The 139,156-nt window shown below is 39.6% G+C and overlaps 11 protein-coding genes and 1 pseudogene across 15 annotated transcripts; 2 read left to right on the top strand and 10 right to left on the bottom strand.

Moving 5' to 3' along the window:
- Nucleotides 1-39,037: 39,037 nt before the first annotated feature.
- On the bottom strand, nt 39,038-39,970 carry LOC131204812 (olfactory receptor 5G9-like). The gene has a single exon (XM_058196404.1). The coding sequence runs from the start codon at nt 39,968-39,970 to the stop codon at nt 39,038-39,040; it is 933 nt and encodes a 310-aa protein (XP_058052387.1).
- Nucleotides 39,971-44,117: 4,147 nt separating this feature from the next.
- Nucleotides 44,118-45,050, bottom strand: LOC131184429 (olfactory receptor 5G9-like). Its single transcript, XM_058155697.1, has one exon. It carries the CDS (start codon nt 45,048-45,050, stop codon nt 44,118-44,120), a length of 933 nt encoding a protein of 310 aa, XP_058011680.1.
- Nucleotides 45,051-53,472: 8,422 nt separating this feature from the next.
- LOC131204803 (olfactory receptor 5G9-like) lies at nt 53,473-54,411 on the bottom strand. Its single transcript, XM_058196389.1, has one exon. The coding sequence runs from the start codon at nt 54,409-54,411 to the stop codon at nt 53,473-53,475; it is 939 nt and encodes a 312-aa protein (XP_058052372.1).
- Nucleotides 54,412-73,026: 18,615 nt separating this feature from the next.
- On the bottom strand, nt 73,027-83,318 carry LOC131204768 (olfactory receptor 5AS1-like). Of its 4 annotated transcripts, XM_058196350.1 has the most exons (3): nt 79,689-79,700; nt 79,127-79,164; nt 73,027-73,948 (listed from the first exon to the last, which is right to left on the bottom strand). In XM_058196350.1, exon 3 carries the CDS (start codon nt 73,837-73,839, stop codon nt 73,027-73,029), a length of 813 nt encoding a protein of 270 aa, XP_058052333.1. In that variant the 5' UTR covers nt 73,840-73,948; nt 79,127-79,164; nt 79,689-79,700. The 4 variants fall into 4 exon arrangements, with proteins under 4 accessions (XP_058052333.1, XP_058052341.1, XP_058052326.1 ...); XM_058196358.1 differs by lacking the exons at nt 79,127-79,164; nt 79,689-79,700 and adding an exon at nt 83,302-83,318; XM_058196343.1 differs by lacking the exons at nt 79,127-79,164; nt 79,689-79,700 and adding an exon at nt 76,136-76,160 and having other exon boundaries at nt 73,027-73,961.
- A 527-nt stretch (nt 83,319-83,845) lies between these two features.
- LOC131184360 (olfactory receptor 8D4-like) lies at nt 83,846-84,815 on the top strand (annotated as a pseudogene).
- A 2,818-nt stretch (nt 84,816-87,633) lies between these two features.
- On the top strand, nt 87,634-88,645 carry LOC131184296 (olfactory receptor 5AP2-like). The gene has a single exon (XM_058155458.1). The coding sequence runs from the start codon at nt 87,704-87,706 to the stop codon at nt 88,643-88,645; it is 942 nt and encodes a 313-aa protein (XP_058011441.1). The 5' UTR covers nt 87,634-87,703.
- A 6,647-nt stretch (nt 88,646-95,292) lies between these two features.
- Nucleotides 95,293-96,231, bottom strand: LOC131184223 (olfactory receptor 5AP2-like). The gene has a single exon (XM_058155339.1). It carries the CDS (start codon nt 96,229-96,231, stop codon nt 95,293-95,295), a length of 939 nt encoding a protein of 312 aa, XP_058011322.1.
- A 4,957-nt stretch (nt 96,232-101,188) lies between these two features.
- On the bottom strand, nt 101,189-104,593 carry LOC131184148 (olfactory receptor 1052-like). The gene is made up of 2 exons (XM_058155212.1): nt 103,693-104,593; nt 101,189-101,232 (listed from the first exon to the last, which is right to left on the bottom strand). The coding sequence occupies exons 1-2, from the start codon at nt 104,591-104,593 to the stop codon at nt 101,189-101,191; spliced, it is 945 nt and encodes a 314-aa protein (XP_058011195.1).
- Nucleotides 104,594-111,436: 6,843 nt separating this feature from the next.
- On the bottom strand, nt 111,437-117,938 carry LOC131204814 (olfactory receptor 1052-like; the record flags this gene model as incomplete). The annotated part of the gene is made up of 2 exons (XM_058196418.1): nt 117,038-117,938; nt 111,437-111,453 (listed from the first exon to the last, which is right to left on the bottom strand). Coding segments are annotated over exons 1-2 (918 nt in total), but the record flags the coding sequence as incomplete, so codon positions are not given.
- A 1,335-nt stretch (nt 117,939-119,273) lies between these two features.
- LOC131204826 (olfactory receptor 1052-like) lies at nt 119,274-120,227 on the bottom strand. The gene has a single exon (XM_058196444.1). The coding sequence runs from the start codon at nt 120,210-120,212 to the stop codon at nt 119,274-119,276; it is 939 nt and encodes a 312-aa protein (XP_058052427.1). The 5' UTR covers nt 120,213-120,227.
- A 1,321-nt stretch (nt 120,228-121,548) lies between these two features.
- On the bottom strand, nt 121,549-124,558 carry LOC131204792 (olfactory receptor 1052-like). 2 transcript variants are annotated; one of them, XM_058196378.1, is made up of 2 exons: nt 124,536-124,558; nt 121,549-122,476 (listed from the first exon to the last, which is right to left on the bottom strand). In XM_058196378.1, the coding sequence occupies exon 2, from the start codon at nt 122,359-122,361 to the stop codon at nt 121,549-121,551; it is 813 nt and encodes a 270-aa protein (XP_058052361.1). In that variant the 5' UTR covers nt 122,362-122,476; nt 124,536-124,558. The 2 variants fall into 2 exon arrangements, with proteins under 2 accessions (XP_058052361.1, XP_058052352.1); XM_058196369.1 differs by lacking the exon at nt 124,536-124,558 and having other exon boundaries at nt 121,549-122,487.
- A 5,337-nt stretch (nt 124,559-129,895) lies between these two features.
- Nucleotides 129,896-131,984, bottom strand: LOC131204820 (olfactory receptor 1052-like). Its single transcript, XM_058196430.1, has 2 exons — nt 131,096-131,984; nt 129,896-129,918 (listed from the first exon to the last, which is right to left on the bottom strand). The coding sequence occupies exons 1-2, from the start codon at nt 131,982-131,984 to the stop codon at nt 129,896-129,898; spliced, it is 912 nt and encodes a 303-aa protein (XP_058052413.1).
- Between the last annotated feature and the right edge of the window lie 7,172 nt (nt 131,985-139,156).

Here is a 139,156-nt window from a genome sequence, read left to right as displayed (position 1 = left end):
ATGAAAAGATGATTGTGAAAAATGGCAAGAGAAGGAAGACTAACCTGAATATAACTTGGACAGAACATTTGACTCCCTACCAGCTGATCGGACACTAGTGAGGTCCTTTACTAGGACCTACCTAGTGGCAATGAGGGAGGCGAAACGTTCCTACGTTTCCACCCTCATTGCATCAGCAGATAACCGCCCGGCCGCCCTGTTTCGAGTGATCCGTTCCCTCCTTCAACAGGAGGGACGGGATGACCCCCTGCAGGGACGAGCTGAGGAGTTTAACGGTTATCTATATGATAAAATCGTTCAGCTTCGTGATGGCTTGGATCATGATTGCGATGATTCAGCCGAGGCGGCAGAGACTCGTCTTGTTGAGGTTATTTGGGATGAGTTTGAGTCTGTGGCTCTCGAGGACGTGGACAGGTTGCTGGGGAGGTTGAATTCAACTACGTGTTTACTGGACCCGTGCCCTTCCTGGTTAGTACTGGCTGCTCAGGAAGTGACACGAGGCTGGCTCCAGGGGATTATAAATGCTTCTTTGGTTGAAGGGGCTTTCCCCACCGCCTTGAAGGAGGCGGTGGTGAGACCTCTCCTGAAGAAGCCTTCCCTGGACCCAGCTATTTTGGGTAATTATCGTCCAGTCTCCAACCTTCGCTTTTTAGCGAAGGTTGTAGAGAGTGGTTGCATGGCAGCTTCCCGGCACCTGGAGGAAGCTGTCTATCTAGACCTGCTCCAGTCCGGCTTCTGACCCGGTTACAGCACGGAGACGGCTTTGGTCGCTGGTAGATGACCTCTGAGGGCCAGGGACAGGGGTTGTTCCTCTGCCTTGGTCCTATTAGACCTCTCAGCGGCTTTTGATACCATCGACCATGGTATCTTGCTGCGCCGGTTGGAGGGGTTGGGAGTGGGAGGCACCGTTTATCGGTGGTTCTCCTCCTATCTCTCCGACCGGTCGCAGACGGTGTTGGCAGGGGGGGAGAGGTCGTCCTGGAGGTGCCTCACTTGTGGGGTACCGCAGGGGTCGATTCTCTCGCCTACCCTGTTCAACATCTACATGAAGCCGCTGGGTGAGGTCATCAGTGGTTTCGGGGTGAGTTATCATCTGTACGCTGATGATACTCAGCTGTACTTTTCCACCCCGGACCACCCCAACGAAGCGGTCAAAGTGCTGTCCTGGTGCCTGGAAGCCGTCTGGATGGGGAGAAACAGACTCAAGCTCAATCCCTCCAAGACGGAGTGGCTGTGGATGCCGGCACGGTACAGTCAGCTGCACCGCAGCTGACTGTTGGGGCGAGTTAGTGGCCCCAAAGGAGGTGGTTCGCAACTGGGCGCCCTCCTGGATGGTCGGCTGTCCTTTGATGAACATCTGGCGGCCGTCGCCAGGAGGGCCTTTTACCAAGTTCGCTTGGTTCGCCAGTTGCGTCCCTTCCTTGACCGTGATGCCTTATGCACGGTCACTCACGCTCTGGTTACGTCTCGGCTGGATTATTGCAATGCTCTCTACATGGGGCTGCCCTTGAAGTGCACCCGGAGGCTGCAGTTAGTCCAGAATGCAGCTGCGCGAGTGGTAACGGGAGCCGTTCGTGGCTCCCATGTAACACCACTGCTCCGTAGTCTGCACTGGCTTCCTGTAGTCTTTCGGGTGCGCTTCAAGATTCTGGTTACCACCTTTAAAGCGCTCCATGGCTTAGGACCCGGGTACTTACGAGACCGCCTGCTGCTACCTTATGCCTCCCACCGACCCGTACGCTCTCACAGAGAGGGCCTTTTCAGGGTGCCGTCCGCCAAACAATGTCGTAATAGTTCTTTTTAAATTCTTTTAATTGTATATATTCTGTGTTTTATTTTGGCTGTACACCGCCCTGAGTCCTTCGGGAGAAGGGCGGTATAGAAATTTAATAAAATAAATAAATAAATAAATACCACATGACTGAATAATCAAGTGCCTGGAAATAAAGGAGTCAGTAGAAACATCAGAAGCTTAATGTAAAGGTGAGTGGTGATAGACTGAGAGAGATTAATATCAAGAGAGGAATATTTCAAGGGGATTAATTATTACCATTGCTGTTTTCATTGCAGTGATCCCTCTGTCAACAATACTGAACAAGTCAGACACTGTCTATCAAACTTCAAAAACATCAGCCAAACAGATGCCAAAAAGATCTATTTCACCTCTTTTACATGGATGATCGAAATTTCTATGGAAAAACATCATCCTAAACACAATCGCTGCTCAACACTTTACACATATACAGGCAAGATGTTGCAATGGAGTTTGGGCTGGACAAACATGCCATCCTATAGGGGAAAATAGTGAAATCTTAAAAGAATCAAGATGCCCTATGGAAATAATATCAAAAGTCTGGATGAAGATGATCAGTACGTGTCCCTCCTGGTTGGTACTGGCCACACGGGAGGTTACATGAGGCTGGATCCTGGGCGTTACCAATGCTTCCTTGTCGGGGGGTACCTTTCCCACTGCTTTGAAAGAGACGGTGGTGAGGCCCCTCCTCAAGAAGCCTTCCCTGGACCCAGCTGTATTGGCGAACTATCGTCCAGTCTCCAACCTTCGCTTTTTGGCGAAGGTTGTTGAGAGTGTGGTGGCATATCAGCTTCCCCAATACCTGGATGAAACTGTCTATCTAGACCCGTTCCAGTCCAGCTTCAGACCTGGATACAGCACTGAGACGACTTTGGTCGCGTTGGTGGACGACCTCTGGAGGGCTCGGGACAGGGGATGTTCCTCTGTCCTGGTTCTTTTAGATCTCTCAGCGGCTTTTGATACCATCGGCCATGGTATCCTGCTGCGGCGGTTGGAGGGATTGGGGGTGGGGGGCACCGTTTATCGGTGGTTCTCCTCCTATCTCTCTGATCGCTCGCAGACGGTGTTGGCAGGGGGGCAGAGATCGACCTTAAGGTGCCTCACTTGTGGGGTGCCTCAGGGGTCGGTTCTCTCGCCTCTCCTGTTCAACATCTATATGAAGCCACTGGGTGAGGTTATCCGTGGTTTCGGCGTGGAATATCATCTGTACGCTGATGATACTCAGCTGTACATTTCCACTCCGAACCACCCCAATGAAGCCGTTGAGGTGATGGTCTGGTGTCTTGAGGCCGTGCGGGTCTGGATGGGGAGGAACAGGCTCCAGCTCAACCCCTCCAAGACAGAGTGGCTGTGGGTTCCGGCGTCCCGGTACAGTCAGCTTACGCCTTCGCTGACTGTTGGGGGTGAAGTATTGGCCCCTAGGGGGAGGGTGCGCAACTTGGGCATTCTCCTGGACGACCGGCTGTCTTTAGAAGAACATTTGATGGCCGTCGCCAGGGGAGCATTTTATCAGGTTTGCCTGATTCGCCAGTTGCGCCCTTTCCTTGACCGAGACTCCTTACGCACGGTCACTCACGCCCTCGTCACTTCCCGCTTGGACTATTGCAATGCTCTCTACATGGGGCTCCCCTTGAAGAGCACCAGGAGGCTCCAGCTAGTCCAGAATGCGGCTGCACGGGTGATAGAGGGAGCAACACGTTGCTCCCATATAACACCTATCCTGCGTGGCCTGCACTGGCTGCCAGTAGCCTTCCGGGTGCACTTCAAGGTGTTAGTGACCACCTTTAAAGTGCTCCATGGCTTAGGACCGGGATATTTATGGGACTGCCTTCTGCCACCTATAGCCTCCCAACGACCTGTGCGCTCCCACAGAGTGGGCCTTCTCAGGGTGCCGTCGACCAAACAATGTCGGTTGGTGGTCCCCACGGGGAGAGCCTTCTCTGTGGCAGCAGCGGCCCTTTGGAATGAGTTGCCTCTGGGTTTACACCAACTTCCCGACCTCCGGACCTTCAAGCGGGAATTGAAGACTTTATTATTTCATCGGGCGGGACTAGCCTAAGTGTATTTTAAGTGTATTTTAATTGTAATTTTAAGGGGTTTTAAGTCGGTCTTAGACCGTTTTAGTTAATTGCCTTGTTAAATATTTATTTTTAAATTCTTTTTAAATTTGTTATTTTTCGCTTTATTTTAAGATGGCTGTACACCGCCCTGAGTCCTTCGGGAGAAGGGCGGTATAAAAATTAAATTATAAATAAATAAATAAATAAATAATACTATACCTGGGCATCCTTCCAGCTGACAACTTCAGGCACATTGAAGTCAAGAAGAAGGTTAGAAGTAAATACAACATGAGAGTGAAGAAGAGCTTAAAGTTCAACATCAATGGAGAAAATACCATCAAAGCAATGAACACCTGGGTTATTCCAGTCATTAGATGCACAGTTGGAATAGTGAATTGGACTCAAGCACACCTAAAAGCCCTGGATAGGAAGATTAAAAAAAACAAAAAAAACAACAACAAATGACAGTGAATCATTCCTATATCCACACAGCAATGTTGACAGATTTTATTTAACAAGGAACATAGGTTATCATGGATTATTATTAGTACACCAGACAGCTGTTGAAGAAAAAGGGGCATTGGAAGAATATCTGAAGGACAGTGAAGAAGATACACTGAAGCTAATACACCATGAAGGCTTTTTGAATACCAGAAAACCAGCCTACAAGAAAGACCAAATGAAAAATAGAAAAGAGACATGGCAAGGCAAAGTGTTAGATGACCAGTATGCACACACACACACACACACACGCAGATAACAATGAGACCTGGTGACGGCTAAGAGAGGAATGCTGAAGAAAGAGACAGAGAGTCTAATTCTGGCTATACAAGACCAAGCCTTAAGAACTGATGCATACAAAGCCAGGATTAAGAAGACAGCAACAGACAGCAAGTGCAGACAGCTCTGCAAAGGAGTTGAAGAAACAGTGGATCACTTAGTTAGCTGCTGCAGGAAGATTGCACAGACTGACTACAAAAAAATGACATGACAAAGTAGTAACAATGGTTCATTGAAATATCTGCAGGAAAGACCATTTGCCTGTAAGCAAGAATTAGTGGGACAGTAAAATAGAGAAAATAAAAGACAATGAAGACGTTAAAGTGCTTTTGGACTTTATAATTCAAACAGAGAGGCACCTGCCAGATAACACACCAGATTTAAGAGAGTAAGAGAGATTTAAAAAAAAAGACTGCGTAATGGACCTGGCAGTACCTAGACACAGCAGAAGAGAAAAGAAAGAACAAGAGAAAATCACCAAATATATAGACCTGCAAATAGCAAAACAAAGCAAAGATGATGCCGATAGTAATAGGCACCTTGGAGGCAATTCCAAAACATCTGGAGTACCACTTGAAAATCCTTGGCATTGACAAAATCACTTGCCCTCAGTTGCAAAAAATACTCGATTTTGAAGTGGTTTGCTGACAGACCATGACAATAGTGCTATCATTTTAAATTTGCATTATTCAACCATCTGCTACATTGTGTGAAAACTATGTTGGGGGTGACTGTTGTTTCTGAGTTAGTAAGACAGATGTATCTTAAATAGGCCTGTGCTAGAGAGTTATTTCTGTAATTTTTGGCAGAACAAATGTCTTGTACATCTATGGAATTATGTTATTTTGTCTACCAGTCTGGATCCTGAAATTACTCCCCTCAAAGGATTTCCATCACTGTGTGAAAATATGTTTATAGATTGCAGTGATATCTGAGAACTGTTTAAGATTTTTATGCTCAGCTTCTGCTATAAAATATTTCCTGCACTTAAATGCTTGTAGACATATTACTCCGAGCTCATAATATCTGTGGATGTTGTCCCTTTGTACCTCATGACACTGACACAATCTGTTCTTGGGAACAAATAGTCTGTTATAATATACCGTATTTTTCGGAGTGTAAGACGCACCTTAGTTTTTGGGGAGGAAAATAAGAAAAAAGCTGATTGGCCGATGGATTGGCCTCCTGGAATACCCCCAATCAGCTTTATTCAGAGATGAATTTTAGCAACAGGTTGTGAGCTCTGTGCCTTGCCTTTTTTTTTGGCTTTTTTTTTCTCCTGCTTCTGAAAACCTCTGAAGCTCTGAAACAGCTTCAGAAAAAAAGCCTCTGAAGCTCCGTTTGGAGCTTTTTTCCTAAGCTCCATTTCTGATGCTTTTTTAAGCCTCTGAAACCTCCGTTTGAGAAGCTGGGCGGGGCTACATTCGGAGTATACGACGCACCCAGATTTTCATCCTCTTTTTTGGGGGGGAAAGGTGTGTCTTATACTCTGAAAAATATGGTACCTCTAAGTTTCTATTCTTATTTGCCGTATAAGAGGCAAGTAACTAGAGCTTGAAAAATCTAAAGACTTTAGAGATGTACTGATGACATGCTAGTATATAGACTTTGGGATTAGACAACAGGAAGAGCTGGTTAAGAGATAAAGGCAAAAACTTTTGAGAGAAATGTTCTTGATTGCTGGGATGAATTACAACTCCCAGAGTCTATGGCTAGTTACAAGATTTTTACTGCTGTCTAAGTTGCATGGCTGCCAGATAGAGCAGTGAGTTTATGTAGAATTAGATCTTCTGTTTAAATGAGTTAACCTCCCTAAACAATCTCCCTAAACATTCAAAGATATGACGGGGGCGGGGACCACAGACAACACTTCTATCATTCAAAACGACCTTGACCATCTAACCGCTTGGTCTAAAAATTGGCAGCTCCAAATTTCAACCAGCAAATGCTCAGTCTTACATATAGGAAAAAAGAACTCTAAAACTAAGTACATACTAGATGGACATTACCTTACAGACGACCCCCATCCCGTTAAAGACCTTGGAGTTTTCATGTCAAATGATCTAAGTGCCAAAGCCCACTGCAACTACATAGCAAAAAAAGCTCTAAGAGTTGTAAACCTAATTTTATGTAGCTTCTTTTCCAAAACACCACACTACTAACCAGAGCATATAAAACATTTGCTAGACCAATTCTAGAATACAGCTCACCTGTTTGGAACCCTCACCACATCTCTGACATCAATACAATTGAACGTGTCCAGAAATATTTTACAAGAAGAGTTCTCCATTCCTCTGAAAACAACAAAATACCTTATCCCACCAGACTTGAAATCCTAGGCTTAGAAAACTTGGAACTCCGTCGCCGACAAGACCTAGGTTTAACTCACAGAATCATCTATTGTAATGTCCTTCCTGTCAAAGACTACTTCAGCTTTAATTGCAATAATACAAGGGCAACCAATAGATTTAAACTTAATGTAAACCGCTTTAATCTAGATTGCAGAAAATATGACTTCTGCAACAGAATCATCAGTGCTTGGAATACTTTACCTGACTCTGTGGTCTCTTCCCATAATCCTAATAGCTTTAACCAAAAACTTTCTACTATTGACCTCACCCCATTCCTAAGAGGACCATAAGGGGCGTGCATAAGCGCACAAACGTGCCTACCGTTCCTGTCCTATTGTTTTTCTTTTCTTCTTCCTATATATGTTTATATGTGTATATACTATATAATCTTTTTGTATGAAGTTGTGACAAAAATAAATAAATAAATAAATAAATATTCAGAGATGAATTTTAGCAACAGGTTGTGAGCTCTGTGCCTTGCCTTTTTTTTTGGCTTTTTTTTTCTCCTGCTTCTGAAAACCTCTGAAGCTCTGAAACAGCTTCAGAAAAAAAGCCTCTGAAGCTCCGTTTGGAGCTTTTTTCCTAAGCTCCATTTCTGATGCTTTTTTAAGCCTCTGAAACCTCCGTTTGAGAAGCTGGGCGGGGCTACATTCGGAGTATACGACGCACCCAGATTTTCATCCTCTTTTTTTGGGGGGAAAGGTGTGTCTTATACTCTGAAAAATACGGTACCTCTACGTTTCTATTCTTATTTGCCGTATAAGAGGCAAGTAACTAGAGCTTGAAAAATCTAAAGACTTTAGAGATGTACTGATGACATGCTAGTATATAGACTTTGGGATTAGACAACAGGAAGAGCTGGTTAAGAGATAAAGGCAAAAACTTTTGAGAGAAATGTTCTTGATTGCTGGGATGAATTACAACTCCCAGAGTCTATGGCTAGTTACAAGATTTTTACTGCTGTCTAAGTTGCATGGCTGCCAGATAGAGCAGTGAGTTTATGTAGAATTAGATCTTCTGTTTAAATGAGTTAACCTCCCTAAACAATCTCCCTAAACATTCAAAGATATGACGGGGGCGGGGGGCGGGCGGGCGCTGAGGTATGTTGTGACATTATGACACAACCCTCCTGACTTGCCTCTTGCCTCCAATAATAGGATGGACATAGGAAAGAATGGAGATGGGATATCACCATACATGTCTTCATTACGTCATGGTTGCCTGTGAATGCCTTATACCAATCCCACTTTTATGATCTGCTTTTTATGAATTGATCCAATGATGGATCGTTTCTGATTCCTGATGCCATACCTGTGAATATTTATGGGGATTGAATTTAAGGGCAGTTAACTTATTTGAACAGAAGATCTAATTCTACATAAGCTCACTGCTCTATCTGGTAGCCATGCAGTCTAGCCAGCAGTAAGCATATTTAAGAAAGCAAACTGTGCTCAGTCTCATTTTGGTATTTGAGTGGAAAGTTAACACACTTAAAAAAAAATCCCCCCCCCTCAGTAAGTGTCTTAAAAGCCATAAGACTCTGTTGCAGCTTCCCTGACGCCACTGGAGGGCTCGTAGTCTGAAAGCCTTTTCCCCCTCCCACATCCTGCTCCATATCTGACCTTGCCATTTTCATTGAATTAAGTTGGAGGAAGCCATAGCGCTTAGGGATAGAAAATTTAATCAGCTGGAAATGTGAATATAATAGACTTCTCTATCTTGTTTGGCAGGTTAATCTGCAGATGGTCTGCTTTGCATACTACAGCTGTCTATTTGTTTGTTTGTCTTGGTATAAGGCTGGCGAGGGTTACTGAGATACAATGAATTTACAATAACATATTAAGAAAAAAAAGGCAAGATATTAAATAATTGACTCCTCAAGCAGGTCGTTTTCAGATGTGGGAAGCAGATTCTGATGTTCTGACAAATAGAGAAAAAATAAATTTAATTCTGTAATTAAATATTATTTATTATCAAGGATGACAAGTATAGAGCAGAAGAAATACTTGAGAGATTTCTGAATTCAGTGTGGAACTTGACTGGCTTTGGGTACTATGCATTTGGGGGAATAGTGGGGCTCCATTCACTGCTTTGCCTCTGATTGCCTTGGTAAGACCACTCTTGGAATATTACATACAGTTTTAGTCACAACAATATTAAAAAGACATTGAGACTCTAGAAAGAGTGCAGAGAAGAGCAACAAAGATGATTAGGGGACTGGAGGCTAAAACACCTAAAGAACAGTTGCTGGAACAGGGTATGTCTAGTTTAATGAAAAGAAGGACTGGGGTGACATGATAGCAGTGTTCCAATATCTCAGGGGCTGCCACAAAGAAGAGGGAGTCAAACTATTCTCCAAAGCACCTGCAGGCAGGACAAGAAGCAATGGATGGAAACTAATGGATGGAAGCAACCTAGAACTAAGAAGAAATTTCCTGACAATTGGAACAATTAATCAGTGGAATGACTTGCCTCCAGAAGTTGTGAATGCTCCAACACTGAAAGTTTTTAAGAAGATATTGGACAACCATTTGTCTGAAGTGGTGTAGGGTTTCCTGCTTGATCAGGGGGTTGAACTAGAAGACCCCCAAGGTCCCTTCCAACTCTGCTATTCTGTTTTGTTTTGTTTTGTTTTGTTTTGTTTTGTTTTGATCTGCCTCTTACCATCAAGCCAGGTTATAAGAAGATACTTGTCCCTGTTTGCCTTTCCAATATTTTGGAAATTAATAATGAAGGTGCCTTGTTTCCTCTCTCCCACAGAAAGGTGTGCCACCCCTTTTGTAAGTCATGCCCTTCCAATGTTAAGATTCTTCCATTTTTAAAAATTTATCCAATCTCTCTGCTTTATAATAGAGTTCCCACGCTGGCAGTCCAAAGTCACCTCTACTTCTACTATCCTGAAGTGAAACTAATTTTATCTGTGCCTTCCTACCCGACCAGACAAATTTTATAATTATTTTATTTAGGTCTGTGAAAAATTTCTTATCCAATTTTATAGGGATTCTTTGGAATAGATAAAGTAATTTAGGTAAAATATTCATGTTGATAGTTGCTATTCTTCCTGATAGAGATAATTGTACTGTTCCCTACCTTTCCAGATTCTTCTTTATTTGTTGAAATAATTCTATGTAATTATCATCCTTTATTGAAGAGCACCTCGCTGTTAACCAGATTCCTAGGTATTTAATCTTTTTAGCAATTTGTAATCCCAATTCCCTCTCCAGATCTCTTTTTTGGTTCATTGTTAAATTTTTAACTAACATTTTGGTCTTTTCTTCATTAATTTTGAGGCCTGATACTTCTCCATATTTTTCTATTTCTTGTAGTAAGATGGGGCCAGTTTCCAATGGCTCTTCAATAAGAAATACCAAGTCATCGGCAAAGGCCTGAAATTTAAACTCTTCCTTTTTAATTCTTGTTCATTTTATTTCTTGGTTCACTCTAATTCTGATTAATAATATTTCTAATGTCATGATAAAGAGTAGAGGTGACAATAGACATCCCTGACGTACTCCCTTTATTATTTGGAATGCTTCTGTGGTATCCCCATTTAATATTACACTTGCCTTCTGAGATGAGCATATTGCTTCTATCATATTTTCAAATTTATCCCCAACATTCATATTTCTAATTTGCTGAATCATAAATTGCCAATTTAAGTTATCAAGCTAGCCATCTCCCTGGCTTGTTGGCATGTTCGAAAAAGTTTTGTTTGATAAATTTTAAGTTTCTTGCAATGTCATCTTGTTCTAATATATTTAATTTGTGTTTAGCTAAAGTCAATGTTTCTTTAATTTCGGTGGTGACATCGTAGCGGTGCTGGGGAAAGAGAATGGTCTCTGTTCCTAGACCTTGAATTTTTTGCATTTGGGGACCCCTTGGGGCACGGTGAGCCTGGAGAGCCACTGTTGTGACTCCAGCCCCCGAACCTGGCCCCATGCCCGAAAGTGACTCCGAGAGTGAGGGGGAAGGGCCAGTAAGGCTTACCTCAGGAGCACCGATTCCTTTGGCCTGGCTCCAGGAGCCAGAACCAGACCAGTCGGAGGACGTAATGAGGCTGTCATCCCCTGATTCCTCCCTTTCCCAGGCTACGCCTTCAGACCCAGCTGATAATAATAATCAAGCTTGGCTTGACCCGCACTTCAGAAGATTAGAGAGGTGGTGTCATCAAAAGGAAGGGTAGGGGAGGAGCCCCACCCCACAGGATATATAGGGAGCTTAGGGACTGCTCTCACTCCATGGGAAGCAAAGTTTAGCTGAACCATTTCAAAAAGAGCTGAAAGTCTTGCTACGTGAGTCATTTGTTTGAACTTTGGCAGGCAGCTGCGATTTCTCTGCCAGGACTGATAAGAGCCGTGTATCCGCTGGCTGAAGGCCAGCTCGTGGGTCTGAAGTGGGGAAGGAGACAGAACAGCCACACGGAATAGAGGCGAAGCCTGGGGGGCAGCGAGGTGAAAGGCAAACACCCACTGCAACAAAGGAAATCCCTGTCAACCCAACACAAGAGTGTCTGTCATCATGTTATGGCGGACCTGAGGCTGTGATGAGCCGGAGAGGCTAAGGAAGACAAGATTTACTTAACAGACTGTGGCATTCTAGCGTGCCGAAAATCCCAGAGCCGCAACAGTGATAATAGGCCATAAAAGTAAGTCCTGATTATCCGGTTAAAAAGGAAGCTCCAGCTGGGGGGGAATCGAGCAGTGACTCAGTGGGAAGAGCAGTGACTCAGCATACTAACTTTAACTGTAGAGTGAAGAGAGGAGAGAGGACATAAATTCCTGAGATAGTGACCTCAAAAGGAGACGAGAGGGTATCCAGACAAGGAATCGGAGGAAAAGAGGAGCAGAGAGAGAGATCGGGGGAGCCAGAGCGACAGGAAAAGAAGGAAATAGGTGAGGAACGGTGAGAGCGGACTACAGTGGACTATGGCGGTGAGAGAAGTTTGAGCAGATGGGCATTTAAGACAAGGGTGGAGGAAGAAACCGGTGTCCCAAAACAAAGGAAAAAGAGACAGGAGATGCACAGAGAATGATACAAAGCAGAGAGGGAGCAGAAGGGCTCGGTGTTGAACAAGGAGGAAGAAAGGACTAAAAACAATTTAACAGATAACAAGACATTTATGAAGGATTAAGGAGGAGCAGGGAGAAGCAGCTGCCTGGACACTGAATGTAACATCAGCAAGGGACTATTTATTAATTAACCAAGTTAACAAAGAAAGAAATACTTATATATATTTACCATAAATATTAGTAGTTAAGTAAGCAACTCATGAATTAATAACCATAAAAGCTATATTTAAACTGTTTACACTCAAAACTATATTATACCTGTAACTATACACTTATATATTTACATTTATTCATTTGTTTATATCCTTATTCATACTTATATCTAAATTTTATATATATATATATTGATCTACCTATATATTGTTACAAGGGATGCTGTGGCTCAGGGGCTAGGACGTTGAGCTTGTCGATCGAAAGGTCGGCAGCTGAGCGGTTCGAATCCCTAGTGCTGCCATGTAACGGGGTGAGCTCCCGTTACTTGTCCCAGCTTCTGCCAACCTAGCAGTTTCGAAAGCACATAAAAATGCAACTAGAAAAAATAGGACCACCTTTGGTGGGAAGGTAACAGCGTTCCGTGTGCCTTTGGCGTTGAGTCATGCCGGCCACATGATCATGGAGACGTCTTCGGACAGCGCTGGCTCTTCGGCTTTGAAACAGAGAGGAGCACCGCCCCCTAGAGTCAGCAATGACTAGCACGTATATGCGAGCTAGTTTACTTTTACATTTACTTTTACCTTATATATTGTTATCTGTTTTATATTTATAGTTAAATTTACTTATATATTGATTAACTGACATACTACTTATATATATATATATAGTTATATATTTTTATTGGCATATATATTGATTAACCAATATAGATATTTATATCTATATTTATATTTATAGTTAAGTTTATATATATACTGAACAACGTGATTAGATTGATTAAGAGCAGAGATAGATATTAATAGTAGTATAAGATATTTTGTATTATAAGGGGGAGAAAAGAGCTGTCAGTAAACAGTTGATGGTAATCTGGGAAAGTATTTATAGAATCCTTGGAGAACAAAGTAGAATATTGAAAGAAATGAGTGTCAGGCCTGGAAACCATACTAGGCTTTAGGGTTCCAGACACTGCCACATTTTTCCCCTAAGGGGAAGAAGGGGGGTTGAGGGGTATGGTAACATTCTTCAAGTGGTCAAGGTCGGATGGTGTTCACATCTGCAGGAGGAGTGGCGGGAAGATATTCGAATGAACTGGGAGAACGTGGGACCATGTGACCAGCAAAGGGGTTAGGGGGGAGGGACTCTTGGGGTTTGTATAACTGGGAAAAGAATCCGGAAGTTCAATTTTGGAATTTCACTCATTGTGTGCCAGTTTCCTTATGCTAGTAAAGAATTCTGAAAGACAATGGCTTCTGAGTTTTTTTTTTATGCAGAAGAGGTTTTTCTGGAACCTCGACATTATTCCAAAACTCATAACTTTCTTTTGCTTAACGGTACCCTCTCCTCCGCTCAGAGGGGGCCCGTTAGGGGGGTGCTGGGCCCCAGCCCCCGCAACCTCCACAGTGGTGCAAAGACCCAGCGAAGATGGAAGGGCAGCAAGCTGAAAGCGTGGAAGGAGCACAAAGCCTGGAATCTGAGGGCTTGGTTGAAAACACCTACTTCCCATCGGAAGATATGACTCAAAAACCCGAAGTGGTAGAGCCTGCTTGTCAGCTTGGTGCATGGCCTAAAGACTCCGATTCATGGGTAAGCTATCGTTCCGGCCAAACCCCACCCCATAAATTGCAAGAAGTGAAATCCCTGGGAGAAAACATCTCCCCAGGGCGGAATGGAGAGCCCCCTCCCTCTTCTCAACCTCAATGGAGGACAGTAAAAACTGGAAAATCGGGAGAGTCACTGGATTGGGACCTGAGAAACCCCCTGAAATCCCAGTCCCTATTAGACCTCCCAGAAACTTTTGAGCGTTTGAAAGTGAGGCCTCGTATAAGCTCAGCTCACCCACCTTGAAAGTCTTTAGCTCAGCCTAAATTCACCTTCCCTCCCACCAGAGGGGGAGAAATTACTGAAGCTCAAAGCCATTCTGATGAATGCAGGAGGACCTCCCTTCCCTCCTTCAGATGGCAGGGAGTTCAGGCAGCACCAGAGACTTGGGGGGAATCGCAACTCCCCCCCCAATTGACTTTTCTCGCCAACAGAGGCCTACGCTGCCTCCTGCTGCTTCTATTCCTCCCAGTTGGGCATTTTATCCTGGACAAGGATGGATCCAATACCAATGACAACCAGCAAGTTCAGCAACTTTCTTTCCTGGGGGCCCCAGGCAGGGTTTTGCCACATCAGCTGAAGCATTTCAAGGACTTCCTTCTCAGCATCCAGGGGGAATTCCACCCCCCTTTACAACTCAGCAACCAGCCACGATAGCAACTGCCCTCCCGCAAATCCCTCTTCAACCGCAAGCAGGCCAGCTAAACCCACCTGCACCCCCTCACCCAGTCCCACCCCCTTTCAAACCAACCTTTGATGGAAATCCACACCACCTAGCTTATTTTCTCAGCAGAATTGAGGCTTACATTGAACAATATAGACATCAATACCCATCAGAAAGAAGCCTAATCAACGCCATCTCGGATGGTATGAACGTGGGTCTAGCCTCAGAGTGGATAGCTCAACTACACAATGAATGTGCACCAGAATTAAACAATGTTCACGGATTTATGGCACTACTTCGCAACCGGTTTCAGGATGATGACCTAATTGCAGAATGTGAAACCACCTTAAAAACGATGAAACAAGGTAATAGGCCTCTAAAACTGTTAAGTTCGGGAAGTAACGAGGCTGGAGACCAGGGTAGTGACAACAGCTCTTTAATATATGGTGAACCCAGCAACCAGGCTGGGGAAAAACAACCCTTTATATACTGTTTAACCGGCGGCTTCAACCAATCAGCAACGTGCTTGTTTCCCGCCTAAATATTTAAAGATACATAACACTCCTCCCCTCCCAGAAAACACTTTACCACTATTTACATATTATTTACGTGTTATTTTTCGACGTAGTCGCGCAAATAACCTGGGCGTCTCCTAATTCTTTCGGACCTGCGCGGTTCAGTCCTGGGTGGTGTTTTGAGCTGGTCGGAGGGGCTTCTTTCTCCTCCCAGCTCTCTCTCTAGGCCATCGGGCCCTGGATTACTGGCAGTTTCTTTTTCTTGGCCCTCCGGCCTTGGATTACTTTTTGAGTTTTCCCTGCTGTTTCCATCGGGAACCTGATGGCGTCGCTGGACCTCCGGGACCTCAGCTAAGTCTTGCGCCTCCCCCGGGTTATGGTCAGCTGTGGATTCAAATAGGGAGTGGTCATTTTCTGTCTCAGCTAGCTCGGTTTGTTCAGCTATTCGTTTCCTTATCTGGTCTATGTGGCGCCTCCATACTCGGTTGTCTTGTAATTCGACTAAGTATGACTTTGGACCGGTTGCTTTTATGATTTGCCCTGCGAGCCAACTTGGGCCGTCCCCATAGTTGCGTGCCCACACTCGGTCGCCTATGCCCATTTTTCTCGTTTTTTCTATTTCCCCCTTGTAACCCTCTGGTGTGTAATGGGGATTCAAACGGTCAAGTGGGCACCGGAGTTTCCGTCCCATCAATAATTCGGCTGGGCTTCTGCCTGTAGCAGTGCTTGGGGTTCTGTGCTGAACGGCCAGAAAGAAATCTATCTTTGTTTGCCAGTCACCTGGCTTGAGCCTGGACAATGCCTCCTTAGCGCTCCGGACGGAACGCTCTGCAAGGCCATTCGACGCAGGGTGGAAGGGCGCAGAGAGGGCATGTCGGATGCCCTCCTCTGCCAAGTATTCCTCAAACTGGGCTGCCGTGAATTGCGGGCCGTTGTCGGACACCAGAGTGTCCGGCAACCCGTGGGTTGCGAATAGGTGGCGCAGGGCTGCGATTACTGCCTCGGCCGTGGTGGATTTCATGAGTATGATCTCCAACCATTTAGAGAATGCATCGACAACCACGAGGAAGGTTTGGCCGTGGAAAGGGCCAGCAAAATCAATGTGGATTCTTGACCAGGGCCCTTGGGGTTTCTCCCATTCCCTGACTGGGGCCGTTGGGGGTAGAGGTCTGGACTCTTGGCAAGCCTGGCATTTCCCTACCCTCTCAGCAATCTCTGAGTCCATGAGAGGCCACCACACATAGCTTCTTGCTAACCCCTTCATCCTTACGATCCCTGGGTGACCCTCGTGGAGGAGGTCCAATACCTTTCCCCTTAATTTATCCGGGATTACCACACGATCACCCCATAACAGGCACCCCCCTTGAGCCGAGAGCTCATCACGTTTTTTTACAAATTCCTTAAACCGTTCGCCCGGCGCAGCGGGCCACCCTCTTTGTACCCAACCGAGTACAGTCCTTAACATAATGTCCCGGTATGATGCCCGAGCCACTTCCTTAGATGTGACTGGGCCAGAGTCCAAAGAGTCAATCAGCAGGATGGGCGTCCCCGGAGTGGGATCTTCGATCGCCCCTGGTAGTGGGCATCTGCTTAACGCGTCTGCATGCCCCACTTCTTTTCCTGGTCGATGCTGCAGCTTGTACGAATAAGCGGCTAAGAAAATAGTCCATCGAGTCAATCGTGGCGAAAGTGCCACAGGCGTTGGGCGGTCGCCAGCCAGTATTCCTAACAGCGGTCTGTGGTCAGTCACAATTTCAAAGTCTCACCCAAAAACATATTCGTGAAATTTTTTCACCCCTGACACAATTGCTAGCGCTTCTTTATCTAACTGGCTATAGTTCCTCTCTGGGGAGGACATCGTTCTGGAGTAGAAGGCTATAGGGGCTTCTGTGCCGTTTGGCAGTCTGTGGCTGAGCACAGCTCCCACCCCGTAAGGGGAGGCATCGCAAACCAACACTAGTGGTAATGAGCTATGGTACTGGATGAGCAGGCTGTCGCTCGAGAGCAGGTTTTTTACTGCTTCGAAAGCCCTACTTTCCGACTTCCCCCAAGACCAAGCAGTATTTTTTCCTAGAAGCTTATGCAGCGGTTCAGCAACGGTCGCTTTGTTTTTCAAAAAAACCGCGTAAAAATTCACTAGCCCTAGGAATGCCTGAAGCTCTGTTTTGTTTTTGGGCGCTGGAGCCTTTTTGATTGCCTTGACCTTGCTCTCAGTGGGGTGAATTCCTTTCTTGTCTATTCGGTAGCCCAAGAATTCGACGGATTCTACCCCTATCTGGCATTTGTTCACTTTAACCTTTAGTCCGGCTGACCGGAAAATGCCCAGAACCTTTCTCAAACGCTCCCCCAATTCCTCTACGTTTTCGGCTGATATCAGTACATCATCGAAGTAGGGAACTACCCCTGGGATCCCTTGGAGGAGACGTTCCATCAAATTTTGGAACAGCCCCGGTGCCACACTCACCCCAAATTGTAATCGGGTGCACTTGAAGGCCCCCCTGTGAGTTACAATTGTTTGGGCTTCGGCTGTGTTGGCGTCTACGGGCAGTTGTTGGTAGGCTTGAGCCAAGTCTAACTTTGCAAAGACTTGCCCTTGCCCCAAAGAGTGCAGCAAGTGTTGCACCACGGGAACTGGGTAAGCGCTTTTCTGTAAGGCTTTGTTTAGCGTCGCCTTGTAGTCAGCGCAGATTCTAATTGACCCATCTGGTTTTACTGGGGTGACGATTGGCGTCTCCCACTTTGCGTGATCGACTGGCACCAAAATCCCCTGATTTATAAGCTTATCTAGCTCCTTGTCAATTTTTGGTTTAAGGGCAAAAGGGACTCTCCTTGCCTTTAACCTAATGGGAGCTACCTGGGGGTCTAAGTTGAAGGAAATAGGGGTCCCCTTGTACTTGCCCAGGCAGTCCTTGAAGACATCTTCGAACTCGTTCATGAGCATGTCTTTCAGATTACAGTCACTTCTGTAGATGCCAGTCACTCCCATGCCCAGTGCACGAAACCAGTCTAGTCCCAACAAACTAGGCAGGGTCCCTTCGACGATCGTGATGGGCAGGGTCTTCTTGTGTGGTCCGTACTCGACTCGGACGGAGGTTGTCCCTCGAACAGGGATGCGATTCCCCTGGTAGTCGTGGACTCGTAGCCGTTGTGTTTGCAGGTGGCGCTTCGCGACTGACGGCAGTGACTTCGCCAAAGTGTCCCAGGACATGATGGTGATCGCTGACCCGGTGTCTACTTCGAGTCGGCACCGTACTCCTTCTATTTTGGGTTTGGTGAAGATCTTCTTCTCCACCCGGGTTGAGGCGCGGCCTATGACCACCGTCGTTTGGTTTGAATCCGCGCCTTTTTTGTTTGAGCCAATCGCGGGTCGCCTTGCCGATCCCGCGCTCTGATTGGCCGATTTGAATTTTCGGCGGGAAGGTTGGGGAGCTCGACAGACTTGAGCTAGGTGCCCCTTCTTCTCGCACCGCCGACATGTTGCGTCCTTGAACTTGCAGCGCTGGCGCTGGTGTTGACCTCCGCAACTTCCGCATTCGTCCCGGTCCTCTTTGCCGCGTTTCTCGGTTCGGCAGACCCCTTCCTCATCCTCACCGTCGGATTCGGTCTGGATCTCTTCTTGATGCACCGGGGTTGACTTTGTGCTCGCCTTTGGTGTGAGAGGCTTTTGCAGTGTCTCCGCCGCTTGGGTGGACATTTCATGCGCTCGGGCTTCGTCCAGGGCGTTTGCCAGCGTCAGATTGCTTTTCGATAGCAGTCGCCTCCGCAAACGCATGTCTCGGACCCCCCTGATGAGTTGCTCCAGCAGCACCTCGTCTAGGTCTCGGTACCCACAGTCTTTGGAGGCTTTCCGCAGGGCGGCCATGTAGTCGCCGATGGATTCGCCCTCTAGCTGCCGGCGCTCTCCAAATTCAAAACGCCGCACGTATTTGGACGGCGTTGGCGCGAAATGGTTTTTAAGCAGGGTTTGCAGAGTTTGCCACGATACCGATTGTAACGGCGTTGGCTCTGCCAGGGCTTCCGCGATGTCGATGACCTCGGGACCGCAGTGGCTCAAAAAGTATGCCCTTTTGCGGTTGTCTGGAACTCCTTGCAGTTCGTTGGCTTCTAGAAAGCTTTCGAAACGGGTCATATACGTTCCCCATTTCTCTTTAGCCGGATCAAACGGTGCGGGCGGAGTGTAACTGGCCATCTCCGTTTTTCTGCCCTGTGTTTGCTGGGTTCGGTTCTTCCGTGCTTCAGCTCGGTTCTGGTGCTCCTTAGCCTCGAGATCCCACCTTCGTCGCCAGTGTTAAGTTCGGGAAGTAACGAGGCTGGAGACCAGGGTAGTGACAACAGCTCTTTAATATATGGTGAACCCAGCAACCAGGCTGGGGAAAAACAACCCTTTATATACTGTTTAACCGGCGGCTTCAACCAATCAGCAACGTGCTTGTTTCCCGCCTAAATATTTAAAGATACATAACAAAAACAATTTGTATGGGATTTCCGAAGGGTTGCTGGTAATCTTAGACATTGGCCAGACCGCATCCTCCTCCACTACTATACAGAGGTCAATTACAATATTTAGTCCACTGGAAGGGATATCCATTATCTGAATCTACTTGGGTCAAAAGTTGGAAAGTAAATGCGGACAATTTGATTAAACAATTTCACGACACTTTCCCTGACAAACTTAAAAAACCTCTTGGAGAGGGGCGAGGGGGGTAGAAGGAAAGTGTGGACCACCGACACTCTTCTTTATTAAATCTTTGTTTTCTTTCCTAGGATATAGCTTCTTTTCCAAGGAGGGATGCCTGTCAGGCCTGGAAACCATACTAGGCTTTAGGGTTCCAGACGCTGCCACATTTTTCCCCTAAGGGGAAGAAGGGGGGTTGAGGGGTATGGTAACATTCTTCAAGTGGTCAAGGTCGGATGGTGTTCACATCTGCAGGAGGAGTGGCGGGAAGATATTCAAATGAACTGGGAGAACGTGGGACCATGTGACCAGCAAAGGGGTTAGGGGGGAGGGACTCTTGGGGTTTGTATAACTGGGAAAAGAATCCGGAAGTTCAATTTTGGAATTTCACTCATCGTGTGCCAGTTTCTTTATGCTAGTAAAGAATTCTGAAAGACAATGGCTTCTGAGTTTTTTTTATGCAGAAGAGGTTTTTCTGGAACCTCGACAATGAGCAGTCTCACAATGACAACTTTGAGGACAGGGAAAAAACCTGCATCAAACCCAACAATGACAATGGCCTCCATGTAAATCAACGGTCAATAGAAGTAATTTTAACAGCTGATAAGTCCAATACAATGCCAAATATGCAAACAATGCAAGCCACCTTGTTAATAATTCAGGAAACAATAGTGAAGTTACAAGAAACAATGTCAAACAACCATGGAGAAATGAAAAGTGATATTCAGAGATTGGAAGATAAAATGGGTTCAATTCAAGAAGCAATTCAGAAAAATGAACAAAAAATAAAAACGATGGAAACCAAAACGAACAAATGGAAAAAAAATTGGAATTGGTTGATCAAAAAAATGATGACACTGAATAAAGACCTAGAGGACTCATTAATTCATCTATAAATAGACCGGGCAGCTTTCTACCTAAGATTTCAAAATGTGACAAAGGCTAAAGAAGACGACCTAGGACAGACAATGGCAGAACTAATTGCAGAAACACTTCAAAGAGATAAGCAAGAAGTTTTGATTGAGTTGAATAAAGTGTGCAGAGTTCAAACCAATTATGCTAGACATCATAGGCTGCCCAGAGAGTTATGTATAAGATTTGCTCAAAAGAAGGTCTGGGACAGGATTTACAAAATTACCCAAGATGAACCAATGATGTATAAAGATAAGGAAATCATTACCCTGAAACAAATTTCTAGAAGAGTTCGAGAGCAGTGAAGAGATTACCATTTTTTGGCCTCACAATTGAATAAGCAGTACATACTGTTTAGGTGGCTACTCCCAGAAGGAATGCTTGTCTCCTGGCAGGGTAAAATTGACAACTTAGATAAGACACAGGAACTACATGATCAATTGATGGGAATGAAGAGGACTATAGTAGCAGGGAGGAGTTGGAGACCGCAAGCCAAGAACAACAACAACAACAGGAAGCCAAAGGAGAAGACCGGGAAGAAAGAAGCAAAGAAGAAAAAGATCTTCAGGAAGAAAGCGGTATTAGAACAAGAACACAAAGAGCTACAAGGATCAATAGGAATCAGAAACTGGTAGACAAATAGGAGGATAGAAGAATTGAAATTGGTATCAATTAATGTTAATGGACTAAATGCACTGGTGAAAAGGAAACAAATATTTACAAAATTAATTAAACAGAAAGCAGATATTGTGTGCCTCTAAGAGGTACATATTAAAAAACAAGATGAAAAATATTTAGAATATAAAAAATTAGGGAAACTCTACACAGCACTACCAGGAAAAAAGAAAAGAGAGGTGGCGGTTTATATTAAAGAAGGGATAAAGGCAAAACAAATTTATGTGGATCTAAAAAAAAGAACGTTAATGATGGAAGTAACACTAGGGCAAACAATAATGTTGTTGGTAGTTATCTATGCACCCAACAAAAACCAGGGAGAATACTACAAGGAAGTCCATGATAAGATTATCGAGATAGGTCAAGGCAATGGTGAAACCCAATTTTTTTACTACTGGTTCTGTGGGCATGGCTTGGTGGGCGTGATGTGGCTTGGTGGGCGTGGCTTGGTGGGCATGCTGCAAAATCCCCATTCCCTCCCCATTCCTAGGGGAAGGATATTGCAAAATTTCCATTCCCACCCCTCTGGGGTCAGCCAGAGGTGGCATTTGCCAGTTCTCCGAACTACTCAAAATTTACGCTACCAATTCTCCAGAACCTGTCAGAACCTTCTAGATTTCACCCCTGGGTCAAGGGAATGTATGTATTGTGGGTGACTAGTAGATATCAAAAAAGATTACACCAGTGACAAAAAGAACAAGAAAAAAAGAAATATATTACCGAAAACCTTTTTGAAGATGACAGATGAATTGAATTTGATAGATATGTGGAGAAGCTTGTGCCCAAAAGAAAATAAATACATGTTTTATTCCAATCTCCATAAATCGTGGTCAAGGATTGACATGGTATAGACGAATAAGGAAGCAGGCAAAGGGATAGAGAAGATAGAGATTTTCCCAAATAGATGGGCAGACCATAACCCCCTTGAAATAACATTGAGAGGCCAAAGAAAAAAAGATGAGAAGATGGACATTAAACCCCTAGATCTTAAGCGAGAAGGAATATACTGAGAGGATCACAAAATAATTGACACTATTTTTTTTAAAGAAAATAAAAAACAACATACTTCACTATCAAACCTATGGGACACCATGAAAGCATATATAAGGGGGATAAAGATAGCATACATGGCAAAGAAAAATAAGGAGAAATGGAGGCAGCATAACATATTAAAGGAAGAAACTGGAAAAGTAGAAAACCAACTCTAAAAAAAAATAGGGAATGAACAAATCCTCCAAGATACATTTATGAAAGCTGTAAGAATGGACTTCAAGATTCCAGGTAACTGCTAGATAACAATACAGCAGAGACAGACCAGAATTAACTCTTATCATCTTCTGAATATTTGCTGCCTATATCTGGTAAATCCTCTATACATGAATAAAATTTAATACAAAGGTGGCACTTGAGAAAGAGGTAGAACTAAGATTTTTCGCAATTGTATATTAAGGGAACTCACAAATCTTTCCTCATTTTAGAGTCAAGGATTAATATCCCAAATTGCAAGTAGGAAATGGCTGTTGCTGAAGCCAGTGTGGGCATTCACATTTCCTGTCTGTTGTGGATTAAGCTGGCATAAAGAGATGAAACAGCTAACTGAATACACTGCCTCACCATGCTACAAATCAGAAAGGGAGCTACCAATCACTGAGAGAATGTGGTGAAGTCAGAGAAGTTTTAAAATTTTTAGAAATGTGAATATAATGATTCAGTCTGAATTGTTAAAAATATTTTAGTGTATTAAATATAACAAGCATACAAAAGTATCACTGATAATAAACTGTGGTAATAAATTATCTACCTGGCAATGATTAAAATAGAATAGAATAGAATTTATTAGAATAGAATAGAATAGAATAGAATAGAATTTTATTGGCCAAGTGTGATTGGACACACAAGGAATTTGTCTTGGTGCATATGCTCTCAGTGTACATAAAAGAAAAGATACGTTCATCAAGGTACAACACTTACAACACTTAATGATAGTCATAGGCTACAAATCAGCAATCAGGAAACAATCAATATCAATATAAACCATAAGGATATAAGCAACGAAGTTACAGTCATACAGCCATAAGTGGAAGGAGATGGGTGATGGGAACAATTAGAAGATTAATAGTAGTGCAGATTTAGTAAATAGTTTTATAGTGTTGAGGGAATTATTTGTTTAGCAGAGTGATGGCGGTTGGGAAAAAACTGTTCTTGTGTCTAGTTGTTCTGGTGTGCAATGCTCTATAGCGTCGTTTTGAGGGTAGGAGTTGAAACAGTTTATGTCCAGGATGTGAGGGGTCTGTAAATATTTTCATTTTCTCTTTTTGATTCGTGCAGTATACAGGTCCTCAATGGAAGGCAGGTTAGTAGCAATTGTTTTTCTGCAGTTCTACTTATCCTCTGAAGTCTGTGTCTGTCTGTGCAGAACCAAACCAGACAGTTATAGAGGTGCAAATGACAGACTCAATAATTCCTCTGTAGAACTGGATCAGCAGCTCCTTGGGCAGTTTGAGCTTTCTGAGTTGGTGCAGAAAGAACATTCTTTGTTGTGCTTTTTTGATGACGTTTTTGATGTTAGCTGTCCATTTTAGATCTTGCAATATGGTAGAACCTAGAAATTTGAAGGTTTCTACTGTTTCTACTGTGTTGTCTAGTATTATGAGAGGTGGAAGTATGGAAGGGTTTCTCCTAAAATCTACCACCATTTCTACAGTTTTGAGTGTGTTCATGGTGCAACCGGAACAATCAACCAGATTGTTCCGGTTGCACCATGAGGCTAGTTGTTCAACCTCCCGTCTATATGCGGATTCATCATTGTCTCGAATGAGACCTATCACTGTTGTGTCATCTGCAAACTTCAGTATTTTAACAGATGAATCGTTAGAGATGCAGTCATTGGTATACCGAGAGAAGAGAAGTGGGGAGAGCACACAGCCTTGGGAGGCCTCTATGCTAATTGTACAGGTATCTGATGTGATTCTGCTTAGCTTCACTTGCTGCTTCCTGTTTGTTAGGAAGCTTATGATCCACTTACAAGTCTGTCCAGGTACCTGTAGCTGGTTTAGTTAGAAGAGTATCTGGAATGATGGTACTGATTGCTGAACTAAAGTTTACAAAGAGGATCCCTGCGTAGGTCTTTGGAGATTCAAGATGTTGTAGGATGTAGTGCAGAGCTATATTAACAATATCATCTGTTGATCTATTTGCTCTGTATGCAAATTGCAAGGGGTCTAATAGCGGATCCATGATGGTTCTCAAGTGGGACAGCACTAGCTTCTCAAAGGTTTTCATGACTACAGATGTTAGAGCAACTGGTCTGTAGTCATTCAGTTCCTTGATGGTGGGCTTCTTCGGCACTGGGATGATGGTAGAGCGTTTGAAGCAAGAAGGAACATAGCACATCTCTAGTGATTTATTGAAAATATGGGTGAAGATGGGGGCCAATTGCTCAGCACAGACTTTTAAGCAAGAAGGAGAAGAAAATAAACTGAACAAAAAAAGAAAAGAAAAAAGAAAACCCACATGATACCAATATGCAAGTAATTCAATCCTTAACTAATTATACCTAGACCAGCACCTCAGTTTTATCCCAAAGGTGGTTTTTCAAGAGGCAACTTGTTTTTTTTCTTTTTCTTTGAAGGCATTTCACTTTTCATCCAAGGAGCTTCTTCAGCTCTTCTCCAGCTTCTTAGATGAGAAGCAAAATATCTTTGAAGAAAAACAAGAAAGTCCAGTTGCCTCTTGAAAAAGCACATTTGGGACAACCATGACCTGGATGATGGAGAATCTCCATCGATAGTTTTAGAATATAAAGTCATTTTTAAAAAATTGACAAAGGACACATCTCTTGAATCCATTCCTTAATATCAGGAATATTCATTTCTTTCCGTTTACATAAGATCATTTTCTTGCCAAGCCAGGCTGCAGGCTCAATAAAATCAGAATTGTACATGAAAGATCAAATACCATACTTTAGATCTATAGATATCACTTTTACATCTTTAATTGCTATGCCTTCTCCCCCAAGATTATGTTCAAATAGTTTGGAACTTGAAACCAAAGGGCAGCTGTAACTGGACATGACATTCAGTCTGATTAGTATAGCTATTCACATAAAGTCAGAAAAGAAGCAGAAGGTCAATGGAGAAGGGCGTAAGATGTTCCTTTGCTAATTTACATAGTGGAATTTGTGTGAAGAAAAGTTTGGTTGCACATAGAACTAATTTCCATAACTGAAACTGAAAGGCACAGCTTCTCATGATTGTCCTGAAGGACAACTTTATGATGACTCAGTCTATGGTAAAAATATTCCCCACTGGTTGGCAACATTAGTGGCCCTGCTTGCTCTTTCTTATTGTATGTGAATAGTTTGGTTTGAGGCTGGTAATAGACTCAGGCATAAGGACCAATTGCTGAACTCTGGCTTTGGATTGCAAATGTCCCAAAGGTACTTTTTTCATGAGGCAACTGGACTTTCTTATTTTTTCTTTGAAGATGTTTTGCTTCTCATCCAAGAAGCGAAAAGACTTCAAAGAAAAAACAAGAAAGCCCAGTTGCTTCATGAAAAAAGCATCTTTGGGACAACCATGACCTAGGTGGCTGAGAATCTCTACAGACGTTTGGATTGCAAAATTTCACAAAAGCTTGAACTCAGATACCAAGTTCCTGCTCTGCTTGACTGTTTGTTAACTTAATCCTCAGATTTATAATACTATAGTACATCTTATCTCCTATAGCTTTATGGATCCAGCTAATGAATATATTTTATCTGTATAGTGCTTTATACCAACCTTAAACTATATTTCATCTCCTAATATTCCTGACTTATTTTTCTTTCAATTCTGAGTCTTGCCAGCCAGCCAGGCCAGTATGTACAGCTTGTTACTTCGTCATCTGGTGCTTGGTCCTGATATCTTCTCTGTTATCTGTCCTCACTTCCCCACTTGGTTCTGTTGTCTCTAAAACAACCTCATACAATCTCCAGCCCTTCCCTTCCCTTCCCTTCCCTTCCCTTCCCTTCCTTTCCCTTCTTTTTGATGGAATAGATCCTTTAATTTTCAAAGGCACAATAAACCTTCAAAGCAAGATGGAGAGGGGTATGTGTGCAATATTTCTATCTCCACATGTTTCTTTACACACACACTTTTTAAAGCTAAAAGTTTGGATTTAAGATTCAGTCCTTATCCCCTTACAGTTCCAAGTTTCTCTTTTTGTGTTATCTTTACAAAGTGCAATCTCTGTCTTTGCATTCTTTGAAAGGAAATTTGTAATTAGTTTTTTGCTTACTGTACAAATGTAGAAAGAAAATTCAGGACGACTGAAGGGTAAAATATCAGTAGGCACAAATATCAACATCATATATCCTTATCCATGTTCAGTAATTAACTATATGTGGTATGATGTTATCTGGTTTGGTGATGAAACATCTGCAAGAAAACAACGAGGCTTAGAGGGTACCAAAGACTCCACAACAACTATACACCATGTGCACATTATTAGGCAACTGAGTATTTTGACTATATCATCCTTTGTATGCGTATTTTCTACCTCCAAGCTGTATAAACTTAAATGCTTAGTGGATATAAGCAGATCAGGTGATGTGCATTTGTGTAATGAGGGAGGGTGTGGCCTAAGGAGATCATCACCCTATATCAAGGTGTGCATAATTATTAGGTAGTTTCTTTTCTGCAGGCAAAATGGGTAAAAAAAGAGATTTAACTGATTCTGAAAAGTCAAAAATTGTAAAAAGTCTTTCAGAGGGATGCAGCACTCTTGAAGTTGCTAAAATACTGGGGCGTGATCACAGAACCATCAAATGTTTTGTTGCAAATAGTCAACAGGGTCTCAAGAAACCTGTTGAGAAAAAAAGATGCATCTTAACTACCAAAGATTTGAGAAGAATCAAACATGAAGTTACCAGGAACCCATTTTCCTCCAGTGCTGTCATATTTCAGAACTGCAACCTACCTGGAGTGTCCAGAAGTTCAAGGTGTTCAGTGCTCAGAAACATGGCCAAGGTAAGGAAGGCTGAAATCCGACCACCATTGAACAAGACACATAAGTTGAAATGGCAAGACTGGGCCAAGAAATATCTGAAGACAGATTTTTCAAAGGTTTTATGGACTGATGAGATGAGAGTGACTCTTGATGGACCAGATGGATGGGCCCATGACTGGATCAGTGATGGGCACAGAGCTCTACTTCAACTCAGATGCCAGCAAGGTGGAGGTGGGCTTGTATTATGAAAGATGAGCTAGTTGGACCTTTTTGGGTTGAAGATGGACTCAAAATCAACTCCCAAACCTACTGACAGTTTTTAGAAGACACTTTCTTCAAGCAGTGGTACAGGAAAAAGTCTGCATCTTTCAAGAAGACCATGATTTTTGTGCAGGATAATGCTCCATCGCATGCATCGAAGTACTGCACTGTGTGGCTAGCCAGTAAAGGCCTTAAAGATGAAAGAACAATGACATGGCCTCCTTCATCACCTGACCTAAACCCTATTGAAAACTTATGGGCCCTTCTTAAATGGCAGTTTTAGGGTGAAGAAAAACAGTACACCTCTCTGAACAGTTTCTGGGAGACTGTGGTTGATGCTGCACAAAAAGTTGATCGTCAACAGATCAAGAAACTGACAGACTCCATGAATGGAAGGCTTATGACTGTTACTGAAAAGAAGGGTGGCTATATTGGTCACTGATTTTTTTTTTAAAAAAAGTCAGAAATGTTTATTTGTAAATTTTGAGTTGTTTGCTTATTATTCTCACTTTAATAGATGAAAATAAATGAGTGAGCTAGGAAAATTTTCATTTTTCATTTAGTTGCATAATATTTCTGCACACTAATAGTTGCCCAATAATTGTGCACACTTAGATATTCTCCCAGGAAAGCCATAACCTCACGTTTACTTTCTTAAATATTCAGGTTTGAGGTTTACTAACATTTTGGATTGACCGAGAGCACTGTAGTTGTTCAATAATAAATTAATCCTCCAAAATACAGCTGGCCTAATAATTGTGCGCACAGTGTATGCTAAGCATTCCATTTCTTCTTATACATGCTTTACTTTGATCACATTTCATTCTTAACACGTTCAGCAGCCCATCTTCAACCTCATTATTTATCCAGAACATTTCTATAATTGAAGCCTACTCACTTCATCATACATTTTCCTTTAAATACACAAATATACAACATTTTTTTCCTGACAGCCATACTCTTCTCAGTAACCTTTTGAAAAGCAAAAAGTTATTGAACCTGCCCTCTGCCTGGTATAAAGCCTCACTACACTTCTCAAAATTTTTCACGGTCACCTCTTGTATCCTTTCAATGAGAATTGGTCCAAACATTTGTCAGGCAATTTAACAAATTAACCCTCTGTAGTTTTTCCTCAGCTATTTTTTATTTTATGTAAAAGAACAGTAACATTCTTTTGAATGTCCAGCACAGATGCAGTGGTCACACGGTGTTAAACAAATTATACAACTGCAGTAAGAAATTCACATTTTTATTTTAAAATACTTCATGCACAATACTGTTTAACATTTTGATGCTCTTAAAGCAATTATCATTCTTTTTCATTAACTAACTTTTAGAAACTAAAATGGACATTATTTGTTTCCATTTTTGACATATCTTTCCCGCTTTTATACATGGCCCTAAAACATTCCTTCCAGTATTCCCTCACTTTAGTTTCTTCTCAGTTCCTATTTCCACTTTAATTTTCAGTTTGACTCACTCTGCTGGAGGGTCCTTGTTTAGCCCAGTTCACCTATTTTCAAAGTTATTAGTTATTTCCCTAAAATTTCTCTGTATTTTTCTCTGCCTTTTAAAATCTGATCAAAGAAAGAAGGGATCTTGATCTGCTTTTGATGTATTTCTATTCAATTAGCAAGATTTTTATTTTCACACTAATTTTCTGAAAAGGGAGAGCTGACTCCAAGGCGTCCCATTCCCTATCTGTTTGAATCACCATGATTTTATTTTTTGCTGAAGAGGACGTTCAAATAAAAACATTATTTGAATTTCCTTGGTACTTCCCCCCCCCACACACCCGTGGTGGCATTTCCAGGCATTGCAGCATCTGGAGAAGCTTCCTTTTGTCACATTGAAACAAATGTTCTGTGACTTAACTGCCAACCCACTTTTCCTTCTGGAGAACATTTTTAACAGAGCTTAATGGAGGGTTGCCCCAGCAAATGACAGCATATAATTGACTGTGGTTGGTCTCCAAAAGAAAGCAGGGTTGGACTGGATCTTTTAATACTCAAATGAGAGACTGCTAAGGAATCCCAGGGTTGTAAACTAGACTTGAAAATCAGAAAAGCATTTCAGAAGTCAATAAGAAGCAATTGTTGTATTTTCCCTAAAACTTCAGGGCATGAGCATGATGACCATAAAATCATCTGTAGTCAAACTTGAGTTGAAGATGTCTCCCTTCTCACTTATTGGTTGTGTTGGAAGTTGGTGGAGTGGCCCTGGAGATGTCAATAAGTATGTGGAATGGGGTGGGGGAACTCCAGAAACAAATAAGTGATAATACAGTTTGCTTGAAAATGGCAGGTTCTTCAAAGGGCTTCCTGGAAAACGTTTGTATGTATTTGAGGTAGCCGGTTATCTATTTTAATTCTCAGTATGCCATGACATGCCTGGGCTTGCCCAGAGGCATCCACATACACTCACACATTCTTTCGGCCCAGAATGATTTACACCAGTTTGCCCTTTGATAAACAAGTTGACAAGCTGACAGCGATCATGCAGTCACGCAATTGAAAGAACGGATGGAGACAACCAGTGATCTGCTGTCAGAGATTTCAAGAGAATAGTGCATTGCTGCCATCTGCTGGAATTATCCATGAATTAAAAGCAAAAGGCTGCATTTGTCAGATTCAGGTAAAAAGCCATGATAGGTCCCCCTGTTTCTAAGCAATTTGATCATCTTTATGGTTTGGATTTTGCGGTCAGCAGTTCCTGTTGATTTCAGCCAGCTTGGGGAATGGCAAAATTATGACAGCTGGAATTGAAAATACTGGGAAAGGCATGAGATGACCCATACTTTCCTTGGTATACAGCAAGCCAGCACTAAATAAAGAAAGCACTAAATAAAGAAATAAAGAAAGCAAAAATAATGATTCCAGTCATGTAATTGGGTTCAATATTATTCCAGTGTAATTTAAGATTTTGTCAGATAGGTGAATGTTTTCTTTCAAAATATATGTCTAAAAATGAAATGCTTAGTAATATGATTTTTTTTGCACCTGATTTTGTTGCACCTTTTTTTTGCTGTGTTAAGCATATCTGGTTTCCCCCATTGACTTTGCTTGTTGGAAGACCCTTGGGGAGGTCAGAATGATGATTATGTGAGCCCAGGACACTGCAACCTTCATAAATACATGCTGGTTATCTTGCATCCTGATTTTGATAAACAGATTAATAGAGTTGGAAGGGACCTTGCAGGTCATCTAGTCCAACTCCCTGGAGGACATTTTGTAAGTGCAAGTACTGACTTTTTTTTTTTGTCTTTTTTTTTCCAGCACTACTGTAACTTTGAACAGTTGTTATACTATAAATTTTGCAGATTCATGGGAGTTAATTATTCTACATTTAACAAGCAAGTAAAAAAGATCCTACTTGTGACTCTAGTATCTTTTCTTTGATCAGTAGAAAACAAGTTGCCCTAATAATTTTTGCTCATTGTTACTGATTCATCATTATTTAGATATGACATTAAATTATTTCTGCCTTGAGTCTCCTGTGGATAGAAGGACACATAATAAATCATCATCATCATCATAACAAAAATAATAATACACAAAAACATTCATGTATTACTAATAATTTTGGATTTTTTAAACTTTTTAAAAAGTTATCGAAAATGAGGAGGTGAAGATCTTGTGGGACTTTTGAATACAGGTGGCTCATCATTTGGAACACACCATGCCAGATATCACAGTTGTCGAAAACCAAAACCTACAATTTATTGATATCGCGGTACCAGGAGATACCAGAGTTGAAGAAAAAGAACTGGGAAAAAAATCACAAAATATCACAACCTGCCCATTGAAACTGCGATTATGAATGAAACATGTAACAGTGATACCCATTGTCATCAAGGCCCTTGGTGCCATGTCCAAGAATTTTATAAAATACATCAAGAAACTGCAGCTTCCTGCAATAACACTAGCGGAACTGCAAAAAATTGTGTTACTCGGAACATTGTACATCTTAAGAAGGTACTTGGTTGATACCGAGGACACTGGCAGCAACCCGTATCAACCATTAGCATCAGTCAATGGTATTTGAACATTTTTGAATGTTCAGTTGACTGAGTTTCATGTTTAATTAATAAAGTATATAATAATAATAATACACAAAAACATTCATGTATTACTAATAATTTTGGCTTTGGATTTGGCTGGACAGATGTGATTCTAAGTATTGGTCCAGCTCTAGAGCCCACTGATTGACTTTGAGCCAATTAGTCTATCTTACCTTATATAAGGCTGTTGTGGAAGTCTTATATGAGGTAAATGGAAACTGTCTTCCTGAAGAAAAGTGAAGTAGATATAGAACAAAAAAATAATATTTCAGTTGGCATAAATGCTGCCCCTCCTTCTAAATGTAGTGAAAGCATTCCTTGTAATAATTATAGAGTTTTAATATTTTAGTCAAAAGCACTTTAAGTCCATCCATTTTAAGAAAGTCCCTTGTTCATTGCTCCCAGGAAAACACACACACGCACCTATACACCCAGAGACACATTCTGCTACAATGAACATAGTAGCATGACTTGAGGGACCAAATATTTTACCATGGACAAGATAAGATTCTCATATTATGTATCTTTTAGGAGTTGAGATGCTGCATTTCATACCAAATGAAGCTCCTGGGATACCTTTTAAGAGTAGCTCCCTGCAGAGTGCGTTGCAGTATGACAAAATTGATATATTTGCATGGAAAATAGTAGATTGACATTTTGTTTGTTGTTAGAAGGCACAGTTTAGTATTGATAAAAAAGGAGGAGCATGCTGTTGCTATGGAGAAACAAAATAAGGTCTTTGATTTAGATTCATGATATTTTGAAAATATTTCCATGCATGCTTACGTTAAATCCTTCAGATCCTCTGATTCTATTGAAAGCTAATTTTTGTTGAACGGTGTAAATGTGCCAGATTAACCAAGTAAAGAATTTATTGTGGAAATCCTGCTGAACATACATCAATGTTGTGCAAGAAGCTTTTGAATGGGACTCTGGAGAGCCATGCTTGAATGTTGTCACTGTTTCAATGTGCATTGACCGCAGCTAACACCTGCCATTCCCTCAGACAAGTGGCTCTGCCCTAAGAACCTCTTAAGGGTTCTCTTGGGCTGTTGATTTCCCCAATTTTCTTCAATTATTTTTGATGTTATGAAGCTTGCTGGGCAATCTTGCTAACAGCTGTGTTAACCTTTCCTTTTTTGTAGGTTTAGCCTGTCACTGAAAATCTGTCAGAACTATCCTTCGACCAGCAAAGCAGTTTGCACTAGAAGACAGAAGGTCATAATATATTCAGTATACCAGCTGGAGAGAGCCATTCTTTGCGAAATACATTGTGATGCACAGATAATCTAGAGCCACTACAATTTAAGAAAGGTAATAGTATTTATTCAATGAATTAGACGTTAGCTCAACATTTTCAAGGTTCCCCAATTTCAGCTGGTGATGGGTAACGTTCACATGCTTACTTCTGTCTGTAGCAAAAATTCCACAGAAATTGACTGAGGCTGCAATTGGTACTTGCCAGTGTAATTTCAAGAATGCTATTGTTAATATTAAACAGATTTATTATTTGCATGTTTCTTAATAGTCTTCCTCTGGACAAGAATCAAGGTCATATTTTTCCACTTTACCTCTACATCTTAATTCTATCTCACTTAGATTAATTGAACTTGTTTTTCACTTAGACACATCAAATCATTTCTTCCCTAACAGATTTTCATATCATACCTTCAAATATAACATTTTTATAACAACAGTAAACTTCTCTACAAGCTTACCAAGATTAAATTTTATGACAACTGGAAGTGCTGTTTTCGTTCTGATATTTCCTCATGTCTGATTAAGACTTCCTTTCAAGGTAGCTGTTTCAGGCCCTGCAGCTCATCACAAAAATTAGAGAACAGTGCTGGCTGCATCCATTGGTATTGTAACTCCAAAAAGCATGTTAGAAAAATGATGTAAGAAATTATCTTAATGTTACATCATTGGCTATGTAGCTCAGTACAGGTAGTCCTCGAGTTATGACCAAAATTGAGCCCAAAATTTGTTACTGAAACGTTCGCCCCATTTTACGACTTTTCTTGCCATAGCTGTTAAGTGACTCATTACATTTGTTAAGTTAGTAACATGGTTGTTAAGTGAATCTGGCTTCCACGTTGACTTATTTTATTTATTTATTTATTTATTATTTAAATTTATATACCGCCCTTCTCCCGAAGGACTCAGGGCGGTTCACAGCCAAGTAAAAATACACAATACACTATAAATACAATTAAAATACAATTAAAAAACTTATTAAATTGGCCACAATTAAAATTTGGAGATAAAACCCATTAAAAACCCATAACTTAAAAAACTAACCCAGTCCTGCGCAGATGAATAAATGTGTTTTAAGCTCGCGACGGAAGGTTCGGAGGTCCGGAAGTTTACGAAGTCCTGGGGGGAGTTCGTTCCAGAGGGCGGGAGCCCCCACAGAGAAGGCCCTTCCCCTGGGTGTCGCCAGACGACACTGTCGCGCCGACGGCACCCTGAGGAGTCCCTCTCTGTGAGAGCGCACGGGTCGGTGAGAGGTATTCGGTAGCAGCAGGCGGTCCCGTAAGTAACCCGGCCCTATGCCCGGCAAGACTTTGCTTGTTAGAAGGTTGCAAAAGGGGATCACGTGACCCCAGAACACTGCAACCGTCATAAATATGAACCAGTTGCTAAGTATCTGAATTTTGATCATGTGACCATAGGGAAGCTGCAATGGTTGTTAAGTGTGAAAAATGGTCATAATTCACTTTCTCAGTTCCATTGTAACTTTGAATGGTCACTAAATGAACTGTTGTAAATCGAGGACTACCTGTAGTGGCTTTCCAAATACTGCTGAACTGTTGGGAATTGTAGTTTTGCGTGGAGGGCCACAGATATTCTACTTCTACTCTGCGGGCTGATAGGTAGCGATTCTCTAGACAGGGTTCTCCAAAGCTGGGAATTTAAAGACTTGTGGAATTTAACTCCCAGAGTTCCTCAGCCAGCAAAGCTAGTTGAGGAACTCTGGGAGTTGAAGTCCACAAGTCTTAAAGTTCTCCAGTTTGGAGACCTCTGCTCTAGGATGTCAGATATGAGCCTATTCAGTTCCCAAATGGACCTGGACCTGGATTATTTTATTTTCAAAGCATTACAGCTAATCTGTATGGCAAGAAGTTGCATCACACTTCCTTATAAAAGTCAGCTATGGCTACAGCACTATGCAGATGCCTTTGAAGTCAGTGCATTTGCTTCTTTCTGAGTAGGTCCTCTTAGAGTGGTATTGTGAGCTCATTGGGACACAATAGGAGCAACCTGGATAAAGTTGAATATGATTCATGTGAGGAAAATAATATGTTTGAGCCTTTTTAAGGAAAATGAGAGAAGCTGCTACAGAAGACTGTAGAGAAAATGGATTGCCAAAATCATTTTTAATCAGTATTCGGGTCTAATCATGGGACACAAACAGCTTTGGTCAATCGGTAGATGGTCTTCATCAAAACCTGAATGGTCCCAGTAAGATTTGTGGTTCAGCACTATCCCCATAGCTTCATCTTGAGTCTGGAATGCATAATCAGGCAAGGTAAATGAGTTCATGCCAAGCACACACAGCATCCAAGACACATAAAATAGCATTAAGATCTACATCAAAATGGGAAACTACCATAATATTGCACTTATTATGGGCCATCTTCTTAAACATATAATACCCATATGCCATAGGGGGAGTGTGACTCACCTGGTCCTGTTCTTCATGGCATTCACTACCAAAAACTATGTTATTCTTCTGGGCTGCCAACAAGAATTAAGGATTTGAGATTCCATTTTATAGTGATGGGCAGATCCAGTTGGTGGTGTTGTGAGAGAAACATTTGAGCATTTACCATTCTAATGGGGCTCTTCTCTATGCTATTTAATATTTACATGAAACTGTGGGGAAAGGTGACTCTAGAGGTACTCTTCTCCTTTGCAGAGATATGTGTAGTTTGTACCCTTCTTATAATTCAATTGCAGGTGAAAATATCCTTTTCCCACGAGATACCATGGCAATTTAAAAATGATTTGATATGACACTGTCTATAGTATTTAGTCATATTGTTTCTACAGATTTCATTTTCTGCTCTTTCTTTTCTGGATTGGCTTTGAAATGCCAATAGATAGCCTCATACATCTAATTCATTCCTGTGAGGAAAGAAGCTGGAAGTAGCACCCTTCAACCTTATTAAAAGAGAACCAGTGCACAGAGGATAAGCAAGGGATGTTGAACCGATTGATGCAAACATCCTGACATAGTCCATGTTTCAACTTTGCATTTTTATGCCAAATGAGGTGGTTTAAAAAAATGGCCAGGTGGCATATTTTAATTCTTGTGGTCCACCGGCAGCCTGCGGAGCTGGCAGTAGAATCGGACAGTGAGAAAGTTGGGAAGGAATGTGGGCCAGTCCTGGAGTCTGGGAAAGGCTCGGATGAGGGCTCTGCATTGGAGGCAGAGAAAGGGCCATCTGGAGCCTCCAGAGTCGGACCTCAGCAAGGCAGAGGAACAGGGGGAGCCTGTTCCCAGTGCGCGTGTGTGCAGAGCTGCCAGAAGGCAAGAACAGTTAAAGCAAAAGGGATCACTCAGGAGTAGGGCTTGGAGATGATTGGCCCCTCCCATAACACTTAAAAGAGGAGCAAAGGCACATGAGCCTTTGCAGGAAGCAACGTTGTTAATTCTGTACAGTTTAAAGTCTGAAGCTCTGTTTGATTCTCTACATGTGGCTTTGCCAATTAGGTCTTTGGCAGCATGTCAAGGGAGATAAAGGTGGGTGATTATCAGCCTTATCCCAAAGGACTCTTTACAACTATTTGGGACTCACCTGTGATTGAACAGAATTCACAGCTGTTGCAATAAAAGAGGTTTTTGGGACTATTCGTGTGTTTTACTGACTCAGGAAGCCTAGGTCAGAACATGAATAGAATAGAGCCTGGACATGTACTTTAAAAAAGACAGCTCTTTCACATCTATGGTCTCAGTAATCCAGGCCATGGTTGTCCCAAAGGTGCTTTTTCAAAAGGCAACTGGACTTTCTTTGTTGACCTTGAAGCCTTTTCACTTCTCATCCAAGAAGCTTCTTCTGTTCTAAAGAACTAAATAGAAGAAGATCTGTTCACAAGAAAGATACATAGTCGAACGGAGAAGATGGATTGACTATATTAAAAATAAATACCAGACCAAGAAATATCAAATAGCTTTTGAATGAACAGTCTGCAAGAATTATATTTATATTTTTCTGTATGTAAAAGGAGAGTTAAGGTCCTAAGGGAGGATGAGAGTTTATGGATAGCTAGCATATGTTTAGCTTATGGTTGTTAGATGTTTGTTATACCCTGTATTTTGTTCTTGGAAGTCTTGGGTGGGGGGAGGGGGGGAGGGGGAGGGGGGAGGTTGGGGGAGGAGGGAGGGGGAAAGAGGGGAGATATTTGTTAAAATTTTGTAAAACTTTTTGAATAAAAAAAAAAGATCTTGGATGAGAAGCAAAACGTCTTCAAGGAAAAACAAAGAAAGTCCAGTTGCCTTTTGAAAAAACACTTTTGGGACTTCTCTTTCATCACTGCTTTTCCTCGCCTTAACTTGTTTATTTAAGACTTACCCAGAATGCTGAATCTTCCAACCAGCAGTTGGCATGTTGTCTAAAATGTGAGAAAAAAACACACCCCTGCCAAATTGTTTGGAAGGTCTGTAACTTGGAATGAAGTATGGCCTTGGCATAAGGTAATCTTGTATGGAATAAATATCTGAGCACACAATGATGTTTCTTCCTTAGAGCTGAGTTAACATATTTTCTAATTGATGAGTTAACATGTATTTCTTTCTTGAGGCTGCAGAAAACTATACAGGCATAAAAGTGGCTCCCTCTATTGGAGATTCCTGTCCTGCCACTGGCGTAATATTCCAGCAAAATGGGCGGTCCTTATTTATTGTATACAGGTCATGTTATATACAGGGATTGTGGATTTGTTTTCCTCTCCCCCCCCCATCCTGATATCATTAGTTGGGGGGAAAGAACATCCACCCATCATTCTGATTAGTATGGGAGGGTCTTGAACCTGGAGGAAGCGGCAAATTCTGATAGCCAGTTACCAGGTTTGTCAAAACCTATTCTCAGTTTGTGCAAATCTTTTGCGTTGATGTATTCAAAAGAAGCCCCTTTTTGGATGTGTTTAGCAGTACTTCAGAAGAACGCTTAGCCCATTAAAAAAAGCTTGAACAACTGACAGACATGGAGAGAAATTGAACCATGAAGTATGATCAAGTATCCAAGTTGGGTGCTGCCTTGGAGACCGGGTGGGTAGAGTAGGAGAGCGCACTCTGAATGAACTGAATATTCCTGCTATGAAAGGAACAGAATAGGCCTGCATCAGTCTGAAGATTGCCATCAGAGTGGAAAGGGCTGGAAATCAGATGGAGACTATTACATTAGGACATAGTAGAAGAAAGAGTTTAATAAAACATTTTTGGAAACAGATATAATGTCCTAAATTCATATTTGTGGCTGCTTTTTCCCCTGCCTGTAGTTTTTATTGAAAGATAGAGAGCAAATGAATGAATGAATGAATGAATGTTCAGGAACTTTTTCCAACCTGACCAACTGACCACATGAACCCCACACAGATTATTCAAATGTCTTCTACCATGAATCTATAAAACAAACTTTGGGAGAACTGAATGCTGGCCTTCGAGCCAGGATTGAGAAAATATCCATATATTTATGAGGGATTTTTTTTGGGCAACCTTGCAGAAATGATTCCTCTTCCAGCAGGCTGGATTTGACTGGGATTCCTTCTAAAAAATAACAGTGACTGACCTTGCTTAACTTCTGAGCTCAGAGAAGGTAGGCCCTTGCTGAGACTCTAATTTTATCATAAAGTAAACAAAATAAATAAAAGTAAAAGAAATATGGCCAGCATTGTTACTTGTCGTTTATCTATCAAATTTCCCTTTCTGGAGGAATTTCAATTCAATGGAACCTTTAGAAGGATTCTGGGGGCTACACTTAAGGTTCTATAGTATTGTATGAGAGCCTGTGACTTTGGGCTATAGAGATCCATTTGAAAAACCTAAAAGGAAAATGAACTTTAAAAAAAACAAACCCAAATTCTTCTCCTTAAATGTAGAAAATATTTTTCCAGGCTGGTATGTGAAGATTGTAGGTTCCAGAATCTCCCTTTCAGGATGAGCTCCACATTCTGTATAGAAAGTTATGGAAAACTGTTTGTCCCCACTCCTTAGTGCAGAAGACATTTCAAGAGAAAAACAGGGCACTCTTTATGTGTGTGTGTGTGTGTGTGTGTGTGTGTGTGTGTGTGTCTATGCATAGAAAAAAAGTCATCAAAACAGAATTAATTAAGATTCAGACAAGCTCAGAATTGCCTGACTTCAGACAAGTCAGAAAATCAGACTTTATTCCATAGAAAGCAAAATATTAAAATCAGTCTTTTTCATTTTGCACAAAGCTGGAAATCTTAATTTAATTTATAAAAGTCCCTTTCTTCTGATCACCCTGCCTACAGCAGTTTGTACTTCCTTGTTCCTTATGCTATAGATCAGTGGGTTTAACATGGGGATCATCACTGTATAAAACACAGAAAACATCTTGCCTTGATCTGATAGAAAGCTATGGCTGGGCCGCACATATATACAGAAGAGGGTGACATAGAAGATGGAAACAGCAGTGAGATGGGTGGAACACGTGGAGAAAGCCTTCTGCTGGCCCTCCACAGATCGGATCCTCAGGATGGCACAAAGTATATAGATGTAAGAGATAATAATAAAAATGCTGCTGAGAGAGCCAAGAGTGAAGGACATGATAAAAAGCACCATCTTGTTGATTTGTGTCTCAGAGCAGGAGAGGGATATGACAGCAGGGATATCACAGAAAAAATGATTGATCTTGGACTTGCAGAAAGTTAATTGGAAAGTCATAACTGTATGTGTCATGGCATTTAATAGTCCAGCAAAACAAGGTGGAACTAAGAGTAACAGACAGGTTTTCCTAGACATCATAACCGTATAAACCAATGGGTTAGAAATAGCTACATACCGATCATATGCCATGGAGGCTAAGAGATAACATTCAGCAGCCACAAAGAAGGCAAAAAACCACATTTGTGCTGCACATTCCCTTATGGAAATGGTTTTGCTTTCTATTACAAAATCTATCAACATCTTTGGAGTGACCACAGAAGAATAGCAAAAGTCAAGTAATGACAGGTTACTAAGGAAGAAGTACATGGGGGTGTGAAGTCGAGAGTCTATCTGGATTAACAGAAACATCCCAAAATTTCCCAGCAAGGTAATGAAATAAACTATCAGGAAGGAAATGAAGAGCAAAATCTGTAATTCTGGTGACCCAGCAAATCCAATCAAAATGAATTCATACACCAGTGTGTGATTTGCTTTTGCCATGTGTGCTTCTTCTGCAAAGAAAAGTGGAAAGTAAGCTTAGCTGCAACATGTCACAAAACATTGACAATGAATGGAAGGAGATCCATAAAAGGTCATTTCCACATGTAACTTTTTTTTTGCACAAAAAAGTTCCCAATTTCAGCTGTCACCTAAAAAAATAGAAAGTTTGTTGAACTGAAACAGTGAAAGTTGATTTAAAAAAGGGATTACACGTATCATGTGAAATTTCAACAAAAATACTACTAAACATGCCTCTTAACCTTCCCCAATTTTACTATTTTATCTTTCCTTTGTCTTGAAATCCTATCCCATAAATGCCCTAATCTCTTTATGCTGTAATACTGCATTTTCCTCGCTGTCCACCTCAACCATGAAATGATATATGATTTAGATGTATTTCTTTTTTGTTCCTGACTGTAACCCTAATCACTCTTACCTGGGATTAAATTGTATGTTGTGCAGAGAGAGGATCCTTTTAAGCAGTCAGGTCAGAGAAAACCATGCATGGGTTTCAGAGAATCACTCCTTGGGATGGATTTCTGGTCTTGCAGCACAGAAAGGCGTCTTTATATTTGTCCTTCAGCCTTCTTACTAGAGTTTGGGGCGTGTACTGCCACCATCAGGTAATAACCAATAATTATTATTTTTTTGTTCCAGAGGGCATAAAGATTACTTGCATTGAAAAAAATTGTATTTAATATGAAGGTGCTTCAGTTTCTTCCTGTTAGTGCAACATTTCTCATTGGCTGAACTTTGCAAAATACACCTGTGCCTTGGAATCTGCGGGACAGGTCAGATCTCCAAGAGTCAGGACAGCTGTCCTTATGTATTTGAGTGGTTGACATACAGAAGGTGGGTTACAGTAAGAGATCCTGTATTGTCAGGAATCGCCTACTTGGGTGGTGCACCCTCCTTTGCCGGAGGGGATCTCTAAGATGATCTCCAGGATCTCCCCCCAGCCCTTTTCTTCTAACATTCTCGAAGTAGTTTGATACACATCTTTCACACCAATTTCCTTAAACATTTTTTTTAAATGTTTCCCATAAAATGTTGGATAGGCTTTTATTTTACAATGGCATCTTGAAATGGGAATGGCACATTCCTGCCTTCTTTCTTAAAGCAGGTACTCTGTAATTTGGCCAACAGCTAAAGTGGCTCCTCTGCCTAAAGTGGTTCAGCATTGTGCCAGATTTTCTCCTTTAAAACACAGGAGGTGGTTAATTATGGAGATGAGATTGAGATGTAATTGGTGAAACCATGTGAGAGATACCTTGGCCTACATGTTTCATCAATCTTACTCTTCCCTTTAGTCAAGGGAATATTACTTTACAGTTTGGAAAAAAAAAAGACTAGTCAGGTCTTTCTTTGTAGCCAAAGTATTTTTTAGTTTGGTTAGAGTGGAGAGTCATGTAGGGCACCAAAAAAGTAGATGATGATGATGATGATGATGATTATTATTATTATTATTATTATTATATCAAATTTTTATACCGCCCTATCTCCCGAAGGACTCAGGGCAGTTTACAGCCCGATAAAAATACAAATATAATACAAGATAAAACACTAATTAAAAAACTTATTTAAATAGGCCAAAATTTAAAATTACAATTAAAATGATAAAACCCCATTAAAATTAATTTTAAAATTAAAATTCTAGTCCAGTCCTGCACAAATAAATAGATGTGTTTTAAGCTCGCGGCGGAAGGTTCGAAGGTCAGGAAGTTGACGGAATCCTGGGGGAAGTTCATTGCAGAGGGTGGGGGCCCCCCACAGAAAAGGCCCTTCCCCTGGGTGTCGCCAGTCGTCACTGCCTGGCTGACGGCACCCTAAGGAGTCCCTCCCTGTGAGAGCGCACGGGTCGGTGGGAGGCAATCGGTGGCAGCAGACGGTCCCGTAAGTATAAGGGTCAGTCAAGGAGGACATAGGTTCAGCCATTGTGTTCTAACCCAACTCTCCAAACATGACAAACCCTCTGAAGTTAATTCAAAGATTCCTATATTAGGAGTGCCAGCAGCCCCGGCAAAAGGTTTCTCTCCCAATGCAGGCTAACAAGTCCAGCTGGCCAGAAGATGAATAGTTGTCTGCCACATCTGTTCATCTCTGCCCCCTGCCTTTTATCCCCAGAGCTAGGATGGGTGGCGGTGGCTCTTCCTTCCCAAGGATCAGTCCACGGATTTCTACTGCTCTCCTCTTCTCTGCTTTCTGCACATCCACACATCAGGGCATTGGACCCAGCTGTTCCTCCTCTTCCTCATCAACCACCTTCAGACCTGGGGGCAGTTGACTCTCCATCTGAGGATGGCCCCGGCTCCACCTCTGTCTCTCTCTTTCTGCCAGCTCCATTTCCTCTTCCCCCTTGGAGTCCTCAGGTTGCCTTGATGCTGACCCTGACTCTCACACCTCCTCCTCCTTTGATTCGGCTGCTGGAGGAGCCGGTGGCCGACAGGCACACACACACACGCCAAAGAAAATGTTGTTTGGGGTGGTCCATGTCTCCAAGTTGGGTACTTACTGGAGCTCCAGTTCTTGAAGGTCAGAAGGAAAGAGGTAGATCTGGACCAACCTAAAGTGCTGAATCGGTGCTATGCTGATCCAACTCCCTGAATGGGATCTGTTGAGAGCACCGCTGGCAGAACAGTTAGCCAGGCATCTCTGATTGTAGCTAGGGCAAAATTATTTCTATTATGGGAAAAAAAACAACCAATTGAACACCAGGACAGCTAAGGAAAACTTAAAGTTACCTTAGTATGGAGATCAGTGGACGTTCCAGAGAGACTATGTAAGTGAGGTCACAGCAGAAGAGTTTTGCAAAACATGGATGAGCAACAGGTAGATACAAGGTCTTTAACTGAAATTTTTGGGTACTTTTTTCTCCTGCCGGTAATCTCAAGTGAAATTCAAAAAGAGGATGAATGAATGAATCTCCAGGAACTTTCTCCCATCTTGACCAACTTGACAATAGGCATATGCACTTTACATATATCTTCTAACAGAGAATTATATGTCTAAACAACACCTGGAAGGGGGTGGTGGTTAGCTGAGGGCTGCACTTGTCCTTTGAACACCATGACAGAGGATACGTTGAGTAAAAATCCATATATCCATGTAGTTTTCTTGGAAATCACATAAAACTAGTTTCCCATTGCCTTCTTCCAGGAAGCATTTTTGACATCCCAGGCTAGCCAAGAGTCCCGGGATTCCTTGGTGTCTCCCATGCAAAATGTAACCATAGTTGACTTTGCTTAATTTCTGTGCCCAGACAAGATAAGGCAGGTGCTGCCCTTGCTGAACCTCTCTTAGATTTCCTTTACCTTATGTTAAAATGAGGAGAAAACAATTACCAGCATTTTTACTTGCTATTGATCTGACAGCTTTCCATTTCATTCAATGGAAACTTTGAGAGGATTCTGGGGGCAGCACGTAAGAATCTTCAGTGTTGCAAGAGACCCTATCATCTTTGAACACCTAAAAGGAAAATAAACCTTTTTTAAAAACTCTACTTGGAGGCAGACATTTCTTTCTCCTAAACCAGTGGTTCCTAGGTGGGTGAAGGCTGTGATTCCCTGCCTGGAGAAGATCAAACATTCTGAATGGAACATTATGTAAAACTGTATGTGCTCATCCCTCAGGGCTGAAAATACTACAGTTAGTTAATACGGGGGGTGGTGGAATAAGAAAAGTGAAAAATATTATCTACAACAGAAATAATTAGCCATCATAGAAGCTCAGGATTAATTTTATTCCACAGTACTGTTTTGTAACTACTACAAAATAAAATTTTATTTCTCATTATCTTTGTTATTAAAACCTTTCCTGTTGCATTTTAAAAGCAAAAGATCTAAATTTTATTTTATTTCTTTTATTTATTATTAAACTTCTATGGTGCCCATCTCGCTGAGATGACTCTAGGCAGCTTACAATTTAAAGGCACTCATACAATTTAAATCATTATTTTTCTTTTTGGAGAAAGACTCATCACTTAGGACAGGGGTCTCCAACCTTGGCAACTTTAAGACTTGTGGACTTCAACTTTCAGAATTCCTCAGCCAGCAAAGCAATGCTGGCTGAGGAATTTTGGGAGTTGAAGTCCACAAGTCTTAAAGTTGCCAAGGTTGGAGACCCCTGACTTAGGAGACCAGCTCAAGATTCATGGAAGTCTTTTTCTTCTGAAAATTCTCCCTAAGGAATCTTGTACTTCCTTGTTCCTTATGCTATAGATCAGTGGGTTTAACATGGGGATGATCACTGCATAAAACACAGAAAACATCTTGCCTTGGTCTGGTAGAAAGCTATGGCTGGGCCGCACATATATACAGAAGAGGGTGACATAGAAGATGGAAACAGCAGTGAGATGGGTGGAACACGTGGAGAAAGCCTTCCGTTGGCCCTCCACAGATTGGATCCTCAGGATGGCACAAAGTATATAGATGTAAGAGATAATAATAAAAATGCTGCTGAGAGAGCCATGAGTACAGGACATGATAAAAAGCACCAACTTGTTGATTTGTGTCTCAGAGCAGGAGAGGGATATGACAGCAGGGATGTCACAGAAAAAATGATTGATCTTGGACTTGCAGAAAGTTAATTGGAAAGTCATAACTGTATGTGTCATGGCATTTAATAGTCCAGCAAAACAAGGTGGAACTAAGAGTAACAGACAGGTTTTCCTAGACATCATAACTGTATAAAGCAATGGGTTAGAAATAGCTACATACCGATCATATGCCATGGAGGCTAAGAGATAACATTCAGCAGCGACGAAGAAGGCAAAAAACCACATTTGTGCTGCACATTCTTTTATGGAAATGGTTTTGCTTTCTATTACAAAATCTATCAACATCTTTGGGATGACCACAGAAGAATAGCAAAGGTCAAGTAATGACAGGTTACTAAGGAAGAAGTACATGGGGGTGTGAAGTCGAGAGTCTATCTGGATTAACAGAAACATCCCAAAATTTCCCAGCAAGGTAATGAAATAAACTATCAGGAAGAAAATGAAGAGCAAAATCTGTAATTCTCGTGACCCAGCAAATCCAAGCAGGATGAATTCATACACCAGTGTGTGATTTGCTTTTGCCATCTATCCTTTTCTGCAAATAAAAGTAGAAAATAAGTTCAGGTACAAATGTTCCTCACAAAAAGAAAGTAAAGACAAAATAGACTTCAATTCCCACATATAGCCCGCAATGCTCTTCTAATGCAAAAAAATATATATCACAATTTCAACTCTTATTTAAAAAATGGTTTGGGTAAGAATTGAAAGTTGATATTTTTTTTAAAAAAAAATCAGATAACAATACTACTAAACATGCCAGTTAACTTTTCAAGATTTTGGTAGCTCTATTGCATGCTTCTCTTCCCCTTGTTTTGAAATCATATCTCATAATCACTTTAGTGCGGTAATACTGCATTATTCCCTCCGTCCACCTCAATTATGAAATGATGCAATATTTAGATCCCTTTCTTTCTCATTCCTGACAGTTATCCTAGGCCCTCTTACCTGAGACTAAATTGTACTTTGCTGAGAGAGAAATCCTTAAGCAGTCAGATATGCATGGGATTCAGAAAAGGACTCCTTAGGATGGATCTCTGGTCTTGCAGCACAGAAAGGCGTCTTTATATTTGCTTGGGTCTTTAAGCTTGCTTGCTGGAGTTTTGGGGGAGTCTACTGCCACCATCAGGGGGTAGCCAGCAATTATTGTTATTATTTTGTTCCGGTGGGTATAAAGATTACTTGCACTGGAAAAATGTATTTAATCTGAAGATGCTTAAGTTTCTGCCCCTTAGTGCATTATTAGCTATATTTGCAAAATAAACCTGTGCCTCGGAATCTGCAGAACAGGTCAGATCTCTAAGAGTTTCATGTCCTTCAGCATTTTCTAAAGCCATCTTGAGTGTCTGGGATCTTTTTCCACTAAGGGATCTAAACTGCATTGGAAGATCTTACAATGCTATATAGAAATGATCATGAGAGATGGGGGAAGAGATTCTGCCTAGAGAACAGTAAGATAAGAGAGGCAATAGCCTGCAACTGCATAATGATTGGAGAAAGAATCTTAGAAGGGGACCCCCCCCCCAAGTTCTCAGGATGTAAAAGAGAAGGCAGGTGATTTGTACTTTCAGATAGCAAAATTATATTAATGTCATCTTACAAAAAAGTAGAATTTACTTATTTGGAATGACTATCATTGGAAGTCAACTGGCTCACCTTATCCCAAGGGATTTAAATAGAAACTGAAGAGGAGAAAAACCAATTTTTAGCATCTAATCCCAATCATAATAGCAATAGCACTTAGACTTACTGTTCCATAGTACTATACAGGACTGTGAATGGTTTATAAATGTCAGTGTATTGCTCCCAACAGTCTGGGCCCTCATTTTACTGATCTCAGAAGGATGGTAGGTTGAGTCAACCTTGAGCAGGTCAGGATCAAACTCCTGGCTGTTGGCCAAGTTGGCCTGCAATACTGCATTCTGATCATTGCACCACCATGGTTCCATAAACTTCAAGACAACCAATCAAACATTGAGATAAGGACTGGTGAGAAAGAAGGGAAAATCAGATATAAAACATGTAGATACGTATAAAGCATTCAAAAAAGCCAATGCAGTTCTAGGCTGTATCAACAGAGGGATAATATCACATGAAGTAATAGTACTGCTTTATACTGCGCTGGTAGGACAGTGCTTAGTTTTGGTCACCACAAGAAAGATGCTGAGACTCTAGAAAAACTCTAGAAAGAAAGAGTGTAGAGAAGAGCAACAAAATGATAAGGGGTTTGGAGGCTAAGCCATATGATGAACTGTTGTGGGAACTAGGTATGTGTTCTGTCTCCTTCCCCACTTCAGACCCAAGAGCTGGCCTTCAGCCAGTGGATTCATGGCTCTTATCAATCCTGGCAGAGAAATCGCCGCTGCCTGCCAAAGTTAAAACAAATGACTCACATAGCAAGACTTTCAGCTCTTTTTGAAACGGATCAGCTAAACTTTGTGAGAGCAGTCCCAAAGCTCCTTATATATCCTGTGGGGTGGGGCTCCTCCCCCACCTTTCCTTTTGATGACACCATCTCTCTAATCTTCTGAAGCGCAGGTCAAGCCAAGCTTGATTATTATTATCAGCTGGATCTGAAGGTGTAGCCTGGGGAAGGGAGGAATCAGGGGATGACGACCTCCTTATGTCCTCCGACTGGTCTGGTTCTGGCTCCGGGAGCCAAGCCAAAGGAATCGGTGCTCCCGAGGTAAGCCTTACCAGCCCTTCCCCCTCACTCTCGGAGTCACTTTCAGGCATGGGGCCAGGTTCGGGGGCTGGAGTCACAACAGTATGTCTAGTCTCACAAAGAGAAGGACTAGAGTGACACGATAGTCTTCCAGTACTTGAGGAGCTGTCACAGAGGAGTTGGGGGGGGGATCAACCTATTCTCCAAAGTACCTGAGGGCAGGACAAGAATGGGTGGAAGCTCATTAAAGAGAGGTTCAAACTAGAATTAAGGAGAAATTACCTGATAGTGAGAACAATTGATCAGAGGAAAGACTTATCTCTGGAAGTTGTGAGTGCTCATTCACTGGAGGTTTTCAAGAAGAGAGTGGAGAATCATTTGTCTGGAATGCTACAGGAAGAAGAGCTTGAGCAGGAGGTTGGATTAGAAGACCTCCAAGGTCCCTTCCAACCTTATTATTCTACATTATTCTATGACTGGTCTTTCTAGGAATTTTGACAGTTCTTAAACACTATTTTACTACATCTGAAATTAAGTACATAGCATGTTAGTTTGCATATTCTTCTAATTCTCCTTTTTTTGGTATGGAATGTAGATTGATTTTTTTTAATTAGTTGACCATGTATTGTTTTCTGGATTTGTTGGCACACTATGGTTAAACTTTTATTGATTCTTCTTCAGTTCCTTGCCATATTTCCAGTGGTGGGCTGCTGCCGGTTCAGACCGATTCGGGTGACCTGCGGGAGGGCCCGCCCCCGCCCACCCACCCAGGTAGTTGTGACCTGCGGGCAGTCCCGCCCACCCACTCACCCGGGCACAATCCTGTCCTTATATGGCTGTGTTTTTGACGCTGCACGCATGTGCGGAAGGCACATGAGAGCGAATTGCCATTTTGTGATGCCGCATGCATGTGCGGATGGCGCGTATGCAAGCAAAGTAATTCTGCACATGCGCACACTCAGATTTATGGTGCTGGATGAACCGGTTGTTACAGTATGTGATGCCCACCTCTGCATATTTCCAGGTGCCTGCTGACTAAGCAATGACAAAAAGACTGATCTAACTTTTCCTTCTAGTTCTATCTTCTAGGTATCTCGGGTGTTGGCATGTCTCCTGTATGCTATTTCAATGTATTCCTTTGAATCAGTTATTGTCTGTTCATTGGTATCCTTTAACATAACTGTTTGATGTTAATTCTCCTTTTGAGTTCAGAGATGTTTTGAAATCTCCTGTATCTTCATAGAAGTTGTTATTATACTACTTTTTGTCTCTTCTAACAGATCTCTGAAACTTTTGTTTAATTCCTTTCTGAGATTTTTGTTTTTCTTGGCTTCTCCTTTTGTTTCTTGGCAATTTCTGCAGTTTGTTCTGACCTTTCATTTCCTTTCTTCTTCTTTTCATTTTTGACCTTCATCCTTTACAACTTTTTAAAGTTCATTCCATAATTCCTCTGAGTCCTTTCTCTTTGAAAATGGTGACTTTATATGTGATAACCTTGAATAACACCTGGAAAGAGAGTGGAAGGCAGTGGGTCTCACATAGCAATGACATAATGTGGGAGAACTCTAAGGTGCCAAGAGTTTTGTGTTCCGCTGCATTCTGGACCAGCTGTAATTTCCAAATGAAATGCTATAAATCAGATTTCTCTCTTTTCTTAGGCAGAACTCATGAGATAAAGAACAGAAATAAAGGCAACTTAGAGGTATTTTTATTTATAAAGGTGGAAATTAAGTAGCACAATAAGCAAACAATGTACCATGAGAATGAATGAAGCCATTATCAACCTTTCAAAATGTCTCTGTGTGGCCTCATCCAGCCCGCTCCAAATTCATCAAAATCTTACGATATTTCCACAAGATTACTGGTATTTTCAGAGATTTATTTTGAGAATACAGATATTTTGCAATCCTTTGAAATCTCATTAATGGACAATTGATTTGTTTATATTTAAGTCATAAGTTTACAAATCTCTATAATAGGAAAAAACACAAAACAATAATGGAATAAACAACGACACTTCTAAAACAAAATTAATGAGAGGCTAAATAGATGGGGGCGGGGCCAGTCAGAATTTTTTCTACCGGTTCTCCGAACTACTCAAAATTTTCACTACCAGTTCTCCAGAAATGGTCAGAACCTGCTGAAACCCACCTCTGGTTCCCATGGATTAGAAATTACAGGTGAATCACAGAATGGGGCTTCTCAATAAATCAGGAGTAGAAAACACCCAGGTTGTGACCATTGGCTTCTTCACTCAGTCTCAGCTTCACCTTGTGAGCATGTTTGTTATATGTTTCACCTTAACGAGCATGTTTGTTATGTGTTTTTTGCATTGACAGGAAAATCCATCAATCAGTACACCTTAATTTACTAGTCTCGTGAACTGCAGCGTGCAAAAGCTGGCTGCATAAACAGAACAAATTTCTTTGAGCATATAGTACTTTGAACCATTTTACATGCCTGGATGTAACCTAATGTAATTGTTCTGTTTCCCTTCCCCCAATACTCCCAGCAAAGAGTCAGTCAGAGGCCTCTTTTCTGATTTATTTACATATATATAAATGTCCTGGCTACGTCTACCCACGGGCCTGCCAAGTTTCTGGAGATAACAAGGAAATTACAGATAAGGCCAGAATTACTCACGAATATATTCTTGCCTCCGTTGATACAGATTGCCCGCGCAAATTCATTACTTTGTCCAAGACAAAAAACCAGGAAGTCCCGCCTCCTATTTATAGTCTCTGCAGATGTCACTGCATGACAATTATGACTTGGCTTTGTCCCAACTCTTCCGCTGCTGCACACGCCGATCACGTCTTCGTAATCTTGCATCACTCCAAAACTGTTCTTGGGGCGTTGCCAAATCAGAAGGAGGCTCCATGGAATCAGGCTTTGCCGGCCCCTCCTCCTCCCTTTGAGTGGGTGCCAGGGAGGGAAAGGGCTCACGAGAAGCAGGGCTGGCCAGGTCTTCTCCCTCACTTTCTGAATCATCCGAGTCCAGGAGTCCGGGTCCAGGAACTTGGGTCACAACAGTAATGCTGCTTAAGAATAATAGCTATAAGGACTTCCGCTTGGCGCCACCTTTCTCGCTGGGTGCTAATTTATGGCACTCCGCACTGGATATTGTAAAAGCCAGTGTAAATAGCTACGAACAGCTGTTCCCGATTTAATTTTCCCTCTCTGGTTGAGAGAGCAGGGGAAAGAGCAGGGGGGAGAGAAGTAAATTCCCCTAGGGCTTTGTTTTTGTTATGCAAAGTCCCGAAAGGTCGAGTCCCTTTGAATTCCTCCTACCTCCATTATCCAGCGCGTCTCCTGCAACAGCAGGAAAAGAGGAAGGTGTCCAAGTTCTGCTAACAATTGATTTCTTTTTGTGGATTTCTATAAGCAGGTGGAAGAAGCATGAGTGAACAATTATTGGTTTGCAAGTATTGTTGATTTCCTGACTTCCTCCTTTTTTAAAGAGAGAAAAATTATTTTTTTTCCCCTTCTCTTAAAATGGCGTTTTAGACTAACTGCAAATAGACCAGCCTTGCTGCGAAATCGAAACTGAATGGAGACATCATTTTATTGTGTTGGATTCTGGATTGCTGGATTATATTACGTTGTTTAAGTATTTCATAAGAGGATTTTCAGCAAGAACTTTGCCATGAAGATTCTTTCAGAAGAATGGATTCGTGATTTTATACAGGATTACACAGAAAGAATGTATTTAATTATTCAAAAATACGAACTGAAACAGGACTTAAATGCAATGGAGGAGATACAAATAAAAATGGATAAATATGAAGATATGATCGTGAATAAACAAGTTGATGTAAAGAAGTTTCCTTTAAATAGTTTGGATGAAATGTCAGAATTTGTGCTACAGGAGGCTGTCTCCCGAACTGAAAAAATTTACAGGCTTAATGCTTTTCAAGAATTCTCTCTTTGGATTGACGGAATATATGGTAGTAATTTGTGGAATTTGAACATAAGGATCTATTAGGCAATATTGTGACTGACTTTTCAAAAGGAGAAATGAAGGAAAGACAGAGATTAATGCATCAAAAAAAATGGCAAGAGACAAAAGTATTATCCTTTGAATTATTAACAGACAAAAATATTACTGTCCCTGAAAGACAATATGTGAGGAAGATCTGGAAGAAATGGGTTGATTATATGTTTTATATCTATTATAAAAGACTAGGTATTTGGATTTATACTGGATTTTGACGAGGATGGACTAAATTTGAATAGCTACTGTAATTCTTGGTATTGAAATTTTATAATGTGTTGTATTGTATTTTGAATAGAATATTTTTGAAAGAGTTTATGTAAGAAAGACCTGGGGGGAAAATTATATGGTTATAGAAGCTATAAGGGAGATATTCTTTGAATTGGATTGGATTTTTATGTTTTAGTTGGTTTTAAATACTTTAGGATTAATTTGTTTTATTGATTTACATATTTTGTTATTCTTAATTGTTAATTTTTTTTTTCTTGAAGGATTTTGGTTGTGTTAGGAGGAAGTCAGAGCTAGAGAGGGAAAATTGGTATAATAGTTTTGGGGGAAAATCTTAGCATATGTTTGTTTTATTTTTAACTATACCTTGTGCTTCATCTGGGAAGTCAGGGGGGAGGGGGGAGGGATTAGTGAAGGGAGGGGGTTTGGGGGGAAAAGGGGGGGAATTTTTTTTTGGTAAAACGTTTTGAATAATAAAAAAAAAGAATAATAGCTATAAGCTTCTGACTGTTGACTACATCCTCTATAAATAAAACAGGTTTGAAGATAGGGCTGTAAGTCCATATTTAGACATAAAAGCAGAGGTGGGTTTCAGCAGATTCTGACCAGTTCTGGAGAACCAGTAGCCGAGATTTTGAGTAGTTTGGAGAACCGGTAATAAAAATTCTGCCTGGCCATGTCCCCATCTATTCTTTGCCTCCCAAGTCCCAGATAATCGGGAGGAAATGGGGATTTTGCAGTGAGTAACCTTTCCCTGGATTGGGGAGGGAATGGAGATTTTACAGTATCCTTCCCCTGCCATGCCCACCAAGCCACTCCCACCAAGCCATGCCATGCCACACCCACCAAGCCACACCCACAGAACCGGTAGTAAAAAAAATGAAACCCACCACTGTACAAAAGGAGTTGTAACTGGAGATATTGCCATTTAGTGTTTTTTGTTCTGTTTTTGGTAAATGAGATCTACACTGTCTATGGAGATTCTCAATCATCTAGATCATGGTTGTTCAAAAGATTTTTTTTTTCCAAAAGGCAACTGGACTTTCTTGTTTTTTTCTTTCAAAATGTTTAGCTTCTCATCCAAGAAGCTTCTTCAGAACCCTTTGAGAGATCTACACAGAGGTCCTCAAACACAAAAATCTATCATCTGATCTAGACTGAATACAATAAATCCTATGTTCATAACAAAAAATACTTTCTATTTTCAGAGTCTGATCCTCACAAATATTATTTTAACATGATGGTAAGAATTAAAATGGACTTGTTTGCTCTTGTATACAGCATAGTTGGACTCTGGCTTGTTAGGTGACATTGAATCAGACTTGACTTCTATTGACTTCATAGAGAAATTCTTACCAACTTGATCTGTCCCTAGAAATAAGTTGTAATTCTTCTAATTGACAAACATATATTTTCTTTGATTGCACCGATTCCACTGTTTTTGCTTTTTTATTTCTGATAACTTTGCCAAGTCTAGTAGTTTTTCTGTTTCATCATCCATTTTCATCACACGCCCAAAATATGAGACTTGTTGATCAAGAAATAGACAAATTTTATTTTGTCCAGGATTGACTTTTCCAGCCTCTAATTTATGAATGGTATTAAATGAATATACAGTAGCTGGCTAAATTTCATATCACTTTATAGTACTCTACTTTAAACATAATTTTGTATCATATGGAAGCAACACAAAAGATTAAAGCAATTCATTCCTTTTGCTGAGTAAGAATACTTTCAAGCTACTTGAACAAATCAATCCAGAGCTCTCCAGAAGCACAAATGAAGAGATTCAAATTATATTTCCACAGACACATTGCATGAAGATGTAACTTTCCACAGAAGCCTCCAAGTGGGAAAGATAAAAAGAAAGACAAGGAACGTACGGCCAGCAGCAAGATAGGTGGACTCAGTTATAGTGATGAATGCATTGTTGAAAGACATGAAAGAGCAGATTAGGGACAGAGCATCATGGAGAAAATCTATCTATGCAGTTGCTAAGAGTCAACAATTACTTGATGGTACATAATCAATCAAGAACAGAATCCATTATAGGAAATGCCTTTTTATTTTGTGTGGAACTTAGCCATAGTCAATTTCCTCATTGCTTCTTTTACGTCCTGGTTCCTTAAGCTATAGATCAAAGGGTTCAACATGGGGATCACCACAGTGTAGAACATGGAGATAATTTTGTCCTCATCTACTGTTGAGAAGGAGCTGGGTCTCACATAGGTGAAGAAGAGGGTTCCATAAAAGATAGATACTGTTGTGAGATGAGTTGAACAGGTCGAAAAAGCTTTGCGTCTGCCCTCATTGGAGCGGATTCTCAGGATGGCTAGAACAATGTAGGTATAAGAGACAACAATAATAGAAGTGCTTACAATACCAAGGGTGCAAGATAGACCAAAAAGTACTCCCTTGTTGAGTTGAGTGTTGGAACAGGATAAGGATATGACTGCAGGGATATCACAGAAGAAATGGTTAATTATATTGCCATGACAGAAGGTCAGCTGAAAAGATAAAGTTGTATGTGTGGTAGCATTCAGCATTCCTACAAGATAAGGAAGGATTGCCAACCTGGTGCACAATCTCTGTGACATGATGAATGTATACAAAAGTGGATTGGAAATGGCCTTATATCGGTCATACGCCATTACAGCCAAGAGGAAACATTCAGTGGCTAGAAAGAGACAGAAAAACCACATTTGTAGAGCACATCCAGTCAATGAAATATTTCTTTTCTTTACAATTATGTCTAGTAGGATTTTGGGTGTGACAACAGAAGAATAACAGAGATCTACAAAAGACAAATTGCTTAGGAAGAAGTACATGGGGGTATGAAGTTGTGAGCACATCCTGATTAATAGGATCATCCCAACATTTCCAGTCACTGTGATAATATATACCATTAGGAAAAAAGCAAAGAGTGGAATCTGTAGGTTTGGCAGGTCACTAAATCCCAGAAAAATGAACTCATGCACTGTGGTATAGTTCTCCATGGCCATGGCTTCCTATATTTTGCAGGAAAAAGAAGGAAATATTTATGTTATAAGTATAATTTCCATATCCCTGGATCCCCAAGATTCTACCTACTCAGGCAACATCCCTAAAGCCCAGGAATGCAGAAGCTATTGTTTGTTTTTCCATTGGGTCACAAAGAGTCAGACACAACCTAGCAACTGAACAACAACTGGAATAATTGCAACATCGAGGAAGATGTTTGTCAGAAGCAAAGCAGAAAGGTTGAAAATTTCACTTTCACAATATGGAGCACTAAGTACAGTTCAGATGTACCTAGCCTGTAAATAGCTGGAAGCAACTAGTGAGTGCTTTATTTGCAATATTGAAGGTAGCTGATGCATCCAAAATGAACACCTGGGGTTGCTGGCAACACCATTTTATTTTTCAGATAGTCTGAACTAGAATTGAAATGGGAGGAAAAAATAGAAATGCATCAAGAGAAATGGTAAATTATGCTGCTGCAATTCTACTCGCGTCTGGCATAAAAACAGTACACATTTTCAAAACCTGGTTTTGAACCAAGATGAAAAAGAAGGTACAAAACAAAGATGTTTCACCTTTTTTTTGCCAATTCATCCCATCTAATGACAGAGGGCAGTGATGGGATCATTAAGGTAGAATCTTGGGATAGTTAGATAAATGCTGTTTTTAACTTACCAGTTCTCTTGTGCTCTGCTAGTTCTTTTTCCTCTTCCAGTTACTTTGAAATTCTTGTTTCACATTGCTGAGGAGGACACATTTGCTTATTGATTATTAAGAATGCCATTTCTGATTATATAAATGGAGGAAATGCCTGAAAAAGGGCATCATGAAGGTGACCTGGATTGACTCTTGAACTCTTTCTCTGCAATGGCTATATTGGAAGAGACTTTATATACCAAGTGACTAGACCTGGGGATTTTGACCTCCCAATGGAATGGATCTCTAATGGCAATTACAATTAGCTTAATAGCTTTAATGGTAGAAATTATTTCCACTGCAGTGTCATTTGAAGATTCACCTTCTGCAGAAGAATATTGTGTAAAATGTTGGTGCGTGAACAGTGATGATGGTGTATTGACCCAAGTCAGGGGCTTTCAGACTTCTTCAGGATGAAGATCCTGTTAGTTTAAAAAACCCTAGATTCTCTGCTCAAGAAGAAAAGGTCCAGCTAGAAAAAAAGCAAACGTTCTCCTCTAAGCAGAGGTGGGTTTCCGCTGGTTCTGACCAGTTCTGGAGAACCGGTAGTGGAAATTTTGAGTAGTTCGGAGAACCGGTAGTAAAAATTCTGACTGGCCCAGCCCTCATCTATGCTCTGTCTCCAGAGTCCCAGCTGATTGGGAGAAAATGGGGATTTTGCAGTAACCTTCCCCTGGAGTGGGGTGGGAATGGAGATTTTATAATATCCTTCCCTTGCCACGCCCACCAAGCCAAGCCAAGCCATGCCACACCCACCAAGCCACACCCAAAGAACTGGTAGTAAAAAATTTTGAAACCCACCACTGCCCCTAAGGCTTAGAAAAAAATACTATCAATGCTCCTGGCTGTGTTTAAGTGAACTTCCCCCCACCCCCAGGTCTATCAAGGAACTCACCAAGTTCTTTTTTTTTTTTTTTTATTCAAAAAGTTTTACAAAATTTTTTTTCCCCCTTCCCCCCCCTCCTCCCCCTCCCTTCGCAACCCCCCTCCCCCCCCGACTTCCCGGAACGAGCACAAGGTATAGTTAAAAATAAAACAAACATATGCTAAAAATTTTCGTCCCAACTTAATTATACCCCTACAATCATCAATTCCTAACTTCCCCAAAAGCAATCAAAATAATACATCATAATCATTCAAAACAGTCTGATAACTCTTAGTCTGATATCTACGTTGAATATAGTCAATCCATTTTTCCATTCCTTTAAGTATCTTTCTTGCGTATTGTCTTTCAAAAGGCTGATATCTTCGCCATCTCAGCCAAATTGGCAACTTTCAATATCCATTCTTCTATTGTTGGTACTTCTTTTTTCTTCCAATATTGTCCTATTAGTAATCTTGCTGCAGTTATTAGATTTAAAATCAATTTAGTCTCAATTACTGTACAATCCGTAATAATTCCCAACAAGAAAAATTGCGGCAGGAACTTTATCTTCTTTTTCAAAACATTTTGTAAAATCCACCAAATTTTTATCCAAAAGGCCTTTATGTCCTTACAAGTCCACCAAATGTGAAAATATGTAGCATCATCACAATTACATCTCCAACATTTTGCTTGCATTTCTGGATACATACACGATAATTTTTTAGGATCTAGATGCCATCTATAAAACATTTTATAAAAATTTTCCTCAGATTCTGTGCCTGCGTGAATTTAACATTTCTAACCCAAATTTTTCCCACGTTTCCAATAATATTGGCCCCTGAAAGTTTTGTGCCCACTTTATCATACAGTCCTTTACCAAGTCCCTTTCAGAATCTATTTCAAGTAACACATTATACAATCTCTTTATATGCTCCTGAGACTGATTTCTAATTTGCTTTACCAAATTTCCCTCGTTCTGCTCTATACCAATTTTCTGATCTCCCTTCCATCTAGCACGTAGTTGCTCATATTGAAACCAAGTATAATTTTTCCCTTCCTCTCTTAATACTTGCAGAGATTTTAACTGCAAATTACCTCTTTCAGTATACAAAAGATCTTTATATGTAATCATTTCCTGATTCTGTTCTATGTTTATATTTTCTACTGTATGTCTAGGACTTGCCCATATAGGAACCTTATAATTTAGTTTATAAGAGTATTTTTCCAAACACAGAAGGGCATTTCTTAGCACATGATTTTTAAAGGCCTTATCCACTTTTTGTCATAAATTAAATATGCATGCCATCCATATAGCAAATCATAACCTTCTATATTCAAAATTCTGTCCTCTGTTAAATTAAACCAATCACTTATTGCAGAGAGCAGCTGCTTCATAATATAATTTAAAATTAGGCATTTTAAACCTCCCTTTCCGAGAATCTTGAATTATTTTCATTTTAACCCTAGCTTTTTACCTTCCCATATAAATTTGTTAATTCCTTCTGCCATTCCTCAAGATTCTTATCTTTCTTAATTATTGGTATCATCTGAAAGAGGAATAAAAATCTAGGTAAAACATTCATTTTAATAGCAGCAATTCTCCCCAGCAAAGATAATTGCAATTTTTCCAAACAATCAACTCCTTCTGAACTTTTGCCATAAAACCTCATAGTTATTCTTATACAATTTCACATTTGATGACGTAATATAAACCCTAAGTACTTAACCTTCTTTACAATTTCAAATCCTGTTACTTCCTCTAGTTTTTCTTTCTGTTGTCTGGCCATATTTTTATTATCACTTTTTGTCTTTTCTGATTTACCTTAAACCCTGAGACATTCCCATATTGATCAATTATTTCCAACAAAGATTTACTAGAATTTATAGGGTTTGTTAAAGTAATCACCAAATCATCTGCAAAAGCTCTTAACTTATATTCATACTGTCTAACTCTAATTCCTCTATCTCCTTTACTTCTCTTATTTTATCCAATAATGGTTCTAGAGTTAAAATAAACAATAATGGTGATAAAGGACATCCCTGTCTTGTTCCTTTCGCAATCTTAAAAGGTTCTGTTAAGCTACCATTGATTATAATCTGTGCTGTTTGCTCTCCATAAATTGCCCTAATTATTCTTAAAAAACCATCTCCAAATTGCATCTTTTCTATTAATTTAAATAAAAAATCCCAATGCAATCGATCAAAAGCTTTCTCTGCATCGAGAAAAATAAATGCTGCTGGAATAAAATTTTTCTTTTCTAAGTACTCCAGTAAATTAACAATCTGCCTAACATTATTCCTCATCTGTCTCCCTTTTATAAATCCAGATTGATCATTATGAATTCTTCGCTGCAGAATCAACATTAATCTATTAGCTATTATTTTAACAAAAATCTTATAATCATTATTTAAAAGTGAGATTGGCCTATAATTCCCAGGTTTAGAACAATCCTGTTCCTCTTTTGGTATCAATGAAATAAAAGAGGTTCTCCATGAGGGGGGAATTCTCCTAGTTGTATCTGATTAAATAATTCCTTAAGTGGACCTAACATCTCATCCTGTAAATTCCTATAATAACTAACTGTAAGCCCATCCATTACCAGGAGTTTTCCCATTTTAATTGTTTAATTACCAAAATAATTTCTTCCGAGGTTATAGGCCGATTCAGTTCATCCGTTTGTTCTAAAGTTAAATTTTTAACCTTATATTCCTTCAAATAATTATCAATATCCCTATTCAATATATTATCTTTAAGATATAAATTTGTATAATATTCTAAAAAAGCTTTTTTAATTTTATCCTGTTGATATCTCTCTTTACCTTTATATTCTATTTTTCTATAGTACGTTGTTTTGTCTTTTCCTTAAAGTGTATGCTACCCCCCTCCCAGGTCTATTTGCGTTACTAAAAGTATTATGATAGGCATATTGTATATTTGTTGCCACCTGATCAGCCATTATCGTATTAAATTGATTCTGTAGTAACTTTATTGCATCTTTAAGTTTTTGATCATGTGGATTATGTATTAATAATTGTTGTTTCTTATAAATTTCCTCTTCTAAATACCTCGCTGTCTTTGTTGCTTATTTCTCTGTCTATTATTAAGATATATTAATACACCTCTCATAAAAGCTTTACTGCAGTCCCAAACCATTTCTATCGATGTTTCATTATTCAAATTATAATCAAAAAATTCTTTCATCTGCTTTTTACATTGATTTACATTATCCTGATATCTAAACAAATTTTCATTTAATCTCCAAGTTCTTCTACCTCTTTTCCATATTGCAATTCCATCCAAACAGGACTATGATCAGACAAACATCTTGGAAATATCTTAGTTTTCTTCACCCTAAAAAGCAAATCATTAGAAATTAAAATAAAATCAATACGTGAGAAGGATTGATGCCTATCAGAGAAAAAGTATAGTCTCTTTCCTCCAAATTCCGCAGTCTCCATACATCTCTTAACTCAAAATCTTCTATCATATCAAAAAAGGATTTAGGCAGCTTTGCATGTGCAGGTATCTTCTTGGAAGAAATTCTTTTGTCCTTTCGTGTATCTATTACTCCATTCCAATCTCCCAATATAATACACGATTTATAATCCCATAGATCAACTTATCATATAACATTCTATAAAATTTTTCTTGTTGCTGATTGGGTGCATATATACCAAGCAAGAGAGTCCTTTTGTTTCTATTGTAAGTTCAATAGCAATATATCTTCCGTGAATATCTGCCTCTATTAACTTGGCTGGTATATCTTTTCTCAAATAAACCACTATGCCATGTTTTTCTCCAAAGCTGAAGCAACAAAATGTTTACCTAACTTTGAGTTTATTAGGTACTTTTGATCTGATAATTTAATATGCGTTTCTTGTAAGCAAATAACATCATTTTAATTGTTTCAAATAATGAAATATTTTCTTCTCTTCTGAGCTGAGTTCAAACCATTGACATTCCAAGTCAAGATTTTATTTGCCATTACTGGGCTGCTGAAGCCTTTGAGCAATCAACTGAAGATCGCCCTCCGTATCTTCGGCCGTGCTCCTCCCACCGCTTCTGTAGCAGAATCCTGAACTTTACTTTGAGTTTGTTGCTCCTTTTCTTTACGCTTAAGGGCTCTCCTCGTCAGTCTTTGTTCTTGTGGTTGTTCCTCTGATGGTAACATCACTGGAATCACCTCAGCTTCCACACCCATTTGAGTCTCTTGAATTCTTTTTTCTATTATTTCTATTTCAAATTTCAGCACTGTAGAAAGAAAATCTTTGGCCTTAAGCACTGTGTCAATACGATATCTCCTTCCTTGATAATACACTGTCAAGCCAACTGGAACCTCCCATCTAAATTGAATCTGGTATTTCTTAAGTTCTTGTGTAAAAAATGTAAAGTCCTTTCTATCCCTTAACATCTTGGGAGGAATCTCTTTCAAAACCTTCAACTCCTGTTCTCCTATTTTCAAGTTTTTCTGAAAAGCAACTTGCAAAATTTGATTCCTCACTGTTCTTTTCAAAAAATAAACCACAATGTCTCTAGGAAGTTTCTTTTGCCTAGCAATCCAAGAATTAACTCTATAAATTTTGTCAATTTGATAAGCAACCTCTTGTGGATCAAGTTCAATAAATTCAGCCAGAGCTTCTGATAAAAATTTTTTTAAATCTTCCCCTTTCTCCTCATTCAAACCCCTAATTCTCAGAGCTCCTTCCATCATTCTATACTGCATCACCACCACTTGATCTTCATTTTATCCAATTTGATTTGCATTCCCCATTCTATTTTCTATTTGTTGATTTGACTGAACAATTTCTTGCACCTCCTCCTCCACCACCTCCAGTCTTTTGCCAAACCTTGAAAAGCCATCAAGATATCTTCTCTTATTTTTTATTATTCTCTTTTATTTCTTCTCTTATTTTCTCATTTTATCCATAATCTCCTTAAACCTTTCTTCAGACACTTTCCTTGCTCTTTAATCAGATCTTCTAAAGCTGGTTCAGAACCCTTCTGCCCTCAGTCTTAGGTGGTTTAGTAGCCATTTCAGTTTTAAAATTCACAAAATATAAGTCTAGAAACTTCTCTTCCCCTTTATGCCAATGTGGGCAATCTGCAGGACATCTTCAGTCAACTGTGTTTCATTTGTGGCATTCTAGCATGCTGAGATCATCTCACTGAGATTTGGCAGGAAAATGATTGACTTTCAGTGGTATGATTTTTGATAGGCAAATCTACTTTCCATATACTCAATCTCCCCCTGTAATGACCTAAAATCATGCTGCCAAACTTTGCACATGTCCTGGTGTGCAATTTTGTACCTTTTTAAATGATTAAAAACCTGGGGGCCCATAATCTGGCATTATATTATCAGTCATTTTATGTTTATGTTCATCTGTGTAGTTTTCTTGATAAAATACAGGAGTGGTTTTACCATTATTTTTGCCTGTGCAGCATGAAATGATATATTTGCTCTTGTTGCTAAAGGGATCATTTGTCTCCAGAATCTTCTTGTATCCCTATTTCCTGATACAGGGGCCTGCTTGCTTTGGCTTGGAAGCTGGGATGACTTTTACATCCTGGGTGACCCTTCTGGGAGGATACAGGTGGTCCTCAACATATGACCACAATTGAGCCCAAAATTTCTGTTGTTAAGTGAATCACTGCAGTTGATAAGTTAGCAACCCAGTTGTTAAGTGAATCACTGCAGTTGATAAGTTAGCAACCCAGTTGTTAAGTGAATCACTGCAGTTGATAAGTTAGCAACCCAGTTGTTAAGTGAATCACTGCAGTTGATAAGTTAGCAACCCAGTTGTTAAGTGAATCACTGCAGTTGATAAGTTAGCAACCCAGTTGTTAAGTGAGAAATTTGTTAAGTGAATCACTGCAGTTGATAAGTTAGCAACCCAGTTGTTAAGTGAGAAATTTGTTAAGTGAGAAATTTGTTAAGTGAATCACTGCAGTTGATAAGTTAGCAACCCAGTTGTTAAGTGAGAAATTTGTTAAGTGAATCACTGCAGTTGATAAGTTAGCAACCCAGTTGTTAAGTGAATCACTGCAGTTGATAAGTTAGCAACCCAGTTGTTAAGTGAGAAATTTGTTAAGTGAGAAATTTGTTAAGTGAATCACTGCAGTTGATAAGTTAGCAACCCAGTTGTTAAGTGAATCACTGCAGTTGATAAGTTAGCAACCCAGTTGTTAAGTGAATCACTGCAGTTGATAAGTTAGCAACCCAGTTGTTAAGTGAATCACTGCAGTTGATAAGTTAGCAACCCAGTTGTTAAGTGAATCACTGCAGTTGATAAGTTAGCAACCCAGTTGTTAAGTGAATCACTGCAGTTGATAAGTTAGCAACCCAGTTGTTAAGTGAATCACTGCAGTTGATAAGTTAGCAACCCAGTTGTTAAGTGAATCACTGCAGTTGATAAGTTAGCAACCCAGTTGTTAAGTGAATCACTGCAGTTGATAAGTTAGCAACCCAGTTGTTAAGTGAGAAATTTGTTAAGTGAGAAATTTGTTAAGTGAATCACTGCAGTTGATAAGTTAGCAACCCAGTTGTTAAGTGAATCACTGCAGTTGATAAGTTAGCAACCCAGTTGTTAAGTGAATCACTGCAGTTGATAAGTTAGCAACCCAGTTGTTAAGTGAATCACTGCAGTTGATAAGTTAGCAACCCAGTTGTTAAGTGAGAAATTTGTTAAGTGAGAAATTTGTTAAGTGAGAAATTTGTTAAGTGAATCACTGCAGTTGATAAGTTAGCAACCCAGTTGTTAAGTGAATCACTGCAGTTGATAAGTTAGCAACCCAGTTGTTAAGTGAATCACTGCAGTTGATAAGTTAGCAACCCAGTTGTTAAGTGAGAAATTTGTTAAGTGAATCACTGCAGTTGATAAGTTAGCAACCCAGTTGTTAAGTGAATCACTGCAGTTGATAAGTTAACAACCGGTTCTCTCAAAGTGGTGCGAACTGGCTGAATCCCACCACTGCTCATGTCCCTGTGACATCCGGGCTGGGCTATTGCATGGGGTATTGCTCTCTGTGGGGCTGCCCTTGAAGAGTATTTGGAAGTTTCAACTGATACAGAATGTGGCAAATGGGCAGCTTCTGGTGCTAGTTATTTGGCACATGTGATACCCCTGCTCTGCAAGCTGCATTGGCTTCCATTTGTTTCACGGTGCAATTAAGGGTTTAAAGTTTACATGGCTTAGGACTGGGTTACTTACAGGATTGTCTCTCTCCAATTGTTTCTACATCCTCTCCAATTGTTTCTACATTCTATATGTCAGTTTGGCCTAGGGGTTAAAGCACCAAGCTGGAAACCAGTACACCATGTATTTGAGACCTGTTTTAGGCATGAAAATCTGGCTGGGTGCCTTTGGGCCACTCACCCTTCTCTTAGCCCAACTCACTTCACAAAGTTTTTGTTGTGGGGAAAATAGGAGGAGGAAGGAGTAGTAAGTACATTGACTGCCTTGAGGTTTTGTTTTTTGTTTTTTTAAAATAAAATGAATAAAGATGGGATCTTTAAAAAAGAGCATCCTCATGTTCAGTGTGATGTCAGAGCAGGATGGAGATACAACTGCAGGGATGTCACAGAAGAAGTGCTTGATATGTTCCAGTTTAACTGTATTGTGGCATTTAGCACCAGAAAGAAATAGGATACAATTATCAAGAGAGTAAAAACTCATTCTGAGCCTCAATTTTCACCAGTTTCCATTTACTTTAACTGAGTCCCATTTGTCATTCACCCAATTTAAATTGATCCTTCCTGAACTCTTCACAACTTGGAGTTCTTGAATAATGTAGTATAATCGACAGACTTGGCTGGTTCATTGCTTATCCATAAATCAAAATCTTTTATGACATGCACCAGAGAGAGTAGCAGAAAGACTCTGAGTTAATTACATTGTGGTATTTTCTGTGCCAGCAGGCATAGCTATCATATGGCAAAAAAAGAAGGAGATGGTAGTTCTATCAGTAGGTCAAGTGGATGTTGCTGTGATACAGAAAGATCACAGTGGAAGATTTTGTTACCCGGTCTCTTTTAAGCTCTACTCAGTCAACATTCGGCAGTTGTTATAATCCATGATTCAGAGTCTGACTCTGACCTGGAATCTGACAATAATAATAATAATAATAATAATAATAATAATAATAATAATAATAATAATAATAATAATATTTTAATTTGTATAGCGCCCTTCTCCCGAAGGACTCAGGGCGGTGAACAGGCAGATAAAATATACATACATACAATAATTAAAAACATCCCTTAAAAAACTAATTTAAATGCCCAAAATATTAAAAAACGTACTTCCCCATAAAATCACAGAATTTAAAAAACCCATCCAATAAAAATAAGAATCAGGCTAGTCCAGCCATACGGAATAAATAAGTTTTAAGTTCGCGGCGAAAGGTCCTAAGGTCAGGTAATTGTCGAAGTCCGAGGGGAAGTTCGTTCCACAGGTGGAGCCCCACAGAAAGGCCCTCCCCTGGGGCCCAGTCGACACTGTTTGGCTGAGCACCTGAGGAGTCCCTCTGTGGGAACGCATCGACGATGGGAGATAGAAGCCGGCAGTAGACGGTCCCAGATAGCCCGGTCCTAAGCCATGGAGCGCTTTAAAGGTGGTAACCAATACCTTGAAGCGCACCCGAAAACAACAGGTAGCCAGTGCAGTCTGCAGGATAGGTGTTACATGGGAGCTCGAGACGCTCCCTCAATAACCCGCAGAGCCTTCTGCCTGAACTAGCTGAAGTCTCCGGTGCTCTTCAAGGAGCCCCATGTAGAGCATTGCAGTAGTCCAGGCGAGGTAACGAGAGCATGAGTGACTGTGCATAAGGCATCCCGGTCCAGGAAGGGACGAACTGGCGGATCAGGCGAACCTGGTAAAATGCTCTCCTGGAGACGGTCGCCAAATGGTCTTCAAAGGACAACCGACCATCCAGGAGCACGCCCAAGTTGCGTACCTTCTCCATCGGGCCAATGATTCCCCCGACAGACAGCCGCATCTGCAGCTGACTGTACCGAGTGCTGCATCCACAGCCACTCCGTCTTGGAGGGATTAAGTTTGAGTCTGTTCCTCCCCATCCAGACCATGGCCTCCAGACACCGGGACAGCACTCGACAGCTTCACTGGGTGGCCTGGGGTGGAAAAGTACAGCTGAGTATCATCAGCGTACAGTTGGTATCTCACCCCAAAGCCACTGATGATCTCACCCAGCGGCTTCATATAGATGTTGAACAGGAGGGTGAGAGATCGACCCTCGCGGCACCCCACACATGAGGCACCTTGAGTCGATCTAAAAACGTACTTCATAAAATCACAGAATTTAAAAACCCTAGATTCTCTGCTCAAGAAGAAAAGGTCCAGCTAGAAAAAAAGCAAACATTCTCCTCTAAGCAGAGGTGGGTTTCCGCAGGTTCTGACCAGTTCTGGAGAACCGGTAGTGGAAATTTTGAGTAGTTCGGAGAACCGGTAGTAAAAATTCTGACTGGCCCAGCCCTCATCTACGCTCTGCCTCCAGAGTCCCAGCTGATTGGGAGAAAATGGGGATTTTGCAGTAACCTTCCCCTGGATTGGGAAGGGAATGGAGATTTTACAGTATCATTCCCCTGGAGTGGGGTGGGAATGGAGATTTTATAATATCCTTCCCTTGCCACGCCCACCAAGCCAAGCCAAGCCATGCCACGCCCACCAAGCCACACCCAAAGAACTGGTAGTAAAAAATTTTGAAACCCACCACTGCCACTAAGGCTTAGAAAAAAATACTATCAATGCTCCTGGCTGTGTTTAAGTGAACTTCCCCCTACCCCCAGGTCTATCAAGGAACTCACCAAGTTCTTGTGGAATCCTAGAGTTTCCCAGAACACAATTTGGAAAACCCCAACCTTGTTAATTAATCCAGGTATTTAAACTCTGTTTTCCTGTAACACCTCATAGGTTATAATGGGTGGGTAATATAATGCACTGAAGTGATTTTCCCACTAGCAATTTATAGCACCCTCTTAACAAGTCATTATTAAAATGATGCAAATTATTTCTGAATTACCGTTATTTTGGCACCAATCAAAGAGGCTTTATGTTAGTAGTGCATACATAACCTAAGTCAAACAAGCAGTATGTTAGACTAAGTGGGGGGGAAAAGAAAGAAACTTATGGCTTGTCATGCTTTATAAATCAGTTTTAACCTCCATGGATTCTGAAGTCTGGCTTCATGAATCATATGGCAGCTGTGGGTAGAAGGTCCTTTGCATAGCTGTAGGTTTAATGTCAGTTGCTCCTATTCCTGGACTGGGGGACCCTGATCCCAGTCACTTATGTCCAGTGGTGGGATTCAAGTAATTTAACAACTGGTTCTTCGCCCTAATGATTTCTTCCAACAACCAGTTTGCCAAACTGCTCAGAAAGTTAACAACCGGTTCTCTCAAAGTGGTGCGAACTGGCTGAATCCCACCACTGCTCATGTCCCTGTGACATCCGGGCTGGGCTATTGCATGGGGTATTGCTCTCTGTGGGGCTGCCCTTGAAGAGTATTTGGAAGTTTCAACTGATACAGAATGTGGCAAATGGGCAGCTTCTGGTGCTAGTTATTTGGCACATGTGATACCCCTGCTCTGCAAGTGCATTGGCTTCCATTTGTTTCACGGTGCAATTAAAGGTTTAAAGTTTACACGGCTTAGGACTGGGTTACTTACAGGATTGCCTCTCTCCAATTGTTTCTACATCCTATGTCAGTTTGGCCTAGGGGTTAAAGCACCAAGCTGGAAACCAGTACACCATGTATTTGAGACCTGTTTTAGGCATGAAAATCTGGCTGGGTGCCTTTGGGCCACTCACCCTTCTCTTAGCCCAACTCACTTCACAAAGTTTTTGTTGTGGGGAAAATAGGAGGAGGAAGGAGTAGTAAGTACATTGACTGCCTTGAGGTTTTGTTTTGTTTTTTTAAAAAATAAAATGAATAAAGATGGGATCTTTAAAAAAGAGCATCCTCATGTTCAGTGTGATGTCAGAGCAGGATGGAGATACAACTGCAGGGATGTCACAGAAGAAGTGCTTGATATGTTCCAGTTTAACTGTATTGTGGCATTTAGTACCAGAAAGAAATAGGATACAATTATCAAGAGAGTAAAAACTCATTCTGAGCCTCAATTTTCACCAGTTTCCATTTACTTTAACTGAGTCCCATTTGTCATTCACCCAATTTAAATTGATCCTTCCTGAACTCTTCACAACTTGGAGTTCTTGAATAATGTAGTATAATCGACAGACTTGGCTGGTTCATTGCTTATCCATAAATCAAAATCTTTTATGACATGCACCAGAGAGAGTAGCAGAAAAACTCTGAGTTAATTACATTGTGGTATTTTCTGTGCCAGCAGGCATAGCTATCATATGGCAAAAAAAGAAGGAGATGGTAGTTCTATCAGTAAGTCAAGTGGATGTTGCTGTGATACAGAAAGATCACAGTGGAAGGATTTGTTACCCGGTCTCTTTTAAGCTCTACTCAGTCAACATTCGGCAGTTGTTATAATCCATGATTCAGAGTCTGACTCTGACCTGGAATCTGACAATGTTACTCCAGCTGAGCCTGTGCTTCAGGATGGTCAGTCTCAGGAATCAGGAAGCCAGGATTCAAGTGAGGATGATCAACCATGATAATCTCTTGTTCAGCTGGAGCAGTCAGATGACGAGGCCCAACCCCTAAGACTCAGGTCTAGGCAAATTGAGATGTGAGCAGAGCAACATGCCTCAATGAGGCTTCTCTCTAAACAGAGGGCAAGACGTATGTGACCGCAGCCAACTGGCTACAAAGATTTAAATAGCCTCTTTGCTTACAGTCTTGGTTGGCGATAACTTTTTGATTTCCTAGCTTTTGCATCTTATTCATGACTCTTGACCATTGGACCAGCTGACTACCTGATTTGGCATTCTATGACTCTTGGGTGATATTTGGACCATGCTATTGTTTCTTAGATTGTATTCTATTCTCTTCAGGCCCTTTCACTCACATTGCTGTCTGACCATTTTGCAACATGGGGATTATAGCGGTGTTGGATGCTTACCAAGGCAACTGTTAGATAAGTGGATAGAAGAGACTGAAGACAGGCTTCAACAACAACTCCTTTTTTTTAAAAATTTACATTTATATCCCGCCCTTCTCCGAAGACTCAGGGCGGCTTACAGTGTGTAAGGCAATAGTCTCATTCTATTTGTATATTTACAAAGTCAACTTATTGCCCCCCCAACAATCTGGGTCCTCATTTTACCTACCTTATAAAGGATGGAAGGCTGAGTCAACCTTGGACCTGGTGGGACTTGAACCTGCAGGCTGCTGTGTTTTAATAACAGGCTATCTTACAGCCTGAGCCACCACGGCCCAGTACAATCCAGCAGCCAGCCTCTCTGACAGCCAGCCCTTTTATAGGGAGCGGTCAAGAGGACTAGCCAATCACCTTCAAGCTCTTTTCCCACTTGAATAGCAGACCAGAGGGAAAACTTCGTTTGTCAATATCTAACAGCAACTGGGTTATTATTATTATTATTTATTCGATTTTTATACCGCCCTTCTCCCGAAGGACTCAGGGCGGTGTACAGCCAAGGTAAAACAAACAGTACAATATACAATTAAAAAACAAATTAAAAAACTTATTACATAATTGGCCTAAAAACTTTAAAATATATAAAACTAAAAACCCATTAAAAATTAATAATAAGAAATTAAAACCAATAAAAATTTAAGCCAGCCCCGCGCGAATAAATAAATGTGTTTTCAATTCGCGGCGGAAGGTCCGAAGGTCAGGTATTTGGCGTAAACCCGGGGAAGTTCGTTCCAGAGGGTAGGAGCCCCCACAGAGAAGGATCTTCCCCTGGGGGCCGCCAGCCGACATTGCTTGGCGGCCAGCACCCTGAGAAGTCCCTCTCTGTGTGAGCGTACGGGTCGGTGGGAGGTAATAGCAGGCGGTCCCGTAAGTACCCAGGCCCTAAGCCATGGAGCGCTTTAAAGGTAGTAACCAAGACCTTAAAGTGCACCCGAAAGATCACAGGTAGCCAGTGCAGTCTGCGCAGGAGCGGTGTTACACGGGAGCTACGTGAAGCTCCCTCTATCACCCGCACAGCTGCATTCTGGACTAACTGAAGCCTCCGGGTGCACCTCAAGGGGAGCCCCATGTAGAGAGCATTACAATAATCCAAGCGGGAGGTAACGAGCGCATGAGTGACTGTGCACAAGGCATCCCGATCAAGGAAGGGGTGCAACTGCCAAACCAGGCGAACCTGGTGGAAGGCCCTCCTGGAGACGGCCGTCAAATGATCTTCAAACGACAGCCGTTCATCCAGGAGAACACCTAAGTTGCGCACCCTATCCTTTGGGGCCAATAACTCACCTCCAACAGTCAGCTGCCGGCATCCACAGCCACTCCGTCTTGGAGGGATTAAGCTTGAGCCTGTTTCTCCTCATCCAGACCCGTATGGCTTCCAAGCACCGGGACAGCACTTCAACAGCTTCATTGGGGTGGCCTGGGGTGGAAAAGTACAGTTGAGTATCATCAGCGTACAGCTGGTATCTCACCCCAAAGCCACTGATGATCTTACCCAACGGCTTCATATAGATGTTGAACAGAAGGGGCGAGAGAATCAATCCCTGTGGCACCCTACAAGTGAGGCACCTCGCGGCCGACCTCTGCCCCCCTGTCAACACCGTCTGCGACCGGTCGGAGAGATAGGAGGAGAACCACCGATAAATGGTGCCTCCCACTCCCAATCCCCCCAACCGGCGCAGCAAGATACCATGGTCGATGGTATCAAAAGCCGCTGAGAGGTCTACTAGGACCAGGGCAGAGGAATAACCCCTGGCCCTGGCCCTCCAGAGATCATCCACCAACGCGACCAAAGCTGTCTCCGTGCTGTATCCGGGTCGGAAACCGGACTGGAACAGGTCTAGATAGACAGCTTCATCCAGGTATTGGGGTAGCTGCCGCGCCACAGCACTCTCTACAACCTTCGCAACAAAGCGAAGGTTGGAGACCAGACGATAATTACCAAAAATAGCTGGGTCCAGGGAGGGCTTCTTGAGGAGGGGTCTCACCACCACCTCTTTCAAGGCGGCAGGGAAAACCCCTTCCAGCAAAGAAGCATTTATAATCCCCTGGAGCCAGCCTCGTGTCACCTCCTGAGTAGCCAGCACCAGCCAGGAAGGACACGGGTCCAGTAAACATGTGGTGGCGTGGAGCCTCCCCAACAACCTGTCCACGTCCTCGGGAGCCACAGGATCAAACTCATCCCAAACAGACTCAACAGGACGTGTCTCCTCCCTCTCGCTTGGATCATCCCAATTTCGGTCCAGACCATCCCGGAGCTGAGCGATTTTATCGTATAGATAACCACTAAACTCCTCGGCACGTCCCTGCAAAGGGTCATCCCGCACCTCCTGATGAAGGAGAGAGCGGGTCACCCGAAACAGGGCGGCCGGGCGGTTATCTGCCGACGCAATGAGGGTGGAAGCGTAGGAACGCCTCGCCTCCCTCATTGCCACTAGGTAGGTCCTAGAATAGGACCTAACTAGTGTCCGATCAGCTTCGGAACGACTGGACCTCCAAGTATTCTCTAGGCGTCTTCTCCGGCGTTTCATCTCCCTCAGCCCCTCGGAGAACCAAGGGGCCGGACGAGATCTGCGCCAGGTCAGAGGCCGCAAAGGCACGACATGGTCCAAGGCCCCAGCTGCGGCCTGTTCCCAGGCCACAACTAGTTCCTCAGCCGAGCCGTGGGCCAGATCCTCAGGGAATGGCCCAAGCTTCGTCAGGAACCTCTCAGGATCCATCAGGCGCCTGGGACGGAACCAACGTACAGGTTCCGTCTCCCTGCGATGGTGGGTGGCGGTTCGGAAGTCCAGGCGAAGGAGAAAATGATCTGACCATGACATCGGTTCTTTTACTAAGTTATCTAATTCCAGATCATCATGACTTATAAGATACGGGAGATGAGGGAACATTAGACTATTAGTCTAGTGCAGGGATGTCCAAACTTGGCCCCTTGAAGAGTGGTGGACTTCAACTCCCAGAATTCCACAGCCAGCAACTTGCTCATATTTATAGCTCATGCTGGCTGGGGAATTCTGGGAGTTGATGTCCACCACTCTTCAAGGGGCCAAGTTTGGACACCCCTGGTCTAGTGATTTTGTCTTTTAATGGAGACACCTTTTTGATTTTGTCTTTTAATGGAGACATCTGAATAATAATGCTTTCCCTTTATGCCAATGTGGGCAATCTGCAGGACATCTTCAGTCAACTGTGTTTCATTTGTGGCATTCTAGCATGCTGAGATCATCTCACTGAGATTTGGCAGGAAAATGATTGACTTTCAGTGGTATGATTTTTGATAGGCAAATCTACTTTCCATATACTCAATCTCCCCCTGTAATGACCTAAAATCATGCTGCCAAACTTTGCACATGTCCTGGTGTGCAATTTTGTACCTTTTTAAATGATTAAAAACCTGGGGGCCCATAATCTGGCATTATATTATCAGTCATTTTATGTTTATGTTCATCTGTGTAGTTTTCTTGATAAAATACAGGAGTGGTTTTACCATTATTTTTGCCTGTGCAGCATGAAATGATATATTTGCTCTTGTTGCTAAAGGGATCATTTGTCTCCAGAATCTTCTTGTATCCCTATTTCCTGATACAGGGGCCTGCTTGCTTTGGCTTGGAAGCTGGGATGACTTTTACATCCTGGGTGACCCTTCTGGGAGGATACAGGTAGTCCTCAACATATGACCACAATTGAGCCCAAAATTTCTGTTGTTAAGTGAGAAATTTGTTAAGTGAGTTTTGTCCCATTTTACGACCATTCTTGCCACAGTTGATAAGTAAATCACTGCAGTTGATAAGTTAGCAACCCAGTTGTTAAGTGAATCTGGCTCCCCCATTAACTTTCCTTGTCAGACAGTCACAAAAGGTGATCACATGACCTTGGGTCATAGCAACGGTCATAAATATGCCAAGCATCTGAAATTTCGTCACATGATCATGGGGATGCTGCAAAGGTCATAAGTGTGAAAAACGGTCACTTGTTTCATTGCCGTTGTAGCTCTGAACGGCCACTAAATGAGCTGTTGTAAGTTGAGGACTATGTACGTGCCTGGCATAAACTCCTGGAGTTGTCTGCTCTTCCCTCCTAGGAACATTCCCCCCACCCCCCACATACAATGAAGCAGCATATCTATAATGTAAGGGGAATCATTCTCATATAGAACTCTAAAACACTTCTTACAGTATTTCCTTCCTTCAGTTTCCTTCAAAATAATTTCATAATTTTAAATTTGAATTCCTAGAAGCTTCTTGTTTTTCCCTCACTACCCACTATCCCATTCCCCCTCTCCCCCCCCTCTCTCCATCCAAATCAGTGCACTTTTGCCTTTCTTTATCATAACGATTCCTTGTTTTATTTCAGTTCATGTTTTTTCTCTTTATATACCTTTATGTATCTTTCATTGCTTTTTTTTTGCAGCAATGGTTCTTTTGTTTGCATGTTTTTCTTAGCCACAGCTTCTTTCACTTTCTCATTTTACACAGTCTTTTTTGTATCTTCCAGAAGCATAATTCCACGCAATCTTTTATTTAAGCCGATATTTAAAAGTTAACATTCCTCCCTTCTCTACTGTATCATTTCAAAATAATAAGTTATGCCTTGGATATACAGCATGATCCTCTATGCAGATGCTTTCTTGGAAGAAAGTCACCCTGTTCGGTGCTCAGTGCAATTTTTAATTCTCAGTATGATTTATTATTTTTTTAAATTTATTTACATTTATATCCCGCCCTTCTCCGAAGACTCAGGGTGGCTTACAGTGTGTAAGGCAATAGTCTCATTCTATCTGTATATTTACAAAGTCAACTTATTGCTCCCCCAACAATCTGGGTCCTCATTTTACCTACCTTATAAAGGATGGAAGGCTGAGTCAACCTTGGACCTGGTGGGACTTGAACCTGCAGTAATTGCAGGCAGCTGTGTTTTAATAACAGGCTTCTTACAGCCTGAGCCACATCGCGGCCCTGTATGAGGAAGTGTTATGCCTGAGCAGAAACCCATTTCTTTCTCACTATCCTTTTCAGCGCTTCCTTCACCTCCTTATTCCTTAGGCTATAGATGACAGGGTTTACCATTGGAATCACTACTGTATAAAAGACAGCAGCAACTTGGTCTTGTGCTTCAATGTCACTTGAGGAAGGCTTCAGGTAGATGAAAAGAATTGTGGTGTAGAATAAGGTAACAGCCATCAAATGGGAGCCGCAGGTAGAGAAGGTCTTCTTCCTTCCCCCGCTTGAGTGGATTCTTTGGATAGCAGTGATAATGTAGATGTAAGAGATAAGGATGATGAAGAATGAACACAGTCCTATCAGTGAAGAGATGACAAAAAGCAGAATCTGGTTGAGTTGTGTGTTTGAACAGGCGAGCTTCAAAATTAAAGGTACATCACAAAAAAAATGGTTTATGACATTGGAGCTGCAAAAGGGAAGGCGAAAGGTAGTGTTTGTGTGTACCATGCCATTGGCACAACCCACAAGGTAGGAAGCCAGCACCAGGCAAATACAAACCTTCTTGGACATGACCGTAGGATACAATAGTGGGTTACAGATGGCCACATAACGGTCATAGGCCATAGCAGCTAACAGGAGACATTCTACACTTGCAAACACAGCGTAGAAGTAAAACTGAGCAGCACAACCAATGAAAGAAATGGATTTCTTTTCAGCCAAGAAATTCACCAGGGTTTGAGGGACAATGACAGTAGAGTAACAGAGATCTGAGAAGGACAGGTTGCTAAGGAAAAAGTACATAGGTGTTTGGAGATGGGAGTCAAGACGAATCAGTGCAATCATCCCTAGATTTCCTAAAAGAGTGATCACATAGATGGCTAGAAACACCACAAAAAGAGAGGTGCTGAGCACTGGATTATCTGTGAATCCTACAAGGATGAATTCTGACACTGTGGTTTGATTCCATTGGGCCATGGCATTAGTTCAGTAAGCCTGTAAGACAAAGAAGAATGTCAGGTCCAGAGGACACAGCAAAATCCAATGCAATGCAATCCTTTACTTGCTTACCCCTAATGGGCAGAAGGTTGCTAAACCAGCTATAAACTTCTAACTGAATAGATATACCCTGAAGGATTCTAGGACAGTGGTTCTCAACCTTTAGAGTGCTGCGACCCCTTTAATACAATTCCCCACGATGTGGCGACCCCAACCGTAAAATGCGCCTCAGCAGCCGCAGAGGGGGAAAAAAAGCGGCAAACTGTTTTTTTGAATTTATCGCGCCTGTATTGGCTAGCATAACATAACATAACATAACATAACATAACATAACATAACATAACATAACATAACATAACATAACATAACATAACATAACATAACAGGAAGGGACCTTGGAGGCCTTCTAGTCCAACCCCCTGCCCAGGCAGGAAACCCTACACCATCTCAGTCAGATGGTTATCCAACATTTTCTTAAAAATTTCCAGTGTTGGAGCATTCACAACTTCTGAAGGCAAGTCGTTCCACTTATTAATTGTTCTAACTGTCAGGAAATTTCTCCTTAGTTCTAAGTTGCTTCTTTCTTTGATCAGTTTCCACCCATTGTTTCTTGTTCTACCCTCAGGTGCTTTGGAGAACAGCCCGACTCCCTCTTCTTTGTGGCAGCCCCTGAGATATTGGAACACAGCTATTATGTCTCCCCTAGTCCTTCTTTTTGTTAAACTAGACATACCCAGTTCCTGCAACCGTTCTTCATATGTTTTATCCTCCAGTCCCCTAATCATCTTTGTTGCTCTTTTCTGCACTCTTTCTAGAGTCTCAATATCTTTTTTACATCGTGGCGACCAAAACTGGATGCAATATTCCAAGTGTGGCCTTACCAAGGCATTATAAAGTGGTACTAACACTTCACGTGATCTTGATTCTATCCCTCTGTTTATGCAGCCCAGAACTGTGTTGGCTTTTTTAACAGCTGCTGCACACTGCTGGCTCATATCTAAATGGTTATCCACTAGGACTCCAAGATCCCTCTCACAGGTACTACTATTGAGCAAGGTACCACATATACGGTACTGGTGCATTTTGTTTTTTTGGCCTAAATGTAGAACCTTACTTTTTTCACTGTTGAATTTCATTTTGTTAGATAGCGCCCAACGTTCAAGTCTGTCAAGATCTTTCTGTAACTTGAGCTTGCGATTGCCTTGAGGATGGAGGCATTAAAGCAGAGACTCCTCCCCTATTAAGTTTATTGCGCCTGAAGCCAGATTAGGCTAGCGATTGGGAGTGATTGCAGCTGGCTTGAGAGGGAGACATCAGAGCAAAGATTTCTCTCTTTTTTAATTCATCACGCCTGAAGCCAAATTCGGCTAGTGATTTGAAGAGCCTGCAGCTGGCTTGTAGAGTCAACCATTGGAGCGCGATTCTTTGACTCGCAAGTATACTTCCCATATTTCCAATGGTCTTAGGCGACCCCTGGCAAATCGTCATTCGACCCCCAACGGGGTCACGACCCACAGGTTGAGAACCGCTGTTCTAGGATGAAGCTACCCCAAACCTCTTCCCCCCCTCCCCCCAGGACGGCATACACTCTTAATTTGGGCTTCTCCCTGACGGAAAGTATTCCTTCCTCCTTTTGAAAGCTTTCTGATGTCAAAGCTCCACTATTTCTCCAGGCGCACATTCTACACAAAAATGGACTGACTCATACTGCTGTAAATCTAAAAAATGTTAAGAATAGCTTAAAATATATAGCTATTATTATTGCTCATTCTCTTTTATGCTCCTTTTTGTTGCAATTTATTAGATATGTTAAAACAACCTAGGGACACATATAATAATTAAAGATGTAAATGTGATGCTGAATTATACTCCAGATACATGGAATCTAACATTTTATGAAGAATTGAGCAAAGAAAATTGTCCTATAGAGATTTTTTTAAAAAGTATGCTCCTGGTATTAAACTATAGTATTGATAGATGGGTTCTTTTATCACTTTTGAACATGTCTTTATATTGTGCAAATAAAAAGATGGAACACCATGTTTCCATATGGTCTAGGTTTAATATGTTAATGAATTTAGTTATTGCAATATTAATATTATATGGCTCATTTTTCCCTTCAGTTTTAGTTCATGCTAATCACTATTTTGTATATGTTTTTCTGATTGTATTACCACAATTTCATTATTATTAGGATATACATATTACAAAATAAAAAAGTACCCTCCCCCCAATATGAAATAAATCTTTGCAGGTCTGTCTACATTGTAGAAAATATCAAGACCAAAAAGCATATGTGGAAAAATCAAAGGGCTCACACCCACCATAATACTGGCACAAGCACATAGTGGAAATAAATAGATAAACAAACTTCGACCAATTTGATTTTGAAAAATTTTAGAACACAGCTGCCACTTGTGAATTTTTAACATTTAAATGTTTGAAAATGCATTGCACTTGAAATGAAGAATGTTGTTAGAAACATACTATCAAGGGAAGCTTTACTGTGTTTAGATTGTGCTTAATGAACTCCTATTAGAAGCTTTTAACATTTTATTTAAAAAATCATTACTAGTGAATAGGGTAGAAGATAATGCATTCTTTTTGCTTAAAGCTATCCCAACAGGTATCACTATAGCCTGGGGTGAAATCCAGCAGGTTCTGACAGGTTCTGGAGAACTGGTAGCGGAAATTTTGAGCAGTTCAGAGAATTGATAGTGGAAATTTTGAGTAGTTCGGAAAACTGGCAAATAGCATCTCTGGCTGGCCCCAGATGGGGTGGAAATGGAGATTTTGCAGGATCCTTCCCCTACCATGCCCATCAAGCCATGCTCACCAAGCCACGCCCACAGAACCGGTAGTAAAAAAAAATTGGATTTCACCACTGCTAAAGCCTATCTATCTGCTGCCTAAAAGAAAAAGGCACCAAAAAGCATTTCTCTTCAATTGATGTGTGCTGTTATATCAAGGTTCAAATATACCTGCAGACCACACAAAACTTTTGCAGTGTGAAGAAAAGAAGACTGAAGGAAAACACAATGTATATGCTCAAGTACATTCAAGAAAATGCAGAGAAAACGTGCAGGAACTGCTTCTCATGCGGAAACTAAGAGCCCAAGTAACTAGTGGAAATTGCAGTTATCTGGAACAGTCAAACCATGAAAATCATCCATTTCTGGAGGTTTTAAAGAAGGGGTTAGACAGCCACTTCTCAATGGCTGAATTGGTATTTTTGCATATTGCAGAAGGTTGGATTAGATTATCTGTACGGCCCCTTCCAATTTTACAGTTATGTTACTCTATGAAAATTGCCCATACCTAACCTCATCTGAAGATATAGATGGGCAAACCATTTCTTGTAGGCATTGGATGGACTCCATTGCTTACAGTGGAGTCCATCCCTCTACAATCCCCCCACAGTGCAAACCCCTACAATCATTCCTGCTGTTTTGTGATGGCACATATTCTCTCCCCCCCCCCAATCACAGGTAGAGCATATGTTAAATCTTGCAGCTTAATCTTTCCCTATCAATGACAAAGGAGGTGGGGGGAAATCCATTTTAAAAAGAACGTGCAGCTTTTGACTGGAGAAATATTTTCTGCTATTATGGAATCAGCCACAGATGCCGCAGCCAGGGCACAATAGCTTGCTCTCTAAGAAAGGATGTTAATATTTACCTTCCTCTGAGGAAGATGTTGGGTGACATCTGAGACAGCTGGAACTTATTCAGAGCAACAGAAACCATTCATAAGTGTTCTTATGATGAATTGTAATATCTCTGTGTACTCTTTTATTTTGATTGTACCTGTGGAGAGAGATATTTGCTCCAGTTCTGAATGAGTGATGTTTGAAGCCAAAACTTATCTATCACATGAATTATAACTGAGTATGAAATATGTTGAGAAGGGTCTTAGCTCCTGCCTTTTGCTTATCTCATTATAAATCAGTGGAACTACTTTGGAACATGTTTCAGAGGGGTTGTCATGCTAATCCAGTGGTTCCCAACCTTTTCTTGTTTGAGGCACAACCTTTTCTTGTTTGAGGCACCCTTGGAAAGCCTTTCAAAAGTTCCCGGCACCCTTATAAGGAAATAGATATTTAAAATCTCTGTAGCTCAAAAGTTCCCGGCACCCTCAAAAGATCTCACGGCACCCCTTAGTGCCGCGGCACACTGGTTGGGAACCACTGTGCTAATCCATTCTAGAAAAAACAACAGGTAAGTCTTTAGAGCAAGTAAGCGCTGAGGTGCAATGTGAGTTCTGACAAACTGTTACTCATTGTTGCCTGGTCTTTTACAGGTTTCTGTTCATTTTTTTTAAGCATTGCATTTTTTTTTCATCTGAGAGATCTCATAGGAAGCCTCTGAAAAGTCTGGTGGCATGACAACAATTTAGCATGGAATAACAGGAGCTAAACATTCAGACTGCTGTGTAACGTAATTATTTCATAAGTTTAAGGAATTGCAAAGTTTGTGACATTGTTCAAATTATATTTTTAAAGTAATATTTTGCAAAGACTTACTTATTCACAGAAAATTGAGACTTGTAAGGAATCAAACCCTCATCTAAACTTGTTTAAAACTAATGTTGAGATAGATTTCTTTTTAAATAGGTATGTTGTAATTGTTATTGAAAATATCGAAGAGCAAGACTTTGGACTTTACTCTTGTCTCCTCATCTCACATTCCTTCAGGCCATCCCTGATTCATTTCAAGTAAAGAATTAAGACTGGAATTTGGAGTAGATAGTTCTGGGATTGTGAAGGATTTTTTCTCCAATAATGCCATGAACCCACAGTTGGTTCAAAATATTTTGCCTCTTGAGACAAAGAAGAAAACAACATCTCTTCTTCCATTCCTTCTACAAGACTGAACTGAGCTGACAGTAGAATGTTTAACATTGACATGAGAGCAATATTTCCATCACTCTTGCAGGCACTATACTAATTTTGAATCCATGGTCAGATTTCAGGCTATAACATTCTCTCCTTCAATATCTTACTAATGCTTCCCTGGAGGAACTACAGCACTTTGTCCAAAGAGAGGACTAGTTTTATATTAATTTAGCAAAAAATCTTACAAGGTAAATATTTTGAAAAGGTGGCCCTTCTAATAATAAAGAAGACATCAATTATTTAGTGAGAGAATCTAAAACCACTTTTTGAAGCTCTACCTCTTTACATAGGACATGTTTTTGTTTGATCTCTGGCCAAGGGAAAGCAAGCACTGATGTGGACACAAGACACCAAATGTACTCTGCATAATCCTGAAAGTGAGTTTATAAAGTAGAACTTGCCGTTTTTGAAAGCCAGTAGCGTTACTCATGTTTTAACCATTAAAATAGCCCTTAACTATCTTCTATAAACATTAGAACATTATAGAAAAGAAAACATTCGTCTACAGCATATAAAGAGAATTTGTATAAGATGTTTTACAGGTGGCATTTGTCCCTGACAAGAATTGCAAGAATGTTTAAGGATAAATCCGAAAAATGTTGGAAGTGTCATCAGACACCTGGATCATATTACCATATGTGTGGACATGTGTCGAAGCAAAAAGATATTGGACTAAGATGCACACGTGGTTGGAGAAAATGATTAAAAGACACATAGACTTTAAGCCAGAAGTCTTTCTGTTGGGAATTATTCCTGAGATATATACTAGAGATGTAAAATATTTGACTGTGAATATTATTACAGCAGTTAGGATTTGTTTGCTAAAAATTGGAAAAATGAGAAATTACCTTTGCAAGAGAAAAGTAAACATTCAAACAGAACTTTGAATAAAACTGTGTCAGTTTCATGGAAAGAATAGCTGTTGCTTAAGAATGCATGGATTTATTAACAGAACTGTGCTAAAGTCCAATGGTATTATTTCTCTCAATGCTTTTGGGAAAGGAAGGGTAACAGTCATTTTCTCTTCACACTTTGAAATAAAATTAATTTATCCCAATAAGGCAATAAAGGCAAATGTTATCACTCTTTTTTTAAAAAAAAAATGCGGATGGAATTTCAGTAGGTGTTTCTTTCCTCACCAATGTAGGAGAAATAGCACCTGCCAATATTCTATACCACTTCATTTTTGCAACCTGGCATCCTGAATTCCACTTGTATCTCAAGTTCTTTTATCAAAGACCCTGGCCAAATGACAGAAATGAAGGTAGAATTTTGCAATGCTCCTGTGCTGCAAATTAACTCTGAACCAATTTTAATTGTTTGGGTAGGAAATAACACTTCCCAAGCACAATATAAAACATCCAAAAATCTAACGGGGAATCTGCCTTCAATGCATGCTGTAAATTCTCCTATCTTTCATTCCATCCTATGGATGAGGAAAAGGAGATTGTCTGTTTGATTAGGTTCTTCTTTTAGAGTAAATTAGCATCAGTTTACACTTACCATTTATGTCACAGCTTGTCCCTTTTTTTTTGCTTTTGATAGAGAGTCTCATAAATATTTACAACAATTCTGGGCCTACCCTCTTTCTTTTAATATTAAATCTATGGAAGGACATATTTCTTTTCTTCTATATCCTCCTTTCTGCTTTAGCTCTGCCACTACATCTCACTAAGAACAGCTTTGGAGATCCTCCTTATTTATGGGCTTTTATCATTAGAGACAAATCTTTATATGGTGGATTTGTGACTGGGTCCTCCTCCCTGAGGATCGCCTATTCTCAGCAGCACAGATGAAGGAATGATGGCTATTAATTTGTTTATTTCAGAATGAAATAAATACAAAGCGAATGCTGCATCTATATTTAGACCACAGAGAAATATAGACTGCTTATTCTCAAGCTGAATTAATTTAGTTGTGACCAGGATCAATTTAAGGAATTTGGAAACCCAATGTAATTGCCAACCCTGCAAGGTACACCAGATATGAAAATGAAAACCACAAGAAGAATGCAATAATATTTTATTGATAGTGTATAGTAACAGAATCTTACAAGTTTGACTGTGCTTTTCCTCAATGGTGGGATTCAAGTAATTTAACAACCGGTTCTCTGCCCTAATGGTTTCTTCCAACAACCAGTTGCCAAACTGCTCAGAAAGTTAACCACCGGTTCTTCCGAAGTGGTACGAACTGGCTGAATCCCACCACTGCTTTTCCTCCTTTCCCTTTTGTACCCAGGGTCTCAGGGTACTTCTTAATACTCTTTCTACTCCCAACACTTAAGGAATGCTTTTGTATTTGTTGCTTACGTAACAGTTTCAGTATGTTTGCTTCAGAATGACTTCCCTGGCTTTCTATACCACCCAACACGCAACCCTAGTGTGATACTGCAGAAGGGTTCTTCCAAATGAGATGGAAACAATAGTAGGTTTGCTTGCATTGACAAACTAACTTGGGAACACGCCTCATATAGTAAAATCCTACTTAGAAGAAGTATGCCATTGGTCTGATCTATGCATTGTCTAAGACTGGGGACTTGTCTTGCTTCAAACTCCTTTTGGCCTGATTTTTGTGTGGCCAAGATGCATCCCGCTTAGCCCTATACTTGAACTTGACCCCTTGAAAATCTTTTTAGCCCAGAGACTAACATAAAGCTGCCTTGGCCAGCAGGTAGACTGGACTTTTCAATTGGTCTGTGACAAATATGAAGCACTTTCTCAGGAGTAGAGTGACAAGGACAGGCAGTGTTTCTCCGCCCCATTTTTGCATGTCCATAAGTAACATCTTAATGCTACAAGCTCTGCTTTTCTGGGCTACAGTGTAGCTACATGTTATGACTCCTGAAACTGGCACTAGTTGTGATTCAGGATAGTCAACATCAGGGGTGAAATCTAAAAATTTTCCCTACCGGTTCTGTGGGCGTGGCTTAATTGGTGGGCATGGCTTGGTGGTCAGATGACTGGGTGGGTGTGGCCAATAACAATAAATAATAAAAATAATAAACAAAGTATAAAAAAACAATAAGAGGTACCAAAAACCAACTTTCACACTTTACACACACACAACACAACACAACACAACACAACTGACTCACACACAATGTAAAAGCAGCTGCACTTCACACTTCACACAGCCACAAAAAGCTCAAAAACCAACTTTCACACTTTACACACAACACAACACAACTGACTCACACACAATGTAAAAGCAGCTGCACTTCACACTTCACACAGCCACAAAAAGCTCAAAAACCAACTTTCACACTTTACGCACACACAACTGACACACACATACACAAAATACCACATACAGCTTTCTGAGATTTTGTGTGTTTGTATAGTTAGAGTGAAACACTACAGAAACACACCAAATCTCAGAAAGCTGCACAAATATTTTATTTTATTATTTTATTTTATTTTATTTTATTGTGGACTTCAATTCCCAGAGTTCCTCAGCCAGACAGCATTAATCACTCAGTGGTGAAATAGATTAGCTAAATTTAGATTAGTTCACTGTAGTGCTAAAAGGGAAACTGGGGCTTTCCAGCTGTGAGAAAAGCCATGAGGTCGATCAGTAATCAGGTAAGTGGCTTAGACTCTTTTAAAAGGAGTTTTTCTACATGTTTTCTACAGAAAACATGTTTTTTAAGGTTCTGCTGATGAGGAACTCAGGTGAGATCCCCAGAGTAGCGTTTAAATTTTTTTTTTAAGTTTAAAGGCTGCCGATCGCAGCTGAGGGGTGGGATCCTCAAAGGCTTTTTTTTTTACTTTTAAAGACAGGTTTCGGCTGAAGCAAAACCTTCTTTTAAAAGTAAAAAAAAACCCTCTGCTGATGGTGGGGCTAAGCAGAGGCAGGGGGGCGGGGCCAGGGATTTTTGCTACCGGTCCTCTGAACCAGCAGCCGCCATCGCTACCAGATCGCGCGATCCGGTCCGATCCCGGAGCATTTCACCCCTGGTCAACATGTTCACTTCATATGTGGTTGCTCACTGTGAACTGAACATTTTACTACGTGAGCTCTTTAACAAATTTCTTCCACATTCTCATTCCTTTTCTAGAAACTTAAGAACTGACTATGATATCAGACTACTGTACATTACAAATATTTGAAAAACAAAGGGAAATTGACAGAAATATTACTGTGATATTCCTGATTCGCCAGTTGCGCCCCTTCCTTGACCGAGACGCCTTACGCACAGTCACTCACGCCCTCTTCATTTCCCGCCTGGACTATTGCAATGCTCTCTACATGGGGCTCCCCTTGAAGAGCACCCGGAGGCTCCAGTTAGTCCAGAATGCGGCTGCGCGGGTGATAGAGGGAGCACCGCCTTGCTCCCATATAACATCCCATATGCTCCCATATAACACCCATCCTGCGCGGTCTACACTGGCTACCGGTAGTCTTCCGGGTACAATTCAAGGTTTTGGTTACCATCTTTAAAGTGCTCCATGGCTTAGGACCGGGATACCTTCGAGACCGCCTTCTTCCACCGATTGCCTCCCAACGACCCGTGCGCTCCCACAGAGTGGGCCTCCTCAGGGTGCCATTGACCAAACAATGTAGGTTGGCGACCCCCAGGGGGAGGGCCTTCTCTGTGGCAGCACCAGCCCTGTGAAACGAGCTTCCTCCAGGATTATGACAACTCCCCGACCTCCGGACCTTCAGACGTGAACTGAAGACTTTATTATTTCAGCATGCTGGACTAGCCTAAGAATAAAATGTTTTAACTAAATTTTAAGGGTTTTTTTAATGGGTTTTTATCGTTTTTAGTGATTTGGCCATGATAATATTTAGTTTTAATTGGGTTTTTAATGCTTATTTATTATATTGTTTTTAATATGCCTGTGAACCGCCCTGAGTCCTACGGGAGATGGTACGGTATAAAAGTATGATAAATAAATAAATAAATAAATAAATAAATAAATAAATAAATAAATAAATAAATAAATAAGTGATTACATGGGAAATAACACACCAGTGACAGAATTCATACTCACTGGATTAACAGAGGACTCACAGTTGCAGCTCATCATCTTTGGGGCATTTTGGGGCAGCTCATCATCTTTGAGGCATTTTGGGGCATGCCATCACCCTGGTGGGAAACCTAAGCATGATTATGTTAATCAGGATCAGTCCTTCTCTCCACACACCAATGTACTTTTTTCTTAGCAGCTTATCTTTTTTGGATATTTGTTATTCCTCCCGTGTCACTCCAAAATTCCTATTCAATCTTCTAAAAGAAAAGAAGATTATTTCCTATGGGGGTTGTTTAACTCAGCTTTACTTTTATAGTCTATTGGCCACCATAGAGTGCTATCTCCTAGCTGTGATGGCCTATGATCGCTACGTGGCAATCTGCAGTCCTCTACTCTATTTCATCACAATGTCCCAAAGGAAGTGTGTTCAGCTGATAGCAGTTGCCTACATTGCTGGGATCATTAATGCTTCCATTCACACAATGGCTGCATCTAGACTGTCCTTCTGTGGCCCAAACCTCATTAAGAGTTTTTATTGTGAGGGCCCTCCCCTTCTTGCTCTTTCCTGCTCAGATGTCAGTCTTAATTATCTCTTGGTTTTTATTCTTGTTGGCTTTAATTTAATAACAACAAGCATGACTGTTCTCAACTTCTACACGTATATCCTGGTCACCATTTTAAAGCTCCATTCTGCTGCAACCCATAGGAAAGCTTTCTCCACTTGTACATCTCACCTCATGGTCATCATCATTTTCTATGGATGTCTCAGCTTTATGTATGTACGGCCAAGCTCTAGGCAGAGTTATCACCTAAACCAAATGGCCTCTGTGTTCTATGTAGTGGTGACCCCCATGCTCAACCCATTAATCTACAGCATGAGGAACCAGGAGGTAAGAGGTGCCTTCAGAAATATCCTAGAAAGGAAATTTCATGTTCAACAGATATATATTTGAAAACTATTGCTCTTTGCCAAAATTTAGGTTTAGAGAACAGCTGTTCTAGTAGAAAAAGTTTAACTATTGTGTGTCATTAGTTGTTGCATTTGTTTTATTAAGGCCATCTGCAAATTGGTCATGTGTGCATTTTCTTGATGCTGATGTTTCAACAATGCTGCTTCCAGATACTGAGAGGATAGGGGATCAGATGTTATTCCTGAAATTCCGTTCCTTGGAAGAGGGTATGAGACTTGCAAAATTGATGTCAGCATTCCCAAATAGAGCAGACTGGAAGCACGACCAGAGGAGCTAATTTGACATTATTGTAAGGCTATATTACCAGAATCTTGCATGCCTGACAGTATAAATTTCCCACTGTTTTTTTTATACCCTACAAAGTTAGCGGGTTTCCTTTCTGAGTTTCTTTGCCCAGTATGCATCTGTAGGCTATATCCTCTCTTATCTGATCATTCTCTATGCAGAATCTCTTCCTCCTCCCCATCTTCCACTGACATTCCCACACAATGTTACAGTGAAGTTTCAGTTACAGATTTCAGATTTTACTTATTTAACTAATTTATACATTCAGTCAAATGAGTGTGCATCTTCAATAAAAAAATATTCTGTTTCAAAGAATGGGAGTAGGAACTGAAAAAAAAAATGATTCCAGGGGATATCTGACAACATCACTTGGAGGTCCAAGGTTGAGATATAGACTTGAGCATCATCAGCATCCTGACGATACCTTGTCCCATGCCAATGTATGACTTCATGCTCTGGTTTATGTAGGTGTCAATCAGGAATGGAAAAGAACTGAATTCTGAGGCACATCACAAAGTAGATCTCTTAGGCAAGATCTCTCTTTCTCTCATTCTTCACCCACAATACTAACTGAAAAGGCCACAAGGAAACAGGAATGCCACTGCAGAACTGATATTGAACACTTACATCCTTGAGCTCCCATGAGTTACCATGTTGGTGGAATTCGACAAGGGATCACAGAGGGTGAGAAAGGTGCACCACCTCAATCATGGTCCCATCACACGTTATGAACAAGCATGACTAGTGATGTTTCTATACAGTGTTCAGGTGTTAAACTTGACTTGAAAGGAATCCTGATAATCTGCTTCATCCAAACACCTTGGAGTTGCTAGAAATTATCCAATGCAATTGAGCCTAATGATGATTTACTGAAATGGTAAAGATCCCAAAGTCTCCAAAAGGGCAGGTGCACCAAACTTCAGTCAAGAAAAAATTTCCCACATGATACTTTCTGGGAGACCTTTATCAACCAGGAGCAGCATGGATATAAAATGCCAGTGGACACACCCACAGCTCACAAGAACCCAGTCACTTTCTCAGGGCCCAAAGTACAAATTCTCGGTTCTCACCAAATAATCACAAAAGATTGTGCCTCAGCCAACTCCACAGGATCTGCATTTTTCATCAGAGTTCAACTCCTAGTGAAATCACATCAACAAAGTATTGCCATTATTAAATAGGGTTTAAAATCACTGCTCTCCAACTCGGTATAGGTTTTTAAATATTTTCTCTGAATGATACTATTACTATTTTGAACAGTTTTGTTAATATATTTTTTCTATTTTAAATAATAATAAAAACCACATTTTTGAAAGGCACTGTCTACATGGAGTACAACATGTGTGGGGAAATGATTTGATAAAATACTTAATAAAGTGAAAGAGAGAATGTGATTTCTACTGAATATTACATTTTCCACTGGTAAATATTTCAAATTGCAATTTGATTTATTTAATCCTCACTGTGTAATTAACACAAATTAGTAGATGGAGCAGTTTGTAGCACTTCAGGGAGATGTTTCCCAAACCAATATTTTTCACAGTAGAATTATCTTCTCCATCACTCCAAAGAGAGTTGAGGAAACATTAATGTCTGCAGAAATGTATAAAGCTGTTCAGTTACTGAAGATTGAAGGAAAATATTTGAATTGTTTTAGAGTTGCGTAAATTTCAAAAATCTGCAATCTGAAGCTTGAAAAAAAATACAGATATTTTAATATGTGAAGGAAGTTGTTGAGCTGCAAGAAAACAGGAGGGTTTGATAACCAAAAAGATAACTATACATTTGTTGTATTTTATTGTTTGTGAGAGTTTCCTTTAGGTTATTGTTACTTCAAAGAGAATTGACTGTGTGTTCAGAGAAGGTTCAGATCAAGCCTGTATGTCATGCATATAACCTGCACAAGGCCATTTAAATTTTTAAATATGGTGTTTTATATAGCTCATATTGCATCAGAAACCATGGGAAGCGTGGCAATCTAAGAAGACCTCAATAATTGCATCTTTTTAAAAAAAATCCCTTTATATATTAGGAAATTTAGAGGTTCAGTGAGGAATTATCATTGTTACTAGGTACATAAGATATGAGAGTCAGCATTGTTCGCTATTCAGAATTCATTTCATCATCTCAAGCAATGAGGAGCCAAGTAGTCCAAAGATCAGCTTCTACAAGTCATAGAACACGTAGATCCAGCAATGAATCAACAAAACAATATATACGGTTGAAAGCAGTAAGAACTTTTCTTCTCTTAGCTTGTTAATTCTTTACTGCAGCTTATGAAAATATCTTGTGAAAGAAAAAGTCAATACAAATCATATTTTGCTCTGATATCTTTTTTATGTCTTCCCAGGTTTAAAAGAGCTGGAAGATTTCAGTAGCACTCCCTTGGTCATTAATTGTCTTTAACAGTTCTGTGGAGAAATTTATTCATGGACAGAAACTAGTTTAATTCCAAATAGTATGTTATATCCAATCTGCCCTTTTATGTAGATATATATTGTTATTACATGGGAAATTGATTCTGATCACAGACTACATTACAAATATTAGAAAAACAAAGGGAAATTGACTGTTATTGTGATTACATGGGGAATAACACACCGGTGACAGAATTCATACTCACTGGATTAACAGAGGATTCACAGTTGCAGCTCATCCTCTTTGGGATATTTTCTGCTGTTTATGCCATCACCCTGGTGGGAAACCTAAGCATGATTATGTTAATCAGGATCAGTCCTTCTCTCCACACACCAATGTACTTTTTCCTAACCAGCTTATCTTTTTTGGATGTTTGTTACACCTCATCTGTCACCCCAAACTTTCTATCTAATCTTTTAAAAGAGAAGAAAAGTATTTCTTATGGGGGATGCTTTACTCAGCTCTACTTTTATGCCCTATTTGGAACCACGGAGTGCTACCTCCTAGCTGTGATGGCCTATGATCGCTATGTGGCAATCTGCAATCCTCTACTCTACTCGATGATAATGTCCCAAAGGAAGTGTGTTCAGCTGATAGCCATTTGCTACATTGCTGGGTTCATCAATGCTTCTGTGCACACAATAACTGCAACTGCTAGACTATCCTTCTGTGGCCCAAACCTCATTAAGAGTTTTTATTGTGAGGGTCCTCCTCTTTTTGCTCTGTCCTGCTCAGATATCAGTCTTAATTATCTGTTGGTATTTGTATTTGTTGGCTTCAATTTAATAACAACAAGCCTGACTGTTCTCACCTCCTACACGTATATCCTGGTCACCATTTTAAAGATCCGCTCTGCCACGAGTCGTAGGAAAGCCGCCTCCACCTGTACATCTCATCTCATGGTCATCACCATTTTCTATGGATGCCTCAGCTTTATGTATGCACGGCCAAGTTCTAGACCAAATTATAACCTAGACCAAATGGCCTCTGTGTTCTATGTAGTGGTGACCCCCATGCTCAACCCATTAATCTACAGCATGAGGAACCAGGAGGTAAGGGGTGCCTACAGAAGTATTCTAGGACGAAAACCTGATGCTCAACATATATGATTGTCGTTATGAAAATTAAGTATTAGATCAATTTATTCTAGTAGCAAATGGTTTATATCACTCTGTCTTATATAATAAAAACTATTAAGCTATATAAATCTCTTTAGGCTCCAGTAGTAACTATATGAAATGTTGAGTTCAAAAAATGAAATTTGAACTCTAAAGAAGAATTATCCTCTATTTTCTTTTTGTAGCTAATTGTTTCCAAACCAAAGGGCAGAACACAGAAGGGAGGAAAAAGATTAGAGAAATCAGTTCTTCTTAGATAATTAGAAAATTATATTTTGCTTAATCCAGACTGACCTTTTTGAAGTATAATTACAAAAACAATGGCCTATTACCATTTTAATTACCTTAATAAGACTGTTTAATCAATAAGGAATTATCAAGAATATGAGCAAAGCATTTTTACTGATGTATTGATGTATTATATCTCCAATTGTAAAAACAATAACCAAAAATATCCAGAGTCCAATAAATTTTAAAAAAGAATTTTAATATGTTGACCTTGTTTTAAATTCATATATACTATTCTTAATAAATACATTTAACTTTTCTTAAAAGTTGTAACCAATGATTATATAATATAATTGGAACAGGAAAATCCATTTCTCTGTTCCAAATTTCTGTTACATCACTCATATTATTTTTCTCATTGTGGATAAGCAGTATTGTTAGTTTAGTCTCTAAAAAAAAATCTTTATCTGGGGCATTCAGATCCACTGAAATTTCCAAGGCAGTTGATATTAAATTAAATATAGCATGAATGTGACAAATACTATAGCTGAATATATTGGTATTTATTTATATTTTTTTTGATATCTTTCAAATATCTTGCAAGTGTGATGCAAAGCCATTTTTATAAGACATACTGTACTTGTACTGTAAAAGGTAAAGGTAAAGATACCCCTTGCACATACGTGTTAGTCGTTCCCGACTGTAGGGGGTGGTGCTCATCTCCATTTTAAAGCTGAAGAGCCAGCTCTGTCTGATGACAATTCTGTGGTCATGTGGCTGGCATAACTAAATGCCAAAGGTGCACGGAACGCTGTTACCTTCCCACCAAAGGTGGTCCCTATTTTTCTACTTGTATTTTTACATGCTTTCGAACTGCTAGGTTGGCAGAAGCTGGGGCAAGTAACGGGAGCTCACTCTGTTATGCAGCACTAGGGATTCGAACCGCCAAACTGCCAACCTTTCTGATCGGCAACCTCAGCCTCTTAGCCACTGAGCCACTGTATCTGTTTAACCTACTTACCAGTTATTTGATATTATCAGAAGTTTCACAAGGCCAACATGTTTTTATCCTTATTTAACAAAGACCCTGGGAAATCCATTCCTGTTTTTAGACCAGCTATAATACAAATGTCATGAAATGAATCAGTCCCAACACAAAATAGCAGAATATAACAGTAACAGAATTGGAAGGGACCTTGGAGGTCATCTAGTCCAACCCCCTGCTCACACAGGAGACCTGTACTAGGGATTCGAACCCCCGAACTGCTGATCTTTCTGATCGACAAGCTCAGTGCTTCAGCCACTGAGCCGCCTAGTCAAGCTAATAATTACAGAATCACAATTTCAGTTCAGATCCCGTTCAATGACTTGTAGGACATCCCTGCGTAACTCCTTACTCGCTTGTAGACCCTTTCCTTACTTTGACTAAGACCTAAATGCCAAATCTCATTCTCCCTCACCTAGGTGAAGAAAATGCCCTATCATTTTTATGGTATTCCATTCAATAAAATCATTTTATATTATTCATCTAATTGAATAAAATTTGTAGGAAGAGACCTTCATTAGAAAATCAAACAAAATTATTGTCATATAAACAGGAACAAGATTTATTGTTATGTCTATTCTAAAATAACATTCAGGATGATAACATTCTGATCCAGTCTGCTTTGGAAAGAATTCTGCTTCTCGGTGAGTCTGATCAGTTGGTCAGGTTTTAAAACACAGCTGAAGATTATGATTAACTGTGATCCAAGTAGGCTAGATTATTTTAGAGACCAATAAAAATTAGAATCCTTATCATAGTGCAGTTTTATAGAAACAATTCAAGGCAAATAAAGGTGAATACTTCTTGCTCTGTAATCTGAGTCCTTTAACATTTCTTAAAGCAAGAAATAAAGAAAAAAGTAAAAGCACTTGTAATGTTTTCTGGTACTGATAAATGTTAATAGTTCAGTGATGGGCTCAGTCTGCTTGGAAGAATGATTTAAAGATATTTATGATGGAGAGTGGGTTGGCCTTCAGTTCATTTCTGATCATGGTTAGATATGCTGGCAGAAGAAAATGTGTTTTCTGATTCATGTTGGATCATACAAAGGATGGCTTAGAGTCCCAACCTTACCCAAAGCGTTTGTCTCTTATTCCCCTGTAATTCTTTGTCATTATCTATTGCTAGGGATAAATCATTTAGCTGCATTGATGAATACTAACTTTAATGTAATTCCAGAATAGTCTGTATTTACAACCATATTCTTCTTGTAACTATGGTATATAGCATATCCTACATTCTCCAAGTACAGGGTCTGTTACATTTAGGAGCAACAGAGAAGAAAACTAATAATGTTTTGTGTTATTCTAAAAAAAAAAACGTGCACTACAGGATGCATAGTCTGTAGAAAGAGAGGTGATCAAGTTTTCCTGTATTTTACACAATTTTATTTTTAGGTACACAGAAGTTTCAAATGGTAGTGGTCCATAAAAAATAGAATCAAATGAACAAAACAATGTCAGAACTTAGCAGAATAATGTTGCTGTTTCAGGTTGTATTATATGCTATCAATAGTTAGGAGATCAGAACCTGCACTATTGCAAGAATGCATCAGAATTTAGTGGGAGTTGGGAGCATATTTATTGTTATAATTATTATATCATTTTCTATTGAATTTCTTCAGGTATAAAACCAGCTAGGCTGTTGTGATAGCAATGTCCTAGTATTCATAGGGCACTTCCTGATGGATGATCCACAATACCATCTGATCCTTCTAGTGTTTTCAAAAGTATAAAAATAAAACACAGAAGTAGCAGGAAAATGGGAGAGTAACTCATAGGAGAGTGCCATATAATTCAACATGATATTTTATTAGTAAGTGTGTTTGTATACTAAGAGCCTTGTTTGGACTAACCCAAGAATTTATGGGTCAATTAATTCAGCTATCTGCTGGAAAGGTACTGTGATTTAAAAGATATGGAAGTAATTAATTTGTCATTGTTAATTATTATAAAATATGTAGTAATTATAACTAAACTCAAATAATTTTTTTCTTGTTTATTGCGTTAATCAATTTTTTTAAAAAAATGAAAAGTGGATTTCTTTTTCCTTGTTTATTTGGACAATTACTCTGCTAACACAATAGTGTTCCCAAATTCGAAAGAACAAATAATTCCTTTCGTTAGCTGTCTTGTTCAGAGTTATTTTTTATGATCCATTGATTATAACAAAGGCTGTCTCCTCCTTGGGATGGTCAATGATCCCTTCTATGGTGATGGGCAATCCAGTATTCTATTTAGACTAGGAGTTATGAAAAAAATGGAGATTATCATTCATGTGAAAGCTTTCTCCAGTAGATGTTGGGAAATATTTTTCAATACTTTTAAAATGACCATCTGGCATAATGTTGCAACATTTCAAAGACAGAATGATTGAAGAGGATTGAAGTCCATGTCAGCTAGATAGCCAATGGCATTTTGATAGAAGAGAAGTAGGGACTGGTTATACCATTAACATATCATAAGGCTAAGTGGATCCTGCATCATTCTGTCTTTTTGACTGATTGTGTGCCATCAAATCAGTACTGACCTTTTCAGCCACAAAGATAGAACTTCTCTGGGTTTATTTGCCCCAATGATCCACTCATCAGCATTGTAATTGTGTCCACCCATTTACTTTTCTTCCTTTCCATCTTTCCCAATGTTATTTCCCAGAGTTCTCAAGAAAGCTAGCTCTTCACATGATGTGCCTAAATATAATAAAAATAATAATTTGAGCGGTGTTATTACTTAAGGTAATGTTACTTTGTATCACATAAGGAAATTTCTGTGTTTTATTAATTACCTTCCCTTTTTTTAAAATAACCATGCTTGCTTTGTTTTATTATAAAATGTTTCATAAATCACACATCAGTGTCAAATCATGGCATGTATAATTGGAAATCAAGACCCTTACTGTTTAATTAATGTAATCTATAAATATGTGGAAAGGAGATACAAGCAATTATATTTCCTGACATTTCTGCTACATCCTCAATCTTGGGGGAAGGTTAGGCAGCAAGAGAAAATTTGAAGACAGACCGCTATTCAAACCTACCATAGACTACTGTGATACTTGTTCAAGAATGGTGTCCAACTGGTGCTACAATAGTGTTGCATTTTTTTTTTAGTTTCCTCAGCAGTAACATTTTCATCCAGATATTATGAGCAGCAACGTCTAAAATGATGTCATTTCTGTTTTACATAAATGTATTTTCTATTTATTGCCAAAGATAACATTTTGATAATGCAATCCTTTAGATCATCTTCTCCAGTATGTTACAAAGAACTCCGATATTTAGGTGACAATTTTTTCACCTGAGCTTTCTTCTCACCTCCCCCACAATTATTTTTCTAACAACTTCAGAAAGCTCTGTGAGAAAAATGGCAAGGAACCCTCTTATTGTAGAAACCGGTTTATCTAGCTTTTGTAAGCTTTCCTAAAATAATTGAAAGATTTTCAGCTAAAAAGTTGGAGACAGAAAAATGGATGAAGAAGGGAAATATTTCTTATTTTAATTCCATTTCATCCTTTAAGTAGAAACATATTAAACATTGCTAGAAATACTGTAGATACTGTTCCTAAATAAGGAGTAATTATTTTAACCTTAAGGAGGATCTCCTATGAGATCAATAAAGGAAAATATTTGTAGCTCAGGGTTGAAATGAGGGGTTGGGTGATATTTTGATGGACTTTTTACTTTCTACTAATATAAAAGATAATGATATTTGAATGAAAGAATTCTGGGAAATATCAAATAGAAATTAGTCTAGGAAGGTGAAAAGCACCCCAGAAAAAGATCAGGATAAACAATTTCTGTATCATAAATGATGGTAGAAGATTTTACCTGAATCTTCTATTTTATTAAATCAATGCTGTAAAATTATTGGCGTAATATAATTTATTGAGACAATGAAGAGAAATATGATACCACAGGGCTGTTTTTCAGATAGCTCTCTGGGATTAGCCTAATTTTATTATGAAAAATAGCAAGCTATAGGATATCCTAGATTACACATCATATCCTTTAAATCCATGATTACAGCATTTGGTAATGATACTAACAAAAAAAAATAGAACACATATAATTTTGAAACTTATGGAACCATAAGATAAAATTATAGCTCTGCTACCTAAACTTGAAGAAATAAAAATATGGACATATGATAGAAAAGAAGTGGTAAACAAAATGATTAATTCATTCATATGTATTGCTTTCAAAAAGTAATATGTCAGTATCATTTTATATAAATATTTCCAACTTGAATGAATTCAAGTTAGAATTCTATATGCACACAACAGAGAATAAGCCAGAATGAACACATGGAAGCTTTTCTCAATACCTAGGCATGCAGACTACAGAATAGAATAGAATAGAATAACAGAGTTGGAAGGGACCTTGAAGGTCTTCTAGTCCAACCCCCTGCTCAGGCAGGAAACCCTATAGCATTTCAGACAAATGGTTGTCCAATCTCTTCTTAAAAACTTCCAGTGTTGGAAAATTTCCAACTTCTGGAGGCAAGTTGTTCCACTGGTTCATTGTTTTGACAGAAAATTTCTTCTTAGTTCTAGATTGCTTCTCTCCTTGATTAGTTTCCATCCATTGTTTCTTGTCCTGAGCTCAGTTGCTCCTCTTCTTTGTGGCAGCCCCTGAGCTATCATGTCCTTCTTTTCATTAAACTAGACACACCCAATTCCAGCAAGCGTTCCAGTCGCCTAATCATCTTTGTTCCTCTTCTTTGCACTCTTTCTAGAGTCTCAACCTCTTTTTTATATCATGGTGACCAAAACTGGATGCAGTATTCCAAGTGTGGCCTTACCAAGGCATTATAAAGTGGTATTAACACTTCACGTGATAATACCACTTTATAATGTTTTGGTAAGGCCATACTATTGTGCTACAAGAAAATATACACCTATATAAATGGTGTATATAAATACACCTATATACACACTTTTACCAGCATGTAGTTCTTGAAATAAGGGATGCGGTGGCTCAGGGGCTAGGACGTTGAGCTTGTCGATCGAAAGGTCAGCAGCTCAGCAGTTCAAATCCCTATAGTGCCATGTAACAGAGTGAGCTCCCGTTACTTCTGCCAACCTAGCAGTTTCGAAAGCACATAAAAATGCAAGTAGAAAAAATAGGGACCACCTTTGGTGGGAAGGTAACAGCGTTCCGTGCGCCTTTGGCGTTGAGTCATGCCGGCACATGACCACGGAGATGTCTTCGGACAGCGCTGGCTCTTCGGCTTTGAAACGAAGATGAGCACCGCCCCCTAGAATCGGCAACGACTAGCACGTATGTGCGAGGGGAACCTTTACCTTTACCTTTATTTCTTGAAATACAACAATATCTCATGTAAATGTACTTTGTTAACAGTTTGATTTAAAAATAAATGGACATAGCTCTTTTTTGTAGGACTTTTCTGATGGCAGTTCTGACCTCCTGGTTCCTCAGGCTATAAATCAAGGGATTTAGCATGGGGATCACCACTATATAAAATAGGGAAGCCATTTGGTCTACATGGTGAGACTGTCTAGAGCTTGGTCGTGCATAGATAAAGCTACCACACCCGTAGAAAATGCCAATGACCATGAGATGAGATGTACAAGTGGAGAGGGCTTTCCGATGACTCTTGGCAGAGTGGTCCTTTAAAATGGTGACCAGGATGTAAGTGTAAGAGATAAGAATGGTCAGGATAGTTGTTATTACATTGAACCCAATAAGTATAAACATCAAAAGTTCATTAAGGCTAATGTTTGAACAGGCAAGTTCTAATATGGGAGGAAGTTCACAATAAAAATTCTTAATGATGTTTGGGCCACAATAGTGTAATTGAGATGCAGCAGTTGTGTGTACTAAAGCATTGATGATCCCGGCAATATAAGAAAATGCTGTAAGTTGGATACGTTTTTGGGGGGACATGATGATGAAGTAGAATAGAGGATTGCAGATGGCTACATAGCGGTCATAGGCCATCACTGCTAGAAGGTAGCACTCTGTGGTGGCAAATAGACCATAAAAGTAAAGCTGAGTAAAGCAACCTGCAAAAGAAATAGCTTTATTCTCTTTTAAAAGATTGGAAAGGAACTTTGGGGTTACAGACGATGAATAGCAGATATCCAGGAATGATAAATTGATGAGGAAAAAGTACATTGGTGTGTGGAGTGGAGGACTGGTCCTGATTAAAGCAATCATGCCCACATTTCCCACCAGAGTCAGGACATAAATAGCAAAAAATATCACAAAGAGGAGGAGTTGTAATTGTGGATCATCAGTCAATCTAGTGAGTATGAATTCTGTCACCCATGTGCTGTTTCCCATTGAATCACAATAACAGTCTGGAAACTGAAAGAATGCAGAAATTATTATTACATGTTCTCTTAAACATTTCAAGTACAAATCGAGTGACAAAACATTTTTAAATAATCGTTAAATCCTATGTACGGAGTGCTGTGGTACTGTGTCTGAATATTGGAATATTGAAATTGGTACATTCTTTATTGGCCAAGTGTGATTGGACACACAAGGAATTTGTCTCTGATGCATAAGGTCTCAGTGTATATACAAACCATAAAGTGATAAGTCCTAGATCATAAATCATAAGATACAGACAACAAGTGATAAATCATAAGATAGCTATGATTGAGAGAAGGAAGGTAAAACTGAGATAGGATTATTCCTTAGAAATAATGTCTCCATAGTGGAGCAGATGTCTCCACTATGAGAAATACCCACAATGGGGCCATATGTTTGGGGTTTTTTTTTAACCATATTATATCAGTGTGATGGAGTGTGGAGAAGCAGTGGATAGGAGTTTTGGCAACATAGAGCTTTCCCAGTAAGAAGCTCAGATTAAAGAGACTGCACAGTCTGAGTTAGAGAAGGGAGGTGGAAAGACATTCAGGGTAGCCACATCATAGACTCTCTTAGGACGTACATATTAGTTTAGGTTATAGCTTTAGTTTAACAAGATTCTATCCATTCAGTATAAGCAAATAAATGATTGGACTCAACTGGATTTCACTGTGTCATCTTAGGGCTTGGGCCTGACAACCGCACTCATACATCCATAAGAAAATATCCATGGGAAACAGACTGGAGTTTTAATCAAGGCAAAACTGAACTAGAAATAAATACATCCCAAAGTCAAAAGGCTGTTGCAGGAAGAAAATGTTGTTATTTTAAAGGTAAAGGTTCCCCTCGCACATACGTGCTAGTCGTGCCTGATTCTAGGGGATGGTGCTCATCTCTGTTTCTAAACCAAAGAGCCAGCACCATCTGATGACAATTCCATGGTCATGTGGCTTTCATGACTAAACGCCAAAGGCGCATAGAACACTGTTACCTTCCCACCAAGGTTGTCTCTATTTTTCTACTTACATTTTTTTGCATGCTTTTGAACTGCTAAGTTGTTACTTTATGGAATAGTAAATGCAAAGACCCAAGGTCTTCATCTTAGACTTGATCAAAGATATAAATCATGTCAACCACCAGGCTAGAAGAAGATATTGACCCAGGAGGTGGAGACTTATATCATGAAATATCAATATCCTTCCAATCTATTAGCATTTCTTCATTATTATTACTGAATGACACATCAGGATAGAAAATACTGCAAGATAGGCAGTTAAAGGGATGAATCTATGTGATCCAAATTAAGGATCACAAATCAACAATTTGTCTGAAATGGTGTAGGGTTTCCTGCCTGGGCAGGGGGTTGGACTAGAAGACTTCCAAGGTCCCTTCCAACTTTGTTGTTGTTGTTGTTGTTGTTGTTGTTATTTTATTTACACAAAATGACAGTATACACAGCAAACAAGATAATTATGCTGGATTTCGTATCACAGATCAGTAGTCGAACACTTCCCAAATGTTTAGGACTGCGTGATGTATTATTATTATTATTATTATTATTATTATTATTATTATTATTATTATTATTATTATTATTATTATTATTATTATTATTATTATTATTATTAGACCCAAAGGGATGTGTAAAACAAAACAATGTCCAATTTATTGCACACAGCATCTGGCATAATTGTTTGTCAGCAGCTATTAGAATAATATGTATAAATTCAGAATTTTCAATCAATAATATATAGCAGAAAAGAGCAGTTTTGAAAATGCCATATTAATAGAGATATACTGTTAAACTTACCCAATTATACTAAACTCAACAACATCTTCTACAGTTTAAAGCATATTCTTCCTGTAGAGTTTACATTTGGTTGTGGATGAATAACCTCCATGTAAAACCAATTGCCAAATTCTTTGAGCGTTAAGAAGCAATTCAGATGTATTGGAACTACAGATAATTCTGTATGTTCTTATTAATATGGTAAGCAATTTCCCCATGCTGTCTTTGGGATTCTGCATGGGAACTTAATTCTACAGAAGAAATCCTTGGTATTCCCTAAATAGTTCAGATCCCACAATACATAACATTTATTCTAATAATTACCAAGGGCAGTGCATCAAAGCTAAATTATATGACAGAACAAAGCACTTATTGTTAGTTTCAAAGCACATATTTCTCTGTAAAATGTCACATTGAACTGACAGGCTGTTTGTCCCACTCAGTTCTGAAATTCCCTGCTGAGTGCGTCTTCATGCCTTATGAACCCATGAATACCACGGAAATGTCAAAAATATTCTTGCAGCAATAAATTTAAACTGACAAAGTCCAATTTTCAGTATTCTTTTTTTCTCCAGTTCATCCAGTTCCAACAAAGTGAAATCTAAGCAAAACTGAATATATGGCACAGGGCCAAATTATCTATGGGGCCTCCTTTCCTTAAGGACATCTAGCTGTCCGTCCAACTTACATAGCTTCTCGTCCATTTCCTTAAACATTGCCACCTTATGGGAAATGTGCTTTTCTGTAGCCCTTGTCCTATGCAACACTGTTCCCACTAGCCTTCTGAAGCACTGAAGACCTGACCTTTTCCCTCAAGAATTGAGACAAGGATGAGATGACCACATGCCAGAAGTTTTAACTTGGTCTCCAATTTCTGTTTCTAATGTTTAAAGTTTTAATACTTTTAATGTGATTTTTATGTTATTTTATAAGTGATATTGTTTTAATTCTTGATTGGGAACTGCCAAAAGTTTGGTATAAGATTGGTGACCATATAATGCTTTCAATTTTCAAAGCGGTGAAGACATGTCTAATGCTTTGATTTTTCTAGACAGCAGTCCTGTTATTTGAGGGCCAGTGAATCTGTCTTTCTATAACCATCCATTGTTTAAGATCTCTGCAAGTTCTTGATTTTAATTTTGAAATCTATGCAATTAATTCTTGGCAAAGCATTACATTTATCATTCCACCCACAATTCAGCTGGAAACAGCAAGCCATATTCCAAACACTACTCAGTCTTCTCTCTTTTCTTATTAAGCCAAGTATTTCCAATTCATGACTTCTGTTGTGCTTACAGGTTACAAATGAATTGTGGGATGGACCGGGAGAATGCTAATAAATGCCTTTTATTTTATTGTAGAAGGGAATAGCTTTGCAGATCTAAATTTTCTCTTTACTTGCCTCCCAATATTTTCAAACAAAATCTTGCAGGAAGCTGGAGATGAAACAGTTTTGAACCAACTGTAACCTGCATGTGGACAAAACAAAGTAAAATATATGTCAGAAAAATTGCAAGGGTAAAATAGCTCCCCATCCCCATCCCAGAAGGCGTTTCCAGGGGTGGGCTTTACTTACCTTTACTACTGGTTCACAATGGGAGCATGGGTGCTTCTGCGCATGCACATATTGCCTATGACGATGTCCCAGTCAGCAGGTGGAGCCTCTCGCCGGTTTTACTACCAAACCGGGGGCAACCCACCACTGGGCATTCCCCAATATTACACAGTAACATACCCCTAGATGCTCCTGAGCATCTAGTTTTTAGTAGCTGAATAGTTTGGTAGCGAAGAACACCCACCCTTCATGGACATAAAAGACATGAATAAACAAACTCAAAAATACTTTTATCTCCCAAGTAATTATCTCCAATATAATTTTCTAACAGACATGCAGCTCCAGGATTTAGTTCTTAAAGAATTTCAGGAGTCTAGCTGTTAAGATTAAAAGAGTTTAAGTATTTACTTATTTAACTTTATTTGATTTCTATAGCCACCTGTCTGAACAAGAGACTGTACATCGTAAGTCATAAAAATAATTTAAAACAATTTAAACAGTATAAAATAAATATATATGGCACCAAGTAAAACTGTTATTAGGGATGTTAATATAGCCAGGAAACAAGGCCCTTAATATACTCATGCCTGGGCAAACAACCAAGTCTTTACAGCCTTATGAAAAGCCAACAGAGTTGAGGTCATCCTGAAATCTGAAGGGAGAATATTTCAGAGGGCAGGGCTGTGGCAGGGAAGGCCTGTCCCCTGGTTCTTGCCAGCCAACATTTCTTGTTTTATGACTCACAGCATGCTCAATTTGCCTGACCCAATTGGATGGATGGAAACAACTCAAGAAGCCAGGTAATTCAGCCCCAAGCCATGAAGGGCTTTAAAGGGGATAATTAAGTCCTTGAATTCCAGCCAGGAACACACTGGCGATGATGATTAATCCCATTTGAAAACTCCAACAGTAGGATTTCATTCCCCACTTTGAAAGAGAGATCAAAAAAGCCTTGTTCTCCGTCTTTTTGATAAATAGTCCTCTACGAGGTGGGAACATTTTTAGAAAAGCCACTCCTACCAATATTAAGAACCAGGCAGATTGAGATTTCAAATGTAAAGCCTTTAAAATCATGAACTGAGCCTAGGAATAACTTGTAGGTTCCTCCTTCAGAATCAGAAAAAGAATTGTGTGAGTGATACATACATACATACATATAAACATACATACATACATACATACATACATACATACATACATATTATATCGCACACACACATACACACACACGTGAATATGCATATAGGCTTATTAGTGAATTTAGTTCTCCCCCTCCATCACCATCATCCCAGCTTCTACATGCAACCTTGGTAAGGTTTATTTTCTTCTGGGAAAGATAGAAGGAAAGAGAAAAAGAGGACAACTTAATGTGCTGCCCCCCTCCCCTCCCCATATGTATGGCAATTGTTCTACAGGTATTTATTCAAACTCTGCAAACATACCCTGTTATGCAGGTCCAGATTCTAAGTTCAGTACAGTAAGAGTCCAATGGATGCACAGAAAATCCAGGAGTCAAACAGGCCAGGATACACAGAACAAGCACACAAGGCACAGAACTGGGCACATCGCTCCAGCAACACTCAAGTCCTCAGGGTGGGGTTAAGTAGGCAATGCTGGTGCAGCCCTTCATGAAAGGCAAGGTTGCCTCTTCATGAGCTGACCAATGTTGTGCCTCTGCTCTACATGTCCATGGATCAGGAGGAGGTGTGGACTCCACATCCTCCTCATTGTTAACAGGCAGCAGTTGCTCCCATCCTCGCCCGGAGCCTCCTGGCCAATTTGCTTGCCTCCCTCAGTCTCAGCCTGTCTGTCATCTGATCAACCCTGCTGAGGCTGCTCCATCAGACTACCATTCTCTAAGCCCTGAGCCTGACCAATACTTGGTTCCACACTTCGTTCTGCAGACTGTAACTCACCCTCCTCCTCTGAACTCGCATCTGGGGAGAACATTATATATTATTAAATATAATAACTTATATGTTCCCAACTCCCAGTAAATCTGATGCATTCTTACAATATTGTAAATTCTGATTTTTAATTGATAGAGTATAACACAACATGAAACAGCAATACTGTTCACAAGTTTTAGTTATGAAAAATCTTCTGCATCTGATTCTTTTTTTTTATTAATGAACCTTGGAAACTTAAAACTGTGTGCTTAAATATAAAATGCATAAATATATAGAAATACTCGGCTGCATCTGTTCCTACCAACATCTTATAATATGTGAATTTTTTCTCAGAGTGACACAAAATTTTTGTTCCATCGCACAGGACTGGCCTAATAGTTTTTAATGGGGTTTTTATTGGATTTTTACAGTTCTTAGCCAAATTTGAATTAGTCTTTTAAATTTGTTTTTAATTTTTGTATCTGTTGTTTTATCTGGCTGTAAACTGCCCTGAGTCTTTTGGGAGAAAAGCGGTATAGAAATTAAAATAATAAATAATAAAATAATAAAATTTTATTCAATTTATGCTGTGCCATTTTGTATATATTTAGAGATATATATATATATATATATATATATATATATATATATATATATATATATATATATATATATATATATATATATATATATAAATATTTATATATATATTTTTTGAGGTTTTCGCGGGTGATTGTATGTAGGTCTTTGGTTATTCGGGTTTTCTCCCGTGTAAAATTGGAAGTGTCTTGGCGACGTTTTGACGAAGTCTCATTCGTCATCTTCAGGCTTCAGCTTTGTGCTTCTGGGAAAAAATCCGAATAACCAAAGACCTACATATATATGATATATACTGAAGCAGTAGGCATGAGCTTAAATGGACTCCAGAGGATGGTAGAGGACAGGAAGGCCTGGAGGAACGTTGTCCATGGGGATGCAATGGGTCGGACACAACTTCGCAACTAACAGCAACAACAACCATAGTTACAAGAAGGATATTGTTGTGACAGGGACTCTTCTAGAATTATATTAATTATTGACTACAGACACATCCAGCTAACTGACTTATCCCTAGCAATGGCAATTAAAAAGCAGTATTGGCAAATCTATTGGAGGGTATGGGGATTCTAAGCCATCCTTCATATGATCACACTTTCTTCTGCCAGCATACCCAATCTTCATCACATCAAATTGCAATCCATTCCATTCTCAATCGTAAATACCTTAGCAAAACCTGGTCATTCTTCCAACTATACTGAGGCTATCATCAAATATTAGCATTTGTTACCATACTGTTCTTTGGATAAAATATATTAACTGCCTTAGAAACTTTTACATATTTGCATGCCCGGATAATGGTTTTTTAGAGACTGAACAACTCAATTTTATCCATAATGGAAAAAAAAAATAACAAAAAAAATTTGGAGCAGAGAACTGCATTTTCCTATATTATAAAATCATTGGTCTCAACTTTTAAAAAACATTAAATGCATTTATTAAAGATAGTATTCACAAACATAAAACATGAGCAACAAAGTGTTCTTGGGTTTATTGGACCCAGTGGAAATTTTAAAAAACGTACATTGTTGAACTTACACTGAGGATGTATTACATGGACATGTAAATCGGTAAAAATGCTTTGCTCTTATTCTTGATAGCTCTTTATTGGTTAAACAGTCTTTTATGGTTCTAATATGAGGACATTAAAATGTAAATGTTTCATTGTTCTTGTAATTATACTCCAAAAAGATCAGCCTGGATTAATCCCCCCACCAAAAAAACTCCATAGCTTGTTTTATTCTAACTCTGAAGAACTTATTCTTTCTGTTCTTTTTCCTCCCTCCTATCTGTTCTGCAAACAGATAAAAAGCAGAGCTTGCCATTCCCTTTTAATCGACAGCAATCATTTGGGGATGATAGCTATTAAAAAAAGATTTTAAAAAGTATCTTTTTTAGAGATAAAATTTTATTTTTTGAACTCAAAAGTAGATATATAGTTATTACCAGAGGCCTAAGAAAACTGTACACCATAGTGGTTTAATATTTAATGACACACAATGATAAAACAAAAACAAAAACATTTTCTTCTCTAAACCTGAGCAATGGTTCTTAAAAATATCATATCTGTTGAAGATGAAATTGTCTTCCTGGGATACTTCTGAAGGCACCTCTTACCTCCTGGTTCCTCATGCTGTAGATTAATGGGTTGAGCATGGGGGTCACCACTACATAGAACACAGAGGCCACTTGGTCCAGGTGATAATTCTGCCTAGAGCTTGGCCGCGTATACATAAAGCTAAGACATCCATAGAAAATGGTGATGACCATGAGGTGAGATGTACATGTGGAGAAGGCTTTCCTACGGCTTGCAGCAGAATGGAGCTTTAAAATGGTGACCAGGATATAAGTATAGGAAGTGAGTACAGTCAAGCTTGTTGTTAATAAATTGAAACCAACAAATACAAAAACCAACAGATAATTAAGACTGATATCTGAGCAGGACAGAGCAAAAAGAGGAGGACCCTCACAATAAAAACTCTTAATGAGGTTTGGGCCACAGAAGGACAGTCTAGATGCAGCCATTGTGTGAATGGAAGCATTAATTATTCCAGCAATGTAGGCAACTGCTATCAGCTGAACACACTTCCTTTGGGACATTGTGATGAAGTAGAGTAGAGGATTGCAGATTGCCACGTAGCGATCATAGGCCATCACAGCTAGGAGGTAGCACTCTGTGGTGGCCAAAAGACTATAAAAGTAAAGCTGAGTTAAACACCCCCCATACGAAATTATCTTTTTCTCTTTTAAAAGGTTGGATAGAAACTTTGGGGTAACACAAGATGAATAACAAATATCCAAAAAAGATAAGCTGGTAAGAAAAAGGTACATTGGTGTGTGGAGAGAAGGACTGATCCTGATTAACATAATCATGCTTAGGTTTCCCACCAGGGTGATGGCATAAACAGCAGAAAATATCCCAAAGAGGATGAGCTGGAACTGTGAATCCTCTGTTAATCCAGTGAGTATGAATTCTGTCACCGGTGTGTTATTTCCCATGTAATCATAATAACAGTGTTGAACAATATTTCAGTTAATTTTTGTTTGTTTTTCAAATATTTTTAATGTAGTAATGTAATGAGAATGGAATCGATTTTTAACTTCCTAGAAAAAGAAACAGAAGTTGGAAGACTTTTGATAAAGAGGTCAAGTACGGTAATAAAATATTCAGTTTAGAGGAAGTGATACTGAGTCTGCATAGATATCTGAAAATTGAGTCATGGTAATAGGAGTTATTTTTTATTGGGTTTGATAAGTATTAGGTGCTATGCAATGAAATAGCAAGGGTAATTAGAATGCATTAGGCATATTCTACTATATGTGACTAAAACAGTTCCAGCCCATGAATAAATTTCTCCGCAGGACTATTAAAGACCATTAACAACCATGAGAATGCTACTGAAATCTTTGAGACCTCAGACAAATATCTGAGCAAATATGACTTGCATTTACATTTCCTTTCACAGGCTATTTGAGAAGCTGTTGTCAATTGGTCCATTGGTTCACTGCTGGATCTACATGTGCCTTGACTTGTGGAAGCTGATTTTTGGGCTACAAGGGCTTCTCATTCTTGAGTTGATTAAAGGAATTATGAATGGTAAAAGCTACCCTGACTCTCTTCTCATAGATGATTCATCACTGTCAACCGTATTCTAGTATGTCTTTCATGATGGCCTTTAATATAATCAACTCTATAGAAAAGTTGTTTTTCATTCTGTAAAACAGTTGTTCATTCTATCAAATAGTTCTAAGAATAATTTCTATGAATATTTTTGAAGAATTTCTTGTTAGTAAATATAGTTCTCTCTTTAATCTTGATTTTGTAATGTTAGTGCCAGCTATGTTTTGATTGTTAATCTTACTTGCTTTTTTGTACTACCCATTACTAAAATCTTACATTTTACAACAAAATGTTTACAGCTTTATAAACGTAATATTTGTTTTGTTCCCGCTCAAAATACCTTATCTTTTATGCGAAATGAATAGATTTATTCCTCACTGAACTTTTAAATTTCTTGATATATTAAGGGAGGTTATTTTTTTTTACACTGGGGAATCAGATTTTACGCTTACCATGCAAGATTGATTTTGCTATTCTTGTATTATCCAGTCAATGCTCTTTGAAGTAATAATAACTTATCATCCCATAAACTCTAAAGCAAACTCTCATAAGCAATAAAATGCAATAGTTATATAGTTGCCTTTTTATTATCAAACTCACTTGTTTTTTTCCAGCTCAACTGCATCTTTCACATTTTAAAATATCTATCTTCTTCAAGCTTCTGGTTGCAGGTTTTTGAAACTTGTACTAACATCCTTTTGCTCCTGTCAGGAAATTAAGATATTTTCCTTCAATCTTCAGCAACTCAACAGCTTTATACAGTACTGCAGACAATAATATTTACACAAATTCTCTTTGGAATTATGCAGAAAAGAATTCTACTGAGAAAAAACAATGGTTTGGGAATGTTTCCCTGAAGTGCTTCAAACTGCTCCATCTTAATTATACAGTGAAAATTCAGTAAACCGAATTGCAATTATTTGAAATATTTACCGGTGGAAAATGTAACATTAAATAGAGATCACTTCTGTCCACTTGCTAATAGTATTTTATGATACTTTTTTTCCACACAATGATGTTCCTCATGTAGACAAAGAGTGTCTTTCAAAAATATGGGTTTTATTATTTAAATAGAAAAAAGATTAACAAAACTATGTTCAAAATAGTAATGGAATCATTCAGAGAAAATATTAAAACCTATACAATGTTGTGAAGCAGTGATTTTAAAGACTATTAAATGATGGTATGATCTTGTTGGTGTGATATTCTACCCTGAGAAAGTGGGTGAGATCCTTGAAGTTGTGTGTGTGTTCATTTATGTTTTTAGACCCTTGCCCCTCTAGTTGGTGAAGGCCTCCCAGGAGGTGGTATCTGTCTGAGTCCAAGCAGTGGTGAATTCTTCTTCGGCAGAGAGTCTGGGTAAATCTACACTTAGGGAGACAGTGGTCTTTACCCTCTTCAGGAAGGCATCATTGGACTTAACTATGCTGGATAATTTCTAGCAACTCCAAAGTTCCCTGGATGAAGCAGACTATGAGGATCCCTTTCAATTAAATTTCACACCAGGGCACAATATAGAAACAGTCATGCTTGTTGATAATTAGTGGTGGGACCATGAAGGAGAAGGTGCATCCTCTTTGATCTCTTGTCAACTCTTTCAGTACTGTCAACCATGGTAACTCGTGACAACTCAGGAATGTCAGTATTGGATATGGAGTGATGCAGTGGTATGTCTCCTTCCCCCATGCCACTTCAGTCATGCTTGTGGATGGGGAGTGAGAGAAAGAGAGAGGCCATCACATTGTGATGTGATTCAGAGTTCAGTTCTTTCCCACTCCTGATTGACATGTTCTCTACATGAAAACACTGGGTGAAATCAAGCATTGGCAAGGAGTAAGGTATCATCAAGATCATACTCAATGTCTGTTAAGTTCGGGCAATGAAGATGAAGGAGACGATACAAGTGACAACAGCTCTTTGGTTTATTGTGATCCCAGCAAAAACCAACAGGCAAAACCCCCTCTTTAAATAGTATTTTGGCTGAGGCATCAGCCAATCAGCAACGTGCATTTTCCCGCCCAAATTTCCCTCCTAAAATTCAAATACATTACACTCCTCCCCTCCCAGAACACATTGTACCATATTTACATAGTTTTTTGCATAACATTTGCATGTTATTTTTCCACGGAGTCACGCAGGTAGACAGGGCGTCTTCTAACTCTTTCTGACTTGCGCAATTCATTCCCTGGGAGTGAGTCGAGCTGGTCGGAGGGACTGTTTGTTCCTCCCAGCTCCTCCTCTGGGCCATCCGGCCCTGGATTATTGGCAGAGTCGTCCCTGCTGTCCTCTGGGAGAGCCGGTTGGCGTCGCTGGACTTCTTCAGACTCAGCTAAGTCCTCCGATCGCCTCGGGGTTGAGTTAGCTGTTGTTCAAATATTGGGTAGTCAGGGTCTGGCTGTTTGGTTTCTGGATTGTTTTGTATTCTTTTTCGTAATTGATCTATGTGGCGTCTCCACACTCGGCCATCCCCCATGTCCACTATGTATGACTTTGGGCCCGTCTCTCCTACAATTGTTCCCTTTAGCCACGCTGGGCCCTCACTATAGTTATGTGCCCATACCGGGTCAGCTGTTGTCATTGTTCTGGTTCTTCCCTTTGTGCTTTGGTACCCCTCAGGGGAGTATGTTGGGTTTAACCGATCTAGGGGGCACCGGAGTCTTCTACCCATTAATAACTCCGATGGGCTGCGGCCGGTGGTCACACAGGGAGTTCTATGTTGGACTGCAAGGAAGGTATCAATTTTGGATTGCCAATCTCCTGGGCTAATTCTAGATAGCGCTTCCTTGGCACTGCGTACAAAATGTTCTGCAAGTCCGTTCGTCGCTGGGTGGAAAGGCGCCGAGAGGACATGTCGGATGCCCTCTTCTGCCAAATACCCCTCAAACTGGGTGGCCGTGAATTGTGGGCTATTATCGGACACTAGAGTGTTGGGCAACCCATGTGTCACAAATAGATGTTTCAATACTGTGATTACAGCTTCCGCTGTTGTGGTTTTCATGAGTAAAATTTCTAACCACTTCGAGTAGGCATCTACCACAATTAAGAAGGTCTGCCCATGGAACGGCCCGGCAAAATCTATATGGATCCTGGACCAAGGACCCTGGGGTTTCTCCCAATCCCTTATGGGGGGTGTTGGGGGTAGTGGCCTTGATTCTTGACATGCTTGGCATTTCCCTACCCGGTCGCTAATGTCTTTATCCATTTGTGGCTACCACACGTAACTTCTCGCTAGGCTTTTCATCTTTACAATCCCCGGGTGGCCCACATGCAATAGTTCCAACACATGCCCTCGTAATTTCTCCGGAATAACCACTCTATCCCCCCTTGTACCGACAGTTCCGAACGCTTTTTTGTAAATTCTTTGAAACGATCCCCCGGTGCAGTGGGCCATCCCCTCTGCACCCAACCGATCACAGTTCTTACAACAATGTCTTTGTAAGATGCCCTAGTCACTTCCGTAGATGTGACTGGGCCAGAGTCCAAAGAGTCAATTAACAAGACGGGCGTCCCGGGAGTCGGGTCTTCAATAGTCTCTGGCAACGGGCATCTACTTAAAGCGTCCGCATGTCCCAAATCCTTGCCCGGTTGATGAGACAGTTTGTACAAATATGCTGCCAGGAAAATAGTCCAACGGGTCAGCCTGGGTGATAATGCAACCGGTGTTGGACGGTCCTCCGCCAAGAGTCCCAATAAAGGTCTGTGGTCTGTGACTATTTCAAATTGCCGCCCAAACAGGTACTCGTGGAATTTTTTAACCCCAGAAACTATAGCCAGCCATTGAGGACCTGTATACTGCACGAATCAAGAAGAGGGCTGTGAAAATATTTGCAGATCCCTCGCATCCTGGACATAAACTGTTTCAACTCCTACCCTCAAAACGACGCTATAGAGCACTGCACACCAGAACAACTAGACACAAGAACAGTTTTTCCCCGAAGGCCATCACTCTGCTAAACAAATAATTCCCTCAACACTGTCAGACTATTTACTGAATCTGCACTACTATTAATCATTTCATAGTTCCCATCGCCAATCTCTTTCCACTTATGACTGTATGACTATAACTTGTTGCTGGCAATCCTTATGATTTATATTGATATATTGATCATCAATTGTGTTGTAAATGTTGTACCTTGATGAACGTATCTTTTCTTTAATGTACACTGAGAGCATATGCACCAAGACAAATTCCTTGTGTGTCCAATCACACTTGGCCAATAAAAATTCTATTTCTATTTCTATTCTATTTCTAGCCAGGGCTTCCCGGTCTAGTTGGCTATAGTTCCTTTCCGCTGCGGACATCGTGCGGGGAAAATATGCGATAGGGGCTTCTGAACCATTCGGTAACCTGTGGCTGAGGACAGCCCCTACCCCGTAGGGTGATGCATCACAAACTAGTACTAGTGGCAACGTCCCATTGTACTGAATTAGAAGGCTATCGCTGGACAAGAGATTCTTAACGCCTTCAAATGCCTTAGCCTCAACCCTGCCCCAAGTCCAAACAGCTTTTTTCGCTAGCAGTTTATGTAGCGGTTCGGCTACCGTTGCCTTATTTTTTAAAAATACCGCATAGAAGTTTACAAGCCCCCAAAATGCTTGTAATTCTGTTTTGTTTTTTGGGGTTGGAGCCTTTCTAATGGCTCGCACTTTGCTCTCAGTTGGGTGGATGCCTTCCTTATCTATCCGGTAACCCAAGAATTCTACAGATTCAACTCCTATCTGGCATTTGTTGAGTTTAACCTTAAGCCCCGCAGACCTGAAAATGCCCAAAACCTTCTGCAATTTGACCCCTAATTCTTCCAAGTTTTCTGCTGATACCAGTACATCATCGAAATATGGAACTACTCCTGGTAGACCTTGTAGGAGTCGTTCCATTAGGTTTTGGAATAACCCGGGGGCTACACTAACTCCGAACTGAAGTCGAGTGCATTTAAAAGCGCTCCGATGTGTGACAATCGTCTGCGCTTCGGTCGTTTTGTCGTCAACTGGTAATTGTTGGTAGGCTTGAGCCAGATCGAGTTTGGCAAAAACCTGTCCCTATCCTAACGAGTGCAACAAATGTTGCACTACGGGAACAGGGTAAGCACTCTTTTGCAATGCTTAAGTGTTGCCTTATAGTCAGTGCAAATCCGGACTGATCCGTCCGGTTTGACTGGGGTCACTATTGGTGTGTCCCATTTTGCATGGTCGACGGGGACTAGTATTCCCTGGCTTACTAATTTGTCTAGTTCCCTGTCAATCTTGGGTTTGAGGGCGAACGGGACCCTCCTAGCTTTTAATCTAATGGGAGCCACCTGGGGGTCCAAATTGAATGAAATGGGGGTCCCCACGTACTTGCCCAGGCAGTCTTGGAAAACGTCCTCGAATTCTCTCAACAATTCATCCTTCAGGTTGACTCCGCTTCTGTGAACCCTGGTTACTTCCATGCCCAAGGCTCTGAACCAGTCCAGACCTAGCAAACTGGGCAGGTTTCCATCTACGATGGTGATCGGCAGGGTTTTCTTGAATTGTCCATATTTCACTCTGACGGGCATGACTCCTCGAACAGGGATTCGGTTCCCCTGGTAGTCTTGCACTCTCAGCTTTTGGGGTTGCAGCTGGCATTTTGCGACGTCTGGCAGGTCTCTTGCGATTGTGTCCCAAGACATAATCGTGATTGATGAGCCGGTATCCACCTCCATTTTACACTGCACTCCTTCGATGTATGTCTTGGTGAATATTTTCTTTTCTAGCCGTGTCGATGCGTGGCCCACTCTCACAGTGGTCTGATTCAACTTCGCGCCTTTTTTGAACTGACCAATCCCTGGCCGCTTCGCAGATCCAGCGCCCTGTTGATTGGCCGGTTTGAATTTTGGGCGGGAAGGTTGAGAGGCTCGGCAGGCCTGAGCTATGTGTCCTTTCTTTTCACACCGCCGACAAATTGTGTCTTTGAACCTGCAATTCTGTCGTTGGTGTTGGCCTCCACAACTCACGCACTCGTCCCGGTCGCCTCTCTCCGGCCTCCCGGTGTGAAAAACCTCTTCCTCTTCTTCACCGTCCGATTCGGCCTGCATTTCTTCGCTGCGGACTGGCGTTGCTTTCGCCGCGGCATTTGGCGTGTTCGGCTTTTGTAAGGTTTCCGCCACTTTGGTGGACATCTCGTGTGCCCTGGCCTCATCCAGGGCTATCGCCAGGGTTAGGTTGCTTTTTGACAGCAGCCGCCTCTGTAGTCGGATGTCCCTGACCCCACAAATAAGTTGTTCTAATAAAGAGTCCTCCAAGTCTCTATACTCACAATGGTTTGCAGCTTTCCTTAATGTGGCCATGTACATGCTTATCGATTCACTCTCTCGCTGAACTCTTTTCCTCAACTCGAACCGTTGTACAAACTTCGATGGCACCGGCGCGTAGTGTGCTCGTAGTGTCGTCTGTAGCGTTTGCCATGGCACCGACTGTTGGTTCCGACAGCGATTCGGCGGTATCGAAGACTTCTGGCCCACAGTGGCTCAGGAAGTAAGCGCGCTTTTGATTATCCGATATTCCTTGTAGTTCGTTAGCTTTGAGAAAACACTCAAAACGAGCCATGTACGACCCCCATTTCTCCTTGGCTGGGTCGAATGGCACTGGTGGCGTATAGCTAGACATCGCTATGTATCCGCCCTTGATACTGGCTGGGTTTGAAATTACGTTGTTCCTTCAGCTCTTTTCCTAGTCTCACTGCCTTCAAAATCAAACCTTCGTCGCCAATGTTAAGTTCAGGCAATGAAGAGGCAGGAGACGATACAAGTGACAACAGCTCTTTGGTTTATTGTGATCCCAGCAAAAGCCAACAGGCAAAAACCCCTCTTTAAATAGTATTTTGGCTGAGGCATCAGCCAATCAGCAACGTGCATTTTCCCGCCCAAATTTCCCTCCTAAAATTCAAATACATTACGATGTCAGCTTTGGAAGCCATACTAGTCCGGAAGCTTCCATGCTGCCACTTTCTCATGTGTGGGAAAGTAGGAGGGGGGATTTAGAGGAGGGGTTGTCATTAGACATTAGACATAATAAATTCTTCCTGTTGATCAAGGTCAGGCTGATCCTGCATCTGGAGAAGGAGTGGTTGAAGTGCTGTCTCGAGATGGGACGGTTGACAATTGGAGAATGTGATCGACAGAGGAGTCAGGGGATAGTTTTGGGGGTTTTGATTTACTGAAGGAAAACTCAGATCTCTCAGATTTGGATTTTCCCAGATGTGCCAGTTTACCTAGCCTAGTAAAAGAACTTTGAAAGATGTGTGCTTCAGAGTTTTACTTGGAATAGGGTTTTTTTCTGAAATGCTGACACTCAATCCTACATCTCAACCCAGGCCCACCAAGTGATATTATCAAAGCTTTGTCTTGATGTCTAGAGGCTGTGGGTGAAAGAAATGATGTTCAGTCTAAACTACTCCATCATAAGACCAAATGGCTGTGGATTGTGGAATCTTCTGTATCTGGGGATTTCTGAAAGGAGTTACATTTAGGCAATGTGACCTGGTATTCTCTAGAACCATATCTTCACAGTTCCCTTTGAAACAGGTCATGAATTAAGATTTGAATGGCACAGTTACCTATAGTATGATAAAATTAAAGAAAATGTTCATTTCAACAATCATTTTGTCAGACATGGAAGTGGTATATAAGTGCTATTGCTATTGTTATGACTGCCACCATGGAAGAGGTCGTTGACCATCCCAAGGAGACAGTCCTTGTTGTAGTCAATGGACCAGGGGTAGTCAACCTTTTTATACCTACCGCCCACTTTTGTATCTCTGTTAGTAGTAAAATTTTCTAACTGCCCACTGGTTCCACAGTAATGCGCTGTGTATCGTCATCTGCGCATGCCTCTTGCACATCGTGGATTGGGTTTTGAGGGTGGGGTGGCTACCAGCTCTGCTTGTCTGTTACAGCTGGGCGGTATGGGGGGAGATGTGTGAGCTATTCTGGGACAAGGCTCTTTTGTTTGCAGTCGCACTATAGCGCCATTTAGTTTCACTTACATAACGTGAACTAAACTTATGCACAGGCAATACAAATAGTATATTTTCAGGAATTTAAATTGTCATGGGGAATTTTATGAAAACCTAATGAAAATGTTTTTAAATAATGCTATGAAAATTTTTTAAAAAGTCAATTAAATTAAAAAAAAGGAAAGTGCTTCAGTATTGGACAAAACCTCTACTGCCCACCATGAAAGCTGGAATGCCCACTAGTGGGCGGTAGGGACCAGATTGACTACCACAGCAATGGACCATAAAAAAATAATTCTGAATAAGACTGCTAATGAAAGGAATTATTTGTTCTTTCAAATGACAATTTGGGATCACTATTGTGTTAATAGTTGTCCAAATAAACAAGGAAAAAAAATGCTGAAGTACTGTGAGAAAGGTGAGACATGATTAATGTAGAATCAGATCCAGAAAGATATTCCTGGATTAAATGTGTTTTTGCAAGGTTTTTAAATTCCATGCCAGCGTGGAATATTTGGCAATCAAATTGAATAATGCAAATAAACAAGCAATGAAATATTTCAGCTGAGTTATAGTTTCTATATATTTTATAACAATTAACCATGACAGATTAGTTACTTCCATGTATTTTAAATCACAGTACCTTTCCAGCAGATTGCTGAATTAATTGACCCATAAATTCTTGAGTTGGTCTAAACGAAGCTTTTAGTATGCAACCACACTTACTAATAAAATGTTATATTGAATTATTAGGTACTGCATGTGTTACTCTCCCATTGTCCTGTTACTTTGTGTTTTATCTTACATTTTTGAAAACAAAACAAAACAACAGGAGGAGATGGCATTGGGGATAATCCATTAGGAAGTACTCTCTGAATGCTAGGATGTTGCAGTGGTTTTATACTTGAGGAAATTCAATACAAAATGATACAATAATAAAATATCATTATATCATTTTATTATAAAAATTATTATAATAAATTATAAGTGCCTGATTCCGGATGTACTCTGATGCATTCTTATACTAGTGTAGACGCTGATCGCCTGAGTGTTGATACAGTATAATTGTCAGCCTCCGCTTTAATTTAGTGTATTTCTCCTACTAGATTATCTGACTATTTTATTACCTTGTTAAACGTTTGCTCTACTGATTGTCTTACATGCTTTATGGAGAAGAGGGGGGGAGATTTTCACTGTTCCCAGCGTCGGCTGACATTGTATGTGGGGGAGAGAGGAAATGCCATTTTCAAAACCAGAGGTTTGAATTGTGTTGGCGCGTGAATGTAACGGCAGCTGCTGATTCCACATTCCATTCGGAAGATTGACAGAGGGAGAATATCGGAAGTGAAACTACACGTGACTGAGGAGAAAGAAGACATTGGACTATTATTGTATGACCTCTAGTAGGGGGAGGGTTCAGGAGAGAATATGACTCTGGGGATTTGATTAGTGATAGCGGCAGGTGGTTTGGAGAACTGGTAGCAAAAATCCATGCCCCCACCCCCACCCCAGCTGAGCCGCACGATCATCAGAGGTTTTTTTTTTTTTTAACTTTTAAAAGCATTTTTTCTTCAGCTGAAAAAAGTAAAAAAAAAACCTCTGATGATCACATGGCTCAACTGGGATCGTCAGAACCCTTTAAAACCCTTTTTTTCCTCTGGCGATCCCAGCTGAGTTGCCTGATCATCACAGGCTTTTAAAATCATTTTTAAACAACCTCTTACAACAGCCCCCGCCAAAGGCCAATGCAATTGCCTGGTCCCCACTTGCCTAACTGCAGCTTCTTTTGGGTTCCCTAAGCCTTGCTTCGGCTGCTGCAATCAATTGCATCAGCTAGCAACTGAATCTGCTTGCCTGCAATCCATCTTATCAGTGAGCAACTCAATTTGCCTGCCTTCAATTGAGTAAGTAACTGGGGGGGGAGCTTTAAAAATATTTAATTGTTTTTTTTTTAAGGAGTTTTTTTTTAGACAGCAATTTAAAGTTAAGGAAGTTTTAAATTTAGCTGCTTTTATCTAAAAAATATAAATAAAATAATAAAATAAAATATTTGTGCAGCTTTCTGAGATTTGGTGTGTTTCTGTAGTGTTTCACTCTAACTGCACAAACACACAAAATCTCACAAAGCTGTATGTGGCATTTTGTGTGTGTGTGTGTGAGTCAGTTGTGTTGTGTGTGTGTAAAGTGTGAAAGTTGGTTTTTGGTACCTCTTATTTTTTTGTGTACTTTGTTTATTATTTTTATTATTTATTGTTATTGGCCATGCCCACCCAGTCACATGACCACCAAGCCATGCTCACCAATTAAGCCACGCCCACAGAACCGGTAGGGAAATTTTTTAGATTTCACCCCTGTGTAAATGTATTACATGGCCTGAGTTTTGTATTGGTTAAATAGTCTTATTAGGATGAACCAGGTTCTTGGAAGAAAATTAAAATGTATTGATTTTGTAATTATACTCAAAAAAGTGTTGAACGATACTGACTTTATATTAAACTTGGACTGCTACTCATGAAAGATACTGACTTTATATTAAACTTGGATTGCTACCTAAAGAGGATTATGTGTTCCTGGAAATTACTTCTGTGTCAGAGGCTACAGTGTGGCTTGATTAGCTCTCAGTATTTGAATTGGCTATCTATAAAGTATAATTCTGAGTCAGGTTCAACTTGTTTAAAAACTGTATTGTAGCAATTTATTATAGATATATATAACACACACACACAATACACACAATATATACACACACAGTACTATATCAAAACTTTAAAAAAATTAAAAACCTATATATCCTTCCTGCTAGAAGAATATATTCTGCTGTGAACAGGCAGGCCAAGAGACAACGTCCAGAAGCATTCTTGGGAGGACATGTAAAATCTCACCTTTGTTCTTTCTCCAATTCATATTAATTGTCATTCCCTTCCCTTCCACTGTGTACAAGGATTTGCTAAATGCCTTCATCAGTTTGGAATCACTAAGTTTTTGTCATCTTTATCTCAGTGTAATGGGACTTGCAAACTCCCTTTGTGTTGTCTGTCTTTGTTGCTGCTGATCTTAATTCAACAAAATGGAAGCAGCGTTGCCTACACAAAAGGCACAAAGATTTTATTTCCCTTCTAGTTTTCATATGTTTCCATGGTCAGTTACTTATAAAAAACATATTCATAAATTCCCAGTGCCACTGTTTATCACAGCATGGTTTGATCTGAGTTTACAGATTATTTCCCCTTAGAATGCATAACTTCTCCTTTAAAAGTAGATTTTAGTAAGCTTGTTAAAGCAAGCTGAAATAACTTATGCACTGTATAAAATTTGTCCTTTTCCAAATAGGACTACATTTGGATCCAAGTGGCATTTGCTATGGTACTGAGGTACACAAGAACGATAGGTGTCTGATATGCTTAAATAATTGCTAACCCTAACCCCTAAGAACACTAAAAAAGGGAGATCGGCCTGGATTAAACCAAATATAAATGCCAGCTTTGTTCTAACTCTGAAGAACATATTCTCTCTGTTCTTTTTTCCTCTGGTCTGGGTTTTGCTCCTTGCTTTGTAAACAGAAAAGAGCAGAGTCTGTTATTCCTTTCTAAATGATAATAATTTAGGCATGATAGCTACCCCAAAATAGGATAATTTTTTTTAGATTTCAAATTTCATTTTTTGAACAAAGAAGTAAATATATAGTTACTATCAGAGCCCTAAGGAAACTGTGCAGCATAATGGCTTATTATTTAATGAGACACAACGATAAAACTCTTTGCTAATAGAAGAGCCTTTATATAAAATTAAATATTGGCAAAAAGCAATGGCTCTTAAAAGTGTTGAACATGAAATTTCCTTTCTAGGATATTTCTGAAGGCACCTCTTACCTCCTGGTTCCTCATGCTGTAGATTAATGGGTTGAGCATGGGGGTAACCACTACATAGAACACAGAGGCCATTTGGTCTAGGTGATAACTCTGCCTAGAGCTTGGCCGTACATACATAAAGCTGAGACATCCGTAGAAAATGGTGATGACCATGAGGTGAGATGTACACGTGGAGAAGGCTTTCTTACGGCTTGCAGCAGAATGGATCTTTAAAATTGTGACCAAGATATAAGCGTAGGAGGTGAGAACAGTCATGCTTGTTGTTATTAAATTAAAGCCAACAAGAATAAAAACCAAGAGATAATTAAGACTGATATCTGAGCAGGAAAGAGCGAAAAGGGGAGGGCCCTCACAATAAAAACTCTTAATGAGGTTTGGGCCACAGAAGGACAGTCTAGATGCAGCCACTGTGTGTATAGAAGCATTAATGATCCCAGCAATGTAGGCAACTGTTATCAACTGAACACATTTCCTTTGGGACATTGTGATGAAGTAGAGTAGAGGATTGCAGATTGCCACGTAGCGATCATAGGCCATCACAGCGAGGAGGTAGCTCTCTGTGGTGGCAAAAAGGGCATAAAAATAAAGCTGAGTAAAGCAACTTGCAAAGGAAATTGACTTCTTCTCTTTTAATAGATTGGATAGAAAGTTTGGGGTCACCGTTGTTGAATAACAGGTATCTAGGAATGATAAGCTGGTAAGAAAAAAGTACATTGGTGTGTGGAGTTGAGGACTGGTTCTGATTAAGACAATCATGCCCACGTTTCCCATCAAGGTGATGGCATAAATAGCAAAAAATATCACAAAAAGGATCAGCTGCAAGTGTGGGTCCTGTGTCAACCCAGTGAGTATGAATTCTGTCACCCATGTGCTATTTCCCATTAACACTGTGAAAACAAAATATAGTACTCAATGTTACATGTTCTCTTAACATTTCAACTACATAAGAAGTTATTTTCTGTGATCTCAAATAAGATCTTGGAAGGAGGATTAAAAATTAAGTTCTAAGAAGAGAAAACTGAGTATGTGATTGTCAACATTCTGACAACCCAATATATTATAACATTCATAAGTTTCTTCTTGACTATTATTGAACAGTCAAATCAAATTCCATAAATGAAAGAAAGCTAGTATTTGTGATCCAAAATAAGTCCTTAGAAAAAAGACTTGGAATTACCAATACATCTATAAATAATAGTTTCTCCATCATTAATACCAAACAATTTTGAGATTGTTACACTATCCTGATAAATTCGAAAGCCCCCAAAGATCCTCAACTTACCCAATCACTCTGAACTCAATCACAACTATAATACTATAATAGGTTACAGCATTTGTTCTTTGCTGGTTGTGGGTGGATTGCTTCTAGTTGAAATGAGTTAGGCATATTTTTGTATGTGGGTAGAAATCCAGATATATTCAGCTCCAGCTGGCTCTGAGTCTTCTTATTAATTTGGTGCAGCACTTTCTTGGCTGTCTCTGCAAGGGAGTATTTTCTACTGGGAAACCTTGGTATTCCCTAAGTAGTTCTAATCTTAGACAAATGCTTTCTAGAAACGGCAGCTGCATGGTAACTTTTAGATCCTTACCCGGAAGCTCCAACTATTAGATGTTGAATTAATAGGTTTTTCTTAAAACTTTTATTCTTAATTTAATAAGTTGAAATACAGTTGAAGTAATTAATATGATCAGGTGGGTGTGCAAATGAACATATAATTCAAAATTGCATTGTGTTTATCTGTTTGTCTGTATCTCAAATTAGTCCAAGGTTTATTATACCACAATTTTACAAACAATGTTCTTAAAGTCCACTAATTTAAAGAACGTGTAAAAAAATCTGAGACCCATTTTATCAGGATGTCCACACTAATTTTATTCACAAAGTTGTGCCGCCGAAGCATCCCTGTGGTCATGTAAACACATTTTCCATGTTCCTTGCCAGGTTCCCATGAGCAGAGTCCTAAACCTGAAAAGTAGAACCTGTCATTCCTTTCTAATTGACGGAAATCACGAAGGCATGATAGCTGCTCCCAAAAAGGCCACACTTCTTCAGAGTTCAAATTTCATTTTTTTATCTCAAAAGCAAAATATAATTAACTAAAAGAGCCCTATAACACAGCATAATGATTTATTCTTTTATGAGACACAATTTGCTACTAGAGCAGCTTTTATCTAAAGCTGACATTTGGCAAAGAAAAACGATTCTTAAAGATATTATCATATCTGTTGAAGATGAAATTTTCTTCCTAGGATATTTCTGAAGGCACCTCTTACCTCCTGGTTCCTCATGCTGTAGATTAATGGGTTGAGCATGGGGGTCACCACCACATAGAACACAGAGGCCATTTGGTCTAGGTTATAATTCGACCTAGAGCTTGGTCGTGCATACATAAAGCTGAGACATCCATAGAAAATGGTGATGACCATGAGGTGAGATGTACACGTGGAGAAAGCTTTCCTACGGGTTGCAGCAGAATGGATCTTTAAAATGGTGACCAAGATATAAGCGTAGGAGGTGAGAACAGTCATGCTTGTTGTTATTAAATTAAAGCCAACAAGAATAAAAACCAAGAGATAATTAAGACTGATATCTGAGCAGGAAAGAACGAAAAGGGGAGGGCCCTTACAATAAAAACTCTTAATGAGGTTTGGGCCACAGAAGGACAGTCTAGATGCAGCCACTGTGTGTATAGAAGCATTAATGATCCCAGCAATGTAGGCAACTGTTATCAACTGAACACATTTCCTTTGGGACATTGTGATGAAGTAGAGTAGAGGATTGCAGATTGCCACGTAGCGATCATAGGCCATCACAGCGAGGAGGTAGCTCTCTGTGATGGCAAAAAGGGCATAAAAATAAAGCTGAGTAAAGCAACTTGCAAAGGAAATTGACTTCTTCTCTTTTAATAGATTGGATAGAAAGTTTGGGGTCACCGTTGTTGAATAACAGGTATCTAGGAATGATAAGCTGGTAAGAAAAAAGTACATTGGTGTGTGGAGTTGAGGACTGGTTCTGATTAAGACAATCATGCCCACGTTTCCCATCAAGGTGATGGCATAAATAGCAAAAAATATCACAAAAAGGATCAGCTGCAAGTGTGGGTCCTGTGTCAACCCAGTGAGTATGAATTCTGTCACCCATGTGCTATTTCCCATTAACACTGTGAAAACAAAATATAGTACTCAATGTTACATGTTCTCTTAACATTTCAACTACATAAGAAGTTATTTTCTGTGATCTCAAATAAGATCTTGGAAGGAGGATTAAAAATTAAGTTCTAAGAAGAGAAAACTGAGTATGTGATTGTCAACATTCTGACAACCCAATATATTATAACATTCATAAGTTTCTTCTTGACTATTATTGAACAGTCAAATCAAATTCCATAAATGAAAGAAAGCTAGTATTTGTGATCCAAAATAAGTCCTTAGAAAAAAGACTTGGAATTACCAATACATCTATAAATAATAGTTTCTCCATCATTAATACCAAACAATTTTGAGATTGTTACACTATCCTGATAAATTCGAAAGCCCCCAAAGATCCTCAACTTACCCAATCACTCTGAACTCAATCACAACTATAATACTATAATAGGTTACAGCATTTGTTCTTTGCTGGTTGTGGGTGGATTGCTTCTAGTTGAAATGAGTTAGGCATATTTTTGTATGTGGGTAGAAATCCAGATATATTCAGCTCCAGCTGGCTCTGAGTCTTCTTATTAATTTGGTGCAGCACTTTCTTGGCTGTCTCTGCAAGGGAGTATTTTCTACTGGGAAACCTTGGTATTCCCTAAGTAGTTCTAATCTTAGACGAATGCTTTCTAGAAACGGCAGCTGCATGGTAACTTTTACATCCTTACCCGGAAGCTCCAACTATTAGATGTTGAATTAATAGGTTTTTCTTAAAACTTTTATTCTTAATTTAATAAGTTGAAATACAGTTGAAGTAATTAATATGATCAGGTGGGTGTGCAAATGAACATATAATTCAAAATTGCATTGTGTTTATCTGTTTGTCTGTATCTCAAATTAGTCCAAGGTTTATTATACCACAATTTTACAAACAATGTTCTTAAAGTCCACTAATTTAAAGAACGTGTAAAAAAATCTGAGACCCATTTTATCAGGATGTCCACACTAATTTTATTCACAAAGTTGTGCCGCCGAAGCATCCCTGTGGTCATGTAAACACATTTTCCATGTTCCTTGCCAGGTTCCCATGAGCAGAGTCCTAAACCTGAAAAGTAGAACCTATCATTCCTTTCTAATTGACGGAAATCACGAAGGCATGATAGCTGCTCCCAAAAAGGCCACACTTCTTCAGAGTTCAAATTTCATTTTTTTATCTCAAAAGCAAAAATATAATTAACTAAAAGAGCCCTATAACACAGCATAATGATTTATTCTTTTATGAGACACAATTTGCTACTAGAGCAGCTTTTATCTAAAGGTGACATTTGGCAAAGAGAAATGATTCTTAAAGATATTATCATATCTGTTGAAGATGAAATTTTCTTCCTAGGATACTTCTGAAGGCACCCCTTACCTCCTGGTTCCTCATGCTGTAGATTAATGGGTTGAGCATGGGGGTCACCACCACATAGAACACAGAGGCCATTTGGTCTAGGTTATAATTCGACCTAGAGCTTGGTCGTGCATACATAAAGCTGAGACATCCATAGAAAATGGTGATGACCATGAGGTGAGATGTACAAGTGGAGAAAGCTTTCCTACGGGTTGCAGCAGAATGGATCTTTAAAATGGTGACCAGGATATACATGTACGAGGTGAGAACAGTCAGGCTTGTTGTTATTAAATTGAAGCCAACAAGTACAAAAACCAACAGATAATTAAGACTGATATCTGAGCAGGAAAGAGCGAAAAGGGGAGGGCCCTCACAATAAAAACTCTTAATGAGGTTTGGGCCACAGAAGGACAGTCTAGATGCAGCCACTGTGTGTATAGAAGCATTAATGATCCCAGCAATGTAGGCAACTGTTATCAACTGAACACATTTCCTTTGCGACATTGTGATGAAGTAGAGTAGTGGATTGCAGATTGCCACGTAACGATCATAGGCCATCACAGCTAGGAGGTAGCACTCTGTGGTGGCCAATAGAATATAAAAGTAAAGCTGAATAAAGCAACCTCCATACGAAATTATCTTTTTCTCTTTTAAAAGGTTGGATAGAAACTTTGGGGTAACACAAGATGAATAACAAATATCCAAAAAAGATAAGCTGGTAAGAAAAAAGTACATTGGTGTGTGGAGAGAAGGACTGATCCTGATTAACATAATCATGCTTAGGTTTCCCACCAGGGTGATGGCATAAACAGCAGAAAATATCCCAAAGAGGATGAGCTGGAACTGTGAGTCCTCTGTTAATCCAGTGAGTATGAATTCTGTCACCAGTGAGCTGTTTTCCATGTAATCACAGTAATATTTCTGTCAATTTCCCTTTTTTCCCCTAATATTTGTAATGTAGTCTGTGATCAGAATAAATTTTTAACTTCCTAGAAAAAGAAAACAGAAATTGGAACATTTTTGATGAAGAACTCAAGTAATAAAATAATATTCAGTTTAAAGGAAACAATATTCAGTCTACATATATTTTCTTTCAAATTTGAACCTGATCATCATATTTTGAAAATTAAGTCCTTTGCAATGAAATAGTCATGGTTATTAGGATGGATTAAGTATATCCTACTATATATGATTAAAATAGTTCTAGCCCATGAATAAATTTTACTACAGGACTATTAAAAACAATTAACAACATGAGAGTGCTTTTGAAATCTTTGAGTAGACCTGCGTACTCTCTTTTAAACACGGGAAGACATCCAACAAATATCAGAAGAAATATTAGTTGCATTTACATTTCTGTTCACAGGATATTTTGACAAGCTGCAGTAAAGAATTAACAAGATAAGTGAAGAAAAGTTCTTACTGCTTTCAACTGTATATATTGTTTTGTTGGTTCATTGCTGGATCTACATATTCTATGACTTATAGAAGCTCATTTCTGGATTACAAGGGTTTCTCATTTCTTGCGTTGATTAAATGAATTATGAATAGCAAAGCCACATTGACTCTCACGTCACAGATGATTGAGCACCGTCAACATATTCTTGTATATCTTTCAATATACAAGATAGTTTGATATAATCAACTCTACAAAGAAATTTTCATTCTATAAAATAGTTGTTCTGTTGGCCACATTCTATGAACAACTTCTATGAAAATATTTGAAGATTTACTTGTAAACACACTTCTCTTTTTAATCTTGGCTTTTTTATATCAGTCCCAGCTCTGTTTTACTTATGCCTCTTTTGTACCACCCATTACTCAAATCACAGTTAAAAACAAAGCACTGAAGCTTTATAAACATAACATTTGTTTGTTTCATCTCAAAATACCTAATCTTCTATGCCAAATGAGTATATTCATTCCTCACTAAATCTTTAAATTTTCTGATGCATTCAGTTTTTTTTAAAAAATAAAACAAAAGCAAAAAAACCCTGCAAATCTTGAGGTCTTCTTGAGTGTTCATCCCAAGCACTCCTTTTTTCCTGATGCAATCTGAGCTGTGAAAAAGACTGTATTTACCCAAATATTTGTGCACCAACTAACTTGCATGGTTGCCATGCTGGCTTGATTTGGCACTTCTCTGGATATCCAATCAGTTTTCTTTGAAGTAAGTTGTCATCTCATGAACTTCTAAATCAAACTGTCAAAATCAACAAAATGCGATAATGGTATAGTTGCCTTTATGATTATCAAACTCACTTGTTTTCTTCCAGATCAATAGCATCTTTCACATTTTAAAATAACTGTATTTTTTTCCAAGAGTCTGAGTGCAGGTTTGTGAAACTTATACTAATATCCTTTTGCTGCTCTGAAGAAATTCAGGTAGTTTCCTTCAGTCTTCGGTAACTCAACAGCTTTATACAATTCTGCAAACAATACCATCTCCCTCAACTCTCTTTGGAGTGAAGGAGAAAAGACCTCTACTGAAAAAAACATTGGTTTGGGGAATGTGTCCCCAAAGTGCTTCAAATTGCTCCACCTACTGATTTATGTTAATTACACAGTGAAGATTCAGTAAACCAAATTGCAATTGTTTGAAGTATTTACCAATGGGAAATGTAATATTCGATAGATATCATATTCTGTCGTCTTCTTTATTTATTAATAATATTTTATCATACCCTTTTTCCACACAGTGATCAGTGGTTGATTTCAAACATTTTTACTACTGGTTCTGTGGGTGTGGCTTGGTGGGCATGGCATGACTTGGTGGGTGTGGCTTGGTGGGCATGGCATGGAAAGGATGCTGTAAAATCTCCATTCCCTCCCCAATCCAGGGAAGGATACTGCAAAATCCCCATTTCTTCCTGATGAGGGCAGGGCCAGTCAGAATTTTTACTACCGGTTCTCCGAAATACTCAAAATTTCTGCTACCGGTTCTCCAGAACTGGTCAGAACCTGCTGAAACCCACCTCTGACAGTGATGTTCCATTAACAGCATTTTTATGAGTTTTGATTAGCTCCAATTCTTTTTTCCATAGGCTTTGGGTTCAGAAGTGGTTTGATGGTCTTTTCTGGTTGTTTATGTCTTTGTCAGTTGTTGTTTTTTAAACATTTTTTATCATTTTTAATTTACTCATTGTTGTTACTGAATTATTATTAAAGAAGCACATTACCTGAATTGGGCATTCATTGGAGTGGCTGTACAAACTAGTTAAATAAAAGAAAACTGAGATCTGTAATTGTAATAGTATTTGGGAATGCGCCTGGGAAATGGGGAAGGGGGTGCTGCCTAGGGAATACAATTAGAGAAGACACAGCCTACAGATGTATAACAGAAACTCAGAAGGAAACCTCCCTAATTTTCAGCCTGGAAAAAAAACACATTGGGAGATTTTTTATTATTTTACCACTCTTACAATATTCTGTTAATGTAGCCTTACAATAAAGTAGTACTAGCTTATCTGGTTGTGCTTCCTGTCTGGTTTTTTTGGCAATACTGAGATAAGTTTTGCAAATTTCATACTCTTTTCCAAAGAAAGAAATTTCAGGAATGGCCTCTGATCCTCAAATAACCCCACTATCCATTGAGTATCTGGCAGCAGCATTGTTGCAACACCAGCAGCAAGTAGATGCATGGATGATCAATTTGCAGAATGCCATGATAATACTAACACAAGAACTGGAACAGAGTTTGCCTCAACCTGCAGCAGCACAATAGATGGCAGTCTAGCCAATCCTCCTGCTTCCCATGACAGCTTGCCAGGGAAGTTCAGAGACCAGCAATATCATTTACAAACAGTGAAACTTTACACCACCACCACCCCACACACCAATGCATACCATTCATGACTACACAGTCCTAAATAGGGTAATAATTAAAGACCATTATCCACTCCCACTTAGATCTAGATTGGCTACAAAAGGCACACATTTTTGCAAAGCTAGACTTGAGCAGTGTTTACAACGTAATCAGAATGAAAGAAAGGCATGAGTATTAAACAGCCTTGAATAGATAGTATGCCTTTTGACCTAGTTAGCTGTGGAGCTTGTTTTTATAAGGGCATGAATGACACATTTTCAGAAATTCTAGACAAGTATGTTGTAGTGAACTTAGATGAGGTATTAATTTATTTCAAATATCTCTTTTTGCATATCACCCATGCCAGAAATGTATTGTAAAAATTATGGGACAACAACCTTTTTGCCAAACTAGAAAAATGTATATTTATATTTATATTTATTTATTTATTTATTTGTCAAACACAACAGTATATATGTATAAGCATGAAATAACCATACAAATTGGATACAATTAAAGGGAACATTAGGACAGGAACAGTAGGCATGTTGGTGCTCTTATGCATGCCCCTTACAGACCTCTTAGGAATGGGGTGAAGTCAATAGTAAGTAGATAGTCTTTGGTTAAAGCTTTGGGGATTTTGGGAAGAGACCACAGAGTCAGGTAGTGCATTCCAGGCATTAACAACTCTGTAACTGAAGTCATATTTTCTACAATCAAGACTGGAGCGGTTCACATTAAGTTTAAATCTATTGTGTGCTCGTGTATTGTTGCGATTGAAGCTGAAGTAGTCTTCGACAGGAAGGACATTGTAGCAGATGATTTTATGAGTTATACTCAGGTCCTGCGGAAGGCAGTGGAGTTCTACATTTTCTAAACCCAGGATTTCAAGTCTGGTGGCAGAAGGTATTTTGTTGTGATCAGAGGAATAGAGAACTCTTCTTGTAAAATATTTCTGGACACACTCAATTGTATTAATGTCCGAAATGAGGTGTGGGTTCCAGACAGGCGAGCTGTATTCAAGAATTGGTCTAGCAAATGTTTTATATGCTCTGGTTAGTAGTGTAATCTTTCTGGTGAAGAAGCTACGTGAGATTAAGTTTACACTCTTAAAGCCTTTTTTGAGATCTAGTTGCAGTGGGCTTTGGCACTTACATCATTTGATATGAAAACTCCAAGATCTTTGATGGGGTGAGGGTCATCTACAAGGTAATGACCATCAAGCTTGTATTTAGCGTTCTGATTCTTTTTTCCAATGTGTAAGACAAAGCATTTGCTGGTTGAGATTTGAAGTTGCCAAGTTTTTGACCATTCTGACACAAAGTTAAGGTCTTTTTGAAGGGTAGCCGCATTGTTGGTAGTGTTAAATAGTTTAACATCATCGGTGAAGAGAACACAATTATTTATAATATGGTCACCGAGGTTGTTAATGTGTAATATGAAGAGTGTTGGTCCTAGAACGCTGCCTTGGGGGACACCGCTATTGACAGGAATGGGATTTGATAGGGCACTGCCTATTTTGACCACTTGTCTGTTTGACAGGAATGTTGTTATCCAATTATGGAGGGGTCCGGAGATGCCATAGGAATTAAGTTTGAGAAGAAGTTTGTCATGTACCACTGAGTCAAAAGCTTTACAGAAGTCTATGTAAATTGCATCTATTGTTGCATGGGTCCCTGGGTCTCAACCCCTTATCTGCCACCCTGACCCCTTCTACCCCTGTGTTGTGCAAACAGACATTTCAGATGGCGAGTTATGAACAATTTTGCTCCAGGCAGAGAAGGAAAGGAGGGCAGATTTACTACTGTATGTGCCTTTTATTCCAGAACGCTCTCCTAGCAGGAAGGAGCTATGACATTTTCAGTAAAGAATTGTTTGGAATAAAAATGCCTTTCAACAATGTGGACACCTACCAGAAGGAGCACCCACTCTAGTTCATAGAGATCATTTAGAGATTCTGCAAATGCCCAATCTTTTGTCTCTTGGCAAATCAGGTTGACACAATGACAGATTAGTAACTTCCACATTTTTTAAATCACAGTACCTTTCCGGCAGATAGCTGAGTTAATTTGATCCATAAATAATTGAGTCAGTCCAAGCAAGGCTATCCGTATACAGCCACACTTGCTAATAAAATATAATATTGAATTATATGGCACTCCATGAGTTACTCTCCCATTTCCCTGTTACTTCTGTGTTTCATTTTAGAAACCAAAACTAAATAATAGGAGGAGATCATGTTGGGGATAATCCATCAGGAAGTACCTTCTGAATACCTGGATGCTTCTGTCACATGAAATGTTTTTGTACCTGAAGAAATTCAATACAAAATATAATAATAATATATTATTATAATTATAATTATAATAAATTATATGTGCCTGATTGCCAGTGATTCTGGACTCTGATGCATTCTTACACTAGTGTTGATTCTGATCTCGTACGTGTTAATAGAGAATAATAGAACCTGAAACAGCAATACCATTCTGCTCAGTTCTGATATTTTTCTGTTCATGTTATTCTTTTTTAATGGATTACTGCCATATGAAACTTTTGTGTCTGTAAAAATAGAATTGTGTAAAATAAAAAATAAAAAAAGAACTCATTTGTTCCTATAGAATCTTGTATCTTGTAGTTTGTGATTTTTTAATGAGTGACACAAAACATTATTAATTTTCTTCTGTGCTGCTTCTAAATGTCATAGGTTCTGTATTTGGAGAATGTAGAACATGCTATAGAATGTAGAACATTCTATAGTTACAAGAAGGGTATGGTTGTGACATGGACTCTTCTGAAATTACGTTAAAATTACTATTGACCAATATAGTTAACTAACTTATCTTTTGCAATAGACAATGAAAAAGCAGAATACAGGAGAGTAATAAACAAAAGTTTTGAGGGCGATAGGGATAATAAGCCACCATTTTATGATCCAAATTGATTCAGAAGACATATTTTTTCTACCTAATCATGATCACACAAAATTGAAATCCTTTTCAATCTCCATTATAAATACTATAGCAAAATCTACAGGTAAATAGTCCTTGACTTGCAACCACAACTGAGACTGGAATTTGGTTGCTAAGTGATGCGGTTGTTAAGGGAATCATCACATGACTGGACCCAATTTCATAAACATTGTTATTAAGTGAAATACCAGTTGTTGTTATGTGAATGACACAGTCATTAAATGAGTCCAGTTTCCCCATTGAATTTACTTGTCAGAAGCTGGCTGAGAACATCAAAAATTGTGATCACATAACCACAAGATGACACAATCCTTGTTCAGGTAGTTCTCAACTTACAACCACAGTGGAGCCCAAAATTTATGTTGTCAGGTGAGATATTTGTTAAGTGAGTTTTTCCCCATTTTACAACCTTTCTTGCTACAGTTGTTAAGTGAATTACTGCAGTTCATAAGTTAGTAACCCAGTCGTTAAGTGCATATGGTTTGCCCAATGACTTTGCTTGTCAGAAGATCATAGAAGGTGATTACCAAGTTTTGGGACACAGCAAAGGTCATAAATATGAACCAATTGCCAAGCATTTGAATTTTGATCACATGATTATGGGGAGGCTACAATGGTTGTAAGTGTGAAAAATGGTCATAAGTCACTTTTTTCAATGCCGTTGTAACTTTGAACAGTCACTAAATTGTAGGTTGTAAGTTGAGGACTACCTGTAAATGTGAGCCAACTGCCAGATGCTGGAATTGCAGTATCATGAAGGTGGTGGGTGGTTCGACAGTCATTAACTTTGAGGACAAGTTGTAAGTCACTTTTTTCAGCATAATCATAACTTTGTACCATAATTAAATGGAAATTGTGATCAAGGACTACAGTACCCATACTCATTCTTTCATTTAGTCTGAGCCAATCACCAAGATATTAATGGTTGTCACTACTAGAAAACATGATGAGTGCTGGCATTTTATTTCTTGCTCCCAGAAACATTAAAAAACTCTTATTAAAGAGCAAAAGACATTCACCTTGTTATGCCCTGAGTTGCTTCCATAAAACTGCACTATAATAAGGATGCTAATTTTAGCTGGTTTCTAAAATAATCTAGCCTTTTTAAGGCATAGTTAATAAACTTCAGCTGAATTTTGAAACCTGAATTAAGTCCCGCTGATCAGACTCACTGGGAAGCAAGATTCTTTCAAAGCAGACTGGATCAGAATGTTATTGCTATTCCAGCAAAGATTAAGAAAGACATAACAATAAATCTTGATGGTAATTTTTTTTAATCTCCTAGTGAAGTTCTGCTCTTGAAAATTTTATTCAGTTAAATGAATCATAAAAATAGTATAGCATTTTCTTCACTTCTGGTGATAGAGAATGGAAAGATTTGGGATTTAAGTGTTAGTCAAATTAAGGAAGGCGTCATGAAGCAAGTAGGAGATTATGTAGGGTTATCCTATAAATCACTGAACTGGGATCTGAACTGAAATTCATGACTTTTGTAATTAATGAATATATGGGTATTTTTACTTGAGAATGGTTTATTTCATAAGGTTTGTATTATAGCTACTCTAAAAACAGAAATGGATTGCCCAGAATCATAGACAAAATAATTTTGATTGGAACCGTGACACAAATATTGCTGAAGGTATTACTGTTAATATGCTGGCTTTGTGAAGTTTCTGATAATACCACATAACTGGTAGATAGATTAAATAATACATTCTAAAAACATATATCTAGCTCCATTAGATATAGAAAAAGTCTTTGATACAAAATTTCTGGAACATGTTATAAAAATGGATTCTCATCAAACCCTCTAGAATTTTAAAGGATTAAAAAAAACTATGTCTTAATAGCAATTTATACAATTACATTATTTGTTACAATCATGCTATGTGAAATGTAATATCAACTGCCTTGGAAACTTCTATGGATTGGAATGAGTCAGATCAAGACATTTTTACAGAATAAACCAACAATGCCATTTCAATGTCGGCTGCGGGCCCCCAGGGGAAGGTCCTTCTCTGTGGGGGCTCCCACACTCTGGAACGAGCTTCCCCCGGGTTTACGCCAAATACCTGACCTTCGGACCTTCCGCCGCGAACTGAAGACACATCTTTTCATTCGCGCGGGGCTGGCTTAAATTTTATCGATTTTAAATTTTCTATTACAAATTTTAATGGGGTTTTAGTTTTATATATTTTAAAGTTTTTCAGGCCAATTATAAAATAAGTTTTTTAATTTGTATTTTAAATTGTATATTGTATTGTTTGTTTTTTACTTTTGGCTGTACACCGCCCTGAGTCCTTCGGGAGAAGGGCGGTATAAAAATCGAATTAAATAAAATAATAAATAAAATAATAAATAAATAAAATATACAATGACCAAAAAAAAAACCAAAACAAAAAAAAACCCAATATAGAAGAACTTTGGAAGAGAGAGCTAGATTTTCCTATATTATAAAATCGTTGTGTTTTAACATTTAAGATACAATGATTTTATAATTTTTAAAGAAAAGTTAAATGTATTTATTACACTATTTTGAACTCAGAAGCAAATATATAATTAATACAAGAGCTCTAGGAATATTATACAGCCTAGTGATTATTATTTAATGAGACACAATGATAAAAACCTTTTGCTACTAGTACAGCTTTTATGTAAGATTAAATTTTGGCAAAAAGCAATGGCTCTCAAAAGTGTTGAACATGAAATTTCCTTTCTAGGATATTTCTGAAAGCACGCCTTACCTCCTGGTTCCTCATGCTGTAGATTAATGGGTTGAGCATGGGGGTCACCACTACATAGAACACAGAGGCCATTTGGTCTAGGTTATAATTCGACCTAGAGCTTGGTCGTGCATACATAAAGCTGAGACATCCATAGAAAATGGTAATGACTATGAGGTGAGATGTACACGTGGAGAAGGCTTTCTTACGGCTTGCAGCAGAATGGATCTTTAAAATGGTGACCAGGATATAAGCGTAGGAGGTGAGAACAGTCATGCTTGTTGTTATTAAATTAAAGCCAACAAGAATAAAAACCAAGAGATAATTAAGACTGACATCTGAGCAGGAAAGAGCAAGAAGGGGAGGACCCTCACAATAAAAATTCTTAATGAGGTTTGGGCCACAGAAGGATAGTTTAGATGCAGCCACTGTGTGTATAGAAGCATTAATGATCCCAGCTATATAGGAAATTGCTATCAGCTGAATACACTTCCTTTGGGACATTGTGATGAAGTAGAGTAGAGGATTGCAGATTGCCACGTAGCGATCATAGGCCATCACAGCTAGGAGGTAGCACTCTGTGGTGGCCAAAAGACTATAAAAGTAAAGCTGAGTAAAGCAACCTCCATATGAAATAATCTTTTTCTCTTTTAAAAGATTGGATAACAGCTTTGGGGTCACCGTTGTTGAATAACAGGTATCTAGGAAAGATAAGCTGGTAAGGAAAAAGTACATTGGTGTGTGGAGTTGAGGACTGGTTCTGATTAAGACAATCATGCCCACGTTTCCCATCAAGGTGATGGCATAAACAGCAAAAAATATCACAAAAAGGATCAGCTGCAAGTGTGGGTCCTCTGTCAACCCAGTGAGTATGAATTCTGTCACCCATGTGATATTTCCCATTAACACTGTGAAAGTAAAAGAAATACGGTGCTAAATATTACATGTTCTCTTAACATTTCAACTACATAAGAAGCCATTTTCTGTAATCTGAAATAGGATCTTGGAAGGAGGAATAAAAATTAGGTTCTAAAAAGATAAAACTGGGTATGCCAGTCTCAATATTCTGATGATATATTATAACATTGATGTTCCTTCGTGATTATTATTGAAAAACGATCAAATGAAATACCATAAACAATAGGGAGCTAGTATTTGTGATCCACAATAAGTCCTTAAGTGAAGACTTGGAATTACTGGTACATCTATAAAGAATAGCTACTCCATCATTAATGCAGAACAATTTTGAGATTTTTACATTATCCTGATAAAGCCAAAAGCCCCGAAATATCCTCAGCTTACCCAATTAGTCTGATTTTAACCACATCTACAGCAAGTTCAAGCATTCCGTCTTTGCTGGTTGTGGATGGATTGCTTCTAGTTGAAATGATTTAGGATTTTGTGTGTGTGTGGGTAGAAATCCAGATATATTCAGCTCCAACTGTCTCTGAGTCTTCGTATTAATTTGGTACAGCACTTACTTGGCTGTCTCTGCAAGGGAATATTTTCTACTGGGAAACCTTGGTATTCCCTAAGTAGTTCTAATCTTAGACAAATGCTTTCTAGAAATGGCTGCTGCATGGTAACTTTTAGATCTTCACCCAGAAGCTCCAACTATTAGATGTTGAATTAATAGGTTTTTCTTGAAACTTTTATTCTAAATTTAATAAGTTGAAATACAGTTAAAGTAATTAATATGATCAGGTGGGTGTGCAAATGAATATATAACTAAAACTTGTGTTTATCTGTTTGTCTGTACCTCAAATTAGTCCAAGGTACATCATACCACAATTTTACAAAGGAAGTTCTTAAAGTCCACTAATCTGGGACCCATTATATCAAGATGTTCAGACCAATTTTATTCACAAAGTTGTGCCACCGAAGCATTCCTGTGGTCATGTGAACACGTTTTCTATGTTCCTTGCCAGCTTCCCACAAACAGAATCAATGGGAAATTCAGCAGGAAATTGGAAGTCATTCCTTCTTTTTGCCTACACACTTGCATTTTATTTATCTGTTTAGGTAATTAAATATAGACTTATTATTGAAGTTCATTTGCCACTGCAATTATTTTTCTATTTATGATATATAGTCATTTTAGATGACCATTATATCCCACCTGGCAATGGGATATAAAAAATATGGTGAACCTAATGTTGCCTCCTGGAAAGAGAGCCGGGGAGGGAGGGATCATGTTTAAGAGATGACACCAAAAGTCATTGAGGACCCAGCAGGTCATAGGTTGTCTAGTATATTCTATACTTTTGCTAATATAACACAGATATTTCGGCTATGGATTTGTTCCCAGTTCCCAGTATTACCAGCTAGTCCTCGATTTATGTTGACAATTGAGTCCAACATTTGTTAAACTAATTTTTCCCCATTTTACAATCTTTCTTGCCACAGCTGTTAAGTGAATCATTGCAATTGTTAAGTTAGTAAGATGGTTGTTACTGGCTTCTCCATTGATTTTGCTTGTCAGAATGTCTCAAAAGGTGATCACAGGACCCTGGGACACTGAAACCATCATAAATATGAGTCAGTTGCCAAGCATCATAAGTCACTTTTTACAGTGCCAGCGTAACTTTGAGCAGACACTAAATGGACGGTTGTAAGTTGAGAACTACCTTTATGAGTGATTGCATATATTGATTTCTATTTCAAATCATAAAATCATAAGGCTGGAAGGGACCTGGGAGGTCTTCTAGTGCAGGGGTCTCCAGCAAAGCTGGCTGAGGAACTCTGGGAGTTAAAGTCCATAAGTCGTAAAGTTGCCAAGGTTGGAGACCCTTGTTCTAGTACAACTCCCTGCCCAAGGCAGGAGACTTTATTGCATTCCAGACAAATGGCTATTCAGTCTGTTAGAAATTCTGTTTATTATATGGCCCTACAGATCAGTAGTGGGTTGCAAAACCCATCGCTACCGGTTCACTTGTGCATGCGTGTACTCGCGCGATGCTTCTGCAGATACACAGAAGCTCCGATGCGGGTGGGCGGAGCCTCCTGCCACTGCTACCAATTCACCGATCCGGGTAGAACAGGTAGCAACCCACCACTGCTACAGATCAAATAAAATATACAGTCACCATGAGCCTTGCTGCTTGTTTTCACTGTAACAGGAAACTACACTGTATATTATAGATTATACCTAATAAATTTACAAACAGAGCCATCTACTGGCTGAATACTTCTGTAGTTGTTGCAATACGAAATACATTCCAACATGTATTCCAACACAATCTTTTCTTGAATACTTCAACAATGGAGCAGCACAACTCCGGGAAGCAAACTGTTCCATTGATTAAGCGTTCTTATTGTCAGAAATTTCCTCTTAGTTCCAGGTTGGATCTGTCTTTAATGAGCTTCTATTGTACAGTATTGACTCAGTAAGGCCTCATTAGTGCAGTATAGAGCAGTATTATCACTTCTCATGATCTTGATGCTATTCCTCTTTTCATGCAGCCTAGAACTGCATTGATTTTTTTTGTCAGTTGCATCACACTGCGGGCTCATATTTAAGTGACAATCATTTGGACACCAAGATCTCTCTCACAGCTGCTACATACCTTGCTTTTCTCATAACTGAACTACATCTTGCTGGATAGGTCCCAATGTTTCAGTCTGTCAAGATTTTTCTGAACCATGACCCTATCTTCAAAGGTGTTGGCAATTCCCCTGAGCTTGGTGTTGCCTGTAAACCTGATGAGCTCCCATTCTATACCCTGATCTAGATCATTGATGAATATGTAGAAGAGTACTAGGCCTAAAAACAACTTTGAAGTACCCCGCTGCATGCGTCCCTCCATATAAGATGTAGTTCCATTAAGGCTTTTATGCTGAGTGAGGTTGTTCACCCCACTGAAAATCCATCTGTTGGTGGTACCACATTGTTCTATCTTAGCAAGAAGTAGACTGTGGTCTACTTTGTCAAAAGCCTTACTTACGTACTTTTCTAACATGGATAGTTATTTTTTAAACATATTTTGATCTGCATTCCTATTCTCTCTCCCACTGGACTGCTTTTGATGGATTAGGCTATTTTTTCCCTTTTGTGTAAAGACAGATGTCATTTTCTTGCCCTCTTCGCCTATTAGAGGACCATTTTGTTGATTTTTTTTGTTCCTTATATATTGAAAGAAACATTTTTTGTTGTTATTTTTGGCATTTTTTGCAAGTCTTAGTTCTTTCCTGACCTCAGCCATCCTGACTTCAACCATGCACATTTGGACTATTTGCTAGTATTCTTCTTAGTTATATGCCCCTCCTCCTACTTTTATGCTTGTACTTTTTATTCCTTGGTTTGTCAGAGAACTCTCAATGCAACCATTCTGGTCTTGTCTAGTGCCCTTTGTTTTTCTTTCTCTGTGATATTGTTTTTGTTTGGACCTTTAATACTTCATTTTTCTGAGTTTGCCATGCATCCTGAATTTTTTTTTCCTTCTAGTATTTCCATCCACAAAAATTCTTATTCTCAATCTTAGTTTGCTGGAGTCAGTTCTCTTAAAATCTAGAACATTGCTCTGACTTTGTTCAATTACCTGTGCCTATATTATGGCAAATTCTAGTACAACATGGTCACTCTCTCCCAGAGTTCTTACAGCTTCCATTCCCTCAATAATTTCATCCCTATTAAGTCCAGTATAGCTCACCCTCTAGTACCAAACTCCACATTTTAGGTGACAAAATTGTTAGCTAGGCATTTCAGAAACCTGTTCGGAAATCAGAAATCCTTTGCTTGCTTTAGAGTTTGTTTTCCAGTTCATATAAGGATAGTTAAAGTCCCCCATTATTGTACAGATGTTTCTGCACACCTCAGCTAAGTGATAAGCAAAGAGTTCATCTATATCCTCTGCTTGGTTTGATTGATAATTGATGATATTTGTTTGATAGATTCCTTTATGAATTTATCATGCATTTTCTGTCATTATTATACTGAAATGATAAATGGTCAAAGCTTTTGGGAAGGGGATGCCAGTGGTGACTGATTTTTATTTATTTAGCATATGGAAAAAATCCAGAATAATTGCCACAAAAACCACAAAGATGGTAGGCTTACTGAAGTGAGAAGCATAGCAGAATTGTACAGAGGAAAATCAGTAGAGATCCAAGCTGGACCTATTCCAGTCCAGTAATAGTTATCAAACTTGATTCTTTAAGAACTGCATGGGATTTTGCCTGCTGACATCATGAAATTCCATCATGTCCTCATAGAACCCACACCAGACAAAACAACAGTTTCCCACAAATTGATAAGCAGGATTTTTAAGGGGTGGTTTCTTAGAATAATAGCTATAGGTCCCTTCCAATTTCTCCCAGGTTAGAATTTTGTTCTGAATCTGCCTGCTGGGGGTGGGGAGGGGAACGGGAAGAGAAAAAGAAAGTTATCGTTTTGTTGAAAAAGAAGAAAAAAAGGACATCATCTTTGTTATAATTGTTGCTTCTTTAAAATGATACATCATTACTGGGTATTAAAAAGTATATAGGTATTGAATTTATATCCCTACTCTAACAAGCAATCAATTGTATAGGTAAAGTTCTGGAAGAATAATTAAATTCTGCTCTACCCGTCAAAATAAACAAAATAATATCCATTAAAGAAACAAACTTGCTATATGGATGGCATGCATATTTAATTTATGACAAAAAAGTGGATAAGGCCTTTAAAAATCATGTGTTAAGAACTGCTCTTCTGCGTGTTTGGAAAAAATACTCTTATAAACTAAATTATAAGGTTCCTATATGGGCAAGTCCTAGACATACAATAGAGAATATAAATATAGAACAGAATCAGGAAATGATTACATATAAAGATCTTTTGTATACTGAAAGAGGTAATTTGCAATTAAAATCTCTGCACGTACTAAAAGAAGAAGGGAAAAATTATACTTGGTTTCAATATGAGCAACTACGTGCTAGATGGAAGGAAGATCAGAAAATTGGTATAGAGCAGAACGAGGGAAATTTGGTAAAGCAAATTAGAAATCAGTCTCAGGAGCATATAAAGAGATTGTATAATGTGTTACTTGAAATAGATTCTGAAAGGGACTTGGTAAAGGACTGTATGATAAAGTGGGCACAAAATTTTCAGGAGCCAATATTATTGGAAACTTGGGAAAAAATTTGGGTTAGAAATGTTAAATTCACGCAGGCACAGAATCTAAGGGAAAATTTTTATAAAATGTTTTATAGATGGCATTTAGATCCTAAGAAATTATCGTGTATGTATCCAGATATGCAAGCAAAATGTTGTGTAATTGTGAGATGTAATTGTGATGACGCTACATATTTTCATATTTGGTGGACTTGTAAGGATATAAAGGCCTTTTGGATAAAAATTTGGTGGATTTTACAAAATGTTTTGAAAAAGAAGATAAAGTTCCTGCCGCAATTTTTTCTGTTGGGAATTATTACGGACTGTACAGTAATTGAGACTAAATTGATTTTAAATCTAATAACAGCAGCAAGATTACTAATAGGACAGTACTGGAAGAAAAAAGAAGTACCTACAATAGAAGAATGGATATTGAAAGTTGCCAATTTGGCTGAGATGGCGAAGATATCAGCCTTTTTGAAAGACAATACGCAAGAAAGATACTTAAAGGAATGGAAAAAATGGATTGACTATATTCAAAGTAGATATCAGACTAAGAGTTATCAGACTGTCTTTGAATGATTAAGATGTATTATTTTTGATTGTTTTCGGAGGAAGTTAGGAATTGATGATTGTAGGGGTATAATTAAGTTGGGACGAAAATTTTTTAGCATATGTTTGTTTTATTTTTAACTATACCTTGTGCTCGTTCCGGGAAGTCGGGGAGGGGTTGTGAAGGGAGGGGAGGGAGGTGTGGGGAAAGGGGGGGGAAAAATTTTCTGTAAAACTTTTTGAATAAAAAAAAAAAGAAACACCTACAATTATTGGCAAAACATTCATATACTGTATGAAATAGCTAAGAAATAATTTGCAGTTCTGTTTTGATGGTCCATAGCCATACGATGACGCTTGTGCACCAACTGAGTGATTAGCATGGGGAATTTCAATTCAGAGACACAGAGCAAAACCAGTTTCCACACTGCCATGTTTGTTTTAATAATAATAATAATAATAATAATAATAATAATAATAATAATAATAATAATAATAATAATAATAATAATAATAATAATAATAATAATTTAATTTGTATACCGCCCTTCTCCCGGAGGACTCAGGGCGGTGAACAGGCAGATAAAATAAAAACGATACATTTCAATAAAAACAATATTTAAAAAACTTATTCCAATAGCCTAAATTTAAAATACAATACGAAATATAAAATAAACCCCAATAAAATCCATATTTAAAACCCTATTAAGCCAGTCCTGCTCGAAAGAATAGATATGTTTTAAGCTCATGAAAGGTCCGGAGGTCTGGAAGTTGTCAAGTCCTGGGGAAGCTCATTCCAGAGGGTAGGTGCCCCCACAGAGAAGGCTCTCCCCCTGGGGGTCACCAGCCTGCACTGTCTGGCTGACGGCACCCTGAGGAGGCCCTCTCTATGAGAGCGTACCGGTCGGTGGGAGGCATGTGGTAACAGAAGGCGGTCCCGAAGATATCCCGGTCCTATGCCATGGAGCGCTTTAAAGGTGGTAACCAACACCTTGAAGTGCACTCGGAAAACCACAGGTAGCCAGTGCAGCCTGCGCAGGATCGGTGTTATATGGGAGCCACGAATGGCTGCATTCTGAACTAACTGAAGTCTCCGGGTGCACCTCAAGGGGAGCCCCATGTAGAGAGCGTTACAGTAGTCCAGGCGAGAAGTGACGAGGGCATGAGTGACCGTGCATAAGGCACTAAGTTTTCACTTAGTGTTCCATTTGAATGCACCTCTATTACACAAACATCTGTGGACGCTAAGTCATTGAGATTACTTGGGTGAGAAGATTGCAATTTAGGTTTTTTCATGAAGCTGCCACTGAGTGATCTTTGAAAGAAAATCCAGAACTAGACACAAGACATAATCTAGGCCAGCTGTGTATATATTTTATTTACAAAAACCAACAAGATGCTTATGGCACATAAATTGAAGCAGCAATAATTG

Source organism: Ahaetulla prasina, chromosome 1, assembly GCF_028640845.1.
Source record: "Ahaetulla prasina isolate Xishuangbanna chromosome 1, ASM2864084v1, whole genome shotgun sequence".
NCBI lineage: Eukaryota > Metazoa > Chordata > Lepidosauria > Squamata > Colubridae > Ahaetulla > Ahaetulla prasina.
The sequence above is the reverse complement of the archived record's forward strand: the minus strand, read 5'-3'. Positions and strand labels throughout refer to the sequence as shown.

What these genes read in the sequence shown, in the direction of transcription:
- LOC131204812 (XM_058196404.1), bottom strand. Translation starts at nt 39,970, where the DNA reads ATGGCAAAAGCAAATCACACACTGGTGTATGAATTCATTTTGATTGGA.
- LOC131184429 (XM_058155697.1), bottom strand. Translation starts at nt 45,050, where the DNA reads ATGGCAAAAGCAAATCACACACTGGTGTATGAATTCATCCTGCTTGGA.
- LOC131204803 (XM_058196389.1), bottom strand. Translation starts at nt 54,411, where the DNA reads ATGGCCATGGAGAACTATACCACAGTGCATGAGTTCATTTTTCTGGGA.
- LOC131204768 (XM_058196334.1), bottom strand. Translation starts at nt 74,987, where the DNA reads ATGAGCCAGCAGTGTGCAGCAGCTGTTAAAAAAGCCAACACAGTTCTG. An exon ending in ATTAGGGGACTGGAGGATAA is followed by an intron (nt 73,961 to 74,754) that starts AACATATGAAGA and finishes CATGGCCCAATG; the next exon opens with GAATCAAACCACAGTGTCAG.
- LOC131184296 (XM_058155458.1), top strand. Translation starts at nt 87,704, where the DNA reads ATGGGGAATAACACACCGGTGACAGAATTCATACTCACTGGATTAACA.
- LOC131184223 (XM_058155339.1), bottom strand. Translation starts at nt 96,231, where the DNA reads ATGGGAAACAGCACATGGGTGACAGAATTCATACTCACTAGATTGACT.
- LOC131184148 (XM_058155212.1), bottom strand. Translation starts at nt 104,593, where the DNA reads ATGGGAAATAACACACCGGTGACAGAATTCATACTCACTGGATTAACA. An exon ending in GGTAAGAGGTGCCTTCAGAA is followed by an intron (nt 101,233 to 103,692) that starts GTATCCCAGGAA and finishes CCTTTCATGAAG; the next exon opens with GGCTGCACCAGCATTGCCTA.
- LOC131204826 (XM_058196444.1), bottom strand. Translation starts at nt 120,212, where the DNA reads ATGGGAAATAGCACATGGGTGACAGAATTCATACTCACTGGGTTGACA.
- LOC131204792 (XM_058196369.1), bottom strand. Translation starts at nt 122,487, where the DNA reads ATGGAAAACAGCTCACTGGTGACAGAATTCATACTCACTGGATTAACA.
- LOC131204820 (XM_058196430.1), bottom strand. Translation starts at nt 131,984, where the DNA reads ATGGGAAATATCACATGGGTGACAGAATTCATACTCACTGGGTTGACA. An exon ending in GAGGAACCAGGAGGTAAGGC is followed by an intron (nt 129,919 to 131,095) that starts GTGCTTTCAGAA and finishes CTGTTTTTAGAG; the next exon opens with TAGCTATAATACAAACCTTA.